The 144,179-nt window shown below is 42.8% G+C and overlaps 1 protein-coding gene and 1 pseudogene across 1 annotated transcript; both read left to right on the top strand.

Annotated features, from left to right (window-relative positions):
* Nucleotides 1–6,975: 6,975 nt before the first annotated feature.
* On the top strand, nucleotides 6,976–33,028 carry LOC108704540 (annotated as a pseudogene).
* A 39,453-nt stretch (nucleotides 33,029–72,481) lies between these two features.
* LOC108704553 (potassium voltage-gated channel subfamily C member 4) lies at nucleotides 72,482–129,947 on the top strand. The gene is made up of 3 exons (XM_018241133.2): nucleotides 72,482–75,001; nucleotides 83,992–84,925; nucleotides 129,527–129,947. The coding sequence occupies exons 1-3, from the start codon at nucleotides 74,390–74,392 to the stop codon at nucleotides 129,775–129,777; spliced, it is 1,797 nt and encodes a 598-aa protein (XP_018096622.2). The 5' UTR covers nucleotides 72,482–74,389; the 3' UTR covers nucleotides 129,778–129,947.
* Nucleotides 129,948–144,179: the final 14,232 nt, after the last annotated feature.

The raw sequence follows: 144,179 nt of genomic DNA, 5'->3' as shown, positions 1-144,179 counted from the left end.
ACCTCAATGCAAAAGGGTAACTTAGGATCCGGATGACGGAGGACTGGGGCAGAAGAAAATGCATCCTTTAGGGACTGAAAAGCTTCTACAGCAACTGGAGGCCAAGACCTGGGATTACCCCCTTTTCGGATGAGAGTAAGGATAGGTGCAATACGGGATGAGAACCCCCTGATGAATTGCCGGTAGTAGTTGGCAAATCCGATGAACCTTTGAATAGCCTTGATGCTCAAGGGAAGGGGCCACTCTTGGATTGCTGACACCTTAATGGGATCCATCTCGAAACCTTCTGGGGAGATGATATAACCCAAGAAAGGGATCTTAGACACCTCAAAGACACATTTCTCCAACTTGGCGAAGGGAGAGTTCTTCCTCAAACGAGAGAGTACTTCTTTCACCTGGGAGCGATGAGATACAAGGTCTTTCGAGAAGATCAGGATGTCATCCAGGTACACGACCACAGACTTTCCCAAGAGATCCCGGAAGATGTCATTCACGAGCCCTTGAAAGACAGCGGGGGCATTACAGAGGCCAAATGGCATCACGAGATATTCATAGTGCCCATCCCGAGTGTTGAATGCCGTCTTCCATTCGTCCCCTTCACGGATGCGGATGAGGTTGTACGCCCCACGGAGATCTAATTTAGTGAAAATTTTAGCCCCTTTCAATTGGTCAAAGAGTTCAGCAATCAGAGGCAAGGGGTACCGGTTTTTAACTGTGATCTTATTAAGGCCCCGGTAGTCAATGCAAGGACGAAGGCCCCCATCCTTCTTTTCCACGAAGAAGAAACCTGCCCCGGCAGGGGAAGTAGAAGGGCGGATAAACCCCCGCTGGAGATTCTCCTGAATATAATCTTTCATAGCGGAAGTCTCAGCTGGAGAAAGAGGATAGGTGCGGCCTCTAGGGGGCATGGTTCCAGGCAGAAGGTCGATAGGACAATCGTAGGGTCGATGTGGAGGGAGGAATTCTGCAGACCTCTTACAGAAAACATCGGAGAATTCCTTGTAGAAGGAGGGTAGAGTCTTCAGATCAGACGTAGAGATATTTATCCTCTGGAGGGGTTCAGCAGGAAGACAGTGCTGCTGGCAAAATGGGCTCCAACGCGAAATCTGCCCTGCGGACCAATCAATGGTGGGATTATGCAGGCGCAGCCAAGGAAGACCCAAAACAACTGGAACGGAGGGGCAGGAAATAATTAGGAACGATAGTCTTTCTTTATGCAGAGTCCCAACCTGCACAGGCAATTCCCCAGTCGTCATGGAAATAAACTCAGCTTCCAGGGGTCTGTCGTCAATGGCAGTGACACGAAGAGGAGTAGACAAAGGAAATAAGGGAACTTCCATATATTTGGCAAATAGAGCGTCCATGAAGTTCCCAGCAGCTCCAGAATCAATGAACGCTGAGCCGACAATGGTCTTAGTGGCCAGACGAATCTGTAAAGGAAGGAGAAACCTGTGAGTGTTCTCTTGAGACTTCGGAGTAGTGCCCCCTACATGAGTTACCCTAGATATACCTCGGGGAACAGAACTCGTAGGCTTCACCGGACAAGAGTTCGCAAAATGAGATTGTCCACCACAATACAGACATAGGCCAGCCATCCGTCTACGGAGTCTTTCTTGCTCAGAGAGACGAGCACATCCAACTTGCATAGACTCCTCCGGGGGAGAAGTAGAAGCTTGAGTAGCTGGAGTATGCAAGAGAGGTCTTTGGAAGCGGGGTGCCAACAAGGGTTGAAATTTTTTACTGCGCTCCTTCTCTACTAGATGCTCTCTGAGACGAGTGTCCACCTTAATGGATAGCGCAATCAGATCTTCCAGCAGGTCAGGGAATTCCCTGGAGACAAGATCATCTTTAATACGAATAGACAGACCTTGATAGAATACGGCCTTATAGGCATTGTCGTTCCAGGAAGTCTCAGCCATCAAAGTTCTAAAGTCAATAGCATAGTCACTGACACTGCGGTTTCCCTGTCGGAGTTGCAGAAGACGAGCAGGGGCATTAGTGACCCGACCCGGGGCATCAAACACAGTACGAAATGCTTGAAGAAAAGCCTTGGCATCAAAAGTCAGCCGAGAATTCTTCTCCCAAAGAGATGTTGCCCACTCAAGCGGTTTGCCCACCAAACGAGACATCACATACCCCACCTTGGAACGTTCATTGGGGAAGTGCGAGGGTTGGAACTCGAACTGGATCTGGCACTGTGTAGCGAAACCTCTGCAGGCTTGTGGGTCCCCACTGAAGCGAGGAGGAGGCGGAATGCGAGGCTCACTCGACGAGGAACCTGCGGTAGACGAGACGGCTGCCATGGGAGGATTTACTGCAGCTTGGGAAGCAGGGGGCGCTGGAGGCATACGAGAGAGAAGGGTATCGAGTGCCTGCCCTATGCGGTACTGCTGGGCTTCATAATCCTCCATGCGGGATGCCAGTCCGCGGAGCACTCGTCCGACATCAGGCGTAGCTTCCTCAGTAGGATCCATGGCCCAAGTATACTGTCAAGGAGCCGGGAGCTCCCTCCAGGGAGGCAGTCAGGATCGAGGAGGAAGCCCTCTTGAGGGAGCAAAGTCGCGGTGTCCAAAGGGTTAATCCAAAGAGTAGTCAGAATCCAGGCAAGAGTTCAGGGGCAGGCAGATAACAGCAAAGTCCAAAGTCCAGGCAAGGGGTCAAGATAATAATCAGGAACAAGATTAGCAATATCAGCTCACAGGGAACCCAGGATACACTTAGGGAAAGTTTCCTATACTTGGGCGCCATTCTGGCGTCTAGGTAGCGTTTTTATTTTGAATTTGGCGCCATTGTGACGTCATTGGCGTCCTTGCGCGCTGACGTCATCACGCCGGCGCCGCTACCCACGTGGCGGCCATGGGCGCCGCCATTTTGGGAGCGACGCCGGCAGGGGAGGACGCGCCGCCCGGAGCTCCTGGAACTGCTCTGGGCGGCGATCGTGACACATATAACAAAAATAAACAGGGTACTTTGCAACTACCTCTTTCCAGGCAGTCACCCTACACTGCTTGCTCTGAGATCAGGAGTTCTTCTAAACAGCATTTTGTATGTTACTCAAGTATGTAAGTATGCCTTTCCCAACAGCCCATGCTGAAACTATTAACATAAAAAATACATTTATATAAATATATATTTTGCTCTCTATCTCCTCATAAAAGGAGCTTACAATCTTATTATTCACAAAACAAACATAGGCAAAACCACAACAAAACCACAACCGCATGGTTGCTAGGGTAATTTGGACCCTAGTTACCAGATTGCTGCTGAATAAAAAGCTTAATAACTTAAAAATCACAAATAAAAAGAATGAAAACCAATTGCAAATTGTCTCAGAATATCACTCTCTACATCATAAAAAGTTATCTCAAAGGTGAACAACCCCTTTAAAAGCTAGAAGTTTTCAATACTTTGTGCAGAACTAAGCATGCATTTACCTCATATGCCACAGGAGGTCCTTAATGTTGTTTTGCTGTGAAATCTTGTTGTACCTATTATACTCCTACCTTCTGCTTCATCTCTCCGCCCATCTTGTTATCCCCATCTGTATTTCATTATTCAAACCTGACCATTTATAAGCCTGCCCATGACCTGTGCTTGCTCACTAAGCTGTCCCTGTGATCTAGCTCCTGGTTCTTGTGACCCCCTTCTGGTTCCTTGTTCCTGATTCCCAGTCCTGTTCCAGTTTCTTGCCTTGTTTCAGTGTCCCTCCTAGCTCTTTTCTTGGATTCCCTGGTTTTGACTCCTGGCCTGTCCCTTGACTTTGTTTGCCTGCAGCTAGCCTTAACCTCGATCGGGTCTCTGCCTGCCGATTCTGCTATAAAGAAATAGCAGAAATTGTGAGCACCTGTATCACAAGTCTTAGTTATTAAAGCTCTTTTACACTGTTATCATGGCTTAAGACCTCAGTACTGCTGTGTATGGATACACCCAGGGCCGGATTTACATAGCAGGGAACCGCTAGGCCCACTATCGTTCGTCGCCCCCATCCCCTCCCTTTTTTTTCACTAAAATTTTCATCATCGGGACCAGAGCAATGGGGATTGGTGCACGGGAAATTTAAAAAACTTTCATATCACCTGCACATCCCTGAACCAATGTGGGTGTAGTTGGGCAGCATGCTACCCCTAAAATCCTGCCTCCCTAGGCCCAGGCCTTGGTGGCCTCTCCACATATCCAGGCCTGGATACACCCGGGTTACCCAATCTTTAGGCTCCCAACTTCCTGGTACTTGAAGGAAGTTGTGACAGGAGTCAATGGGAGCAGTCGTTCTACAATTGTAAATTCTTTCTTTGCTATCCTTTTTGGTTCAATAGAATCGTTGGTGTTGAGGTAGGTAAGAAAAGACGTGCTTTTAAGGATTTCAAGTTAGCTAGTACAGCCGAAACATTTATAAGGTACAAGGAGGCCAATAAATCATGCAAAGAAGCTATAAGGCAAGCTAAAATTGATATAGAAAATTATTTTTTTAAATATGTTAATAGTGAAAAAATGAAGCAGGAAGGGGTGGGACCCTTACTATCAGAGGGGGGTCAGCTGATGAAAACAAAATAAAACCGCAGATTCTGAACTCATATTTTTCATCTGTCTACACAAATGAGGAACCAGTAAGTGAAGGTTTCCTTCTTAAAAGTACCAATTCTAGTAATACAACTAATGATGCATGGTTCACACATGAAGAAATTCAAAAGAGACTAGAACATGTTAAGATTAACAAAGGTCCGGGGCCAGATGGTATTCATCCCAGGGTAATTACCGAGCTAAGCTCTGTGATTGCCAGACCTCTTTACTTAATTTTTCAGGATTCATTGAGATCTGGCATAGTGCCGAGAGACTGGCGAATTGCTAATGTGGTGCCTCTATTCAAAAAAGGATCCCGTTCTCAGCCTCAAAACTATAGGCCAGTTAGTCTGACGTCAGCGTTAGGAAAGCTTTTCGAAGGTTTAATAAAGCAAAAGATACTGGACTTCATAGCAAATCATAATACTATGAGTTTGTGCCAGCATGGTTTTATGCGTAATAGATCTAGCCAGACTAACTTAATTTCTTTTTATGAGAAGGTAAGTAGAGACCTCGATTCTGGGATGGCAGTGGATGTGATTTACTTAGACTTTGCTAAAGCATTTGATACAGTGCCACACAAAAGGTTACCGAAGACAAAAAGGAACACCAAGAGCCCCAATAGTGTAATATGTTTTTACAAGGAGTAATGGTAGAGTAAACAAGTTAATACTCACAAACCAGGGTTACCGATAGGCAACCACTGTATAGGCAGGTGGGGAGATTATCCTGACCCCACTCAGGAATAAGACGTCGCTCTCTGTAGAAGAAGAAAAAGGGGATGATACCCCTCCACTCGAGGTGGACTCGATATAGTAGTAAGACAAAACAGAGGCGCCAAAAGGATAACATTAGCTAAAAACACTTAAAAACCCAATGGGTAATCAGAGGAGGTAGTAGTGGACTTACCTCCTCCAAGCCGACACCAACGAAAGTGGTAATTTTCAGTAATAGTTTATTCACAAAACAGTATTGCAAAGCGTTTCGCAGGCATTTCCTGCTTCATCAGGCAATGTGGAACGGGAGCAAAAACAACAGTGTCTTTGTATAAACACGCCAGGCGCCTCTCAAAACGTTACTGGTTAAATTAAGGAATGCTGGCCTGGAACATAGTATTTGTAACTGGATAGAGAACTGGCTAAAAGATAGACTACAAAGAGTGGTGGTAAATGGAAAATTTCTAATTGGACCAGCATTGGCATTGAAAGTACTGTTTCTATTTTTGCAGATGATACTAAATTGTGCAGAACTATAGGTTCCATGCAGGATGCTGCCACTTTGCAGAGTGATTTGTCTAAATTGGAAAACTGGGCAGCAAACTGGAAAATGAGGTTCAATGTTGATAAATGCAAGGTTATGCACTTTGGCAAAAATAATATAAATGCAAGTTATACACTAAATAGCAGTGTGTTGGGAGTTTCCTTAAATGAGAAGGATCTAGGGGTCTTCGTAGATAACACGTTGTCTAATTCTGGGCATTGTCATTCTGTGGCTACTAAAGCAAATAAAGTTCTGTCTTGCATAAAAAAGGGCATTAACTCAAGGGATGAAAACATAATTATGCCTCTTTATAGGTCCCTGGTAAGGCCTCATCTGGAGTATGCAGTGCAAGTTTTTGAATTCTTATTTGTTTCACAGTTTTATTCGTTCATGCTTTTTATATTTGGATCTATTAATAAATAAGTAGACATTCATTTTTAAAAAATGTGAGTTCAGTAGTAGTTGAAAAAAAAAACCTCTAAAATTACAAAAATACAAATAGGCCTCCCCTGGGCTGATTTACTAACTTTCATATTTATTTTCTTTTTGGTTTCCCAGAATCAAACTTTCTAGTACTAAATTGCGTATTTATCTAATCACTCTAAACCACAGAAAAATTTATATTTGTTATTAGTAAATACAAAAACCACAAAAATTGTTTTGCAGCAGTTTCATGAAAACATTTGCAGGTGCAGAACTGCCGCAAATCCATTCCTGGCAAATAAATTCACCCATCACTATTCATTATGGAATTTGGCAAGAGATTCAATGCAGTCCATGATCTCTATTTACACAGTTGTATCTGACTGCTGTAATTGAACTATTTTTTTGTACCCCACTTTTGTAACTAAATTGATTCACTAATCAACTAAATACAGCCTTAAGGTTTTCTTTACACCTTTAATTACATACTGAGGCTGTTATGTAATAACACACCCAATACCCAAAAATGCCATTTCAGTGCTGCATAGAAAAAAAACAGTGCTACACAAATAAAACAGCAGAACAAAGAATAAAAAGAGTAAAAAGTGACTTTTTACATTTTTCTTTTTCAGGTTACACTGCTTAATACCCTTTGATAAGTAGCTTGGATTCTGAATTTAATCCAACTTCCTACAGACATCATCTTTTGCATCTTCCAGTCAGCAAACCTTACAGATGCCTAAAAACAGTAAAGTTACTCAGCGAGAGCACTGCAGTCACCATGCCAAAGAGTCTGTGGCTGATCTCTTGGCCCATGAAGAACTCATAGATCACAAAGCAAGTTCTTTGAATGTATCAGGTCAAAACAGCCAGCCAAAACAGCTGGAAGACAGCTCAGAACTTGAAGACAGGCCAGCATGGAACAGCAAATTATATAGTGAATAAAGTACCCCCTCTTGTAAAATATAAGGATATTATTAGTTACCGAGGAGTTTCATGACCATATAAAAACACGAGGCCGAAGGCCGAGTGTTTTTATACAGGTCATGGAACTCCGAGGTAACTTCTAATATCCTCATATTTTACAACTTGGGGTACTTTATTTATTATAATACACAAATTTTAGTGAGTCATGTGACAGAAATTACATCACTACTCACCGTTTATAACTGATGACATCACTACTCACTGTTTATAAGGATATCATTTACAGGATATTCATGGCTTTTGTGTATTATACTGTAGTACATTCTTGCACTAATTGGATATTCTGTAGGCCTAGGCAATGTATGGCGGTTTCCATACCTTTGTCAGAAAAATGGAGGAGGTAAGTGGAAGCTACATTGTTTGCTTTTTTATTGTAATATTAAACATAAACAGCTTAATTTCCTGTAATGTAGTGAGGGTCAGCTTGTTTAAACTTTTCAAGGTGTTAGTGTTAACAAATATATAATCCTTACATTTCTAAGCACGCATTAGCCATGGTGAAATTGGGAGCAGTGCTGCTGTTCGTTGGTTCATTTCAGTATTTCTGTTAATTGTTATATGCTATAAAACGAAGAGAATTAATAAATGCTGTTTATTATCAGAATCTGTAGTTTAATTAATAAATAAATATACCTGCATGTAAACTAATTTTGTTGACCTACTTCCATTAATGTTCACAGTTACTTTTTTCAAAGAGCATGCAGACTGAAGATCATTACATCTTTAATATGTAAACCATTAATTATGAATTTTGTCAGAACATATTCTGTGTTCATTCCTGCTATGTCTTTACCCTGCTGTATCTCTAATCCGTTTGAGGGTGAGGGAGCCTGCGCTCAGCCAATTAGCACTTAATAGGTGAATGCTTCAATCTTCTCAAGGATGTACCGAACATCCAAAATTGCCAATCTTTCAGTGAGAGGGAGGAGAGCACTCAAACGCAGATTAACTGCTTGTGGTTAATATTTATTCAGACTGCTGTACACTACATGTTTCGGGCCGTTAATGCCCTTTCTCAAGTGTAACAAACACAGATACACAGTGAACATTTTAAACACACCCATTCCACCCCTTAATTCACAGCATCCAATCTGGGATGGTATGCAAATTGAGAGAATGTTCAATTTTGTGTCAACAGGTGATTGAAGGGAAAATCAAATGTATTCAAAGTGCTTGGATACTTTGTGCAGAAATGACCAATAAAATAGATACATTGTATACAATGTTGAAGATTATCCAATGAAATAAATACATAGTGCATAAATTCACCAACCTGTTAAAAACAGAATTAGTACAAAAAAGCAAAACCTGGGGGTACTACCTTTATGGGTCTACCCCAGTTTAGTAATTTTAAAAAGCAAGAGATTAAGATACTTGAGGCTATTTAAAAACGTAGAACTATAAAATCTTACCCTATTTCTGTCGTTATTGTAGCATTTTATTTTCATTATATTTTCAACTTTCAAGGTCTGCAAAGTAAAGATTTACATTATTAGTACTACAAATACGTGTCACGGCTGGCACACAATACCAGAACAAGTGCCAAGAGTACCCTGGTCTCGGCGGGCAATGAGAAAAAGCAGGAAGGTCCCTTTTAAACTTTTAAATTTCGCGCCATTGCGTGCTGACGTCATCACGCCAGCGCGCATGCGCCTACTAAACCAGGAAGTGCGCGCCGCGCGCTCACTAAGAAGAACCCGGTGCATTAGAAGAGGAGCGGCGGGCGTCCCCGCCGCACCACTAGACCACCAGGGTTAGTTACTTTCCTTACATTACCCCCTCTCTAGGGGGGGCTACTGGACCCCCAGGCTTACCAGGAAATTTGGAGTGAAATTGCTTCCTGAGGCGGTCAGCCTTGATGTCTTCAACTGAGACCCAAGAGTTCTCCTCAGGACCAAAGCCCATTCACCTAGTAAGCTTACCTCGCACAAGGCGGGAGTCGAGGAACTCTTGGATCTCATATTCAGGCTGACCTTCAACCAACACTGGGGGAGGAACAGACAAGTGACAAACATTAGATGCAGGTTTTAAAAGGGAAACATGAAAGGAGTTAGAAATTTTGAAATTAAAAGGTAATTTTAGACGAACAGAGGAAGGATTGATTATGGCAATGATGGGATAAGGACCAATGAACCTGGGACCAAGTTTGGGAGAGGGAACCTTCAGTTTAATATTCTTTGTAGATAACCATACCAAGTCCCCCGCCTTGTACTGAGATGCCTCTCTACGGGATCTGTCAGCAGCTTTTTTCTGAGCTGAGGAAGCTGTGGACAGTGAGTGGTGGACCGGGGACCATATCTTAGAAAATTGTTCTACAGAAAAGGAGATTTTTAGTATAACTTACAGTACCGTTAAATCTCTTTCTCTCTAGTCAATTGGGGGACACAGGAACCACTGGGTTAAGCTTCTCCAAACAGGAGGCAGGACACTGACAAAAAATAAAATGTTGCTCCTCCCCTTCCCTATATCCCCTGTGCTTAACCCTCCTACCTCAGTTTAGTATATCAACCGAGAATAGGATAACTCAAAATAAGGCTTAACTGCCACTCTAATAAAAAGAAAAAACTTATGTCTCAGGGAGGTAGGTCCTGTGTCCCCCAATTGACTAGAGAGAAAGAGATTTAACGGTAAGTTATACTAAAAATCTCCTTTTCTCTAACGTCATTGGGGGACACAGGAACCACTGGGACTTACCAAAGCAGTCCCTTAATATCCAGGGAGGGAAGAGACAATTCGCCCTTAGTCGGTCATTGACTACCGTATGAAGAACCTTCCTACCGAAACACGCTTCGGCGGAAGAAAAAACATCAAAACGATAGAACTTTGTAAAAGTATGGACTGACGACCACGCCGCCGCCTTGCACAACTGCTCTGCAGAAGCCTCATTCCTCCATGCCCAGGAAGTACTTAAAGCCCTGGTTGAATGAGCCTTTACCTGTGCTGGGGGACTTCTGTGAGAACTCTCATATGCCTGATATATGGACTTCTTAATCCATCTGGCTATAGTAGCCTTCGTTGCAGCTGTTCCCTTCCTTGGACCTGAGGGAATGACAAACAGTGAATCCGAACGCCTAAATGAGGCTGTCCTATCCACATAATATATTAAGGCCCGGACTACATCCAGGGTATGTAGCCTTTTTCCCTTTTCGTTCCTAGGTTCTGGACAAAAAGAAGGTACTACAATAGGCTGATTCACATGAAAATCAGATACAACCTTGGGCAAAAAAGTCGGAACCGTACGTAAGGTCACCTTATCTCTATGGAAGACCATTAACTCCGGAGCAATCGAGAGCGCACTCAGCTCCGACACTCTCCTGGCCGAACAGATGGCCAATAAGAACACCACCTTTGACGTCAACCAATCCAAAACTACCGACCTCATAGGCTCGAACGGAGCTGAGAACCAAGTTAAGATCCCATACCGGTACAGGTGGACGAAATAAGGGAGTAACGTGAGCTGCTCCCTGAAGAAACGTCTTTACATCATCTCGTTGGGCTAACCGCTCCTGAAATAAGACAGATAAGGCAGAAACCTGAAGACAGCTTGAGACCGCCGTCCAGTCCCTGCTGGAGGAACTGCAACACATTGTTAATCTGCAACTGCTCGAATGGAGCCTGATGTCTCTCACGCCACGTACTGTAAGCCCTCCAGATCCTATAGTAGGCCTTCCTGGCCTTAATCATGGTCTCCAACACCCTATCCGAGAACCCCTTGCTCCTCAGGATGGCTGTCTCAACCGCCAAGCTGTCAAAGACAGTAGGGCAGGATTGTGGTGAAAAATTGGACCCTGACGCAGCAGGCCCGGCCTTAACGGTAGTTTGAACCAATCTCCGTCTGCCAGGGAGATCAGGTCTGAAAACCACACTCTTCTTGGAAAAAAGGAACCACCATCAACAAGGTCAGTTTCTCTCTCCGAAAACCTTTTTAGGATCCTTGGAATCATGGGAATTGGTGGAAACACATACGCCCTGTGATAACTCCAAGGAAACATCATTGCATCCACTCCCTTTGCTCTTGGATCCCTGGATCTTGCCCAGGAACCTCGGTAGCTTTGCATTGTGGCGGGATGCCATCAGATCTATGTCTGGCTGACCCCACCTGTCTACCAGCAGGGAGAACAACTCCGGTAGGAGTTCCCATTCTCCTGGATCCAGGCGGTTTTGACTTAGATAATCTGCTTCCCAATTTAGAATTCTGGGGATATGAACCGCTGATATCACTACCCTGTGGTGTTCTGTCCACTCCATTATCCTCTGCGTCTCTTTCCATGCTGATACACTCCTTGTGCCTCCCTGATGATTCAGGTAGGCCACTGCAGTAGCGTTGTCCGACTGGACCTTTATGTGCTTGTGCTTTAACTGATTCTGCCACTGTACTAAAGCCTGGTAAATGGCCCGAAGCTCTAAAATATTTATGGGCAGTTTGGACTCCGCGGGAGACCATGTGCCTTGTGCCCACATCTGATTGAGCCTTGCCCCCATGCGGTCAGGCTTGCATCTGTTGTCAACAGCGTCCACTGTGGGTCCTCCCATGACTGCCCCTGAGCCAATCTTGATGGAACTGTCTGCCAATTCAATGACTCTCGTGTTATCCTGTTGAGCATAATGGTCTGCTCTAGCGAACCCCTCTTCCTTCTGCGGAGAATGCACAATTGCAGAGGTCTTAGATGATATTGGGCCCACAGCACTGCCTCCATAGCGGCCACCATTAACCCCAGAATCTGCATGCAGAATCTCACTGTGGGTATGCGTTCCTGGCGAAGCCGCTCTACCATACTCCTGAGTCTCAACTGCCTCTCGATGGGCAGAATAACTCTCTGTGAGCTTGTGTTGAACACTAGCCCCAGGAACTGTAAAACCTGGCTTGGCACCAGGGAGGACTTCTGTTGATTGATCATCCACCCAAAGGATTCCAAGGTTGTCACCATGATGGACACATTCCTTGTGGCCATCTCTTAGGAGTCCGCCTTTACCAAGATGTCATCCAGGTATGGGATAATGGAAATCCCCTGAAGTCGTAGCGTTGCTGCCATACACGCCATGATTTTTGTAAACACTCTGGGTGCGGACGTCAGGCCGAATGGAAGGGCCACAAACTGGTAATGCTGCTGAAGGAAAGAAAACCTTAGAAACTTTTGATGTCCTGGCCAAATGGGAACGTGAAGATACGCGTCCTTGATGTCCATTGACGCTAAAAACTCCCCTCCTCTCATGGATCTGATCACTGAGCGAATGGACTCCATGTGAAAACGGGAGTATCTTATGAACTTGTTCAGTGCCTTCAAGTCTAACATTGGACGGAAGGACCCGTCCTTTTTCGGCACAATAAATATATTTGAGTAAAAACCGCCACAGCACTGGTCGAACAGAACTGGTACCACTACTCCTGACTGTAGTAGTGTCCTCACTGCTCCAAAAAAGGCCTCGTGCTTCGGCTCCTTTACCGGCACCCTGGATAACATGAACCGTCGAGGTGGAGGGGCCTGAAATTCCAACTTGTACCCCTCGCTGACCAATGTCCGAACCCAGGAATCGGACACCTCTCTTACCCAAGTTTCCTGGAACCTCTCGAGCTGCCCTCCTACGTCTCGACCGAGGTCCCGTGACCCTGCCCAGTCATTGGGCAGGGGGCTTGTCAGTGACTGACTTGCTGCTGGACTTGCGGTTCTGCCACTGGGGTTTTCCTCGTTGCTGGAACCTCCCCTTTGAACGGTATGAATCCGATGTCTGAGCTCTTCCTGGGGAACGAAAACTGGAGCCTCGAAAAAATCTTCCACGTTTCGAACCAGATCCAAACAGAGCCCTAGGCTGTGGCAATAGAGTATTCTTACCCCCTGTTGCTTGGGAAATTACCTTTTCTAGCTCCTCTCCGAATAGACGTTTCCCTCTAAACTGCAATGATGTCAGAGACTTCTTAGAGCTCAATCTGCTATCCAATTCTTTAGCCACAATGCCCGGCGAGCCGCCACCGAAGAAGCGGATGTCCTGGCCGTGGTCTGTATTGCATCCAGAATTGCATCGGTCAAAAAGGCATTTCCCTCTATAATCTTGGAAGCCAATGAACATAGCTCCTCTCTAGGAGTATCACCTCCCAATCCTTCTAAGAGAGCCTGAGACCACGAGGTAATTGCCCTGCTGGTCCAAGCTCCTGCTATCATAGGTCTAAGAGTGGATCCTGCTCAAATAAAGATCGCCTTAAGCGAACTCTCTAGACGCTTGTCTGTGGGATCCTTAAAAGCCGCCGCATCAGGAACCGGAAGAGCCGTGTTCCTGGATAGTCTCGACACCGGGACATCCACAGTGGGCAGCACACTCCACTTCTCCACAAACTCCTTGGCAAAAGGATATGAGCGAGAAAAACGTCTTGACGGCTGAAACTTCTTCTCTGGGGAGTCCCACTCCTGTTGTATAATATCTCCCAGCTGTTCATGAAACGGAAACTCAGCCGCCTGTTTAGACTGGCGCTTAAAAGGTCCCTTATGGACTGACCCAGTAGAACTTGAGTCTACCAATTCTAATGTTTCCTTCAGGGCCCTTATCAAGCCCTCCACATCATGAGGAACCTCTCTATCCGGTTCCACGCTCCATTCGTCATCCTCAGATGACGAAACCACCTCCCCCTCACTGTGGTCAGATAAAGACTCCTCAGCAGAGGAGTCCCCTGAGACTAAGGAGGTCATAGCCTTTCTCTTCAAAACCTGTTTCCTTTGTTTTGGGCTAGTGCCCTGCACAAGGTTAGGTACCTCAGATAGGTGAGAGATAAACCTATCTAGAGAAGAGGACAGGCTTGCAATGCCCTGCAGGTTCGCCAAGGACTGGAACAACTGCACCGCCCATAATGGAGCTGGATCATTTAAAAAGGAAGACCCCAACACAGAGTTCCCCGCAAATTCCCCAGCAGAGGCACTGGCCGTAATTAATTTGCCTGTATTGGTATCATTAGGGGCAATAGAAGGAGAAGACTGCTCCCCAGCAGCAGTGCATGCCAGGCAAATGGCCTCCTTTTGACCCTTGGGCATTTTTGCATTGCAAGCCGTACATGAAAAATATGTGACCGCGGCCGGGGGTTTGGCCTTCCCTCCTCTGGTAAACATACTGTTTATGCTTAAACTGGGCCTTCAACCTTTAGTCAACGGCCTCTACTCCACTCCCCCCCCCTTATCTTGCCTCCAACAAAAAAAACCCGCTGCACCCCTGGTACCGCCTCCCGGTTGCCAGCAGCCAAGTAACCCACTTCGACGGAAGAAGAGAAAAAAAAAAAAATGCTGCAGCCAACTGTAGATACATCCGATAACTGCGCACAGAAACCAGGCGCTCCGCCATTACGTCACTTAAATGCACACTTGCGCGAAAACGCGCGACAGTGAAAGCTCGCTGACGTCAATATGCACACAACAACTAAGGCATCATTAACCCAGAGGCAGGAAACAGTTAAGCACAGCGGGCGGAGGAGGGGGGCGGAAGTAGAGGGAAGCGTACCCCACTTACCCGGCTCCATCCTTGCACTGGATATACTATATACAAGCCGTGTGTTCCGGTTGTACCTCAGTGCTACCTCTGCGCGATCCTCCGCTCCTGCCCTCCACAAGAAGGATCTAGCGGCCGATGGTCTGCTTCTTAGAAGTCTCATGACCCTACCGAGGTATTCCGCGTAGGGGGGCTAACATAACGGAGCTCAGGTGTGTCCCTGACTCCTGTCTCACCCCTGGTGTCAGTGCTATCCACTGACCGAAGCATTCCTTGCGTAGGGTCTCTCTAGAGACCAAAGTCCTACCATCCTAGTCAAGGACACTGCAAAAACTGAGGTAGGAGGGTTAAGCACAGGGGATATAGGGAAGGGGAGGAGCAACATTTAATTTTTTGTCAGTGTCCTGCCTCCTGTTTGGCGGAGCTTAACCCAGTGGTTCCTGTGCCCCCCAATGACGTTAGAGAAACATTGGCAGAGGGTACAGGAGAGGCAGAAAAAGAGAAAAGCTTTGGGATGCAATCCATTAACTACAAAAAGAGGAGACTCCCCAGAGGATGAATTGGAAGCATTATTATATGCAAATTCAGCCCAAGCCAACAGTTCAGACCAAGTAGACATGGGACACATAACATCGAAGATATTGCTCAAGGGATTGGTTGACCCTTTCAGTTTGGCCATTTGTCTGGGGATGGTAGGCAGAAGAAAGGGATAACTCTGTACCAACTAAAGAACAAAAACAGAAACAAACTGAACCCCTCTGTCAGAAACAATATTTTCAGGAAAACCGTGTAACTTAAAAATATGAGTAATAAACAGTTCAACCAGGGTTTTAGCAGAAGGAAGGTGAGGAAGAGGAATAAAATGAGCCATTTTACTGAACCTGTCTACCACCACCCAAATCACATTTTCCCTTGAGAAGAGGGCAAATCCACAATAAAATCCATGGAAATGTGGGACCATGGTGACAAATTGGACATGAATTAACAAAAGCCTTAGTATCCAACTTAAAAGAAGGCCACCAAACATGACGGGAAAGTAGAGAAATTGTCTTTGCAATACCTGGATGACCTGCCACTTTAGAGTCATGAACCTCCCTCAACACTTGTTCTCTAAGCTCCTCAGGTACGAACCATCTACCAGATGGAGTTTCAGCAGGAGCAGAAGACTGTAAAGGGGACAATAAGGAAGAGAGGTCAGACTCTAAGGCTGCAACAATTATTTCCCTGGGAATGATGGGAGTACACTCACTAGGGTCAGAGGAAACTGCTTCGAAACTCCTAGAGAATGCATCTGCCTTGACATTTTTTGATCCAGGATGAAAAGTTAAAGAAAAGTTAAACCTTGAAAAGAATAGGGCCCATCTGGCTTGCCTAGGATTGAGGCGCTTAGCATACTCTATATACAAAAGATTCTTATGGTCTGTATAGACCGTAACAGGATGTTTCGCACCTTCAAGGAGATGCCGCCATTCCTCAAAGGCCCACTTGACAGCCAACAATTCCCTGTTCCCAATATCATAATTCACCTCTGCCGGTGAAAATTTCTTAGAGAAGAAGGCACAGGGATGCATTTTGTTGGTTGTCGGGTGCCTTTGAGAAAGGACTGCCCCAGCCCCTACTTCAGAGGCACCTACCTCCACAATAAATGGCAGAGTAGAATCTGGATAACGGAGGATAGGGGCCGAACTGAACTCTTTTTTAAGAATTTCAAAGGCTTGCACAGCATCTGGGGGCCATAAACTGGGATTAGCTCCCTTTTTGGTTAAACTGGTAATAGGGGCGACGAGAATGGAAATTTTTTTTAATGAATTGACGAGTAATTCGCAAAACCGAGAAACTTTTGAGTTGCAAGTAACGAAAGGGGTTGGGTCCAGTCCAGGACTGCTCTCACCTTGCCTGGATCCATTTCTAGACCCTTGCTGGAAATTATAAACCCCAGAAACTGAACAGAACCAACCTCAAAGGTACATTTCTCCAGTTTCGCATAAAGATTATTTTTTCTTAGCCTACGTAAGACCTCACAGACATGCTTACGATGTTCAGATAAATTGGAAGAAAAAATTAGAATATCGTCATGGTAGACCACTACGAATATTTCCAACAGGTCCCGGAAAATGTCATTGATAAACTCCTGAAACACAGCAGGAGCGTTGCAAAAGACCGAACGGCATTACAAGATATTCGTAGTAGCCGTCCCTGATGTTAAATGCAGTCTTCCACTCGTCCCCCTCTCTGATTCGAATTAGATTATAAGCCCCCCTAAGCTCAAGCTTGGTAAAAATCTTAGCAAATCTAATTTGGTCGAAGAGTTCAGATATTAAGGGAAGGGGATAGCGGTTTTTAATAGTGATCTTGTTAAGTCCCCTGTAATCAATACAGGGACAAAGACCGCCGTCCTTCTTCCCTACAAAAAAGAAACCCACCCCCGCAGGGGAATTAGAAGGTCTAATGAAACCCCTCTCCAGGTTTTCACTAATATACTCCTTCATTGCCTGGGCTTTGGTGTAAGGAAAGTAACTTACCCTGGTGGTCTAGCGGGGACGCCCGCCGCGCTCTCGGCGGGGACGCCCGCCACGCCGACTTTCCTCTTGATGCGCCGTTCTGTTTCTACGTTTTGGCGTGCCTTCTGTTCTTTGGTTGGGATTGAATTATCATTTTCCTCTGCTTATCACCCCCAAACGAAAGGTCAAACTGAGAGGGTAAACCAATCCCTAGAACAGTACCTCAGGTGTTATGTGTCTGACAACCAGTCCACGTGGGCGGAACTGTTACCCTGGGCAGAATTTGCATACAATAATGCTACCCATTCTTCCTCTGGGGAGTCTCTTTTCTTTACTGTAAATGGGTTGCATCCCAAAGCTTTTTCTTTTTCTGGGTCTGGTTCCCCTGTACCTTCTGCCAATTCTTCTGTCGAACAATTCTCTAAGGTTTGGTCTCAAGTGCATGAATCTCTGTCAGCAGCTACTGCTGCTCAAAAAAAAGCTGCTGACAGATCAGATAGAGAGGCACCCCAGTATAAAGTGGGGGATCAGGTCTGGTTGTCTACCAAAAATATCAAGTTAAAGGTGCCCTCTCTCAAACTAGGACCCAGGTTTATTGGTCCATATCCCATTTCCGAAATCATTAACCCATCTTCAGTTCGCCTTCAATAAGCTGTTAATTTTAAGATTTCGATTCGCGCCTCGTACGAGGTAAGCTACAATACCTTATTAAGTGGAAGGGCTATGGCCCTGAGGAGAACTCGAGGGTCTCAGTAGAGGACATCAAGGCTCACAAAATCAGGAAGAAATTCCATCTAAAATTTCCTGGTAAGCCTGGGGGTCCAGTGGCCCCCCCTAGAGAGGGGGGTAATGTAAGGAAAGTAACTAACCCTGGTGGTCTAGCGGGCCGGCGGGGACGCCCGCCGCGCTCTCAGCGGGGACGCCCGCCACGCCGACTTTCCTCTTGATGCGCCGTTCTGTTCCTTTTAAAGGCGCGCTGGCGCGTGGCGTCAGCGCGCAATGACGCAAGGCCTTATGGGTATTTAAAGGGCCATTACACAGTATTCTTTGCCCGTGATAGGACTTGTTTCCTGGTGCTTCAGAGCCTTAGTGCATCTGTTCCTGTGTATTATTGATCTCCTGTTGTGACCTTGCCTGTTTGACCATCCTGATATCTGTAATCCGACCCAGCCTGTATCTTGACTACTCCTTCTGCCTGATCCTACTCTGATTGATTACCCGGTTTGACCCTTGCCTGCCTGACAATTCTTGATATCTGCCTGCCTCGACCCAGCCTGTCTGACGATTCTCTCGCTTGCTCCATTTGTACCGTGACCTTCGGCCTAAAGACTCTGCTAACAGCCGTGCCCCTTCGCCAGCCAGAACATCTCGCCTTGCACCCCTCGTTAAGTCCAGGTGGCACCCAAGTAAGCTGAAGCCCAACGGTGGTCACACTACTGGTGAAGCCGAGCCGAGACCAGGGTGCTTGGCATTTGTTCTGGTATCGGGTGCCGGCCATGACATTTGGGCAATGAAAGAGGATAGGTTCTACCCCAGGGAGGAGTTGACCCAGGAACCAGATCAATTGGCCAGTCATACTGCCGATGCGGGGGTAGAGTCTCGGCTGCCTTTTTTGAAAACACATCAGAATAACCAGAGTAGACAGATGGTAAACCTTCTAGTATGGTAGTGGCCACTACCGAAGGAATACAAACACCCCCACACTGAGACACCCACTGAGTAACCTCCCCAGCCACCCAATCAATAAGGGGGTTATGGACCTGGAGCCAAGGTAACCCCAATATAAGTGGGGAAGAAGCACCTTCAAAAAGGAAAAAGGCAATTTCCTCACAGTGGAGATTATTTATACACATTGATAAAAACATAGTCTTGCTAGAAATTTTACCTGACCCAAAGGGTCTTTTGTCCACCGCTAATATTTTCATGGGGACACTTAATGAGACAGAAGGAATATTATGTCTGGCTGCAAAGGCAGCATCCAAGAAATTACCCTCCGCCCCCGAGTCCACAAAGGCGAACACCAAAACAGAGCCCCTAGGCCAGGTTAATTTGACCGGTAACAGAATCCTTGAGGCAGATTGGGTAGAGTAAACTCCTGTACCCAAATGGAGCTCCCCTTCTCCATTTAGGCTTGGGAGTTTCCCGGCCTCTTAGGACACAAGTTTAGAAAATGGCACTTCTCTCCACAATATAGGCAGAGACCCAAGGAGCGCCTGTGTGCCTTCTCCTCAGGGGTTAGATGAGAAGTGCCTATTTGCATAGGTTCCTCCTGAGGAGAGGGCGCAGAGGCCTTAGAGATCTTATCAGAGGTAACTAAGGCAGATTTATCACTGGAAGCACCAGGAAAATTTGAAGAACCCTTTTCACCCCTTCTCTCTCTCTTTCTTGTCTCCTATCCACCTGGATGGCAAGGGACATGAGATCGTCCAGGTTAGAAGACAGAGGATAATTAACAAGACTGTCTTTGACAATGTCTGACAGCCCTATACTGAACTGGCTACGTAGAGCCATATCGTTCCACCCGGTCTCTACTGCCCACCGGCGGAACTCAGTGCAGTACACCTCCGCATCCCGTTTCCCCTGGCGTAACTTACGAATCGCGGTATCGGCCGAAGAGGCACGATCCGGGTCATCGTAAAGTATGGCCATGGTCTCAAAGAAAGTATCTAAGGAGAAACGGGCTGGATCAGAGGCAGGCAGTCTAAAGCCCAAATTTGGGGATCACCCTGTAATAGGGTCATGACGAACCTTACTTTCTCCTCACCTGTTGGAAACGAGTGAGGGAAGAAACCAAGGTATAATTTACATGCCTCTTTAAAGACAAAAAATTTTGTTCTATCACGCCAGCGCGCATGCGCCTACTTGTCAGGACTGCCAGAAGTACGCGACCCAGAAGTACTCGACGGCGCTGTTTACATTCCCGGCGGTCACAGTGAAGATCCAAGATGGCGGCGCCCATGCTGAACACATGGCTGCAGCGTCGCTGCATGATGATGTCATCGCTGGTGCCGGGATTTCATCATAAAAGGGCGCCCAAAACACTGTGATGGCGCCCAAGAATAGGATTTGCTGCCATTAATCCTGGGTTCCTGTTTGTTTCCTGTTTCCTGATTCCAGCTTGATTCCAGCCTGATCCCAGCCTGTTTCCAGCTCCCAGTCTGTTTCTAGCTCCTGTCTTGGTTCTGACCCCCTGCCTGAACTCTTGATATTTGATTCTGATCTGCCTGCCCTCGTGAACTCCTGCCTGTGACCACTACTACTGATTCTGCTTAACCCTTTGGATACCGCGACCTTGCTCCCTCAAGAGGGCTTCCTCCTTGATCCTGACTACCTCCCTGGAGGGAGCTCCCGGCTCCCTGACATTATTCTTGGGCCATGGATCCCACTGAGGAAGCTCAGCCAGATTTCGGCAGGGCCTTTCGAGGTCTGCATACTCGCATGGAGGTGTACGAAGCTCGACAAAATTTTGTCGGACACACGCTGGAGGCGATTTTGGAAAAGTTATCCATGCTGACGCCGACTATTCCAATGCTGACAACGCCCACGCCAGTTGCTGCCGACATGGCTACACAGTCCTCCACTTCTGGTCCACTTATTCCTGCACCGCCTCTCTACAGTGGCGACCCTCAAGCCTGTCGTGGTTTTGTGAATCAGTGCCAGATCCGGTTCGCCCTGCAACCTGCAGAATTTGTCTCTGAGCGAGCTAAGGTTGGTTTCGTAATCACTCGTCTGGCAGGGAAAGCGCTTGAATGGGCATCTCCGCATTGGGAGAAAGAATCTCCTTTATTAGATGATTCCAAAGCCTTCCTTCAAGAATTCGGGATGGTGTTCGATGCTCCCGGTCGGGTGGCGACCGCTGCTTCTCGTTTGTTCCAGATCCGCCAAGGGAATCGCAGTGTAGCGGAATATGCCATTGATTTCCGTACTCTCGCTGCAGAGACTTGTTGGAACAATGATGCCTATCATGCTGCCTTCTACAATGGACTATCCGCCTCAAAGATGACCTGGTCTCCCATGAATTACCCACGCAGGTTGAAGACCTCATTGCCTTGTCTTTCAAGGTGGACACCCGTCAGAGAGAACTGATAGGCTGATAGGGATCGAGTCAAGAAATTTCAACCCATGTTGGCTCCTCGCTTCCAAAGACCGCTGTTACCTTCTACCCCTCAGCAGCCTTCTGTTATTCCTCCGGAGGAACCTATGCAAGTCGGAAGAGTTCGTCTCTCTGAACAGGAGAAACTCCGGAGACGTACGGCTGGACTTTGTCTCTATTGTGGTGGTCAATCCCACTTTGCCAACTCTTGTCCTGTGAAGCCTCCGAGTACCCCTCTTCAAGGTAACCCGGGAAAGACTCGTGTGAGGGGTGTTATTCCTGTAAAGCCTCAGAGTTCCCCTCTTCAAGGTGACCCGGGAAAGTCTCATGTGAGGGATGTTGTTCCCAAATGTCAAGAGAACTCTCACAGGTTCTTTCTGCCTTTGCAGATCCGTCTGGCCACTAAGACCATTGTTGGCTCAGCATTCATTGACGCTGGTGCTGCCGGAAATTTCATGGACGCTCTCTTTGCTAAGTATATGAATGTTCCACTATTTCCATTGACTCCTCCTCTTCGAGTAACCGCCATTGATGACAGACCCCTTGAATCTGAGTTTATTTCCATGACAACTGGGGAATTGCCTGTGCAGGTTGGGACTTTACACAAAAAAAAGTTATCGTTCCTGATTATTTCCTGTCCTTCTGTTCCTGTCGTCTTGGGGCTTCCCTGGTTACGCCTGCATAACCCTATCATTGATTGGTCCTCGGGGCAGGTTTCCCGTTGGGGTCCATACTGCCAACAGCACTGCCTTCCTGTTGAACCCATCCAGAGGGTGAATATTTCTACGTCAGATTTGAAGACGCTTCCCTCCTTCTACAAGGAATTCTCTGATGTCTTCTGTAAAAAGTCTGCAGAATTTCTCCCTCCTCATCGTCACTACGATTGTCCAGTTGATCTCCTGCCTGGAACCATGCCTCCTAGAGGTCGCACTTATCCTCTCTCCCCAGCAGAGACCGCTGCCATGAAGGAATATATCCAAGAAAATCTCCAGCGGGGGTTTATTCGCCCTTCTACTTCTCCTGCAGGGGCTGGATTCTTCTTCGTGGAGAAGAAGGATGGAGGCCTACGTCCTTGTATTGACTACCGGGGTCTTAATAAAATCACCGTTAAGAACCGGTATTCCTTGCCTCTGATCGCAGAACTTTTTGACCAACTGAAGGGGGCTAAAATCTTCTCTAAGTTGGATCTCCGTGGGGCGTATAACCTTATCCGCATCCGGGAAGGTGACGAATGGAAGACAGCATTCAACACTCGTGATGGGCACTATGAGTACCTCGTAATGCCATTTGGTCTCTGCAATGCCCCCGCTGTCTTTCAAGAATTCGTGAACGACATTTTCCGGGATCTCTTGGGAAAGTTTGTGGTTGTGTACCTAGATGACATCCTGATTTTCTCCAAGGACCTTGCAAGCCATCGCTCCCAGGTGAAGGAAGTACTCTCTCGTTTAAGGAAGAACTCTCTCTTTGCCAAACTGGAGAAATGTGTGTTTGAAGTGTCCAAGATTCCTTTTCTGGGCTATATCATCTCCCCAGAGGGTTTCGAGATGGATCCTGTGAAAGTGTCTGCAATCCAAGAGTGGCCCTACCGCTGAGCACTAAGGCAATCCAGAGATTCATTGGTTTTGCCAATTACTACCGGCAATTCATTAAGGGGTTCTCTTCTAGCATTGCTCCTATCCTGGCCCTCATCCGAAAAGGGGGTAAACCCAGCTTGTGGCCCCCGTCTGCTATTGAAGCCTTTCAATCCCTGAAGGATGCCTTCACTTCCGCTTCGGTTCTCCGCCATCCTGATCCGGAGTTACCTTTCTTCATCGAGGTGGATGCTTCTGAAGTTGGAGCTGGAGCTATCTTGTCCCAAAGACATTCCTCTGATGGAAAGTTGCACCCATGTGCATATTTCTCTAAGAAGTTCTCTCCTGCCGAATAAAATTATGATGTAGGAAATCGAGAACTCCTGGCTGTCAAGCTTGCCTTAGAAGAGTGGCGTCACCTCCTTGAAGGTTCCTTGATCCCAGTCACGATCTACACAGATCATAAGAATCTTGAGTTCATTCAATCTCTCAAGAGGCTGAATCCCAGACAAGCAAGGTGGGCTCTCTTCTTCTCTCGATTTAACTTTGTCTTGACTTATCGCCCTGGCTCCAAGAATCGGAAAACCGATGCTCTGTCTCGAAGTTTCACTCCGGTGGATCATTCTCCTGAAAGACAAGAGCCAATTATTCCTCCTGTCATGATAATCGCTTCTTTGTACCCTCAATTTGCTGATCAAATTCTGGCTGGTCAATCTTTTGCCCCTCCTGCTACCCCCATCGGAATGGCATTTGTACCTCCTGAACTTCGTCTGCCTATCCTGCAACAGACTCATAGCTCCAAGCAAGCGGGACATCCTGGTCCTGCTAAGACTCTAGAACTTTTACGGCGTCTAGTCTGGTGGCCGACTATTCGTAAAGATGTCAAAGACTTTGTTGCTGCTTGTACCGTTTGTGCCACTTCCAAGCCTAGCCATTCTCGCCCTAGCGGGTTACTACAGCCATTGCCTGTCCCCTCTCGTCCTTGGACGCATTTGGCAATGGACTTCATAGTCGAACTTCCTCCCTCCAGTGGGAATACCGTGATCTGGGTCGTCATAGATCGTTTAGCAAGATGGCCCATTTCATCCCATTACGGAAGCTTCCATCTGCAGTGGAGTTGTCGCAGTTGTTTATTCAATTCATTTTCCGCCTGCATGGCTTCCCGGCGGAGATTGTCTCTGACAGAGGTTCCCAGTTCACGGTGAAGTTTTGGCGTTCCTTATGCAAGGTCTTGGGTATTGCTCTCCAATTCTCCTCTGCCTATCATCCCCAAACGAATGGGGCAGCGGAGCGAGTGAATCAAGCCTTAGAACAATTCCTGAGAAATCATGTCTCCCTCTGCCAAGATGATTGGTCTGACCTTCTCCCGTGGGCGGAATTTGCTCATAACAACGCCTGTCATTCATCTACTGGAAGATCTCCATTCATGTCTGTGTATGGCCAACATCCTCAAGCCTTTCCACAAGACTTTGTTTTGACTGATGTCCCAGCCGCTGATGACCATGCGGCCCATATGTCCGCTATTTGGGCGGCAACCAAGTCTAATTTGGAGAAGAGTGCTCTTGTGAACAAGAGCTTCGCTGATCGGAGACGTAGGTCCTCTACTCTCTTCAAGGTTGGTGATAAAGTTTGGCTTTCTTCCCGAAACATTCGTCTGAAGGTGCCATCTCCCAAGTTGGGTCCGAAGTTTGTGGGTCCATTTCCCATCTTGGAGATTATCAATCCTGTGGCTGTCAGACTTCAGCTTCCCCCTGAGATGCGAATCCCCAACGTGTTTCATGTCTCCTTGGTGAAACCCGTTACCTCCAACCGCTTTTCTGTTGACCAGTCTCCCCCTGCTACTATCTCTGTGGATGGTCAACAAGAATATGAGGTGGAAAAGATCCTTGACTCCAGAATCTCCAGGGGTTCTCTTCAGTACCTCATCAAGTGGAAGGGCTTTGGCCCTGAAGAATGCTCCTGGGAAGGACACTCATATGTTCATGCTGCTCGTCTTGTGAGGGATTTCCACGCCAGGTTTCCCCAAAAGCCTTGTCCTGGTGGTCCAGAGCCCCCCCGTGGGGGAGGGGGTACTGTCAGGACTGCCAGAAGTACGCGACCCAGAAGTACTCGACGGCGCTGTTTACATTCCCGGCGGTCACAGTGAAGATCCAAGATGGCGGCGCCCATGCTGAACACATGGCTGCAGCATCGCTGCATGATGATGTCATCACTGGTGCCGGGATCTCGTCATAAAAGGGCGCCCAAAACACTGTGACGGCGCCCAAGAATAGGATTTGCTGCCATTAATCCTGGGTTCCTGTTTGTTTCCTGTTTTCCTGATTCCAGCTTGATTCCAGTCTGTTTCTAGCTCCTGCCTTGGTTCTGACCCTCTGCCTGAACTCTTGATATTTGATTCTGATCTGCCTGCCCTCGTTAACTCCTGCCTGTGACCACTACTACTGATTCTACTTAACCCTTTGGATACCGCGACCTTGCTCCCTCAAGAGGGCTTCCTCCTTGATCCTGACTACCTCCCTGGAGGGAGCTCCCGGCTCCCTGACACTACTAAACCCGGAAGTGCACGCTGCGCGCTCACTAAGAAGAACCCGGCGCATGAGAAGAGGAGTGGTGTGGCGGGCATCCCCGCCGCACCACTAGACCACCAGGGTTAGTTACTTTCCTTACAATACGGTTTCAAACTCTCTCCTCCTTCTCACTGAAAGATTGTATCTCTAATCCATAGTGCTCATCTGCTGTCTGATGCCATTCCAGTCGCCTTTTGTTTTCACTTTTTCTTTTGTCATATGTTGCCTACACAGTTCTACTCTTGCTGCATCATTTGAAATCCTGTCAGGGAAGTAGGGACTAAACACTGATGTTACAAACTGTAAGAACTTCTCCAAAGCTTATAGACAGCATGCAGGAACTACACAAACCACAATGCATTGCACTGTGAGGTTCTGTTCCTTATTGAAATCACATATGCAGGGAATTGTGTGGTTTGGAGGCTGCAGTCTAAGGACACCTGGCTGTTGATACAAAAGTAGTCAGCTCAGCAAAGTAGTCAGAGCGATCAGCAGAAGAGCAAGGGGCTAGGCTTAGGGAACTGTCAGAAACCATTAAAAATCATGAAAAATCTGCATATATTTTAATTGAGGTATATTGCAAAGTTGCTTGAAATTATGTTTATTTTCAAAAAGCTTAAGCTTTTGTGGAGTTCCCCTTTAAATTGTGAGTAAGATGCATTACACACTATTTGCAGGTGCCCCAGTATCATACCAGAGATCTGAGGAAACTATCCATTTTATCTTGAAAATGAAATTGCAGCCAATATTTAGTACATTGTACATAGCACTGTTTTGCTAGATGAGTCCTGGTGTGGATTTGTTTTGGCTTTTGACTCCATATCTTCACAGGTGCTTATATGGTCCCCTACCTGATCTTACTTATTATAATTGGCATCCCACTCTTCTTCCTTGAACTGGCCGTTGGACAGAGAATTCACAGAGGAAGCATTGGAGTATGGAACTAAATTTGTCCCCAATTAGGAGGAATTGGTTATGCTAGCTGTGTGGTTAGTATTGTCTTCTATGCACTACAGATTGGCAGTCATTCTTTCTTGGCTATTTTCTTCTCTTAATTTAAACTTCTATTCATTGATTATTATTTTATTATTATTAACATGTATTTATATAGCGCCAACATATTGCGTAGCACTGTAAAGTAAATGTGATTATACAACTAAATCACATGAATTATATACATAGAACATATGGAGTTACATACATCACAATCAATACCGGTACAAAAGGTGAGGAAGGCCCTATGCAAAAGAGCATACACTCTAAAGGGAAGTAATACACAAGGAATGCTTCATTACATTTAAATACATGGTTTTATTGCTGCAAGTTGACCAGGCTCTGGATGTTATGAAACAAAGAGGTTTATGGAGAACTTGCATATGAGTTTTTTAACACTGACCAGCCATTTTAATATAAAAGTCAAAAAGAACATACATGTATATTATCTTGAAGCAGCCATTCCAGGAAGCATTGATGACAGAAGTGAAGAATTTGAAGCGGGAGCTTGCAGCATTGAGATGAACTAAAAATATAGGGGAGGGTTTACTGCTCACTGTATAGGAGTCAATGAAGTCAACAATGAAGATATTACCATAATTTTTTATACAGAGCCAGCAAATTATGCACTGCTTTACATACATTTACATCTTACAATAGTTTTACAAACATTGGTTACAGATTAGAAATAGGATAAGAGAGTCCTGTTCAAAAGTACCTACAATCTAAAGGTAGACAGTGCAGGCTTGTGGTTCACCTTCAGTTAACTTTCAGTATGTTAGAGAATGGCTAATTCTAAACAACTTTGCAATTAGCCTTAATTTTTTCTTTTTTATAGTTTTTTAATTATTTGCCTATTTCTTCTGACCCCATGTAAAAAACAAATGTTCTGTAAGGCTACACATTTAGGGGCAGATTTATTTAGGGTCGAGTAGTTTTTACCTCAAAAATTCGAGTTTACGAGTTGTATTTTTTGGTCAAAACTCAAATTTTCGGTTTAAAAACAAACTCGAATTGGTCCAGTTTTTTTTAAAAAAAAACTAGAATATTTGAGATTTATTAGGGTAGGGACACACTGGGCGATTTGGGGAGATTTAGTCGCCCGGCGACTAATCGCCGCGACTTTCCACGACCAATCTTCCCCGAATGCCTCCCCTCGCTCTGCGCCTGGCTAAAATGAAAAATCGCCTGCGCTAATCACACGCGGCGATTCGTTTTCCGAAGTCGCCTGAAGTTTCCTCGTGAGGCAACTTCGGGCGATTTCGGAAAACGAATCGCCGTGTGTGATTAGCGCCGGCGACTTTTCATTTTATCCAGGCGCAGAGTGAGGGGAGGCATTCGGGGAGAAAAGTCGCTGCGATTAGTCGCCAGGCGACTAAATCTCCCCAAATCGCCCAGTGTGTCCCTACCCTTATACCTGACCCTGGAAATAGCTCAAATTCAAAAATTCACCACCTAAAATCTGTGGAGGTTATGTAGCAGTCAATGGCAGAAGTCCCTTGAACCATTTGAAGAGGTTAAGGGTAGGGACACACTGGGCGATTTGGGGAGATTTAGTCGCCTGGCGACTAATCGCAGCGACTTTTCTCCCCGAATGCCTCCCCTCACTCTGCGCCTGGATAAAATGAAAAGTCGCCGGCGCTAATCACACACGGCGATTCGTTTTCCGAAATCGCCCGAAGTTGCCTCACGAGGAAACTTCGGGCGACTTCGGAAAACAAATCGCCGCGTGTGATTAGCGCAGGCGATTTTTCATTTTATCCAGGCGCAGAGTGAGGGGAGGCATTCGGGGAAGATTGGTCGTGGAAAGTCGCGGCGATTAGTCGCCAGGCGACTAAATCTCCCCAAATCGCCCAGTGTGTCCCTACCCTAATAAGAGTCTGCTTGATGTTTGAGTTTTTTTGGAGGGTTTTGCCCAAAAACTCAAATGATTCAAGCGATTCAAGGTTTTTTTTTCGCTGAAAACAAGAGTCTTCGGGTTTATGGGACTCAAACTCACAGAATCAGGTTTTTCACATTTGAGTTTTTATTAAATAAGGTACCATTCAAGTTTCGACACCTGACCTTTGATAAATAACCCCCTCATTATTATTGCTACTTTTTTATTACTCATCTTTTTATTCAGTCCCTATCCTATCTATATCCCTGTCTCTTATTCAAATAAATATATGGTTGCTAGGGTAAATAGGGCCCTTGCAACCAGATTGCTCAAACTGGAAGCTGCTGAATAAAAAGCTAAATTACTCAAAATCCATAAGTAATAAAAAATCAAAACCAATTGCAAATTTTCTCCGAATTTTACTTTTTACATCATACATACATAGCTGTTGATAAGTGACCTTAAGTTTATTCACCACTGTGCTCACCTAAAAAAGCACGACACCCTGTTACATACAGGTACACCCCAAAAGATTTGCATTTTGAGTGAAGTTGATAAGACAAATGATACAATGTACAGGTGATTGCAATGTAAGTTTATGGGGGAGGTTACTTTTGCTATTTAAAAACATTGTGCTAAAAGCTTCTGAAACACTCGTATGTGCCATTACATTTTAGGTTATAAGATCTATATGTAAACATATTGATCAAACTTACAGTATTGAAAATATGTTCTCCAATGCAAGAAGTAGTATAGTTTTAATGGGGGGACTATTATTTCAACTAGCAAAAATTATGTATATTTTTTTGTTTTAGAACATAAAACAATGTTAATTTAAAAATCAATCTTGTGCTAAAAAATATCACACAATAAGATTGAGCTGTTGGATTTGTTATTCAGTAAAATTAGAGAACTCCAAGGGTCTGAATACTTTTACGTGGAAGCAATTATAAGTAAGATGGGGCAGGTGCTTCCTTTAGAACCTATACTTAAAGGAGAAGGAAAGCTACAGAGGCATTTTATTACCAATAGATTAGCTGCAATAGTGCAAGATAAAATGCTATATTTATTCTGTAGAATGTTTTACCATACCTGAGTAAAAAGCTCTAGAAACTCTCTGTTTGTTTAGAATATGAGCTGTAGTATTAATGTGGTGTGACATCACTTCCTGCCTGAGTCTCTCTCTGCTCTGGGCTCAGATTACAGTAGAGAAGGGAGGGGGGCGGGGAAAAGGAGCAAACTGAGCATGCTCTTGCCCAGGGCAATGAGGTTTAAGCTGAAGGCAGGAAGTCTGATACAGAAGCCCATGTGTACACAATAGAAGGAAAGAAATTCAGTGTTTCTTTTGACAGGGGACTCAGAGCAGCACTACTTTGGGGGTTTACTGGTATATTTAGATGGACCTTTCTGATAAGGCTTACTTAATTTTAACCTTTCCTTCTCCTTTAAAGGGATACTGTCATGGGGAAAAAAAATCTTTTTCAAAATGAAGCAGTTAATAGTGCTGCTCCAGCAGAATTCTGCACTGAAATCCATTTCTCAAAAGAGCAAACAGATTTTTTTATATTCAATTTAAAATCTGACATGGGGCTAGACATTTTGACAATTTCCCTGCTGCCCCCAGTCATGTGACTTGTGCCTGCACTTTAGGAGAGAAATGCTTTCTGGCAGGCTGCTGTTTTTCCTTCTCAATGTAACTGAATGAGTCTCAGTGGGACATGGGTTTTTACTATTGGGTGTTGTTCTTAGATCTACCAGGCAGCTGTTATCTTGTGTTGGGGAGCTGCTATCTGGTTACCTTCCCATTGTTCTTTTGTTTGGCTGATGGGGGGAAAAGGGAGGGGGGTGATATCAATCCAACTTGCAGTATAGCAGTAAAGAGTGATTGAAGTTGATCAGAGCACAAGTCACATGACTTGGGGCAGCTGGGAAATTGACAATATGTCTAGCCCCATGTCAGATTTCAAAATTGAATACAAAAAAATCTGTTTGCTCTTTTGAGAAATGGATTTCAGTGCAGAATTCTGCTGGAGCAGAACTATTAACTGATTCATTTTGAAAAAAAAACATTTTTCCCATGACAGTATCCCTTTAACACAAATGTAATGCAGTAATCTAGACTGATTGCTCAACAAGCAAAGATGCTCAGAAAATGCTGTGAATAGTAAAAAGATATGGGTTGAGTGTTTGGCTCTATTAGAAAAACAGAATATTTTGGCTACAGTGGACTGGTTTTTTTCTTCATGCATGCAAAGAGGCGTCAGAGTTCAGGACCTGAGGTTTTCCGGATAACTGATCTTTCTGCAATTTGGATCTTCATACCTTAAGTCTAATAGAAAATCATGTCAAAATTAAATAAATCCAATAGTCTGGTTTTGCTTCCAATAAGGATTAAGTATATCTTAGTTTGGATCAAGTACACGGTTCTGTTTTATTATTACCAAGAAAAAGGAAATCATTTTTAAAAATTTTGATTTTTTTTTTTGTATAAAATGGAGTCTATGGGAGATGGCCTTTCTGTAATTCGGAGCTTTCTGGATTATGGGTTTCCAGATAACAGATCTCATACATATACTTAAATGTTTAATGATGGAACTTTTTCTAGCGTACATTTTCACGAATCCATGCTAGAACTTAACCATGTACCATAATCTGTGTCAGTCACTGACTTAATTGAGCTGAGCCAGCTGTGCTACAACAAATGTCAAAATAAAACTGAATAATTTTTCATGCTACTGGTCTTTTTTTGTTAAAAGACCACTTCACACAAACCGTTTTTTAAATTTAGCCCGTTTAAACAGAAAAAATATTTAATAATAATAACTGGTAGATAAGTTAGATATTTCTGTCTGTTGCATACCAAGAACATGAAATTAAATATTACTATTAAAATGAATAGAGGGAGCCATTGATTGTTTGCCTGCTGAGAGATCTATTGAAACAGTGATGTCCAAATGACTCTCACAATTATTTTTAGGTTTGCTTCTTTGTTGGCCTTTATTATAATGTTATCATTGGATGGAGCATCTTTTATTTCTTTCAATCTTTCCAACATCCTCTACCATGGATTGATTGTCCCACTGTGAAAAATGGATCTGTAAATGGTATGTATTTTATCATTTTGAACATGTAATTCTAATGCTCTAAAGAAAAACTGTTTGGTTCTTACTAGCTGCTGTAGTATAGCAAGGGCTTTTGCCATTGCCATTTTCATACTGTTTTGGTAGTTGCTGTGGAATCATACAGTGCAAATATTGGGATTGATAATTGCACAAATAGTATGCAGTCTAGGTTTTTGCTGCAATCACTATTATAAAAATTCAAACAAACCTCAGTAGATGTTTAATACATCCGTTTTGTAAATACGTTATATTGTTTTTTTCCAGTTTATTTTTATATATTTTACAATTTTTTAGCAAGATGCTCAATCTCACCTTTTTTGCAGCTTCAAACAAAATACTGACACTGCTGTGAGTTTCTTAAAGATTTCATCTATTGTACTTTCAGTGCACCATTGACAAGCAGCATGTTTTCAGTAGAATTTTTTTTAAATAAACCTTTTACATTTGAAAAAGTATAACAAAAAATAATACAACTTATTTGTCAAAAATAGTTTTTAAGATCAATCACAGTTTAGTGTTATGAGTTTTTTCAAAATTGATAAACCATTTTGTCATTTTGCACTACTGTAAGGTGGGCATGAAGAGTGAAGTTAAACAAATGATTATCAGTTCTTGAAACTGAAGGCTATCTGGGATTTTATCTATTTTCCAGTTTGAACTCTGGTGCCTAAGGACCTTATATCTATACACTTTTATACATTTTGATGTTCCTGATATAACTCATGTTGGCAGTGTAGTTCCAGGAATGCCAACGATTCAAATATCATACAAGCAATTACATTTAGAGGGTTATTTACTAATACTCAAATCTACTTGACCGGAATAAATCGAGTTTTAGTAAATAAACCCCTTAGCATAATGCTGAAAATACCTAGGGGTTTATGTACTAAAACTTGAATTTATCTCATTTTTTATGAGATGTGAGCTTGACCAAACTCCCATCCACAATTTTATCTTATTTATCAATGAAATAACTGGAAAAAGTCAGGTTGGGAAAAAACTATAAATCTAGCAAAAACACAAATCATCAGACTTTTTCGGATTTGATTCCTGAAATGTTCGATTTTTTTTTTTGGTCGCCCAAAAACCATGAATTTTTTGGATTATTGGACGAAACCCAGCGCATATCACAATATCTTAGAATTGTAAAAGGGACATCCGCCATTGATTCTACATGACATTGACAGGTTTGAGATGGCAGATTTTTGGATTCAGACTTGCAGCTAAACTGGTGGATCAAGTTAGCATAATTGAAAAGGTCATCCTCTGGAGTGAATGGTCAGTTTGTAAAATTAGTGTAACATAATAAGTATTGCCATCTTAACAACAGCTGTGGAAAATGCTGAAATATATATAAGTTTATTATATTTTCCAGTGGTAGAGGCAGTGTGTGACAAAAGCTCAGCCACAACATTTTTCTGGTACCGGGAAGCTTTAGATATTTCAAATTCAATATCACAAGGTGGATGTCTTAACTGGAAGATGACACTGTGTCTGTTAGTTGCTTGAACAATGGTGTGTATGGCAATTACAAAAGGCATCCAATCATCAGGAAAGGTAAGAGAAAAACTTTCTTTCAGCTCTATTTTTTTGTTTAAAATGAAATAATGACTGAAGAAAATACGATTTTTACTGAGTTCTTCATAGTACTACAGCATTTGGTAAAGCATACCATACTTTTTACCCAAACATATTTTTTCTTAATAGTTTTTATATCCAAAACAAGTCTCTGTATAAACATGTTTTGGAAAAACTAAATAGAAAACTTAATAGATCCCAAAGCCAAAAAAATCCTGTAACAATAGTTTTACACCAGAAAACCATATTTTTTTGAGAAGTACACATTCTGTGGAATATAAATAGGTAAATAAGCCCTTCTATTCCTAGGAGCCAAGTCTTTATAAAAATGTATGAAAAGTGTCAAAAATCACGTCAAAACTTTTTTTGTACATACATATCTTTTGGTACAAAGAAAAAATATCCACAGATCCACTAAACAGTTGTTGCCCATTGTGCATAGGATTACCAATGTATTTTTCATGTAGAGACCGAAAAATTTAATTAGTGCATACAAATTGTCTTGGAGGTCACTTCAGCTACTGAAAAATCAACACATTTGCAGCATTTTATGTGGTGAAAGCAACAAAAAAATATGTTCACCCCAGAAAACAAGGTTTTTTTGGACAGTACATATTCCAGGGAATCCAAAATGGGTAAACATGTCTTTTTACTCCAAACTACTGAGTGGCGAATCTTTTACAAATCCAAAATGGACCAAATGACAAAGCTATACCAAACTTATCGAGCATTTTGCCGAATCATATTCCCCACATGTTGTAATGAACCAACATAAAAATCCTAAATATTGCCAAACTATCTGGCACGTAGAGACACCAAATGAAATTATGCACAGACTGACACTCTAGCTGCTGCACAGAGTACCGTCTATGCATATTATGTGTTGTCCAACCCCCTAACTGTATAACATACCAACATAAAATAGCCTAATTATGAACACCAGGGGTCTACTGAACAATATGCATAGGTTTATCAAATTATGTGGCATGAAGAGGCACCAACATGAAAACATGCATATGAATAAGCACCCTGTATGTGTATTATGTGCCATAAGACCCCAGGAGAATCTATAAAACCATATATTTTCAGAAAGGACACATTTTGTCAAATCCAAAATGGGTAAATGTCTTTCTACTGCAAACTACAAAACTGCTATGCTAAACATAGTAGTTTTTATGAAAATTCAGAAAATCGCCTAAGAACCTGCTTTATACCCCATTGTTCACCCCAACATTTCATGAAATACTACCACAAAACATCCTAAATATGAATGCCAGGTGTTTACTGAACAGATGCCCAATATGCATAGATTTATCAAAGTATGTGGCATGTAGAGGCAGCCAAATGAAAATATAGCACACACAATTTCATGGGCAAAACAACTAAAGCTATTACGAACAATGCAGAATTCAATAAATCACTAAAATCCAGTAAGACCACTCAAAACAATGCATTGTCCCTCCTAATCAGCTCTTGAAAGCAGTTTTTCACAGTTTTACATTTAAGTTATACAGGCACAAACAAGGAAACACCTTTGACTGACCTATGACAGAACTGAAAATAGCTAAGCATGCTATGCAGACACATGCAATGTATACAGGGCATTTATAGACACACAAAGTTTTGTTAATATATTTTATATTTTTGCAAACTAAACCAGATTTTACATTTTGTGCTTACATTCCTAAATGTGCCTTTGTTGTGTTAAGAAGCATAGATTTATTTTAAAGGAGAAGGGAAGGCTTGCAGCATTTGGGGTGCCAAATCTTAGGCACCCCCAAGTGATTGTAGTTACTTACTTGAAACCCCAGGCCGGTTCTCCTATCAGCAAAAAAAACACTCGGGGCCCAAGGTTATACTAGTGAGCACCACGGAGCGATCCACTTCCATCTTCATCTGTCTTCAAATTTCCTGGGGCAAACGCATGCGCAGTTGAACGAAACAGCTGACTTTTTAGTTAAAGTTTGCTTTTTCGTTTTACTGCGGATGCGCACCCGCGCAAGCAAGGAGGAAGACAGAAGAAGATCGCTCTGTGGTGCTCACTGGTATAGCCAGGGGTTTCAGGTAAGTAACTACATTAGCTAACTACAGTAACTAACATTTGGCACCCCCAAGTGCTGTAAGCCTTTCCTTCTCTTTTAAGGAGAATGCCACCCACATACTGAATTTCTATATTAAAACAATTTTGCATTTCATTTTATGCCTTTTATTATTCCTTACTCTGACATGCATTAAAAATGAGACAGCATTAAAAATGAAGATTAAGGAACATTAGCCTCATTGTTTTAGGTTTTTAAACTTTTTTTTAAACTTACAATTTAGTTCTGGGTGATTACGCTGCTGCTAGAAGCTTTCACTAACAAGATGAGTGCTACCATGGCTGAAGAGTGAAGACAACAGAGGAGACTTCTTTGCTCAGAGATAGCTGCCCAATGTGTTGCATGGACTATATAGCTATACTTTTACATACGCATTGACCAGCATACAGTCACTTTTGATGTTACCCAGGTATATGAGGTAATGTAATTGGCCCATTGTGTTTTCTGTTTTAATTAATTCCAATAATCTATATCTATTCAGGGTTTGCGGATGTTACAGGTTATGTAGTTCTACCAATTTATGTTGGAAGAACTACATAACCTCCCACTAGGTGGTATCCCTAATGATCTCTTTGGGATAGCTCCACACTTTTATAATTTTCCTTTCCTTCATGTTTTATCTTCTACTATATTGATGGCTATGGACAAATGAAAATGAATCATTGATTAACTGAATTGAACTGAATTGGTTTTACTGATTTATTATATCTATATATGTATAGATATTTTAAATATTTTAGATATTATTATCTATATATATATTTATAGATGTGTGTGTGTATATATATGTATATATATATATATATATATATATATATATATACACTGTGGTGTGTGTATATATATATATATATATATATATATATATATATATATATATATATATATATATATATATACACCACAGTTACTTACAATATTTTCACCTTTATAACCTTTATTATAATTCAGGTCACTGGACAGGAAAGGGTTGACTCCCACACCCTATAATATCGCTCTACACCGCCCCCACCTTGTCTTTTTCCTATCCAGGTCACTAGGATGGCTTACTGATTCCAGGGTCTGTGTCTGCTCTCTCTGCCGTGCCTCCCATATGCTCCCCGGAGGGGATTGCGGTGGAGAAGGACCGATGGCTGGGTCATTTTCCACTTATTGGCCCACAGTTTAAACTGGCCGTGTTGTTGGTGGTGAAGTGCGGATACTTGTAAAACTGCTTCTTACAGACGCAGGAAGCGTGTCATTAGAGTTCCCTCTCAGGGCCAGGCAGCCTTGCATTTCACTGGCCGGATGTAGGCATCACTTCCAGATGCGCGTTACTTCTGAAGCGACTGACGCGTGCCGATAGTTGGAAGTGGAGCGTGGTGTGTCGGTGAGCATGGGGAAAGATAAGTTCTTCATTTTTGGATGCAGGGGTGCTTACTATTGCCTGTCTCATAGGTTACAGACAAGATGGATCAGTCTGGCTCTGGGAGAGGAGTGTAGCCAAAAGTTTCTAGGTAAGCAGATGATAACGGAGTTATTATATAAGAGAGAAGGCTGATGGTGTTTGTTTCTTTCCTGTTTAGCCTCTCTGCCTCTACCGAAGCACAGAAGGTGGAAAGTCAGCAAGCAAGAAAGCAGTCGGTAGTGGAACAACCCTTAACATCTGAGCCTCAAACTTCTTCAGCACCCCAATTGGATGCTTTAGTGTCCCTAATAAAGCAAGCAGTGGTGCAGGGGGTACAGGAAGCATCTTCCTCGGGCAGGAGGCCTAAGAGATCTCGGGAAGTGCTGTATGAGTCCCTTTGGGACATTTCAGAGGATGAATATTATGATCCTGCGGATGTACAGTCAGATTTATCAGAGGAAGGAGAAATTCTCTCTGGGAATGAGTCTGCCTTTGATTGCTCAACAATAGAAGGTCTAGTGAAGGCAGTAAGAAAGACATTAACTCTAACGGAGGAGACACCAAAGAGTTCTTCGGCAGACAAGTTGTTTCGATCTGTGAAGAAACGTTCTTTTACTTTTCTGGTTCATGGCTCAATTAAAGAGCTAATTAGCCCAGAGTGCAAAAAGACGGAAAAGAGAGTGGTTATTCTTAGCCTAATGCAAAGCTATGGGATAATCCACCTAAGGTGGATGTAGCGGTGGTTCGCTTGGCTCAAAAAACTACTCTACCTGTTGACGATGCGGGTGCATTTAGAGATCCGATGGAGAAGCAGATGGAGTTTGATCTAAAGAAAGTGTTTGTCTCTGCCGGGGCATCTTGCAGGCCTGCAGTTGCGCTGACTTCGACTTCTAGGGCAATGAAGATCTGGGTAAATAATCTAGAAGATGCCATTTCTTCAAATGTCAAGAGGTCAGTTTTGCTAGATATGATGTCTGATCTGAAAGTAGCTACTGATTTTGTGGCAGAAGCTTCCATCAATTTAGTCTGGTTGGCGGCGAGGTCAATGGCTCTTTCGGTAGCTTCGAGGAGGGCATTGAGGCTAAAGTCCTGGTCAGCAGACACTGCCTCTAAAACCAATTTGAGTCAGTTGCCCTTTGAAGGAGACAGATTGTTTGGTGAAAGTCTGGATCCGATAATTAAAAAGATGTCCGGGGGGAAAAGTGTTTTTCTCCCGCAGGAGAGAAAATCCAGACGTCAAGGGTCTAGAGGTGAGTCGCCAAAAAATAGAAATTATCAGAACTCAAGACAATACAGACCTGGTAGATCTCAGCGTAGACAGTCCCCTTGGAGATCTTCTAGGAGGGAGCCACGACAGCCGGCAAAGAAGGCAACTGGGTTTGGCTCTTCCTCAGGTAGAACACAATGAGATCAGGCCGGCTCAAGCCTGTGCAGTAGGAGCGCGTCTGGCACTCTTCAGGGAGGTTTGGGCCGAGGATATTCGGGATCGTTGGGTTCTAGAGAGTATAAAAGAAGGTTATCATCTAGATTTTTCCAGGGTCCCAAGACACGATGTGTATCGAGTTTCTTTGGTGCCGAAAGTTCAAGGTGCAAAAGAAATATTTCAGGAATATGTGGATCAGTTGCTAGAAACTGGTGCTGTGAAAACCAGTACCTCGGGAGCAACAAAAGAGAGGATTTTACTCCAAACTCTTCCTAGTCAAAAAATCCTCAGGGGCGTTCAGACCGGTGTTGGATCTTTGGCCCTTAAATCAGTTCATACATTGCAGGAAATTCAAAATGGAATCCCTGGCATCCATAATCGCAGCAGTTCCGCCTCGGGTATGGTTAGTAAATCTGGATCTCAAAGATGCATACTTCCATGTTCCAGTGTACAGTCCACACAGAAAATATCTGCGGTTTGTGTTCCAGGAGCAGCATGTACAGTTCACTTGCCTCCCGTTCAGCCTGTCTACTCCTCCAAGGACTTTCTCAAAGGTCTTAGTGACAGTAATAGCCTTCCTGAGAGTGAAGAGAGTTACAGCCTTTCATTATTTGGACGATATCCTTATGGTGTCCAACTCAAAGGGAGAAGCTGTAAGAAACAGAGACGAAGCAGTTGCAATTCTGCAACAATTCGGTTGGGTGATAAACTGGCAGAAAAGTCATCTTGTGCCAACTCAGAAAATAGTTTTCCTGGGAGCCAGTTTGGACACTCTTCAAGGGATAGTGGCTCTTCCAGAACAGAAAGTCTCATACATCATAGACCAAATGAAGTCTTTTCAACGACTCACCAGAGTGACAGTCAAGGATTGTATGTCACTTCTGGGACTATTTTCCTCCACCATTCAGAGGCTACGTTGGGGGAGTTGGCACATGAGACCCCTTCAAATAGGTTTTCTGGGATCAGGGACGACCAATCCCATGAATCTGAAGAAACTCCTTCATATTCCAAAACATGTGATGGCGAGCTTAGACTGGTGGTTGGTTCCGGGAACAGAGCCGGACTACGCCACGATTACAACAGATGCCTCTCAAATAGGCTGGGGGGCCATGTTGGACGATCTGTCGGCCCAAGGGCAGTGGTTAGTCTCTCCTTCCAATATATTGGAGTTGAAGGCAATAAAGATGGCTCTATTTGCTTTTTCGGAGAGGATAACACACAAGTGGGTGAAAATCCGGTTGGACAATGCCACGGCTGTGGCCTATGTACACAGACAAGGAGACACCAAAGGTGCGCGGTTAATAGAAGAGTTGTCAATGATCATGTCATGGGTGGAAATAAACCTCAGAGGTTTAGTAGCCTTTTATGTGTCAGGCAAGATGAATGTGCAGGCGGATTTCCTGAGCAGGAATGCCTTGGAGTCAGGAGAGTGGTCTCTGAATCTCTCTGTGTTCCAGACCATTACCCAAAGATTTGGCAATCCAGAGATAGACCTCATGGCCTCGGATCACAACCACAAGTGCAGGAGGTTCTTTTCAAGGTACCCATCCCGGATATCCAGTGGAGTAGATGCTCTAAATCAGAACTGGAGAGGGATGTTCGGTTATGTCTTTCCACCCTTTCCATTAATTTGGAGGGTGTTGAAGAAAATAGGCAAAGAAGGGACACAGGTGATTGCAATAATTCCATTTTGGCCCAGGCGTCCCTGGTTTCCGCTTTTGAGGCAGATGTTAACGGAGCCTCCAATGAAACTACCAGTCATGAAAGATCTGCTGATGCAGGGTCCAGTTCCCTTTCAAGAGGTGTTCCACCTGTCGTTGAGGGCGTGAAAGTTAAAAGGCAGAGGTTCGCAGATATGGGCCTCAAGAAAGACCTGATAGAATTGCTATTGAAATCTAGGAAACACTCGACATCAAATCAGTGTTATCGTGTCTGGTCGTGTTTTGTCAAGTTTGTGGAAGATAAAGGATTTAATCCCAGATGTCCTTGTGCATCGGAATTGGTGCAGTTTCTCTATGCTGGGTACCAAAGGAAGCTTAGTTGTCAGTACCTTGAGAGGACAAGTTTCTCCACTTTTGGCATTAACTGAAAGGTCATGGGCTGAGGATCCATTAGTTATCCACTTATTCAATGCACTGAAAAGAGTGTGTCCAGTGAGACAACTAGGAATGCCTCCCTGGGATTTGCCTTTAGTCCTGAAGGTTTTAACGGCAGCTCCTTTTGAACCTTTACAAGAAGCTTCGGATTGGCATGTTACTTTAAAAGCTTTATTCCTGGCCGCGATCACTTCAGCTTGCAGGGTGGGGGAAATTCATTCTCTCTTGGCAAAAGAAACTGATACGGTTTTGTTTCCTGACAAAGTTGTCTTGAGACCAGCATTTGAATTTCTCCCAAAGGTTGTGTCACAATTTCACATGAATTTGGAGATAACCTTACCCTCCTTCTGTCCGAATCCAAAAACAGAGCGTGAGCGGCAGTGGCATACGTTGGACCTAGTTCAAATAATCTCTCATTATCTGACCCGTACACAGTCATGGAGGAGATCGGAAAGACTCTTTGTCATTCCAATAGGTCCTAGAAGAGGTTGTGCTCCATCTAAAGCGTCAATTAGTCGATGGATCATTGGTTGTATAGTGTCCGCCTATCACAAGACAGGCAGAGAGGTACCTAGAGATTTGAAGGCTCACTCTACTCGAGCACTGGCTGCTTCCTGGGCGGCGGAGGCCAGAGCGCCGCCAGATGTAATTTGTAAGGCTGCAAGATCATCCTCCTTACATACATTTATCAAACATTATAAGTTGAATGTTTTTCTTTCCCAAGAGGCTAAATTTGGGAGAAAGGTTTTGCAAGCTGTATTGCATTCATAATAAATATTAAGCTGTATTGCATTCATAATAAATATTAAGCATCAGTTGTTGTCCCTCCCTTCTTATGGGCTTTGGAAATTCTCATGTTGGTGATGAGCTGCCATGGGTGGCTTGGGAAATAGAGAAATTTTTATTACTTACCGTAATTTCTATTTCCAAGTCACCTACCATGGCAGCAAGTCCCATGACAGTTTCCCTTTAAGTTTTCTAAAGTTAATTACCTTTGAAGGATGTTAGAAGGCTGCAGCCTTGGGAATAGTGGGAGGATTCTGGGAAGCTAGTCTCTGTGTGTGTGTGAATAAAAATCAATAGAAAACATTGGCATCTTAAAGCTGGCAAGATCATGTCAAAGTTAATGGGAGCTGTCCTTATAAAACCTTGAAATTGAGAAATATATTTTAAGTTTTTTTACATATGAAAATAATTATGAAAAGGTTTTCATATACGTATTCATATTCCTTCCACACTTTTATTCATTCATGTTTTTTATATCTATATTTTTTAATAAATGAGGAGACATTCATGCTTTTTTAAAAAAGGGAATTGTTTAAAACGTAATGTGCCAGGAATATATACAGAATTCTCATTATGAAGCAAGAAAAACAAACTCTATTAACTATGCATTTGGTGCTCCTTCGGTCTTATTCGCTATTTCAAGACATCCCGTGTATTAAAAAGTGAAAAAGTGGAAAAAGTGGACCTGTCACCTACACCTAAATCTGCATAATAAAATTCCTTTGCAAATTAAACATGAAGCCTAAATTCCTTTTTTCATTAAAACATCCATACTGGTAATAAAGGTGTTAAAATGTCTGAGCTGTCAATCAAATATTATCTGCCCTCCTCTATGACTGAGGCATAGAGGTGGGGCAGTCACTTACTTTCACTTTCCATTCAGCACTTCCTACATGTTACTGCACTTCTCACATCCCCCCCTTCCCTCCTCACACTCTGTAATATAGGGCACTGCACATGAGAATTAGGTCCCCCACTCTGGTGCATACACAAGAATTTGGGGTGATATTAATTAATTTAATAACAGTGTCCACAAAATGGCTCCTGCATTCTTGTTACTATCGTGTAATTCCAAGACTGAAGGTAGCAAATTTTAAATAATAAATATAGTGCAAGTAAAGTTTATTTTCCTTAACTAACATGATTATTTCTTAGGGTGACAGGTCCCCTTTAATTTACATTTATTTATAACATAACGGGGCTTGCAATAATTTAAGAAACAATTTAAACAATTTAAGAAGGGTTACAGAGTAAAAAATGTGATCTCGGTCCCTACTCATGTTTAGCCACAATATATAAATGTAAAAAATGCAGTAATAAATCAAACCCTTAAAATCATGTGACATAAAAGTTAAAACATGAAAATTTTGCTTACAATCATGCCATTTAAAATGTTGCTATGCCTAAGGCAGTCCCGGACTGGCAATCTGTGGATTCTGGCAAATGCCAGAGAGGCTGCTAAAAGGTCCCATAGAAAGTCACTATTTAGTGGGCTGGTGGGGGCTGTTTGGGCCTCTATGTGGGCTAATTGGGCCTCTGTGTACCTGAAATGCCAGGGACTATTTTAATTCTCAGTCCGGACCTGGCCTAAGGCAACATTTTGGTTGTGGATGTATTCATTAAATCAAACTTTAATGTTAAATTATGCTTTTGTGATATTTTGCTCCCTTTCAGGCTTCAGAACAACTTGTCTTGTATCCTACGTGGGCTCTTTCTCTACTTATCGCCCTGATAATACTAGCCATCCTTCCAGTCCCAGTTATCTTCATTCTCTGGCAGTTCCAGCTAAGATGGATCCAGATGGATCTAACAAACTGTCTGTGTCTTATAAAAAAGGTATGATGAAGGATATTTCTAACTTGGAGGATAATGATGAAACTCGGTTTATTCTGAGCAAAGTTCCTAGCGAGACACCATCTCCTATGCCTACTCACCACTCATATCTGGGTCCGGCAAATGCATCACCTTTAAATCTGGGTGGCGCATCAAACGGAAGGTATGGTAGTGGCTATTTGCTGGCAACTACCCCTGAGTCCGAACTGTGAGCCTGCCCTCTGGTTAATTTGCAATATTGTCAAATGGAACTTTTCTTTTTTAACAGACACAAGACATGACACTTTAAAGTCTTTATAAATAGACTGATAACTGGGTTTGGGATTAATGTCTCCATGATTATATAATTTTATCTGATAATGCAGTTGGCTTTGTATTTATAGTTATTTTAAAGAACTTTGTTTTATTTGTCTTTCCTTGACTGGAAAATTTAGCTGCTTTGTGACCTTTCAGAATCTGCCATTATGTAAAATCATATTTCCAAGTACAGGTATAGGATCCCTTATCCGGAAACCCGATATCCAGAAAGCTCAGAATTACGGAATGGCTGTCTCCCATAGACTCCATTTTATCCAAATAATCAAAATTTTTAAAAATAAAAAACAGTATAAAACAGTAATAATAAAACAGTAGCTTGTACTTGATCCAAACTAAGATATCATTAGTGCTCATTGGAAGCAAAACAGCCTTGGGTTTATTTAACGTTTAAATGAATTTCTAGTAGACTTAAGGCATGAAGACCCAAATTACGGAAAGATCTGTTATCTGGAAAATCCCAGGTCCCGAGCATTCTGGATAACAGGTCCCATACCTGTATATAATTTAAGAATACATGTAAATTTCATAATTGATAAAGCTTTAAAATGGGTATCACAGGTGTAAGGCAGGAAAGGCCTCTAGACCTACAACTGAGATAATTTCCAATGCTTCTACACAGACGTATGATACTTTTGCACGTGTTTAGCATAAAATCCCATTTATACAATGCGGTATTACCTACTGGGTTTGGGAATGCTGATTTAGCTATCCATTGTGCTGACAAAAATGAGAAACTGAAATAAAACACTTAGGAAGTTTCAGATTGAGCATGAGCAAAACACTTAGGAAGTTTCAGAATAAGCATATTACTTTACATAATTATTCTGTATTGAAAATCATCTTTGTGCCTGAGGTTATATTGAATCTTTCGGTCTTCAATTGACCAGGAACTTATATTCCTCATTAGAAATACAATTTTTTATTTACTCCAGTCTATATATGGAATGACTGATATTGTAACCATCACCTTGATTAAAACCTTCTTTCTAGTGAGCTAATCCAACTCTTTGCAGTTATATAGAGTATAATGTATATTTGTGCCTGTATAATCAGACAAAATAAGCCATCCTTTGCTCCAGAAATTGGCACTTGCGTAATTGGGTGTTAACCAACCACCAAATGGACCCACAACTGACATTTTTAACCACTCACCACCTGCCCTAAAAGACAGAAGTGACAACATCATAGACATGGAAGTGTAATCATCTGAGGGTAGATGGAAGGCAGTAAGTCAGGCAGAGGAGCTGGTAAAATGCTTACCCAACTCACACACTACCCAATCCTGTATTTAACTGTCTGATGCTCTTTCACAATTCATTATTGATACTTGACCAGCTGCAGTAGTTATCCCCCCCATATGTAATAAGAGTCATTTTGTCAAACAGATGACAAGTAAATTCTTCCTGCATCCATGGTTTCTGTCGTGGCTGCAGAAATGTATTTCACAAAAACAAATCTCACCAGAGATAGAGAAAAGCAATGAGCTCTGTAATTAATAAGTGCTTTTTGTCAAATCCATAAAATATTAAACTGGTTTAAGTAGAATTCATATCCAAAATATATGTGGTTAAACAATGTCAGTGAGAAGTTACATCAGTTACTATATCTGGTGTATAAGCACTTTAGAGGAGCTAGAAATATTAAAACTCAGGGTTGCTATGTTGTTTTGGTAAACTACATGATAAAACACTGTGGAAATTAAGGATGTGAAATCTTATCAGTATATGTGGTTGTATTTGAAGTTTGTCTCCTCTTGGCAGCTTCTTTTTGGAACATTTCTGTTGTTACAGTTGCCAGTTTGAGTACTGTGAATAAAATGCAAAGCTCTTCTGAAATCTATTGACTGAAACCTGATATAAAAAAGTTACATGACACTCTAGGGACCTGCTACTGATATTGAAATGATCAGTAAGAGATTATTTTCTTTATTTATTAAAAAGCCAATAAAACTTGAAAAAGCTATATAATTTAACTATATGTATAATTATATATTGTTGTGTATATTTAATTGTTCATGTCTGTGTAAATTATGTCCTTCAAGTAATATTTGAACTATGCCCCTTTTCATTTTGTAAATATGACTTTGCAATGTACACTGTACATGTATGTGATTGTACCTTCTGTTCTTACAGAACAGAACTGCTTAGTTGTTGCTTTGTGCAATGTGCACTTCACTTAGTACTTCTTATCAAGCTCCCATTAGGGGTAGTTAACACTATGGGGCAAATTCACCAAGGGTCGAATATCGAGGGTTAATTAACCCTCGATATTCGACTGGGAATTAAAATCCTTCGACTTCGAATATCGAAGTCGAAGGATTTTAGCGCAAATAGTTCGATCGAACGATCGAAGGAACGATTCGAAGGATTTTAATCCAACGATCGAAGGATTATCCTTCAACCAAAAAAACTTAGGCAAGCCTATGGGGACCTTCCCCATAGGCTAACATTGGGTTCGGTAGGTTTTAGATGGCGAACTAGGGGGTCAAAGTTTTTTCTTAAAGAGACAGTACTTCGACTATCGAATGGTCGAATAGTCAAACGATTTTTAGTTCGAATGCTTCGATTCTAAGTCGTAGTCGAAGGTCGAAGTAGCCCATTCGATGGTCGAAGTAGCCCAAAAAACACTTCGAAATTCGAAGTTTTTTTACTTCAAATCCTTCACTCGAGCTTGGTGAATGGGCCCCTAAGTGTTATGGTTAGATCTTTTTTGTGTTTCTGTCCACCATTTGCAGAAACATTTGGAATGTATTTCTTGGTGCACAGCTATCGGATGCAGCCCACTTTGTGGCATATGGAAAGAATAAAGGTTTATTTACCCGATCTGCAAAGACGTAACATCAATGGCCTGGTTTGGAGCCAAACAGCGTAATAGGCCAATTAGAAGGTTTTACAGAGCACAACATTATTCCTCCTCTGTCTCTGAGGAGAATTTTAGCTGATATCAAATCCAACCTAAGAAAGATTCTTTTAAAATAGCACAGAAAATAATACGAAAAGCATAAAGGAATCTAAGCAAGTAGAGCTTTTACCAGATGAAAGAAGCACATGTATTGTAGAGCTGTGCACCACAACACACCAGATCAGTAGTACACGTGTGTTGTCTAACTGTTTCTGTGTTATGTACAGTTTGGGCTAAGAGATCACAAGGAGAGAGGAAGGGCAGCAATAATTATGGCACACGTGAAGCTGGCTCAAACTGGAATAATTAGGAGATTGGAGAGGCCTATTAGCAATTATTTCACAAACTGTGCTTCGAGATTTGTGAATAGTTGTGTGACCTGCAAACACGATAGACGTAGGAGATAATATATAGCAAAGCACTAAAGTCCTCTTGTTGAAGTAGATTTTTTTAAGAAAATGCATATAACGCTTCAAATGTAGAATGTAGAACTATTTAAAAACATTTTCACATATGATACCTTTGGTTTACAAATCTTTATGCAAGAAAACATAAAAGACATGTTATCTACTAATAGAAACTATAGAAGTATATGAAATATGGTTTCTTGCATATATGTGACCTCAGCAGGATATTGTGGAATATTGTGAAACGCTGTATTACCATGTACTGATTGAGCACAGCCAGACTGTCTGCTGCTCATTGTGTCTAATAAATGTTATCTTTCCATATGTTCTCTCTGGTCTATGCTTTGTTTTAGTTAGGGTCACAGGAAAACATTCCAAACTGTACTCTGTTCTTAAGAGTAAAGTTTTATGTGTGAATTATTTTAAAAGAGACTGTGGATACATCATTAAAAATATTTGATAATGTTTGGCATAATTATATTTTAATATGCAGTGGCAGTATATTACTTTTGTAAATGTTCATTCAATTAATAGGGCTTGTGTTGAACACAATTTATTATCCATTGTTTTAATTAAGAAATATATATTGTTTTTGTAATCTCTTGAACTGAAGAGGGCTAAAATTTAAATTGAAAGTAAGTTCCATTCCAACTTTCTCGTTCATGCACGTTTTGCCCTTTTTAGAAATAAAATCCAAAGATACTCTTTGCCTGTTTCTCAAGCCCTCATAATTGAATTATTGTTTAAAAAGGGGGGAACGCTACCCCTTAAGCCAGGGGTCAGCAACCTTTACTATCAAAAGAGCCATTTTGCCCCCTCTTCCACTAGAGAAAAATAGTCTGGAGCCGCAAAACATAACACAGCTTATAAACTTTTAAAAGTTTTAACCTTTTTTTAATTTTAACTGTTACAACAACAGAATACAACAAACAGAAGTGCAGTGAGTATGTGTAGGCCCATTTGAAATAAATTAAACACTTAATAGCCTTATTAAATGCTAGTGTTCTCATCTGTTTAATGTAGGGTTGCCACCTTTTCCGGAAAAAAATACCAGCCTTCCTATATATTTTAATTTTTCCCTATTAATAAAATTGGGATCAACCATAATTTTTACTGAGCAGGCCGGTAAAATACCAGCCAGGTGGCAACCCTAGTTTAATGTGACTTCTGTTTCTGAAGCTCCATGCTGATCTTCCCTTTTCTCTCGTCTTGAGTGTGGGACCTCGGTAAGGACCATGATTAATCATCTTGCTGTGGCTCCTGGGATGTCTTTACAGCCCTCACAACTGAACTCAAGAAGCCGCCAGCAGGTGCGAGGGCTATATAGACAACGTGACAGGCAAAGCTGCAAGACCGAGCCGCAGCAAGCAGGATAAAGAGCCGCATGAGGCTCCGGAGCCAAGGGTGGCCTACCCCTGCCCCAGACAGACTTTCTAAAATGTACCCGCAGAGCAGCCAATATAGGAATGATTAATCTGGTACAGTATATGTGGCTCAGTAAGGTAACTGAGTGACCCACAGGTGGATGGAGTTCAGCAGCACAGTTTTTCTAATTCTATTAATGTATGATATGCACCTGGAGTGCCACTGGGCAAGAAACTGTGCAGTTCAGATTTGGCAGTATTAATTATACAATGTCCCTAGTCATCAAGGCTACACATTGTACTTCATAGACTTTAGGGGTCATTTAAGACCATTCCCCATAATGAAGATGAGATGTTTGACACAATTGCATCCAATGCATTACAATTTGCACAATTATATTTGTTCTTTGACACTAATCAGACCCAATTGCTCTTTTCTAATTCTGGGTGTCGTCATTACTGTTGTGAGATGTGTGTGACGTACGCAGTTGTGCTCTCTGCACTAGTGTTGTGCCCCCCTCGACCCACTCTGATGTGAAAGGGTTAAGCACTGGGCAGGTAAGGGGGCAGCAACATTAGACCCCTGTTATAAATAAATTTAAATAAATGTAAAGCATTGTGCAGCTTGTTGCTGCTATATAAATAAATTATGATCCCCTAAAATTGTCCCTGCATAAATTACACCTTTTGTTTGCACACAGTACTCAGGAGTGGCTACTTATAAGACATACACATCATACTATACAGAATGTGTGTGCACATAATCAGTCCAATGTCTCTTGCTAAACCTATTATGTAGTATTTGAACTAGCTATAGCTAAGTGATTATTAAGAGAGTGCTACAAGCTAACTGATGCTAGATTACAGCTAGGAGGAGACATTGTAGTCTAACAATCAGAGCCAGAACTCGGGGTAGGCATAGTAGGCACGTGACTAGAGCGCAAAGCTGGGGGGCACCAGGCACATACCTTCTCTGCCGCCTAGTCCGGTCACCTCTCTGGCCAACTGTCCGCTTGTGTATGCGCATCTATTCCGAGCGTCTATTCACGCATGCGTGCACATGCACGCACTCCCAGTCGCATACCTCCCAACTGTTACATTTTTAGAGGGACAGTCCCTCTTGACAGCTCAACCTGCAGTCCCTCATTTGTACTGGAAAGTCCAGTTTTTCTCTGCACTGAACAGCCAGAAAAAGAAACATAGTTTCTAACTTAATTGGCTTTTGGCAGAGAGCCCAGAACAGCCACAGCTGCTTATAAGATACTATTGTAACAATTTCAAGATAAGGAAATAAGTAATTGTAACAATATAAGATAACAGGTCCCTTGGGAAATGTGACTCACAGCTTAAAGGGCAATTCAACTTCATTAGCAAAAAATGTAATAACTGAAAAAACAGACAGAAATATGTTCAAACTTTCATAACCTGCCAAATTTTGTAAAATGAACATGGTATGCTGACGGCCCGCCTGACCCAGCTCTGCTAATAATCCCATACAGAACTTATAACCAGGGCCGGAACAAGGGGTAGGCAGGGTAGGCAACTGCCTAGGGCGCAACAACTAGGGGGTGCACTTATCAAGGGGGGCAATTTTATTTAATTTTTTTTTTTTTAATAATAAAATTTAGTTCCCATGGCTGGCTTTTAGTATTAAACCATAATTATAATTAAAATCGCATGCCCCCAAGGGCCCCAACACCCTCTGGGGTTTGTTTAATCTTAGTATTACAGCCGCAGCGCTCCCCCACCCTAGGAGTGTAACTTCCCCTGTGACGCGCTGGCTTTACTTGTGCGCGCCTAGAGGGAGCAGTAACTCAGCGCTGCTGGTTGGGGCCCTGCTATAGTTCCTTGAAGTCGCTTGCTGGGCTGCTTCTGCTGGCACAGGTACAGAAATCATGGGGGCCATGATGGGCTGGCAGGCTGCTGGTACTGGGGGGGGGGCTGCCTTGGTAGCCATGTTGGGCTGGCTGCTGGCACAAGTTCAGTGGGGCAGTATGATTTTGGCTGGGCTTGCTGGCAGAGGTACAGGGGGTCAGTATGATGGTGGCTGGGCTTGCTGGCAGAGGTACAGGGTTCAGTATGATGGCTGCTGGCAAAAGTACAGGGGGACAGTGTGATGGTGGCTGGGCTTGCTGGCACAGGTATAGGGGGGGCAGTATGATGGTTACTGCCACAAGTTCAGAGGGGCAGTATGATGGTGGCTGGGCTTGCTGGCAGAGGTACAGGGGGCAGTACGATGGCTGCTGGCACAGGTACAGGGAGCAGTATGATGGCTACTGGCACAAGTACAGGGGGGCAGTATGATGGCTACTGGCACAAGCACAGGGGGGCAGTATGATGGTGGCTGGTCTTGCTGGCACAGGTACAGGGGGGCAGTATGATGGCTACTGGCACAAGTACAGGGGTCAGTATGATGGTGGCTGGGCTTGCTGGCAGAGGTACAGGGGCAGTATGATGGCTGCTGGCACAGGTACAGGGAGCAGTATGATGGCTACTGGCACAAGTACAGGGGGGCAGTATGATGGCTACTGGCACAAGCACAGGGGGGCAGTATGATGGTGGGTGGTCTTGCTGGCACAGGTACAGGGGGGCAGTATGATGGCTACTGGCACAGGGGGCAGTATGATGGCTACTGGCACAAGTACAGGGGGGCAGTATGATGGCTACTGGCACAAGTACAGGGGGGCAGTATGATGGTGGCTGGGCTTGGTGGCACAGGTACAGGGGGGCAGTATGATGGCTACTGGCACAGGTACAGAGGGGCAGTGTGATGGCTACAGGCACAGGTACAGAGGGGCAGTATGATGGTGGCTGGGCTTGCTGGCTTAGGTACAGGGGGACAGTATGATGGCTACTGGCACAGGTACAGGTGCATTATTTTTGTTTTTTAACATTGCATATTCATATAAATGAAAACTTTAATTCATTAATGTCTTATAAGATTTCTTTATTAAAATATAAAACCGTAATGGTCTGGTGGAAATGGTAACGGGGGGGGGGGGGGGCGCTGATTGAAGCCCTTGCCTAGGGTGCTAAAATACCTTGGCCCGGCACTGCTTATAACTGACTCTGACTCTGTCAGACATTATTGAAGGGATATTAGGCCTATTATTATTAAGCACAGTAACTTCTGGACTGGTACATTTATTACATGACAGGTAGGTGTGGCATGTCCCATTATTGCTCTCAGCTTAGACAGGAAGAAGGAAACAGGACCAGGAATATGAATCATAAGACAATGGCTAAACTGCAGGAATGCCCTTAACCAAAATTTCCACACAAGCAGGTTGCTACAATAAGAATTGCCATATCACCCGTCCTAAGAGTATCATGTTTATGTTTTGTATACTTTTTTTCCCCTACAATCATTCTCAGCACTGCATTATATACTGTATTATATACTGTATTTGTAAGAACTTCCAATTACAGTATGAACCTGTAGAGTTTAACAGCAGCCCTTTTAGGAAATGTTAAGTACAGGGGACATTAGAGGGTGCCTCTATAGCAGGCCAGATATTATCCTATGCCTTAGGGACGATGCGGAGCAGAGCTGGCAACTTTTCATCTTATTTGTTATATAGTAATGAGCTTCATTCTTATTGGTTCAGTAATGTGACTGACAGTATTGCTTTACAAATGAATCCTCTTAAATGGTATTTAGTTTTTATTATATTATGCCATTGTATCAAATACAACATGTTTTCTTCATCTGCATAATATTTGCTGTCATACTGATTCATTTGTTTAATATGAAAATCAAATAAAATATTTTCAAAATAAATAAACAAATGAATCCTGTACTATAAAATCTTGCTTTCTGTCATAAATATCTATTTTGTCATTCAAATCTAGCTTGGCATGAACTAGTTAGTTACACTATTATATATTCTGTCCAAGTTTTTTTTTTTACATAATTCATTCTTTGCACATAAGTGTGTCTGTTAAGTGAATGTTATACATTTGTGAGACAGATTGCTTGTTAAAGTGTAGAGAATGGAGTTTGTAATATAATGACATCCTTTTGGGCACTACCAGATTTTGTTCTCATTCTTTAACCCTTTCCCTGTCAGTGGTTTTGTCCTAGATGCGAACATCTACTGCCCAACAGTTTTTAGATATTTTGCACTCTTTCACTTTAAGGGCCTTTCCTGGAGTCGGTCTTTTAGTTTACCCGGGAAAACAATATATTGTTTTTTTTCAGGACAACCTGAACTTTCAAAATATGCAAGAATTTCTACTTTCTGTAAAAAAATATAGGCTTCCAAGTGTCTAATAAAATGAAAAAAATCATGTTTCACAAAGAACAATCACATATATCAGAAACATCATTTATTTTATGTATGAGAACACAGCTGATTTGGAAAGGACTGTGTCTCCTGAATGCAGCAATACCAAATATATATAGTTTTATGGAGATTTCTTACTTGTATAGATCAAAATCTTGCAGTACACTACCAAATTTCCAAAGCAATTTTCAAAGCTTCCACTCTAGAGCATCATATCTCCCACACATCATTAGGTATCAATGTAAAACACCCTAAATATGAAAGCCTGGGGTCCACTGAACAGTTTGATGCCCAATATCTATAGGTTTACCTAGACATGTGGTATATAGGGGCCCTAAAATGTAGACACCCCATTTGAGCTATCAGTTCTGTAATTCCAGATACTGCAAAATCAACAAATTTACATAGTTTGGGGGGGGCGCAAAGTTAGAAAAAAGTATGTTCACCCCAGAAAACCATATATTTTCAGAAAGTACACATTCCCCCAAATTCAAATTGGGTATGCATGTCTTTGTACTCCAAAGCAACAAGCCGCAAACCCTTCCGAAATTTGGCAATTTTGGTGACATTTCCAAAAATCACCTCAAAACTTCCAGCTTGCAGCATCGTATTTCCCACATACTATTGAGTATCAAGATAGATCACCCCAAATATGAAAGCCTGGTTTCCTATGAACAGTTTGATGCCCAATATGTATAGGTGTACCCAAGCACGTGGCATATAGGGGCCCCAAAAGGAAGACCACCATATGGTCTGTCATTTCAGGTACTGCAAAATCAACACATTTACATAGTTTTTGGGGGGTGCAAAAGTAGAAAAAAGTAAGTTCACCTCAGAAAACCATATATTTTCGGAAATTACACATTCCCACGAATCTAAATTGGGAATGCATGTCTTTGTACTCCAAAGTACCAAGCCACAAACCATTCCTAAATTTGGTGATTTTGGTGACATTTCCAAAAATCACCTCAACATTTCTACCCTGCAGCATCATATTACCCACATACTTTTAGGTATCAAGAGAAATCACCCCAAATATGAAAGCCTAGGGTCCTCTGAAAAGTTTGATGCCCAATATGTATAGGTGAATCCAAGCAAGTGGCATATAGGGGCCCCAAAAGGAAGACCCTCATATGGTCTGTCATTTCAGGTACTGCAAAATCAACACATTTACATTGTTTGGAGGGGGCAAAGGTAGAAAAAAGTACGTTCGCCCCAGAAAACCATATATTTTTGGAAATTACACATTCCCGCAAATCCAAATTGGGTATTCATGTCTTTGTACTCCAAAGTGCCAAGTCGCAAGCCTTTCCTACATTTGGCGATAAAAGCAATGGTTTTTACATTTCTTAAAATCGCCTAAAAATATTGCAATTGGCCGCATTTATCTCACCCAACTTCTTACATACAATTGTAAAACACCATAAATATTGATGCCAAGGGTCTACTGAACAGTTTGATGCCCAATATGCATTGATATGCCAAGGCAGCTGGCATGTGCGGACCCCAAATTTAAATAGTGCATATGAGTTTTCTCCGCTGCCAATTCGCCTTCTGTAAACATAGACCCTTGACTTCATATTATGTGCCTCAAGACCATCCTAACAGCAAAGGCCCCCCAAAACCAATGTTTTTGGAAAGTACACATTCTGATGAATCCAACAAAGATAAAGACGTCTTTCTACACCAAACTACCAAACTGCAAAGCTTTTCTAAACGTAGAGATTTTTACAACATTTCTGAAAATAGCCTAAAAATGTTGCAGTTTGCCGCATTTATCGCACACAATGTTTTACGTACAAAGAAAAATCACCCTAAATATGGACGTTAGAGGTCTACTGAATAGTTTGATGCCAAATATGCATAGATTTACCAAAGTATGTGGTGTGTACGGGCCCCAAATGAAAAACGTTTATATGTTTTTTCATGCTAGACAACTAAGCTGCTGAAAAGAGAACCCTAGCTGTACGTTATGTGCCATAAGACCTCCAAACTGTAAAAAGACCCCCGGAAAACCATATATTTTTGGAAAGCATATATTCTGACGGATCAAACTAAGTAAAATATATCTTTCTATACCAAAGCACCAAACAGCAAAACTATACTAAAGATACATAAGGAACAATAATGCACAGATAAAATTGCAATAAAACCACAAAAATTGTGCAAATCAATGAAATAACAAAATAACTACTCCGACAGAGTAATTAGTGGCCAAAATCGATTATCCAATAGTCACGCTGCTGAAATAAACAGTTTTTAGGGGTAAAAAAAACACAACTTGGTGAACTGAAAAAGTAAAAAAATAAAATGTGTATACATGTGTGTACACTTCCAAGAATTATTTGACAGTTTATAAGTGTGTATATAAGTGCATATAAGTGCATACAAGTGTAAAATGAAAAATGCAAAAAAAATAGTTTTTTTAAACTAAAATATGTGTGTATGAGTGTATAAATGTAGGTAAGTGTGTGTAAGTGTGTAAAATAAAGGCTACTTGCCGTTTCTGGGTGATCTGATGGCTGGAGGAGTTCTTTGAGAAGCTGTCTGCAGAGTCACGGCAAGCAGGAAGTGTGTGGGCGTCGCTGGAACACGAGGTAAGGAGGAGGAAGCAGTGCAGCAAGGCAGACACGCGATCTGATGTGTCTGCCGCTTTTAGGTCGGCCAATCCTGTCGCGGGACCGACATGACAGCCCCCCAGCCTCATTGCCCAGGGGGCTGTCAATGCTGCTAAAGCTCTGCAGAGGTGGCTAAAGCCGCTGATGCAGAGTACATCATGTTAAACTGCAAGCAAGTACAAGGTACGTGCTTGGCAGTTAAAGCCCTTGCCTGCCAGAACGTACGGTGTATGTGCTTGGCAGGAAGGGTTAATAGAAATAAGTATTTTATATATTTTTATATCTGTGTATGGTAACAAATAATAAAGCATTCCATGAGACATATTCATTCTGTGTATTAGGGATAGTTTTGTATACAGAATGTATTTTGGACAAATGGCACCCCATAACCCTCTTACCCTCTGAACTGGAAACATAGATTCTTCCATTTGTGTACTTATAAATCATCAAAGCACCATGTTTTTTGGGGGTTTTTTTACATTTAAAAACTGTCCTGCAAATTGCAGAATATCTGCAGGTATTTGCAGTCCAAAATGGAGTGTAAAGACCTGTGTCTGCTCCGGGCTCCATTTAACTTGTACATCATTCAGACCTTGCCAATGTGAACAGCGCTTAGTGCTTCTGCATCTGCATGTGTGGCAGTGGCAGAAGTAATCCTGGTGTCATATCATCTCCAGAAAATAGGGGGCCTAATTTGAGATTTGATCCAAGTGTACAAACATTTACATGGTCAATATAAATTGTCTTCATGGACTTCCATGGGACTATGCAGGTGACATGGGGACATGAAGTATAATTGTTCCTCTTTTGCGGCTGAAATTGGCAGTTGCCCTACAGATGGTTTTGTTTGCCTTTCTCTGATTATTTTGTTTAGAATATATTGAACAGGTCAAGCATGAATGTGTCTTTTTACACTAACATATTATTTTATGATGTAATAGTGGTTTACTGTTTCTCCTCCATCTCAATGTGTTTGGAGGATGTAAAATGAAACCTCTAATGCAATTTGTCACTTGTTAAACATGATCTTAGATCTGTTATGTGGCAGCAACAAGTGATCTCTTAGAAACATTTTTCTTTCAATAATGCAATGCTATAGTAAATTTTGTATGCCTCTTTAAACCAGTGGATAGCTATTAAACACTTACAGTGCTCCTGAGTACATTTGTAAGCTTTTCCAAGATTTTCTATTTTGCCTTTTTGTTTAGGTGCTCATTTGCAGTGCAGTTGTGTTGGCAGCCATTGCATATGCAGGCAGCTTCAGTGAGAAGCCCTCTGCATATCCAGCACTTGTATACACTGCATTTTGACTGTACTGACAGGCAGGAGGAGAGAACTGCTTCTCTGTCGCACAAGACAGCTTTTTAAGTGACTCAGAGAGCAAGTATTGGATCCTGTATTTTGCTTTATAAAGACCCAATTCTTTAAAGGGGTGGTTCACCTTTAAGGTAACTTTTAGTATGTTATAGAATTCTAAGCAACTGAGAATTTTAAGCAACTTTGTAATTGGTCTTCATTATTTATTTAAAGATTTTCTTTTATAGAATCTCAGTAGCAGTATTAGTATGGTCTCCAGGTTTTAAAGCGTCTGGTTCCTTAAAACAAAGATTGTCAGCTTTTTTGCAATACTGGGAGACAGGTGGGGTACCACTGATGATTCATTTATGAGAGCTAGCGCAACAATACAGCATTTCTTTCTCATAATTCCAGCATCATTGTGTTCAGTTTAGTTGAAGTTGTGTTGAGACAATTTTCGCCGATGCCCATATTTTCCATAAAATAATGTCTAAGCATGATTCTTTAGGAGCAGACATGCTGCTTCGCCTGACAAAAATGTGAAAGTTCACACTTATAAATCTGCTCCCTAGTGTCAGTAGGCACAAGCCTATAATTTGGAACAGGGGGCAGAACGATGTAATTACAGTGAGTGTAACTATGCAGAGCTGCAAGGAGTGGCTTTTAGAGATGTCGCGAACTGTTCGCCGGCGAACTTGTTCGCGCGAACATCGGGTGTTCGCGCTCGCCGGAAGTTCGCGAACGTCGCGCGACGTTCGCCATTTTGGGTTCGCCATTGTTGGCGCTTTTTTTTGCCCTCTCACCCCAGACCAGCAGGTACATGGCAGCCAATCAGGAAGCTCTCCCCTGGACCACTCCCCTTCCCTATAAAAACCGAAGCCCTGCAGCGTTTTTTCACTCTGCCTGTGTGTGCTGAAGAGATAGTGTAGGGAGAGAGCTGCTGCCTGTTAGTGATTTCAGGGACAGTTGAAAGTTTGCTGGCTAGTAATCGTTTTGATACTGCTCTGTTATTGGAGGGACAGAAGTCTGCAGGGGTTTGAGGGACATTTAAGCTTAGGTAGCTTTGCTGGCTAGTAATCTACCTTCTACTGCAGTGCTCTGTATGTAGCTGCAGTGGGCAGCTGTCCTGCTTCTGATCTCATCTGCTGACTGCTGCAATAACAGTAGTCCTTGTAAGGACTGCTTTTATTTATTTTTTTGTTGTTTTACTACTACTACTACTACTACTATAAGAGCCCAGTGCTATTAGTCTAGCAGTGTTGGGGAGTGGGACTGGTGTGCTAATCTGCTGCTCCTAGTAGTTCAGCAGCACCAACTTTAATTTTTTTTTTTTAATATTCATTTTTTTTTTATTTTACTTTTTTTTATTTTACTACCGCTGTAGTAGTGTATAAGTTGACCTTTTAGGCATTATTTGCCCTGTAGGCATTATTTGCACACTGTTTTCTTCAACCCGCCATCTAGCTGTGTGACCTTGTTCACATTCTGTCTAAATATCCATAATATTACCGTCTCCAGAAAAAACACCGGAGTGACTTTTTTCAAGCAGCCATAATATATTTTACGTAATCCGTATCCACCGCTGTAGTAGTGTATACGTTGACCTTGTAGGCATTATTTGCACACTGTTTTCTTCAACCCGCCATCTAGCTGTGTGACCTTGTTCACATTCTGTCTAAATATCCATAATATTACCGTCTCCAGAAAAAACACCGGAGTGACTTTTTTCAAGCAGCATTCATATATTTTACGTAATCCGTATCCACCGCTGTAGTAGTGTATACGTTGACCTTGTAGGCATTATTTGCACACTGTTTTCTTCAACCCGCCATCTAGCTGTGTGACCTTGTTCACATTCTGTCTAAATATCCATAATATTACCGTCTCCAGAAAAACACCGGAGTGACTTTTTTCAAGCAGCCATAATATATTTTACGTAATCCGTATCCACCGCTGTAGTAGTGTATACGTTGACCTTGTAGGCATTATTTGCACACTGTTTTCTTCAACCCGCCATCTAGCTGTGTGACCTTGTTCACATTCTGTCTAAATATCCATAATATTACCGTCTCCAGAAAAAACACCGGAGTGACTTTTTTCAAGCAGCCATAATATATTTTACGTAATCCGTATCCACCGCCTGTAGTAGTGTATACGTTGACCTTGTAGGCATTATTTGCACACTGTTTTCTTCAACCCCGCCATCTAGCTGTGTGACCTTGTTCACATTCTGTCTAAATATCCATAATATTACCGTCTCCAGAAAAAACACCGGAGTGACTTTTTCAAGCAGCATTCATATATTTTACGTAATCCGTATCCACCGCTGTAGTAGTGTATACGTTGACCTTGTAGGCATTATTTGCACACTGTTTTCTTCAACCCGCCATCTAGCTGTGTGACCTTGTTCACATTCTGTCTAAATATCCATAATATTACCGTCTCCAGAAAAAACACCGGAGTGACTTTTTTCAAGCAGCCATAATATATTTTACGTAATCCGTATCCACCGCTGTAGTAGTGTATACGTTGACCTTGTAGGCATTATTTGCACACTGTTTTCTTCAACCCGCCATCTAGCTGTGTGACCTTGTTCACATTCTGTCTAAATATCCATAATATTACCGTCTCCAGAAAAAAACACCGGAGTGACTTTTTTCAAGCAGCATTCATATATTTTACGTAATCCGTATCCACCGCTGTAGTAGTGTATACGTTGACCTTGTAGGCATTATTTGCACACTGTTTTCTTCAACCCGCCATCTAGCTGTGTGACCTTGTTCACATTCTGTCTAAATATCTATAATATTACCGTCTCCAGAAAAAACACCGGAGTGACTTTTTTCAAGCAGCCATAATATATTTTACGTAATCCGTATCCACCGCTGTAGTAGTGTATACGTTGACCTTGTAGGCATTATTTGCACACTGTTTTCTTCAACCCGCCATCTAGCTGTGTGACCTTGTTCACATTCTGTCTAAATATCCATAATATTACCGTCTCCAGAAAAAACACTGGAGTGACTTTTTTCAAGCAGCATTCATATATTTTACGTAATCCGTATCCACCGCTGTAGTAGTGTATACGTTGACCTTGTAGGCATTATTTGCACACTGTTTTCTTCAACCCGCCATCTAGCTGTGTGACCTTGTTCACATTCTGTCTAAATATCCATAATATTACCGTCTCCAGAAAAAACACCGGAGTGACTTTTTTCAAGCAGCCATAATATATTTTACGTAATCCGTATCCACCGCTGTAGTAGTGTATACGTTGACCTTGTAGGCATTATTTGCACACTGTTTTCTTCAACCCGCCATCTAGCTGTGTGACCTTGTTCACATTCTGTCTAAATATCCATAATATTACCGTCTCCAGAAAAACACCGGAGTGACTTTTTCAAGCAGCATTCATATATTTTACGTAATCCGTATCCACCGCTGTAGTAGTGTATACGTTGACCTTGTAGGCATTATTTGCACACTGTTTTCTTCAACCCGCCATCTAGCTGTGTGAGCTTGTTCACATTTTGTCTAAATATTGATAATATTATCGTCTCTAGAAAAACCACTTGAGTTACTTTTTTTCAAGCAGCATTCATATATTTTACGTAATCCGTATCCACCGCTGTAGTAGTGTATACGTTGACCTTGTAGGCATTATTTGCACACTGTTTTCTTCAACCCGCCATCTAGCTGTGTGACCTTGTTCACATTCTGTCTAAATATCCATAATATTACCGTCTCCAGAAAAAACACCGGAGTGACTTTTTTCAAGCAGCATTCATATATTTTACGTAATCCGTATCCACCGCTGTAGTAGTGTATACGTTGACCTTGTAGGCATTATTTGCACACTGTTTTCTTCAACCCGCCATCTAGCTGTGTGACCTTGTTCACATTCTGTCTAAATATCCATAATATTACCGTCTCCAGAAAAAACACCGGAGTGACTTTTTTCAAGCAGCCATAATATATTTTACGTAATCCGTATCCACCGCTGTAGTAGTGTATACGTTGACCTTGTAGGCATTATTTGCACACTGTTTTCTTCAACCCGCCATCTAGCTGTGTGACCTTGTTCACATTCTGTCTAAATATCCATAATATTACCGTCTCCAGAAAAAACACCGGAGTGACTTTTTTCAAGCAGCATTCATATATTTTACGTAATCCGTATCCACCGCTGTAGTAGTGTATACGTTGACCTTGTAGGCATTATTTGCACACTGTTTTCTTCAACCCACCATCTAGCTGTGTGAGCTTGTTCACATTTTGTCTAAATATTGATAATATTATCGTCTCTAGAAAAACCACTTGAGTTACTTTTTTTCAAGCAGCATTCATATATTTTACGTAATCCGTATCCACCGCTGTAGTAGTGTATACGTTGACCTTGTAGGCATTATTTGCACACTGTTTTCTTCAACCCGCCATCTAGCTGTGTGACCTTGTTCACATTCTGTCTAAATATCCATAATATTACCATCTCCAGAAAAAACACCGGAGTGACTTTTTTCAAGCAGCCATAATATATTTTACGTAATCCGTATCCACCGCTGTAGTAGTGTATACGTTGACCTTGTAGGCATTATTTGCACACTGTTTTCTTCAACCCGCCATCTAGCTGTGTGAGCTTGTTCACATTTTGTCTAAATATTGATAATATTATCGTCTCTAGAAAAACCACTTGAGTTACTTTTTTTCAAGCAGCATTCATATATTTTACGTAATCCATATCCACCGCTGTAGTAGTGTATACGTTGACCTTGTAGGCATTATTTGCACACTGTTTTCTTCAACCCGCCATCTAGCTGTGTGTATTATCGTTTCCAGAAAAACCAACTGAGTTTTTGTTGTTGTTGTTGTTTTTTTAAAAATAATGCCAGGCAAAGGCAGGCCGCCACGCAGAGGCCGTGCTAGGGGCCGTGCTGCTATGCAATCCTGTGGCCCTAGCAAATTGCCCAGTTTTAAAAAGCCAATGACCCTGAACTCCCAAAATGCTGAAGAGGTAGTTGACTGGCTTACACAGCACACCCCATCCTCTACCGTTTCTAACTTTACCACAACATCCTCCTCATCCTCCACTGCTATGGCCACCCCACGTAACACTTCCTCCACCACCGGTGCCCCTTCTTCACTGGGGTCAGAGGAGTTATTTTCCCATGAGTTTCTTGAACTGAGTAATGCGCAACCATTATTGCCAGAAGAAGATGAAGGAGATGAGGACCTTACACCAGATTTAATTCTGGCAGAGAACACGATAGAGATGGACATAATGAGTGATGAGGAGGAGGTCCCCGCTGCTGCTTCCTTCTGTGATGTGTCAGAAGAAATTGATGCATCTGAGGAGAATGATGATGAGGAGATTGATGTTTTGTGGGTGCCTAGTAGAAGAGAGCAAGAGGAGGGTAGTTCAGATGGAGAGACGGAGAGTCAGAGAGGCAGTAGGAGAATAAGACTTAGAAGAAGCAGGGAGGACAGCCCGCAGGGATCAGTAGGGCAACAACATGTATCGGCACCTGTGTTCAGCCGGCCAACGCACCCGCCATTGCCGCCAATGCCGCCAACTTCTACTGTTACCGCCAGATCGCACACTTCCAAAAAGTCAGCAGTGTGGGATTTTTTTAATGTGTGTGCCTCTGACAAAAGCATTGTAATTTGCAATGAGTGCAGTCAGAAACTGAGCCTTGGTAAGCCCAACAGCCACATAGGTACAACTTCTATGCGAAGGCACATGAGCGGCAAGCACAAAGCACTTTGGGAGCAACACCTCAAAGGCAACAGGCAAACTAAAAGCCACACTCCTTCTGGTCCAGCATCTTACTGCTCTACCTCTGCTCTCCTTGACCCGTCTGAACCACCCTCCACTCCGCCTTCCACCTTGACCACCTGTTCCCATTCCCAGTCATCTGCCACCAGCCAAGTTTCTGTGAAGGCCATGTTTGAGCGTAAGAAGCCAATGTCTGACTGTCACCCCCTTGCCCGGCGTCTGACAGCTGGCTTGTCTGCACTCTTAGCCCGCCAGCTTTTACCATACCAGCTGGTGGACTCTGAGGCCTTCCGCAAATTTGTAGCAATTGGGACACCGCAGTGGAAGGTACCCAGCCGCAATTTTTTTTCTAAAAAGGGAATACCACACCTGTACCAACATGTGCAGAGCCAAGTTACCGCATCTCTGTCACTTAGTGTTGGGCCAAAGGTCCATATGACTACTGACGCATGGTCCTCCAAGCATGGTCAGGGCAGGTATGTCACCTACACTGCCCACTGGGTGAACTTGGTAATGGCTGGGAAGCAGGGAATGGGTAGCTCAACAACAACAGTGGAGTTGGTGTCACCGTTGATTGCACGCGGTTCTGCCACCACCTCTACTCCTCCATTGCTCTCTACCTCGTCTTCTTCTTCTTCTTACTCTGCTGCTGGGTCCTCCTTCTCCTCCTCCACACCTGTGCACCCCCAGCTCCCCCTAGGCTATTCGACGTGCCAGGTACGCCGTTGTCACGCTGTCTTGGGGATGACGTGCCTGGAAAGCAAAAACCATACCGGATCTGTACTCCTGTCATCTCTGCAGTCACAGGCCGATCGGTGGCTGACCCCACACCAACTGCAGATCGGAAAAGTGGTGTGTGACAATGGAAGCAATCTGTTGGCAGCGTTGAGACTAGGCAATTTAACACATGTGCCCTGCATGGCACATGTGTTAAATTTAATAGTCCAACGTTTTGTCTCCAAGTACCCAGGATTCCAGGACGTTCTCACCCAGTCCAGAAAGGTGTCGGCCCATTTCAGACGTTCCTACACAGCCATGGCACGCCTTGCTGACATTCAGCAGCGCTACAACATGCCAGTCAGGCGTTTGATTTCTGACAGCCAGACTCGCTGGAATTCAACGCTCCTTATGTTGGAACGTCTGCTGCAACAACAAAGGGCCGTCAACGAGTACCTTTTTGAACTGGGTGGTAGGACTGGATCTGCACAGCTGGGGATTTTTTTCCCCCGTTACTGGGTGCTTATGCGCGATGCCTGCAGGCTCATGCGACCTTTTGAAGAGGTGACAAATATGGTCAGTCGCACCGAAGGCACCATCAGCGACCTAATACCCTTCGCTTTCTTCCTGGAGCGTGCCGTGCGACGAGTGACAGATGAGGCTGTAGACCAGTGTGACGAGGAGCTGGAAGCGCACGATTTCTGGTCGGAATCACCAGAACGAACCCAGGCACCTGCTGCAACGCAGGGAGAGGTGCCAGAAGTGGAGTCAGAGGAGGAAGGTGGCTTTGTGGAGGAGGAGGACCAACAGGAGCAGGCTTCCCAGGGGGCTAGTGGTGACCTTTTGGGGACCCCTGGTCTTGTACGTGGCTGGGGGGAGGAGACCGTGGATGATGCAGTCCTTGATAATGAGGAAGCGGAGATGGATAGCTCTGCATCCAACCTTGTGAGAATGGGGTCTTTCATGCTGTCATGCCTGTTGAAGGACCCCTGTATCAAGAGGCTTAAGGAGAAGGACCTGTACTGGGTCGCAACGCTACTAGACCCTCGGTACAAGCATAAAGTGTCAGAAATGTTACCAACATACCACAAGTCCGAAAAGATGCGGCATTTACAAACCAGCCTGCAAAACATGTTGTACAATGCTTTTAAGGGTGATGTCACTTCAGGAACTCATCAACATTCCAGGGGCAGAGGTGCCAGTAATCCTGCCACGAGCACACCTGCAAGGACAAAGCCCTTTGGCCAGTCTGTAACGTCAGACATGCAAATGTTTTTCTGTCCAAGGCAGCGCCACAACCCTTCTGGATCCACCCTCAAAGAACGCCTCGACCGGCAGGTAGCGGACTACCTGGCATTAACTGCAGATATCGACACTCTGAGGAGCGATGAACCCCTGGACTACTGGGTGCGCAGGCTTGATCTGTGGCCAGAGCTGTCACAATTTGCCATGAACCTCTTGTCTTGCCCAGCCTCAAGTGTGCTCTCAGAAAGGACCTTCAGTGCAGCAGGAGGGATTGTAACTGAGAAGAGAACTCGCCTAGGTCACAAAAGTGTCGATTACCTGACCTTTATTAAAATGAATGAGGGGTGGATCTCGGAGGGTTACTGCACGCCGGAAGACTTGTTCTGACTTCTATGCAGCTGTCCTTCTCTTCAAGCCTCATGACTCCACACACAGCTGTCCTTTAGCGTCCTCCTCCTCCCTCCGCCACCGTTACAAACTAGGGTGCAAACCCTACTGGTTTAATTTTTTCTGGCCTCTGTGCTTCAGTGGCTGCAACCAAAAAAACTGGGCAAACAATGTCTACAAGGTCAACGTATGGCAAAAAATGACTATTTTCAGCATTTATATGGCATATTTTTTCTGGCAACTGTGCTTCAGTGGCTGCGTCCAAAAAAATGCATATTTTCAGCATTTATATGGCATAATTTTTCTGGCCTCTGTGCTTCAGTGGCTGCAACCAAAAAAATTTATATTTTCAGCATTTATATGGCATAATTTTTCTGGCCTCTGTGCTTCAGTGGCTGCAACCAAAAAAATGCATATTTTCAGCATTTATATGGCATAATTTTTCTGGCAACTGTGCTTCAGTGGCTGCGACCAAAAAAATGACTATTTTCAGCATTTATATGGCATAATTTTTCTGGCCTCTGTGCTTCAGTGGCTGCAACCAAAAAAATTTATATTTTCAGCATTTATATGGCATAATTTTTCTGGCCTCTGTGCTTCAGTGGCTGCAACCAAAAAAATGCATATTTTCAGCATTTATATGGCATAATTTTTCTGGCAACTGTGCTTCAGTGGCTGCGACCAAAAAAATGACTATTTTCAGCATTTATATGGCATATTTTTTCTGGCCTCTGTGCTTCAGTGGCTGCGGCCAAAAAAACTGGGCAAACAATGCCTACAAGGTCAACGACGTTGACCTTGTAGGCATTGTTTGCCCAGTTTTTTTGGCCGCAGCCACTGAAGCACAGAGGCCAGAAAAAATATGCCATATAAATGCTGAAAATAGTCATTTTTTGCCATACGTTGACTCAACGTATATGGCAAAAAATGACTATTTTCAGCATTTATATGGCATATTTTTTCTGGCAACTGTGCTTCAGTGGCTGCGACCAAAAAAACTGGGCAAACAATGCCTACAAGGTCAACGTATGGCAAAAAATTACTATTTTCAGCATTTATATGGCATATTTTTTCTGGCAACTGTGCTTCAGTGGCTGCAACCAAAAAAACTGGGCAAACAATGTCTACAAGGTCAACGTATGGAGAAAAATTACTATTTTCAGCATTTATATGGCATATTTTTTATGGCAACTGTGCTTCAGTGGCTGCGTCCAAAAAAACTGGGCAAACAATGCCTACAAGGTCAACGTATGGCAGTTGTTTAAAGAGAACAGTAGATTACTAGCCAGCAAAGCTACCTAAGCTAAAATGTCCCTCAAATCCCTGCAGACTTCTGTCCCTCCAATACAGAGCAGTATCAAGCAGATTACTAGCCAGCAAACTTACTATCATCTGTCCCTGAAATCACTAACAGCTCTCCCCCTACACTATCTCTTCCAAGCACACACAGGCAGATTTTTCAGATACATTTTTGCCCTTGATCCCCCTCTGGCATGCCACTGTCCAGGTCGTTGCACCCTTTAAACAACTTTAAAATCATTTTTCTGGCCAGAAATGTCTTTTCTAGATGTTAAAGTTCGCCTTCCCATTGAAGTCTATGGGGTTCGCGAACCGTTCGCGAACCGCTCGCATTTTTGCGCAAGTTCGCGAATATGTTCGCGAACTTTTTTTCCGACGTTCGCTACATCCCTAGTGGCTTTGGAAGCCATTCATTAAAGTACCTTTAATGAATGGCGTAAATTTGTGCAACTATGACTTTTACACAACTACAACTGCAGTTAACGATTCATAAATTAGATCTCAGATGTACTTTTTACTACTTGTAGTGGATCTTTCTGCCACTCTAAAGTGGGCTTGGCTAAGGGGAAACCAAATTCTCCTTGGATAACACTTCACTACACACCAGAAGCCCTTCTAATTGTATCTTTCAAATGGAGAAGAGGTAAGAATTGTGAATCTTATTTCATTAGAAAAGTAAATTTCCAGGAATAAGTTCTCTTATGCACATAGTTATAGCGACAGCACTCCCTTAATAGAGAAGTTGGGGCTGAATGACATTCATTTAAATCTACACAAATTCAATATCTGTTCACCAGTCACTTTTTATACCACTGTAATTTCCACTTTTAAGAGTTATGAGAGAAAAGTGGTGTCATTGTGCTTACAGTTTTTGAAATATTGTGGAGTTTTTAAGAGATGTTTTTTAAAAAGCATTCTTACAACGAATCAAACATTCTTTCTATCAAACATTATTTATTTATACAAATCATAAAAATATTAAATTCCCTAATCTACCAGCAGATATGCAGATTTATTCTTTTGAATGTACAGTCTCCAATAATTCAGCATTGAACAGAGCTAACATTTATTATAACCAATATTGTACTTCATTGTGCTGCTTAGTTCTAAATTCAACTCCTCCCTCATTCTTTTAATTAACCTTTTTAATATTCTAAATTCAACTCCTCCCTCATTCATTTAATTAAGCTTTTTAATAGCGTTCATGTCCCAGTGTGGAGCACACATATATATACTTTCTGGCAACACTTGCATGCATTTGATGAAATAGTAACAGTGAATATTCAATTTTCTAACTACGGCAGAAATGCCATTCCCAGGATTCAATTTCCTGGGGATAGGACTTGCTTTGTTGAAAACACTGTATTTTCGGAGCTACAACAGTCCACAAATTCAGCTCAGAGTTATCACAAAGCACTAGAATTGGAATTGTTTCTCCATTCCAGCAAAACTTCCTTACCCTCAAGTGATGGAATATGCTATGACCAGCTTTTGCAGCTAGGAACAAGTCCTTTGTTTCCTAGGAAAACCGCACAATATTTTTTTTTACTATACTTTAGAGGCTATGGACATTTTTGCATTGAAACGATGCAAAATATTATGCTTATCCCTATTGTGGGGGCCTCCACAGCTAGGGTGGTGGGTCCCCCAAGGCCCCACCCTTATACTTTTTACAATGACAAAAATAAAACAGTAATGAAAGGGAAGCTGGAGAACAAATCTATGTATTTAGGCAAGCTGATATAATAATACAATAAGCAGTGTCCAAGGTTCTGTTAGTCAAATTTCATGCACAGGTCAGGGTAGGCAGGAATCAGAATATTCAAAACGAAGCATAAGAGTCAGGAAGCAGATGATCAGTCCGGGCAGATGACAGTGTATCAACAAAGCTTGCTCCATATTAATATTTGAATATGAAAATTTTAAGTGAAAGGGTATTTCACTGTTAAAGGGAATTTTCACCTAAATTAAAAAAAATAATTCTAAGCAACTTTTCAGTATTAATTAAAATTTTTCTGTGGGTTTTAATGTTATTAGCAAATAAGCTAGCAGCTGATTAACAGGCCTGTAGCAGAGCTGACCTGCTACATGTTTCAGGGGTGAGTGCTGAGAACAGAAACGGATAAACAAATGTTGGTTCCAATTAGGGGAACATTTTGGGATGCCAACAATGTAAAGAAGGTTACGTGTATACATAACAGAAAACTAAGGGGGTTATTTACTAAAACTCATTTTTTGTGGTTGGGCTTTTTGAGAGAAAAACTTGAATTTCTAGTGGAAAAAAAAGCCCTGAATTTTTATTATACCCCTACTAGAAGGCTACTTCTAATATCCTCATATTTTTCAACAAGGGGTTCTTTATTTATTACAATACACAAGTTTTAGTGAGTCATAACTGATCATCACTAGTCACCATTTATAAGCAGGGTCGGGCTGGGCCAACAGGACACCAGGAAAAAACACGGTGGGCCCTGGCTCTTTTGGTCCCCTCCAGCTGGGCCCACCGGGGCTACTGCCCCAGGGAACGCCCCCCGTACATGCACGTGGCGCTGTGTTTGTGCGCATACGTGCTGCGCTAAGTATGCGCCCTACAAATGGAGGTTGCAGCATTAAGAAGCGGAAATCTGGGTGCAGATCTGGGCCGACGAGGCCCACAAGAGCCGGGGGCCCACCGAGTTTTTTCCCGGTGTCCCACCGGCCCAGTCCGACCTTGCCACCAGACCTGCTCCTGCACTCCCTCTTCTTTCAGGTCGCACTGCAATGCCTGAAAAACGTACGTGCATGAGTGTGCAGGGGGCGGGAGGTATCACCAGGGGATGGTGTGGGGGTGCGCTGAGGCTGCAGGTCCAGTGGCCCCTGGACCCCTCAGTCCGACACTGTTTATAAGGATATAATTTACAAGATATTCATGGCATTTGTGTATTATATAGTGGATAATGTACCCCTTCTATAATTTATAAATATATTATGTCACCAAGGAGTTACAGGTCACATAACTCCGAAGTGACTTCTATTATCTTTATAAATTTCAGTAGGGGGTACATTATGCATTATAATCTACATTTTGTGTGAAATGTCGGGAGGGGGGTTGGAGGGGTTGTTGTCCAATCTTGGTCGCCGGCCTCTAATTTGGGCACGCCGGCATTCAATTAGAATGCGGCGATGTCCAATTCGGACACACTGTGTCAAATTCAGACACACTGCATCAAATTCAGAACGCGCAGTTTATAAGGATATAATTTACAGTTTGGTCCCAAAGGGAAATGACCAGACTGTAGATTATATAGTGAATAAAGTACCCCCTCTTGTAAAATAAAAGGATATTATAAGTTACCAAGGAGTTTCATGACCATATAAAAACACGAGGCCAAAGGTCATGTATACAGGTCATGGAACTCCGAGGTAACTTCTAATATATTCATATTTTGCAACAGGGGGTACTTTATTTATTATAATACACACGTTTCAGTGAGTCATGTGACAGAAATGACATCAGAACTCACCGTTTATAACTGACGACATCAGAACTCACCAATTATAAGTATATAGTTTACAATATTCATGGCTTTTGTGTATTTTGTGTAGTCTTGAGGGAGTTAAAGTGTGGCATGGCTAATACAAAGTATTAGTGTACTATTATGAATCACCTGATTAAGATTTTTTTTTAATTCTATTTTTTTTATTATTTAATGAAAATATAAATGAATTGTGAAGTATTTGCAGAACATTCAGACTCTGCATTAGCTTACTTATGAAAGTAAGTTCAATGTGCAAAGAACAAGAAACTCAAGCAAATACTTATGCTTTTCCCCACAGTGCAGTGTTTCCACCAGCATAACAGCATAATTATTATAAATAAACACCCACTAAGTAAATTAGCATCTGCATTGGAAAATCTAGCTTCCACATTTTACTGGTATTTAAAGAGGTGTATATTGTGTCATTTCCAGTTTGGCATGTGATTTATAAGGTGCAAGTCAGTTATGTGAGCATAGGTGGAGGATGATTTTATTGTTTAGGTAGGCTAACGATGGACATAAGAGTTAGATATTGGGGAGTACCAACCATCAAACACACGGGGATGGTGTGCAGGGTCAAATAGTTAAACATATATCAGAAAAAAGAAGAGAGAGAGCTGACCCATGTAACTGCACCCACCCATCCACGACAAGTTTTTCTCACGGATCGGGAGGGAAGTCGCTGTGGGTGAAGGGGTTGGAGGGTCTTTTGGATCTGACATTAGTAGCAAATCTAGGCTTTGATGTGCATGAGGCACACTGTACTCTACTGAACATTGTGTTACGATAATGGCCTTGGGTCACCGGCATAAACTACACAAGTACGCCTATCTACCCACTCTATGGGAGGGATCTTGAAGTGGGTGAAGGGGTTGGAAGTGGTATCCTCTGGGTGACCTTGCCGGTGACTACACTCTATCACTGGGGCATATTGAAAATGCTAAATGATAATTTAGTCGATTATTAGTATGTTATATAGGTGCAACAGCATATAACCAATTGAACCCACCTATATGCCTGGTCGATCAGCCTCCTGCTGCTAACCGATATTTTAAAGTTGCACACTGGACATTTGTTTTTTACATTGTATTAAAAGTTATGTTTTAATTTAACCATTTTGCATGGGCTTTGGTTGTCGTGGATGGAAGGGTGCAGTTACATGGGTCAGCTCTTTCTCTTCTTTTTTCTGATATAAAGATGGATATACACTGGCTTACTTAAAGTTAATGTTAGATTCTCTGCTTATGTAAAAATGTCCTACCCCAACTACCTCCTCCCACTTATTTAATGGGAACCATGCAGAAATGCAGTTGGGACTATTTTTCAGGTTAGGAAATGCCAAAATCTCCACATTGTATGAAAAGAAAGACAGGCACAGTCTATGACAGGCACATTTTACACATCAGTTACTGGCACCTCAGGCACAATATAGACAGTGTATAGATAGAGTATACAACATATACAATAGAAGACAGCGGGAACAGACACAGGTACATTAACTGACACAAGACATATATGACATGGCCTAGAAATACCACCTCCCTGGGATGTTCCGCAGATTACAGACGAAATATGGGAGAATGTACTTGACACAACATTTGACGGGGTCATCAGTAGTAGGGACAAAATGACTCAATTGAATTACTTGCACAGGATATATATTACCCCGCAGAGGCTTACTAAATTTAAACCTGACCTAGTACCAGAATGCCCAAGATGCAAACATGACCCAGCAGGCTTTATACACATGGTGTGGGAATGTCCGCTTGAATATTGGGAAAAGGTACTACAGATAATTCGCACAAGAACAGATATCTTACTACCAATGGACTCTATTGTACTAATACTAAATTAGACAGAGGATTTACCCCTTGGAAGGGCGCATCGCACCCTCATATCAATTCTTTGTATGTATGCTAAAAAGTTAATTGCTATGCACTGGAAATCAGATAGAGGGCCTACCTCGCAATTGTGGGAACAATATGTTGAGAATACCATTCCACTATACAAATTAACATATATAAAAAGGGGGTGCCCGGAGAAATTTAATAAAGTCTGGGATCTCTGGATGGATGATGATCCTGAGATAGAGACACCTTGACCAGGATATAATAGGTACTATTGTGGAACACTTAAGAGTATCAAAGGTTTAGTGCGGGTTGGTTTTCTCTCTCTATATCTGGCACTGGCACCCAAATTCAGGACCTGGGGGGAAAATGTGGGAAAGAATGATACCATGCTTTTTTTTTATAATTTATGTTACTTTATTATGAACAGTTTATTTTTGTTTGAAGTAACTAACTACAGAACATGTAAAAGCATCCTTTAGCATACTGTACAACTGTTCCGACAATGTGTGTATAACAATGCTTTTGTGTGCTCAATAAAGGAATTGTTAAAAAAAAGAAATACCACCTCCCTGAAGCTGGCCATAGACGCATTTTTCATACCATGGCAATCTGTCTTTCAGTCGATCAGACAGATTAAAAGATGTATATTGGCTACCAATAAAATCTGTGCATTGTATCTGACAATATCAATGGGACATAGTCACTACTTTTGGTCAGACATAAATTTTGTATGATTGTCATTTGTTCTCTTTACTACTTTATATTAATCTGAATGGTAAATTGCAGGTTGAAAGATTGGCACAGACAATTGTTTGTCCGACATAGGCTATAATCTGCATGTCTATGGCCAATTTAAGACAACTGTATACCTTGTACTTTGAACCTTACACCTTATTTATGAAAGTGAAAGCAGACTTTGTTTTGGCACATATGTAGGGGAGTGTGTGTATATACACAAGTATAACAGTACTGATTACAAGAGAAACCGTTTTAAACACAGTGGGCCTCCTACAACTTTGTAATAGTATTGGAGCACAGTGGGCCTCCTACACAGGAGCCAACCATTGGCTCCTGTGTAGGAGGCCCAATGTGCTCCAATACTATTACAAAGTTGTGAAGGACACAGGTCAGCTTTCAATGCACATGCTTCTTGTGACAATCACAGAAGTGGAGGCTAAACAGCCACCCACCCAAGCGCACCACATTGCATTGGACCCAGGGCAGCAGGGCCCATTCGGGATTTAAGGTGATGCGGCTGAATGGGGGGAAGGCCTGTGTAGTGGCCCCATTGTGTTTAAAAAGGGCTACTTTCTCTATTTAATGCACACATGTTTGCTCTTTAGTTCCTAAATAAGTTTGTACGGCATATTTATAAATGTAGCTGCAAGTGCAGTCGCACTAATATTCAGCTTATTGATGCTATTTATTTTTGGTGAAATATGCTCCTTGCACCTACGTATACAGTAGTTGTGCTAAGCACCTATGGGCCCATCCTTCCTCATAAGCTGTATCATGTGCACACTGGAAATGCAAACATTTGATTTGCTACTAAGAGTTGCTGAAAACTTTGAAACTTTTTCACATAACCCCCATGGGGAGCACTTAGAATCACAATGTATATGGACACAATTTAGGAAGTATATGTTACTTCTCCATTAAGCTGAATTTCCCTTTGCAATACATTACTGTGAATAACGTTGCTAACCACTCTAGTATATGATCACAGCCAAACTTGTCTTTAAGGGTCAGGGCACACAGGCAGATTCAGGGAGATTAGTCACCCTGGGACAACTCTCCTCTTCTTCGGGGCGACTAATCTCCCCGAACTGCTTCACCTGCCTTCTTGCTGACTAAAATGTAAATCAGCGGCAGGATGGCACTCTGCGTGATTTGTTTTCCGAAGTCTCCCGAAGTTGCCTCACGAGGAAACTTAGGGCTATTGACAAGAGGATATGGGGAATCGCTGCAGGCCAATTTCCATCCATACTGGCCTTTCTAACTCTACTTCTTTCCTATTAGTAAAATTGGCATAAAGCCTCAATTTTATCGGCTTGTCAAATTCTTGCCAGATGGCAACCCTAATTAAACCTGATTCATATTATTAGTTTAGGCACAAAATGCTGCAATATATTTTTTTTTTTCTTTTTTTTTTATTCCATATTCAGCGGATATTGGTAGCAGTAGTATTACAAATTAATACCATGTAATGTCAGAACAGAATCCTTAGGTCTTAGATATGAAACATTGCAGTTTGTATCAGACTGCAGTGCTCAATCTGCGGCCCCTCATTCACCCCTTTAAAAACTGAAAATTAGAGTTTCAATTTACAGCAGTTCTACATCTAAAAGTTCGTTACTTTAAAATGATATTACCCATCGTTATTGTCTCGCTATGGAGAGTACTATTGTTGCCTGAGTTGAGCTTGCTAGTCATTTAGTTAAACATGACCTGTAAAACAGGGGATTCACTACCGACCTTACTTCTGTTAGGAATATTACTTTATAATTATAATAAATTAGGGTGCCGCTCGATCGATTAAGCGATGATTGAAATCGGAGTTTGTTGTTTCATTTGTTGCCCTCGTCCTTGCGCCCTGCCTATGCTCCAATCCAATGTAAGCATTTACCATGTGTCCTCCAAAATCCAAATGGCCTCTGCCCATTAACGCGTTATAGACTTGTGAAGCACAGGAGAAAGAGTTGCCACTCTGCCCTTTTTCTATCGATTTTCCTCGCATGTACCTCCCACCGCCCAGTGTTCATAAATGGCAAACGTCGGGGCTGAAGGGGTTACTGGGAGAAACGCCTGTCTCCACCTGCTGCTTCACTGCGAAGTCCCGATCGCAAGGACAATCTGCGTCTCTTCTCCGAAATCTGGGGGTGAGTGACGCTTTCCAGCACCCCCATCGCACACCATCACAGAGAGAGTGACATTGACAGGGCAGGGAATCTTATTCCTACTGGGAAAGATCAGAGAGTTGTGTAGAAAGATCAGAGAGACCTGCAGCCCCGCTGTCTCCCTCTGTTGCTGGGTGACCAGAGAAAACCAACCGATCGAGCATTTTGTTAAATTGATCAGCGTAATCCAGCTGTCATTGATCTGATTCCACTGGGGTATAATCCATCCGGAGCCCTCGCGGGAGCCCAATTGTTGATTCAGAAGCCAGAGGAAAGGTGCGATTGAATTGTGGTGCAACAAGCGCATTTTGTATTAGAGATCCTGCTGCCCAAGAAAAAGAGCACCCTGGCAGGGAACCTGCTCTGACACTGAGTAGGATCCGAGAAAGGAAAGGAAGCTGCTCAGTGCCAGGGTGAAGAGGGCATCTCGGTGAAGAACTTATTAACCAAGCACTAAGTGTAGGGCAACGCTGAGACAATTAGAAGAAAAGCCGTTACTTGTAGGGGATGGGAACAGTCTGATCTTTATCCAGCTAGTGACAAAGCCTCTGCCCTGTACCTGAGAGGTTGAATCCAAAAGGACAGGAGCAGCTAGCTAGAAGGGGATCAGGTTGCTCATTAGCAGGGAAGGACCGTGCCAGGCAAGAACACCTGAGAAGAAGGGCAGGCAGTTTGTTTCCTCTTTGCCTCTGATTGCTTAAGCGATTTCTCCAATTTTCAAAGTGAATTACTCCTCCTCATCCCTGTCCCACCCCTTCCCCACACCGCCAGACTCACGCTCTCTGTCACCTGTTGGGAGGTCGCCCCCTCCCCCCCACCTCTCCCAACACCCCCAGGCAGTGTCTCACCCAGGCTCCCTAGACTGAAGCGGGCGCTCACCCTAGGAAATCTATGATTAGTTCGGTGTGTGTCTCATCCTATCGTGGGCGCAAGTCTGGGAACAAACCTCCCTCAAAAACATGTCTGAAAGAAGAGATAACCAAGGGGGAAGACTCTGGAAAGATAACCATCAATGTGGGGGGTACACGGCATGAGACTTATAAGAGCACTTTACGAACCTTGCCCGGCACACGCCTGGCATGGCTGGCAGACCCCGACACCTCCAGCAACTTGGAACTTGATTCTCAGCAGACCGAATTCTTCTTTGATAGACATCCAGGCATTTTCTCTTATGTGCTCAATTACTACCGCACAGGCAAGCTGCACTGCCCGGCAGATATTTGCGGCCCCCTATTCGAAGATGAACTGGCATTCTGGGGGATAGATGAGACTGACGTGGAGCCCTGTTGCTGGATGACCTACCGTCAGCACCGGGATGCTGAGGAGGTTCTAGACATTTTTGAGAATGTGGAGCTTGATGATGGGGATGAAGAGAATAAAGGTTCGTCTCCAGAGCTGTTCTGCATACAGGAGAGGACGGACAGGTCAAGGGGCTGTTGGAAAGTCTGGCAACCCAAGATTTGGGCTCTGTTTGAAGATCCCTATTCATCCAGGGCTGCTCGGGTGAGTTTGCAACAGTATCTGGCAGTGCTTCCTGCTCTTTTGGCCTTGTGTCCAGTTTTTCCTCACAAGGAGATTTGGGGAGCTCTGTGTTTATTAATATCACAACCACAAAAAGGCATCTCAGTGTATACCCAATTTACGCTGTGAGCGCTGTCTATTTAGAAAAGTAAATACAAAAGAGGGCATTAGAGCAAACACCCCACCACCACCATCATCATAATGTGACAAGTGTCAAAGTTTGTCCACTAACCAATAGCAGCCAATTCGATGTTTTCCTTTAAAACAATTGGTGAGTTATACTGTCATGCAACTTACTTATTGCAACTGGGTATTATATGTGGTGCAAATTAAATTCAAACCTTATATAACACCCAGAATACACTTCTACTCACTGTATTTCCATATAATGCCATAAACCAGCTATTTAGTACAAAGATAATTGAACCAACAAACTGTGAAACTGGTTATCTTATGAACTGCTCTAAGGCCAAGTCATATGGTATAGCCATTAAACCGGTCAAAGTATTTAGTTGTTTTACCAGAAACAACAACAGTTCTAACATGCTTTTAAATGATACTTTTATTTATTTGAAACACTAGTTTCTACAAGTTTTTTTTGTACTCCTTTGAGCACATAATAGGAGTTGCATAGAAATCAGGTAAAGGGTAGGCCTCATACTGTGGAGATCTCTAATTCCAGGCATTTGAAAGCAAAGTAGACCACCTTGTACCTGAATATTGTGTAGCTCCATATACAATATGTGCTGAAGTACTTCTGTCAATGTTGATAGGGAGTGTCCAAAATATTTGTGGTGCCCCTGCAGCTTGTGCATGCTGTTTACATTACAGAACATACATATGCCTCAAATCAGGGCCAGAACTAGGGGAAGGCAGAAGAGGCATGTGCCTAAGGAATCATGAAGTGGGAGCGACAAGTACATACCCCCAACAGCACTCTCTGGCGTACTCTTCTGAACAGGCTCCCCCCCCCCGCGTGCACGTATCATTATATTGCCAGTAAAGGGGCGAAGTGGCCAGCCGGGTTTCCTTTGGTGCCGGCCGGCTTGGCCTGGACCAGCCTCATATGCTAAACCAGACCAGTTTTTTTTCCTATTGCTTTATATTATGCCATCCATTTTGGTAAATATTTCCTTTAAGGTTAAGGTCACACTGGGAGATTTGGGGAGATTTAGTCAACCTGCACCTAATCGCCTCTTCTTTGGGGCGACTAATCTCCCCGAACTGCTTTCCCCTGCCTTCCACCTGCTAGAATGAAAAATCGTCAGCAGCATAGCATTCGCGGCACTTAGTTTTTCGAAGTCGCCCAATGAGGGAACTTCGGGCGACTTCAGAAAACAAAGAGCCGCGAGTGCCATGCCGCTGGCGATTTTTCATTCTAGCAGGCGGAAGGCAGGGGAAAGCAGTTTGGGGAAATTAGTCGCCCTAAAGAAGAGGGGATTAGTCGCCGGGCGACTAAATCTCCCCGAATCTCCCAGTGTGACCTTACCCTAAATATCTTTCAAAAGGTAGATTTATCAAAATGTAAGATTAGAGTTTTTAAAAGTGTATTTATCAAATGGTGAACTTCAACTTTCACCCACTGAAAAAATACATTTCTAAAAATCCCATATGAATGAACAGAAAATTCTTTCTGTGGTAAACTCTAATTTCACATATTGATAACTCTGACCCATAGGTTTCTTAACTGTTTTTGGAAAGGATATACACGATGTCTGAGGTCAACATCAGTAGCTAAGAACTTATGAAATAGAAAAATGTTACTATTGTCTGTTATAGGGACACATTTCACTATATAAAAAGAGATAATGTAGTTAAAGGGGCAGTATATCCCCTTGCACAGCATGAGTTCAGTTAATAGTGCATGTGATGGAAAAGCAATAGTTTTGTTTATTTTGTTTAGCAAATAAAAAAAACTGAAGCTACTTAATGCTTTTCGATTCCTGGTTACTTGACAGGTAAATACTTTGATTACAAGGGCAAGGGCAATTCTACTGCATAATGGATTTATCTGTAAGCCAAAACAGTTGCAACAAAGGGGTGAATAGAGGTTTGCTTATACAGAGCTCATTATGTCTTTTGAAGCAATCCACCCGGCTATTCGTATTCTTGCCAACGGAAAGACAGTTCAGGGAGATTAGTCGCCAACCCTAGAGGAGATTTGTTGTTAGGCGACTAATCTCCCTGTCTGAGGCAACTTCGGGCGACTTCAGAAATCTGAATCGATCCTCCCGGCAATTTGTATTCTTGGCGGCGGGAAGGCAGTTCGGGGAGATTAGTCGCCTGCAGTAGAGGAGATTTGTCGCTGGGCGACTAATTTCCCTGACTGCCACCACCCTTAGTATGTTATGGAATGGCTAATTCAAAGCATTTTTAATTGGTCTTCATATTTTCTTCTGTATAGTTTGTGAATTATTTATTTATTATTCCTCTTCTAGCTATTTCCAACTTTCAAATGACCCGATCTAAAAATAAATGCTCTGTAATCTAAAAACAAATGCTCTGTAATGCTACAAATGTATTGTTATTGGTACTTTTTATTACTTATCTTTCTATTCAAGCCCTCTCCTATTCATAACCCAGTCTCTTATTCAAATCAGTGCATCATTGCTATGGTAATTTGGACCCTAGCAACTAGCTAAAATTGCAAACTGGAGAACTGCTGAATAAAATACAAAATAACTAAAAAAACACAAATAATAAAAAATGATAACCAATTGCAAATTGTCTCAGAAAATCACTCTCTACATCATACTAAAAGTTACATAGTTACATAGTTAAATTGGGTTGAAAAAAGACAAAGTCCATCAAGTTCAACCTCTCCAAATGAAAACCCAGCATCCATACACACACCCCTCCCTACTTTTACATAAATTCTATATACCCATACCTATACTAACTATAGAGCTTAGTATCACAATAGCCTTTGATATTATCCAAGCCATTCTTAAAGGCATTAACCGAATCAGCCATCACAACATCACCCAGCAGTGCATTCCACAACCTCACTGTCCTGACTGTGAAGACCCCCCTACGTTGCTTCAAATAAAAGTTCTTTTCTTCTAGTCTAAAGGGGTGGTCTCTGGTACGGTGATCCACTTTATGGGTAAAAAGGTCTGCTATTTGTCTATAATGTCCTCTAATGTACTTGTAAAGTGTAATCATGTCCCCTCGCAAGCGCCTTTTTTCCAGAGAAAACAACCCCAACCTTGACAGTCTACCCTCATAATTTTAGTCTTCCATCCCTCTAACCAATTTCGTTGTACATCTCTGCACTCTCTCCAGCTCATTTATATCCCTCTTAAGGACTGGAGTCCAAAACTGCACTGCATACTCCAGATGAGGCCTAATCAGGGACCTATAAAGAGGCATAATTATGTTTTCATCCCTTGAGTTGATGCCCTTTTTTATGCAAGACAGAACTTTATTTGCTTTAATAGCCACAGAATGACACTGCCCAGAATGTTGTTATCTACAAAACCCCTAGATCCTTCTCATTTAAATTAAGGAAACTCCCAACTCACTGCCATTTAGTGTATAACTTGCATTTATATTATTTTTGCCAAAGTGCATAACCTTGCATTTATCAACATTGAACCTCATTTTCCAGTTTGCTGCCCAGTTTTCCAACTTCACTCTGTAAAGTGGCAGCATCCTGCATGGAACCTATAGTTCTACACAATTTAGTATCATCTGCAAAAATAGAAAGAGTACTTCCAATGCCCACCTCCAGGTTATTAATAAACAAGTTGAAAAGCAAGGGGTCCTAGTACAGAGCCCTGCGGTACTCCACTAACAACACTGGTCCAATTAGAAAATGTTCCATTTACCACGACTCTTTGTAGTCTATCTTTTAGCCATGTTCCAGGCCAATATTCCTTAATTTAACCAGTAATATCTGTATATATTGCCCACATTTATATATAGCTGCCCATTTATACATTTTTATAACCTGCCCATTTGAGAATGGTTCCCTAGTAGTGATGTGCCGACCCCAAAGCCAAATTCACCCTCCCTCCACCCATGCCCACCTTCTGGGTTCCTTTTATAGACTATGGAAATTGTGGAAGTGGAAATTGAAGTCGGAAGCCAGCAGTGTAAGGTGGCAAGCAGTGAAAGCAGGAAGAAGAGCTCGGCCTGATACCTGTGGGACATGCAGGTTTATCCGCACATCACTATTTCCTAGACTGATAAGTAGGAAATGGGTGGAGTTTGGTATAATGTGTTGGCTTGACGGAGGTAAATCATGGGCACTTCTATGCGTGCATGGGATTTTTTTTGGGGGGGGGGTCCTCTTCTATGTGTAAGCAGGATCCACCACCCATCGGCCCAGATGACCGATGAGCTAAAAACTGACGGTCTCTTGAGGGAGGGCCCTGCTAACTTAGTAGTATGGGTCCCCATGATTACTGATGGCCCAGATTTCTAAATTGTGCGCCTCTAGGCCAGGGTCCCTGTACCCACTCTGCCTCCATCCCCACAAGTTTGAGCGTGTGTATGCATGCACAATATTCTAACTAGCATTTATAACAGGGCCCAGAGTGCTGGGATTTTGTAAGGGCTCCGGAACAAATTTAGATGCATCATGCTGTCACTGAATTCCTGCCACCTTAGGCCCAGGCCTTTGTGGCCTTCCCACAAATCTGGGCCTGTTATTACTTTATTTATAAGCGCATACTGAGAACACTAAACTCCTCATAAAGGGATATCTTTTTATGCGGCCCTTTATGGTCTCGATTTTCCCTTCGATGCTGCTAATTGCTATGCATCTGATAATGTATCAGTTTCAGGAAATTTTTTTCAGGGTAAAAAAAATATTTACTTATACCTGAGAACAATTTATAATCATATGTAAAGTAGTGTCGAAAAAAAACTACAAAACATATAAAGATTTTTGCTTGCACTGGGAAATTAATTTTCTGTTACAGTAGCTCTGTTGTGCTATGGTGTTATGCTAAGTAATCTGTATAATGTATACACTAAGGCCAATGGCATAGCTTTGCATTTCCTTGCTGAAATCTGTCTCCTGTAGGCATTTCCTTGCTGAAATCTGTCTCCTGTAGCCTGATCCCATGCCTCTCCAAGCATACTGAAGACGGGGCGGGTTGGAGCAGATCATACTTCTGCCATCGGAGAAAGGATGGCACAAGGCATACTTTGAATACTTTATTTTAAGGGACAAAGAAAGGTTAATTTCTCTGGGCCTGTGCTTTGAAGAAAAACTAATTTTACACCTTCGTGATAAATTTTCCACATATTTTTCATCAGATTTATGGTGGCCATACACGCAGAGATCTGCTTGTTTGACGACCTTGAAGTGGAACATATCGGGCTGATCCGATTTGGTCTGTCGGCAGACCAATATCGGCCTATGTATGGCCATCTTTAGGCTCATGCATGTGCACTGGAGATGCATTTTCAGATTTTCATTTATGGCACATATGCAATATAAAAAATTCCAGTGTGACGTGCAGAGTGTAACAATGGCATGAGCAGGCCAGCACTGTCCTTACTGGGAAAGGTCACAGGGTTTGTTAACACAGGAGACAGAAGGATTATTTAGAAAGCTATTAAATAGTTTGCATGAAGGGAAGGAAAACTTTCCACTTAAATGGATTTGTCAATGGTATCAGACGATAAATCCAGGAGGATCTAAATGGGTTTTTGAACAAAACCCAAAAAGCTCGACTTTAGTCTTTTAAAATCAGTTCGGTAGTAAGCCAAAGTAAACAGTAATAGAAAATGTGATTAAGTGCAGAAACTCATACGTTGTTTCTATAACTGATTGCACAAGTCCAGAGGACAAGTAATCATAAATCGGGCCTAATTATGTAACTAATGGTAATATGTGTCACCTAAATTAAATTAAATTTGGTCAAATTATTGAAGTTATTTATAGATTGTCTTGAATGTGTTGCTTAGGCACATTATATAGGCTCCTAAATGCTCTTATCAAGGGTGGACATTTTTTTATGAAAAACTTAAAAAAAATCCCCCCCAGCCTGTCAATGAACAGGTGCTGCTAAATCTGAGAGGGGTGGTATCACTTTGTTCTGAGCTCAAATCATGCACACTAACCACTTGGGAAGGGGCAGGCAATGCCTAGGCTAACTGTGGGCATGTCTCCAGAAGCATAACTGGATGTGGGTAGCTTATCAAGCTTTCACACAGGGAAAGATAATCTACAGTTTCCTTTCAGGTCCACCAAGCTGTCCACCCAGCAGATAGTGATTGGCTGGAATTATACAATGTAGACTCTTAAGTGCCACTGGCTGTTTTGAACAGTATAGGAAAGCAGGCAGCTGAAAATGGGATGGATGGATTTGTGCATTGTTTAGGGCAGGGGTAGGCAACCTGAGGCTCCGGAGCCTCATGCGGCTCTTCATCCTGCTTGCTGCGGCTCGGTCTTGCTATTAGGTCAGCTATAAAGCCCTCACGCCTGCTGGCGGCTGCTTGAGTGTGTGACCTGGGTAGCTTACCTCAGTCGCACACTCAGGAAGTGGCCAGCAGTTGCGAGGGCTGTATAAACATCCCAGGAGTGACAATACCGAGCCATAGCAAGATGATTCATCATGGTCTTTACTACGATCACAAACTCAAGACAATAGAGGGAAGATCAGCATTGAAACAGAATTTACATTAAACAGATGAAAACACTAGCATTTAAAAGGGCTATTTAGGGATGGGCGAATTATTTTGCCTTGTTTTGCAGAAAAAATGGCGCCCATAGACTTGTATGGGGTTGTGCGTCAAAATAAAAAGACGCACGTCAAAAAAAATTTCGCCGCGCGACAACATTTTTTTGACGCCCATAGATTTTAATGGGCATCAGCGACATTTTGCCAGCGGCGAATTTTTGTCTAAAAGAAATGGGTCCTACACATACACACTGCGCTTCTGTTTATTGTATTCTGTTGTTGTAACAGTAAAATTGAAAAAAGGTTAAAACCCCTGGTTTAGGGGAAACTTATGTTGAAGACTGACAAAAGGTAACTTTTAAAGATTCAGTCTTTCTGGTTTTTACAGGTGTGTAATGCTATGGCAAGTTTTTTATTTATGACATTGGGATAGTTTAATCAAAGTTTGAAATTTTCTAATTTGAAAAAACTTGAAGATCTTGAATGTGCTTTTATTTAACAGAAAACTTGGAACACCACTATGCACCGATTGTAACAGCCATCACTAAGCATGTTTAGTGATGTGGGGGTCACAAAAAACTAATTCCGCACCCGACCCTGGAGAACCTGCTGCCGACCCTAAACCGCAGCGTGCTACTATTAATATACCCTACCCATTATGTCCAGGCGGAATTCGGGCACTAGATGGTCGGGGCCGAGGTGTATGCAGGCTAAAGTTCAGCCTGCTTCCACCCATGGCCTGCAAACTTTGTGTGGAAGAAAGCCTGAATCCACCCGACCTGCTGGCTTCGGATCGGCCTGCACATCACTTATAAGAATAGTTCAGGTGATTTATAATGACATAAAGTTAATTGAATCCCTAATTATACAAACATTGTTTTCACTTCAGTACACAATATAAAGTGTAAACTAAGGGGCCAATTCATTAACTTTGAGTGAAGGATTCGAAGTAAAAAAACTTCGAATTTCGAAGTCTTTTTTTGGCTACTTCGACCATCGAATGGGCTACTACGACTTCGACTTCGAATCGAATGATTCGAACTAAAAATCGTTCGACCATTCCACCAATCGATAGTCGAAGTACTGTCTCTTTAAGAAAAAACTTCCACCCCCTAGTTCGCCACCTAAAAGCTACCGAACCCAATGTTAGCCTATGGGGAAAGGTCCCCATAGGCTTGGCTAAGTTTTTTTGGTCGAAGGATAATCCTTTGATCGTGGTTTAAAATCCTTCGAATTGTTCGATTCGAAGGATTTAATCGTTCGATCAAACGATTATTCCTTCGATCGTACGATCGCAGTATTTGCGCAAAATCCTTCGACTTCGATATTCGAAGTCGAAGGATTTTTATTCCCAGTCGAATATCAAGGGTTAATTAACCCTCGATATTCGACCCTTGATGAATTTGCCCCTAAATGTTGGTCTATCATGATAACAAAGAACATAATTTTTTTTTTTCAATATAGTTAGCCAAAAATGTAATGTATAAAGGTTGGAGAACACTACTTTTGACTGATTGGTTACCAGGCAGTAAACAAAGTGACTTGAGGGGTGTAGGGTTGCCACCTGTCCGGTTTTTACCCGGATATTGGTGACAGTAATGGCATGGTGATCAGCCAATTGCTGATCGCCACATGACCAGTCACGCCCGTGACGTCATCGGGCCCACCTCCAACGTCACCCGGTCCACCCCCGGCGTTACCCGGCAGGAGTTGGGCAAACAAAAAGGTGGCAACTCTGGGGGGCCATATGGGTCAAAAACTTTGCTTTTGAATCTGAGCTGCATGCTAAGGAGCAAAACATATACCTAATATCCCCTGGGTCTCTCCTGATGATAGTTGCCCGGTGCTGGCTGGAGGGGTCGGCGCCTCTCCCAGCGATATCTGTAAAAAAGGTTAGCCAAACAACACAGGCCAGTGTAGCGGGGATCTTCCCTGCACGTTTATTGGTCGAAGGATGGTAAGGATCCATTTCAAACTCACTGAACAGTTATGTCCCATGTGGCCCCCTTATAGTCGCTGACTAACTCAGAGTTAGAGAGCTGAAAAGCAGGAAGTCGTGTTCTGTTCTGTTATGCATCTTCTCACTCCAGCCTTTATATATTACATTTTGGTTAACGACCTATAATAGAAACATTTTTTTATTTTGTACCACCTATCTATTAACCCAGTTTTAATTTGTACACTGAACTGTTCCTTTAATATACTGTGTGTTTTTGACAGCAGTCATAATGTAAATAAAATCATGTCTGTGACTGTCTATCACTATGACTAGTTAGATTAATAATTTAATATTTTTTCTAGTGTGTGTTCAGCTTTTTTCTTCTTTTTTTACAGCTGGTTGCTTTTGTGTCCCTCTTCTTCATCCTTGTGTCCATCACAACATTCTGCTTGGAAACCCACGAGTCATTTATTGTGAACAGGAACGTTACAGAGACAGTGACTGATGGGAATATAACTGAGATTTTAGTGGTGAGGGAGATGGAGACAGAACCAATACTTACTTACATCGAGGGGGTCTGTGTCTTCTGGTTCACTCTGGAGTTTTTTGTCCGAATTATTTGCTGTCCAGACAAAGTGTTCTTTGTGAAGAACCTTCTGAACATAATAGACTTTGTAGCCATCCTCCCATTTTACTTGGAGGTGGGCCTGAGTGGGTTATCTTCTAAAGCTGCACGGGATGTATTAGGATTCTTACGGGTTGTTCGTTTTGTCCGGATTTTACGTATTTTTAAGCTGACCAGGCACTTTGTTGGTCTGCGGGTTCTGGGACATACGCTCAGGGCAAGCACAAATGAATTTCTCCTTCTCATTATCTTTTTGGCTTTGGGGGTGCTTATATTTGCCACCATGATCTATTATGCAGAGCGAATTGGTGCAAATCCTACAGACCCAAGTGGAAGTAATCATACCCATTTCAAGAATATCCCTATAGGCTTTTGGTGGGCAGTTGTGACCATGACCACATTGGGATATGGAGATATGTATCCACAAACCTGGTCTGGTATGCTGGTGGGTGCCTTATGCGCCTTGGCTGGTGTGCTCACCATTGCCATGCCAGTGCCTGTTATTGTAAATAATTTTGGAATGTATTATTCCCTGGCTATGGCTAAACAAAAGCTTCCAAAGAAGAAAAAAAAGCATGTCCCGAAGACTACCGAGATAGACTCTCAAATAACGCTTAAATCTGAGGACTACTCTCATCGAAACAGCACACAGAGTGATACCTGTCCATTGGCTACTGAGGAGTTATCAGAGAAAAAGAGGTCAGGTAAGAGACCATTATCTGAAAAGAAGTAACATTCAAGGGAAATCAGATACTGGATATGTTGGTTTTAAAAAGAAAAACATATACAAATTTATAGATAAGCAAATTACTTCTTTACCTTTCTTGATTTGTTTATATGAATCACAAATATTCACTGTATTATGTGGTTACAGAGCTGTGAAATCAATGACCAAGACTTCATACATTTGTTATGCAACATCATTGTAGCTGCTTTTCTTTGTTCAATATTTTGTGTAACTGTCTGAAAATTTTACCAGCAGCATTTATTTTTCTTTAGTGTGATATGTGAATTAATCCCAGTGTTTTGAAAAAAACTATATATGGATTCTTTACAGTTTAAAATTTTTCTGTTTCATAGTTTAAATACATATTTATTTTCATAAGTTAAATTGGTATGGACCTACACAAACCAATATTTTGTTATAGCCGCACTCAAGCTAAATTGAGTTATTATGCTCTGCAGATATAAATCTTTTTAACTAATGTGGGTGCTGATGTATGCCCATTTGTGCTAAATTGCACCAATTCAGTTGCCTATAGCAACCAATCAGATCCTTGCTTCCATTTTGCATCTGGTAATAGACTCATCAAATCTAAAATGCTGATTGGTTTCTATGGCCAACACCACTTTTTTTTTAGCAACTGTGTTTGTAAAGACTTATTTATAAAGACTGTGTTTCAAACAAAGTACAAGTTGCTGTTCAAAATACTAGAACAATTGTATCTTTTCAAAATGGAATTTTGGAGCTAAACAGAAATATTAATAGTATTGTCTTTCAATTTTGTTCCTGAAACATAGTTAAAGGGGTGGTTCACATTTGTTAGGGAATAATCCAAAGACTGGAGATCACTGAAGTAGAAGGTTGAGGAAGTTTATTAATTATATAATAAACATACACGAGCGTCGTGGGTTCTGTACAGAGTATAACACATTACTCCAGAACAAAGAAAAGACCACACATTATATACCCTTCGAGAGAGGAACTTCAATGGGGATGGCCTCTCTAAGGAGGATAGGGAGTATTGACAGGTATCTGTCATAGTGTCTCAGTGTGCAATTATCTAGTGTTAGCTAGTTATGTGAAGGAAGGGAGTAACACAGTGGGAGAGCTTCAAGGCCAGGGCACCTGGTAGAAGCAAAAGGATAACATAACAGACTACTGATAAGAACCTTCTCGGATGGCACACTGTCTCCTGGGTAGTCTTGAAACAGTTCCTAGAAGGGCCCCATGGGCACTTTGAAACTGCTCAGTCCACCATGGAGGGGGGTTTAGGAATGTGAGGGACCATACAGGGCCTGCAAGACTTTTCCTTCCACAATCCCCCGTTTTGTCAGTTGTTCTGACAACCATAATACAAAACAAACAAAAGTAACTATAGCATACCTTATAAATGCTGTGAACACAAAATACGTGAAAATACATGTGGTATATAATGTTGATAAATGGTGATGATTAAATGAAGTCACTTCTGACTGTTAGTCGTCTTAGGATAGAAAAAAACTGGCTTAGACGGATCAGCCTTGAGAGAGAAGCGAGTCAGTAAGGAGGTACAGCAAGAACAGCAGCAATAAAGGATGTTAGGAAGACAATAGATGATTAGAATAAGGCCACCAACACAGACAAGAGCATACAAGATGAAATGAAAAATCTTAGAAAACCAAGCACCTATGCCTTGGAACCACATGGATGGGTCCAACCAGGCAAAAACGGATTGTTCCGTGTGATTGGTCAAAAAGTTATCCTTCATCTGCTCAACCTTTCGAAGGTGCTTGTCGATAGCGTCTTCTACATTATATGTATCAGCTATGTAATTACAACAGGCTGTCTTTACTACTGTACATAATCCTCCTTGGCTAGCAGTAAGAAAATCTAAAACTAAACAATAACTTCCTTCTTCAACTGTTGCAGTTCATGACTGACTATCTTGAAGGTGTCGTCGTATTCATTTGTAATATTATCAAGTAACAATGACAAATCAGACATAAGGCTAAAGGCCTTCTTAATGCAGCATCTATTAACCTAGGGGATGTCAAAAAGAGCTCTGGCGTTACCTTTGCTAGTTGCACGCTTAGCTAGAAAGTGTGCTGGAATTTGAGCTATATTTATATCTGCTGCCTCAAAAAACAAATGGTGCTGTTACCTCAAACAAACTGCAAAAACACTTTTAAAGTCGAAACCTTGTGATGCACCTCCGCCGTGTGTGCTGCTGAATAGGTCCAAAATTATAAACTTCGCAAGGATTGATCAAGACTGCAGGTTAACTGCTCAAACTTAGTGTTTATTGTTTAACACAACATGTTTTGAGTCTCGTAGGACTCTTTGTCAAGTGTGACAAAGAGTCCTACGAGACTCGAAACATGTTGTGTTAAACAATAAACACTAAGTTTGAGCAGTTAACCTGCAGTCTTGATCGATCCTTGCGAAGTTTATAATTTTGGACTTATATCTGCTGCCATGTACCAGGTCGGAGGAAGCAACCTAGTGATCAAACATACCCCATGGGTAGCCAAGAATAAGCACGCTTACCACAAACAAAGTAATAAGGAGAAGGTAAAGTGTAAGGAAGATCGAAACTTATGAGGTAGGTGAGTCTTAGCAGCATATCGGTACTTAACATGCATTTAGCAAAAGGGTTACTGCAATTAACTGTGAAATAGGAACCATTCCTTCCGTCAATGCTGGACTTATCCAGTATTAGTGAGGCTGACTCACAGTACAGATCACCTAAATGGAGATGATTTGCAGAGATGTTAATACAAATTCCCTCAGCACATAGGTGTACCGACTTACCAATATCCTTGGGTGACATAGTTTTATTAAAACACACTACTGGTGGTTTACTGAGTTCTGATATTGCCATAGGGATTACTGTGGTGTTATACTGAAGAAGTGTGAAATTTCCCCGTGGCATGTTAACTATGTCTGGAGGGGATAGAGATTCTGCTATGTATGGCATACTGCGAGCTGTAAAAGGAGAATGTGTACATATCCAACAATCAGTAATATTTAGTGTGGATGCTGCCATAACATGCATTTTAACAAGAGCATTATCATTAGGCTCAAACAGTTGAGTATATAGGTCTCTTTTGACAACCTTAACCTTATCTGGTGACGACACATTGGCCTCCAATGTTGGTGAGGCTGCTGTTTTGTTGACTTGTGAGTTGTCGTTGACTGCAGGCTTTATGAGTGCTGTCATCAGCACGGCAACGAAGATAATGATGTGCAGTACAGAGACACAGATGATAAGTCTTTTATCTGGCTTTGAACCAAAGCATCTGGCCCACAGAGACATGATGGTGTTGCTGGAGATCTTCACCCGATGGGGACCTACGTCTTTAGCACTGCACGTTAGGGTCCCTGGGACTTAGGTGGTGGAGGGAAAGAGGCGTTATTATGTCCTACAATTCCCCCCCCCCCACTTACACCGCAGGTGGAAGTTGAGATTTCTTACAGTGAGAAGCGTGGATCCAATGTGCTTTTCCTTCAACTTTGACAGCGGCCTCTGTGGTTAGAAGTATTTGGAATGGTCCTTCCCAGCGGGGCTGAAGAGCTTTGGCAACGTGCCTTTTCACTAGGACGAATATCCTGGAGTGAGTGCATGCGATCCTGGAACATCAGCCGGATCTGGCAACGAAGAATAAACTCGAGAATGCAATTTGGTCAGTTCTTTATGTAACTGAGTAACATATTCAGTCATTCTTCGATAGTTCATGCAAAGAAGATCAGCAGGAGGAAAGTATTGAGCCATGCGGGCTGGTCTCCCAAACAATATTTCGTGTGGGGAGAGTTAAGTCAGTCTTTGGGGATTGTGCCTGACAGACATAAGCACTATACCTAATGCGTCTGGCCACATAAGTTTAGTTTCTGCACATACTTTACTTAGTCTGTTTTTAATGACACCGTTTAGTCTTTCCACTTTCCCACTAGCTTGGGGATGGTAAGGTGTGTGAAACATTTGATGAATCCCAATGTCTTTTCAGATTAATTGCATTACCTGTCCAGTGAAATGTGTACCTTGATCAGAGGATAATACCTCGGGCAGTCCATATCTGCAAACAATCTCTGCAATCAGTTTTTTAGCTGTAGCTGCAGCCGAAGCTTTTACAATGGGCCAGAGAATTGATCAACACATACAAGTACATATTCGTAGGTACGGCATTTAGGCAACTGAATATAGTCTATCTGCAAGATTTGGAATGGGTACATTGCTTTAGGCAAGTGTTTAAGAGGTGTAGGAACGGTCTTCCCGGGATTGTGTTGAGCACAAATAAGACATGCCCGTACATATTTGGCTGCAGTAGACGAGAAACCGGGGGAAAACCACACTCTCGTCACTCCATCAAACATTCCCCCCTTTGAAATGTGGGTGAGACCATGTGAGGCAGCGGCCAAATATGGCAGAAGAGAGCGGGGTGCCACAGGGCGATCACCTAAGCGCCACACAGAAACATCACCGCTTGGAGTTTGTGTGCATCCGGCTTTAAGCCAACGTTCCTTCTCCTCAGGTTCTGCTTGGTCCTGAAGGGCTGCTAATACAGCACTAGAGGGAACAGGTAGAGAAGGTTCCTTTACAATAAATGCTTCAAACACAGTACCATATAACGCTGCCTGCTTGGCTGCCGCATCAGCACGGGCATTACCTTGTGATACAGGGTCAGAGGATCCGGTGTGGGCTTGGCATTTGATAATAGCTACCTGTTTGGGCAGTTGGATAGCCTGTAGCAACTGTGCTATGAGGTGACCGTGTTGTATAGGGTTACCTGAAGAGGTCAGGAAACCTCTCTATTGCCACAGCACCCCAAAATCGTGAGCCACCCCAAAAGAGTACCGGGTGTCCGTAAACAAATCCGCAGTGCACCCGCTAGCGTGTTGACACGCTACGGTAAGTGCAATGAGTTCGGCAGCTTGGCCAGACAGATGGGACGGCAGAGCTGCAGAAATAATTACATCATAGAGGCGGGAGCCGTCTACATACATCACAAAATCTGGATTCTGCAAAGGGGTGTCAGAGAGGTGTGGGAAAGGGTGAAGTTCAGACTCGAGTACGAGCGAACATTCATGTGGCACCTCCTCTGGATCAATCTGTTCAGAAATTGGTAACAGTGTAGCTGGATTGAGAACATTGCACCTCATTAGGACTAGGTTGGGAGGGGTTAACAGCGCAAGCTCATATCTTGTAAGACGAGCCGCCGTGAGGTGCTTTGTAAGATTCCCATGTAAGAGAGCATGTACAGCGTGAGGCACAAGCAACAGGAGGGGGCAATCCATAACAATGGGTGCAGTGTTTTCCACTAACACAGCAGCTGCTGCTACAGCTCTTAAACATGCTGGAAGTGCTGCTGCAACGGGGTCGAGAGGGCTAGCATAATAGCCTAAAGGTTTCTGTTTATCCCCGTGTCTCTGGGTGAGCACCACCGCTGCGTGGCCCGTGTTCTCATGTACAAAAAGGGAAAATGGCTTTTTGTAATCTGGAAGTGCCAAGGCTGGTGCAGATACCAGGGCTTCCTTTAGGGCGTTGAAGGAGTCTAACGCTTCAGGGGACCACTGCACAAGAGTGGGCGCTGTGTGCTTTGTAAGGTCAAATAACGGGGCTGTTAATGCAGACATGTTAGGAATCCACTGACGGCAATAACCCACAAGTCCTAAAAAGGCTCTGAGTTCTCTTTGATTGCGTGGTGGTTTGCACCGTATCACCGTCTCAATGCGATCAGTAGTAATGTGATGTATGCCATGTGAGATGCAGTGCCCTAGATAGGTGACTTTAGGAGCAGCAAACTGCAATTTAGTTGGCGAAACTTTACAGCCAACTGTATGGAGAAAGGTTAACAGACTCACAGTGTCTTCTACACAATGCTCTCTGCACGTTGAGGCTAACATTAGGTCATCGACATACTGTACAAGGACCGAACCCTTTGGGGCCTTTCAGGAATCCAGCAGTTGCCGGAGAGCAGAGCTGAACAACGTGGGGCTAGATATATAGATCATGGGAAGGCGGCGCCAGGAAATCTGGCGTGAATCATATGTAAAGGCAAAAAGGTACTGACTATCAGGATGTATTTCCACAGAGTAAAATGCAGCAGCTAAATCTAAAATTGTGAAGTGTGTTGCATCTGGTGGAATCTGGCTAAAAATAGTAGTGGGATTTGGCACTACCGGGTGGGATGCAATCACAATTTTGTTAACTGCTCTGAGATCCTGAACAAATCGCCACTCATTCTTGCCGGGCTTTTTAATGGGCAAGATTGGCGTATTAACCGGGCTGATCATGTGAACTAACACTCCCTTTTCAAGTAACCCTTTAATGACTGGGCGAATCCCCTCTATCTGAGCCCTAGACAGTGGGTACTGTGGAATTTTGGGCAGGGGGGCCCTTGGGTCAACTTGTATGGACACAGGTGGGATGGAAGACATCAATCCGACATCTGTTGGTGAAGAAGCCCACAAATCATGTGGAACACATTGTAATTCTGGAGGGATGGAATATCTCTTCTTAGACATTTCTTTGAGGGACAAAAGATTTGCTGAGTCTAGGTCGTCTCAAACACTTGTTGAGGCGGGACAGACACAAACACTCCGTCCGGAGTGCAGTATATGGTGCACCCTAGTTTACATAGAATGTCCCTCCCTATAAGGTTGTCGGGGGTAGAGGCACTTAACAGAAAGGCAGCCTTTGTAGACACAGGGCCAATTGGATACTTCCATTGGGCTTGTTTCTGCCATAGGGATAGGGTTGCCTCCTACTCCCACTGCCGTAACAACATTGCCAGATAATGGCAGTTGTGGGTCAGCTTTCAAAACTGAGCGGGAAGCTCCGGTATCTACTAAGCATGGGAAAGGTAATTAATTAATAAAAACTTCAATGAGAGGGTCTGGGTGTTGGTTAGAAGTGTTTGTAAGTATTGGTACCGGGGCTGCCTCGCACCTTCAATCAAGGTTAATGAGGGATGCATTTGGGTGGGTAGAGGATGTATTCCCTGCTGGGGGAAGGGCTCCCTTTGGGGATCTGCAATTGTTTGCTACATGCCCAGGCTTGTTACAATTATAACAGATGACATTCTTAGTTTTCCCATGATAATTTCTGTTCTGCCGTCTGTTATTTTTGTTGTTGTAATTTTGTTTGGGAGGCTGGGACTGATTCTGCAAGTTGTTAGATTGCTGCTGCACAAGTAGAACTTGTTGGGGCTTAGGGCAGCTATTCTCCAGGTTAGTGGTAATGGCAAATATCTCTTCCAACTTCCTATGTTTCCACGCAGGGCAATTGATGCTGAGCTTATCCCTAAGGTCCCTCGACAACCCTGTCACAAAGGCAGTGGAAATTAACATTGTTTTTCCCTCATCCGTTAGGGCAGCAGGTCCGCCACAGGCAATGACTTTATCTTTAAACTTGGCTGCATACTGAACAACAGATTCTTGGGTATCTTGGCTAAATGTAAAAACTGTTTCCCAAGAAGCTTCTGGAAAAATGGTGCCTATAGTGCTTTCAAGGGTTTGTAATTGGTTTCCTACTTCTGCTGGATCTGCAGGGTTATGGTTCCAATTCATCTTGGACAATAAATGTTGGAAATCTCCTGGACCGCAGACATGTTTGAGTACAACCAACATATCTGTCCAATTGGGATTATGGGCACCAAAAACAAACAGGAGTTCCTGTACAAATTTGTGTGGATTTGTACGGGGATGGGGAACGTCCTGAAAGATTCTTCTAAGATCTGATGCAGTCCAGGGAACATGCTGCGTATGAGTAATGAGATGAGCATCTGCAGCTGCTCCCCCTACTGCTCCCCCCTCTTCTCTAGTCTGAATTGTACGGACGGGGTAGAGTTTAGCTGACAGGCTGGGGACTGCCTGTTTGTCCGTATCTGAGCTATTTCCCTCAGAGAACTTATCTCTGAGCTGTTTGTCTTTTTGGTGTCGATTTACACAGTTTTCTATTTTGTTGCGTAAATCCTCAGTAAGCTGCCTCATCTGTCCCTCAAGCTTTCTTGCTTCCTCCTCTTTCTTTGTTGGCGTGAGGGGTTGGGTTGGGATGCGATTTGGATTGGCAGCTAATTGATTTAGCAGCCGGTCGCCAAAGGCAATTAACCATCCGGGTGGTTCTAGGGCATTTTCCTGACTCTCTTCCTCTTCTGCTTCTTCAGACTCCTGCTCTCCCTTGCTTTTAGTTATTACAGGAAACATACCAGCATAAGGTGGTGGGGCTGATGGCTCATGCGTAGCCACCACCCATGTCTGGAGAGCTAGGGCTTCTGAGATATCAATTGTGTGGTGTTTATTTATGTACTTAGATGCTTGCACCCATGTCTCGTGATCCCATGTACCATATGGGAGGAATGGCAAATGACTTACTCTCTGTAAGTTTACTCCACTTAGGCAAGTAAGCCACTACATCTTTGCCATATTTATCAGTGATCACTCTACCTGGTGAACGCTCCGCAATCACTCTGCCTGGTGAATGCTCTAAAATCACTCTGCCTGGTGACTGTTCTGCGATCACTCTACTTGGTGAACGCACAGAGGTGATCAGCCTCTGTTTACAATCCTCCCCACTAGGGCGAGATGCTCCTAATGGAGTCTTACACTCATTCTGGCCAATTGCCTTATTGAGCCTATTGCCCATCTCAAACTAAAAAAATTGCCCTCTTCCCTCAAGTACGCAGACTATCTTAGGGTATACTGTGGTACACTGGGTTCTGACAAGGTAAGTTAGTACAATTCTTATAAGCAGCAAGAGTATAGAAGAGTTGGAACTTTTCTGCCTAGCAAATCAGTTCCCAATCACACACACAGTCATACAAGACATATGGTTAGGACAAACATAGATACCTCGAATGATCTCCTTGGGTCAGGCTGCTTGCACAGCAACACCCTGTCCATTTGGAACCGGAGAAGAAAGGAGACAGAACAAGGTAATCTTACCTCGTGTGGCGCCACTCCTGTCCCGTTAGTTCTCCGGCTCCTCACTGTGGATGGGTGCTGTCAGCGTCTTGAGCCTGCCCGCATTCTCCACCAATTTGTTAGGGAATAATCCAAAGACCGGAGATCATTGAAGTAGAAGGTTGAGGAAGTTTATTAATTATATAATAAACATACACGAGCGTCGTGGGTTCTGTACAGAGTATAACACAGAACTCCAGAACAAAGAAAAGACCACACATTATATACCCTTCGAGAGAGGAACTTCAATGGGGATGGCCTCTCTAAGGAGGATAGGGAGTATTGACAGGTATCTGTCATAGTGTCTCAGTGTGCAATTATCTAGTGTTAGCTAGTTATGTGAACGAGAAGGGAGTAACACAGTGGGAGAGCTTCAAGGCCAGGGCACCTGGTAGAAGCAAAAGGATAACATAACAGACTACTGATAAGAACCTTCTCGGATGGCACACTGTCTCCTGGGTAGTCTTGAAACAGTTCCTAGAAGGGCCCCATGGGCACTTTGAAACTGCTCAGTCCACCATGGAGGGGGGCTTAGGAATGTGAGTGTCCATACAGGGCCTGCAAGACTTTTCCTTCCACACCTTTAAGTTAACTTTTAGAAATTAATTAGCCTTCATTAGTTATTTTTTAATAGTTTTGTAGTTATTATTTATTGTTTATTTTTCTGACTCCAACTTTCTGACTTTCCAACTTTCAAATGGGAGTCACTGATCCCATCTAAAAACAAAGGCTCTGTAAGGCTACAAATGTATTGTTATTGCTACTTTTTATTACTCATCTTTCTTTTCAGATCCTCTCCTATTCATATTCCAGTATCTTGGTCAAATCAATGCATGGCTGCTAGGGTAAAAACCCTAAGAACCAGTTTGCAGAAATTGCAAACCGTAGAGCTGCTAAATAAAAAGCTAAATAACTCAAGAACCACAATTATAAACCAATTACAAATTGTCTCAGAAGGCGAATAACTCCTTTAAGTACCAGTTTAACATCATTTCTAGACTGACAACTGAATCTAAATTTCTGTCTTGCTTTTTATTATACATACCTTCTTAAAGGGGAATTTGGAAAGACTATATTTTTTTCCACAAATACAATTGTAAGCAATTGGAAGGTGTTCTGATTTTGCATGCTAAAGTGTTGCTCTTGTATTTCCTTTTCTGCTTTTGTCAAAAAAGTAGATATACAGCTCTAAGCATATATTTAAATGGCAGATGACAACCTAGAAGGGCAGTGATGTGCAGGAAAGAACAGAACAAATGCTGTTCATACATCATACTTATTTTGTATAAGAAGTTTTTTTAACCATCAGTTAAGTTAATGACTTACTGATTACATTGATTTACTAAACCACTAAGGATGACCTATATACAACAATTATTAAGCCAATCATTGTAACTAACCTCTTGGGAAGAAATCTAATTAGGGTCAAGCCCAGGCAAGTTCCACAGTTGGGTTTTGATCCCATGGAAGTTTTACTCAGACTTATATTGCATGCAATGCAAGAAGATACTGAAGCATGTTACCCAATTGCTTTTTTTGCCCAGATAAGGAGACAGAACATGGATGGCAACAACATGTTGTTTATAGGTGCACCAGCTCATTGATAAATGCTAGTTAGAGTAATGGCAGACATGGCTGTATCACAAGCTTTAAGCACCCAAACCCAAATTTATTTAAAAGAGATAGATAAGTACTTGTGCAAGTGCTTGTCAGGCAATAGTTCCCAGGAAACACATACAGAGACAGCTAATGCCTGGCACAATCACTTAAGGCAATTTCAGTGTTAAGCCTCTGGGACCATGTAAAACAACCCTTAAAGCTTAGAAAACATGTCCATTTGCTATTACCCTTTGAATTAAAACATCAGCAATTCTTCCATTTGAACCTTCCATTCCCTCTGTTGACTTTATCATTCTGACTTTCCCAAATCAGTGTGACAAGAAGCAAATAATGGCAAATAACAACGATACAGTACAGCCAGTGGTTTTTCAGTAAATTTCAGTTTCTTTCCACCATGATATTCTAATTCTAATTTGACCAGTGTTGTTAGTGGAGTACCGTAGGTCTCTGTACTAGATCCTTTGCTCTTCAGCTTGCTTATTAATGACCTGGAGGTGGGCATTGAAAGTACTGTTTCTATTTTTGCAGATTATACTAAATTGTACAAAACTATAGGTTCCATGCAGGATGCTGCCACCAGGGCCGCCATTAGAAATCACAGGGCCCCGTACAACAAAATTTTCGTGGCTCCCTGTTCCCCGCCCACCCCAGATCCCTCCCACTTCACCACACAGACATCAGCACTAAAAAGGTAACCCCCCCACACACGTTATAAAAAGCTATTGATGGTCAGGGCCCCTTTTTATAAGTTAAAAAAACTGTGGCACCAGGGCCCGCAAAAAAGTTTTTTTTAAAAAAAAAAAAAAATTGGTGGTCAGGGCCCCCCTACAAGTTAAAATAAATAATTGGTGACCAGGGCCCCCCGATAAGTTAAAAAAAAAATTGGCGCCAGGGCCCCCATAAAAGTTTTTTTTTTTAAAAAAAAAAAAAAAACATTGGGCCCCCCTTAAAAGTAAAAAAAAAAAATTGGTGCCCCAGAGAATATTTTTTAAAAAAACATTGGCGCCAGGGCCCCTCCTTACAAGTTAAAAAAAATTGGGGCCCCAGAGAAAATTTTTTAAAAAAACATTGGTGGCATGGGCCTATAGAGTATTACAATAATACATTGGTGGGCAGGGGATTTAAAAAAAAAATTGGTGTTCAGTATTGAACTCGTGGACTTCAGGACTTCAACTTCGCCTTCTTTCGTGACTTTGGGTCTTTTCGCCGCTTCAGGACTTTGGGCCTTTTCGCCGATTTCGGGACTTCAGCTATTTGGCTTTTCAGATGGAAGAGGTGGCGCGGCTTCGTCATGGTCAAGGGGGGCCCTGCTATTTCAAAAAGTGCAGCACAGCTGGGCTCCAATGGGCGTCCACACATAGGCAGGGTCAGACTGGCCCGGCGGGACACCATGAAAAAAACCTGGTGGGCCCCAACCCTCATGGGCCCCCGTCGGGCCAGACCCCCCTCTCCCAATCCCAATTTGAAAATAAACATTTCCTGACGTGCGGCAACGGGCGCGCATGCACAGTGATGCGCGGTGTGCCGGGCAGCGATGTCAGCGTTTGTGCGCCTGGCAGCCCTGCAATAGGTGAGGAGGGGTGGGGGGCGTAGGGGGGCCCTGGACGGCAGTCCTGTTGGGCCCTGGGCCCCGCAGTCCAACTCTGGGCACTGCAATAGATGAGATGGGGAGGAAGGGAGGCAAGGGGGGGCCTGGACGGCCGGCGGGGGGGCCCTGGATGGGTGCCCTGGGATCACATTTTAGCACATCATCGGGAGAACAGACACTCCGGCTGCGTGCGCTCTTCTAAAGAAGAAATGCAGACTCTTCTCTACTCAGTGATCCAAGAGGCTGCAGTGACACCTCCGTCCGTGCTGCAAATACTTGCCGAGTTGCAATCTCCCCCCTCGCTCAATCCTCCCTCCTTAGCCCTCAGCCCCTCCCTCCTCAGCTCAGCCCCTCCCCTCTTAGCCCTCCTCCATGCTCAAGGCTGACATGAAAACCCTAGCTCACAAGCTGAACACAGAGCACGGAGGAGGGCTAAGAGGGGAGGGGCTGAGCTGAGGAGGGAGGGGCTGAGGGCTAAAGAGGGAGGATCGAGCGAGGGGGGAGTTTGCAACTCGGCAAGTATTTGCAGCACGGACGGAGGTGTCACTGCAGCCTCTTAAATCAGTAAGTAGAGGCGAGTCTGTATTTCTTCTTTAGGAGAGCGCACTCAGCTGGAGCGTCTGTTCTCCCCCCTTGAAAGATTTTCTGTGGACCCCTCTGTGGGCCCCCCTTCAGGTCCGGGCCCAGTACAGTAGTACCCCCTGTGCCCCCCCTGATTGCGGCCATGGCTGCCACTTTGCAAAGTGATTTGACTGGAAAATGAGGTTCAATGTTGATAAATGCAAGGTTATGCACTTTGGTAAAAATAATTTAAATGCAAGTTATACACTAAATGGCAGTGTGTTGGGCGTCTCCTTAACTGAGAAGGATCTAGGGTTTTTTGTAGATAACAAGTTGTCTAATTCTGGGCAGTGTCATTCTGTTGCCACTAAAGCAAATAAAGGTCTTGCATAAAAAAGGGCAGTAAGGGATGAAAACATAATTATGCCTAGTTAAATTATGAGCAAGCCTAGTTAAATTATGTCAAGGTTGGGGTAGTTTTTTCTGGAAAAAAGGAGCTTGCGAGGGAACATGATTACACTTTACAAGTACATTACAGACAAATAGCAGGGGGCCTTTTTACCCATAAAGAACATCTCTGCACCAGAGGCGACCCCTTCACACTAGAAGAAAAGGACTTTCATTTGCATACCTCCCAACATTTTGGAAGTAAAAAGAGGGACAAAATTTTTTTTTCTGCATGTAGCGCAGCAATTTTTTGACCACACCCCTTTCTGTGGCCACACCCCCTAATTACCATGTTTGTTTTACAAAATTTGGCAGGTTATGAAAGTTTGAAAATATTTCTCCTTATCTAAACTGTGTTTTTGTGTCTCAAAATTGTTACAAAGTATCTTATTTGCACCTGTTAGCTGTTCTGGGCTCTCTGCTAAAAGCCAATTAAGTGAGAAACTTTGTTTCTTTTTCTGGCTGTTCAGTGCAGAGAAAAGAGGGACTTTCCAGTACAAATGAGGGACTGCAGGTTGAGCTGTCAAAAGAGGGACTGTCCCTCCGAAAAAGGGACAGTTGGCAGGTATGCATTTAAAGCAATGTAGGTGGTTCTTCACAGTAAGGAGAGTGAGGCTGTGGAATGCACTGCTGGGTGATGTTGTGATGGCTGATTCTGTTAATGCTTTTAAGAGTGGCTTGGATGTTTTCTTGGACAGACATAATATCAAAGGCTATTGTGATACTAAGCTCTATAGTTAGTATAGCTATGGGTAGATATAATTTATGTGAAGGTATGGAGAGGTGTGTGGAGGGGTGTGTGTATGGATGTTTTTTTTCATTTGGAGGGGTTGAACTTGATGGACTTTTTCTTTTTTCAACCCAATTTAACTATGTAACTATGTAACATGTCCCAGTGTAGCTTACAATCTAAGGTCCCTATATTATTCACACACAGTAGGGCCATTTTTATTGACACATACGGACCTAAATTATATTTGGTCTTTAACCATACTCAGCCTAATAGCCTAAGTATTATTATTTTGCATTTATGCTTGCTGCAAGGACATAAGTTAGTATTCAATAAAAATGTGAGGGGGGCTTGAGCTGTGTATACTGCTTTTCTATGGGGGGTTAACAAATCTAAAATAATTTTCTGTATCACTACGAACTGGCAGTAACATGGAAAATGATTTTTAAATCAGAGCCTGTCAGTTCAGTTTTTTCAGCTCTGTCAGTGAGAACTCTGCTCCAGTATTTCTGAAGAGGGAATTCTCTTTAGTGTAACAGATTTAATATTATATTTCTTTCTGCCAAATGAATGACTAGCACCTCTTCTAAGAAATAAAATGTTAGGCAATGCAAGAGCACAGTTTGAGAGGTAAAACTGAGACTTCCTTTTCTGATAACTAGAATAACTTTAGTCTATGTATGTGCAGTATGCATGCATGCTTGTATAAAATGGCATGTTCTGATGCACAGTGGTCTTACTTGCCTTGAATTATCTACACGTGTATCTTATGCCCCAATGTTTAAAGACCAGAACAGAAGAAACAGCCTTGTGTAACATTAGCCTTATAGTACATTATAAAAACCACATGCATTTTTTGGTTACTATTTCTTTAATAAAACCAGAAGGCAACATTATCAAGTTTCTTTCTTACGCATATATAAAAAATTATTTTGATATTTTTATAGAACTCTTGGTATTAGGAATTGCATTTATTTTTAATGTCAGAGTCATACATTGTTCACAAGCATCCAAACATTTTTTTTGTCACAATACATTTGATCTGAATGTTATCCATACCATTAAGTGCTTTTGCCATTTTGTATGTTTCTTTACTTTTTATTTTGCCCTCATTTGATAAAAATATTAATTTATGGGAGAAACTGCTGTGTACAATGTGCCAATAATGAATGACGTATAGGTTTCTTAAAGTTGGTTCCTGATACAATAAAGATGCATAAAAAGAATTAGATATACAATGTTTATTCTCAATTTCTGTTTCTGCTCTTTGAGCAGAAACACTCTAATCTCATCTGTGGCAGGCGTTAATCAAGTCAACAGGGTTGGTGGAGGCGTTCAGGGGGTTGAATGCATTCTGGAAGATCTTTTGCATGGGGTCCAGCTTAAACAAGGTATGCTGCTTTTATAAATATATAAATGGCGGTGCACACTGTTATGTTTTGGGTAGCCGAGGATGAGTACAGTATAACAGTGCTTTATAAGCAGAGTCAGACAGCCATTACACAACATTAACTTTCACTTTTAAGCTGTCAGAAAGTATGCACAGTAACATAGTAAGTAAGTAAGTAAGGTTGAAAAAAGACACATGTCCATCGAGTTTAAGTCTGGGCACAGTGACATCTACAGGCCATTTGTATAAACACCACAAATTCCCCCTATAGTAGGAAAGCATTTGGGCAAATGTAATAAACAACAACAATGCATCTTAAAGCAATAATATACATTATTCACATCACATAGTCCTGGTCCATGCAGGTAGTTTTCTGATTCTATCAGATTCTGATTTTCTGATTCTCTCTACGCCTTACAAGTTCACTTTCTTCAGACTTATTGCAGTTGACATCAGGAGTAGGAAAATGTTCGTCATCAAATGGAGCTTCTTCAAAGTCATATCTAACAGGAGCAAGACAACTTGCATTCCATATGCGTCCATCAGACAGTTCATATGTGTATGGTCCTCGCTGGCGTCTCACTTCAAGGGTGTAGTAAATTTAGATTGTCCTTGTTTCAGTATTCAGGCTGAAAGTGTACTTCTCTGGCACCACGTTTTCTGTCAGTATATAAGCCTTGCATTTGGCTTGTTGACTTTTCACAACTTCAGCAGTAGATGATTTTGTAGGCACAGTATTTTGTGGAAGTTTGAGTTCTGCAATATGTAACTTAGTGAGGATCTGTCTGCCATGTAATAATTCAGCAGGAGATGATTGGGTTGTTGCATGGAACGTTGCTCTGTAGTTATGTAGGAACTCTGTTGTAAATACTTTTTCCAAGATTTCACAGTTAGATTTGCTGTCTGTAGTGCTTCTTTCAGACTTCTGTTGAATTGCTAGATTTCTCCATTTGCTTGTGGGTAATACATTGAAGATTTCCTATGCACAATATTCCACTCTCTCAGAAAGGATTCAAACTCAGATGAGACAAACTGTGGTCCGTTGTCTGATATTAACTCCTTTGGATTACCTTCTCTGCTGAAAACTGTAGACAGAAATGTTATTACTGTAGCTGATGTTATATGAGAAACAAATGCAATTATAGGCCATTTACTATAATAGTCTATCAAAGTTATAGCAAATCTACAATCTATAGGAGCATCTGTAAAAGGACCGACAATATCAATAGCAAGTTTTTCCCATGCTGAATCAGGAAATGGTACTTGCTTTGACATCTGGTCTCACCTTAACTTTGTGTACAAAGTTCTTTGCACAGCCCAGTGAAGTGATGCTTTGTGGTGAAATTTTAGGCACTGGCTGTGTGGCAGGCACTGGTGCTGTAGTAATGAAACTATCAACAAATTGTAGGTGTAATGCAGCAAAGAGATCCATTCCAAGTATAGCAGTATTATTTATTATTATTAACATGTATTTATATAGCGCCAACATATTGCGTAGCACTGTAAAGTAAATGTGATTATACAACTACATCACATGAATTACATACATAGAATATATGGAGTAACAAACATCACAATCAATACAGGTACAAAAAGGTGAGGAAGGCCCTATGCATAGGCATACAGTCTAAAGGGAAGGGAGTAATACACAAGGTGTGGGAGTGGGCAAGATCGAATTAAGTGGGTGAGAAATGTGGTATTGCGTTTGGTAGTTAAGCAGAGTGAGGGTAGGCTTCTCGAAAGAAGTGCGTTTTCAGAGATTTCTTGAAAGTAGAAAGGTTGGGAGAAAGTCGGACAGACCGTGGGAGAGCGTTCCAGAGGAGGGGTGCAGCCCTTGCAAAGTCTTGAATGCGAGCATGTGAGGAGGTAATGAGAGAAGAGTTGAGTAGCAGGTCAGTAGAGGAGCGTAGTAAGCGAGTGGGTGAGTATATAGAGATGAGTTTAGAGATGTAGGGTGGGGCAGAGTTATGAAGTGCTTTGAAAGTCAGTGTCATTAATTTGAATTTGATTCTGAAAGGTAACGGAAGCCAGTGCAGGGATTGACAGAATGGCGAGGCAGAGGAGGAGCGGTTGCTGAGGTGTATGAGCCTCGCAGCAGTGTTCATTATGGACTGGAGAGGTGACAGTCTCTGGAGGGGGAGGCCAATTAAAAGAGAGTTACAGTAGTCTAGACGCGATATGATGAGAGAGTGAATAAGAATTTTGGCAGCGTCTTGGGTGATAAATGATCGTATTTTGGATATGTTCCTTAGGTGGAAGTGACAAGATTTAATAAGTGACTGGATATGAGGAGTGAATGACAGGGCAGAATCTAGGATAACCCCAAGGCACCGGGCCTGGGGAGAGGGGGTGATAGTGGAATTGTTAACTATGATGGATACTTCGGGGATGCTACTGGTGTTAGTTCGAGGAAAGAGAACCATTTCAGTTTTAGAGAGGTTTAATTTAAGGTAGCGTTGTGACATCCAGGTAGAGATAGCGGACAGGCAGGAGGAGACGCGAGTTAGGAGTTCTGGGTTGAGATCAGGAGATGAGAGATAGATCTGAGTATCGTCAGCATAGAGGTGGTAGTGGAAACCATAAGAATTTATTAATTTGCCAAGGGAGGAAGTATAGAGGGAGAATAGTAATGGTCCCAGGACAGAGCCTTGGGGAACTCCAACAGAAAGAGGTAGGGGAGAAGATGCTACTCCATTGTAGGAGACACTGAAGGAACGATTGGTGATGTAAGAAGAGAACCAAGACAGGGCTGTGTCACGAAGGCCAAGTGACTGGAGGGACTGGAGGAGGAGAGGGTGATCTACAGTGTCAAATGCGGCTGAGAGGTCAAGCAGTATTAGTAGTGAGAAGTGATTGTTGGCTTTAGCGGTTAAAAGTTCATTAGTCAGTCGAGTCAGGGCAGTTTCCGTGGAGTGTTGTGGCTTAAAACCAGATTGTAGGGGGTCCAGCAGGTTATTGTCAGAGAGGAATGAGGTAAGTCGGTTGTAGACTAGGCGCTCAAGTAGTTTAGAGATGAAAGGTAGCAGAGAGATAGGTCGGAGGTTGTCAAGATTGGAGGGATCAAGAGAGGGTTTTTTCAGGATGGGGGTGACAAGAGCATGTTTTAGTTGAGAAGGAAACAGTCCAGTTGAGAGGGAAAGATTAAATAGGTGAGTTAAGGCTTTGATTAGACACGGATTGGTATTGCGGAGAAGTTTTGAGGGAATTGGATCAAGCGGGCAGGTGGTAAGGTGAGAAGAGGCCAGAAGCTTTGAGACTCCTCATCAGTGACAGGGGTGAAGGAGCACAGGAGGGACTGGGGAGTGTGGAGGGAGGGTGGTGGAAGTCTAGGGGGGTTGAGTAGTGTAATGTCCCTTCTGATAGTGTCAATTTTGTTTTTGAAGTGCTCAGCAATATCTTGAGCAGAGACAGATGTGCATGGAGGGGGTGGAGAAGGGGAAAGGAGAGTGTTAAAGGTGGAGAAAAGTTGTGCTGGTTTTTTAGAAAGGGAGTTAATGAGTGAAGTAAAGTATGTTTGTTTGGCTTGGAAGAGGCTGGTGTTAAAAGAGCGGCAGGGCAGATTTGTAGCTCCAAAAGTCTGATTCTGAACGGGATTTGCGCCAGCGACGCTCAAGTGCACGTGAGTGTCTTTGGAGCGCTTTTGTATGAGCAGTATGCCAAGGTTGAAGTGGTTTGGGTCTAGAACGTTTAGTTTTTAAAGGAGCAAGCTCATTTAGGGCAGTGGTGAGAGTACTATAGTAGACAGAGGTAGCCACATTAGGGACATGAGATGGCTGAGATATTAGAGTGAAGAGAGTCAAAGGAAGAAGAGAGATGTGACACGTCTATAGCTTGCAAGTCACGGTAGGTACGTGTTTGGGGAATAGCAGGGGGTGAGGAGGGAGTTAGTGAGAGTTGAAATGTGAGCATATTGTGATCAGAGAGGGGAAATGGTGAGTTAGTAAAATTGGTGGTTGAACAGAGTCTGGTAAATATGAGATCCAGAGCATTACCATTGGAGTGAGAGGGGGAGTCTGAGCACAAAGATAAGCCTAGGGAGGAGGTTAGTGAAAGAAGTTTAGAGACAGAAGAGTTGTTAATGTTGTTAACGGGTATATTAAAGTCACCTAATATGATGGATGGTATGTTAGATGAAAGAAAGTAAGGAAGCCAGGCAGCAAAGTTGTCCAGAAATTGTGCAGTTGGTCCTGGTGGTCGATATATAACAGCAATGCACAGTGAAACCGGAGAAAGAGCCTAATGCAGTGAGCCTCAAATGAGGAGAATGATAAAGAGGGAACAGGTGGAAGAACTTTAAAAGTACAGCGGGAGAGAGAAGCAAACCTACCCCACCTCCAGGTCTGTTACCAGGTCTGGGAGTATGAGTAAGGTGTAGGCCCCCATAGGACAGGGCAGCAGGTGAGGCGGTGTCAGTAGGAGAAAGCCAGGTTTCAGTAAGTGCGAGTAGGTTAAAGGAATTTGCAATGAAATGGTCGTGTATAGCGGTGAGTTTGTTGCAGACAGATCTGGCATTCCAGAGAGCACAGGAAAGATTAACTGGGTTTTGGGTATAGGAGTAAGTGTTCTGTACTGTTGGAATTTGCTCCGGAGAGAAGGAGCTCGTGGTTGTGATATAACTGGGATGGGGTAAGGGCCAGGGTTTGGGGAAATGTCCCCAGCTGCCAGCAATAGAAAGGAAAGAAAGACTAAGTGTGAGTGGGATTTATAAGTCCTTCGTTTGTATGAAAAGGAGGAGTTTTGTGGAATAGCTAAACCGAGTACTTTATAAACTCATGTGTGGAGAGGGAAGGAGAGGAGAGAAGAGAGGCTGAGATTTTTATAGAAGTGGGACTTGCCGGAGGAGGTAGTGAAAAATGTTTTATGAAGCATGAGAGTGAAAGGAGGAGAAATGCAGGATAAAGCATGTTTGGAATAAGAAGTAACAAACTAGCAGGTACAAACAATCTGTTTTCTCAATCCCAGATGGTTCACTGATGATTGCAGGGGAGCGTTCCTTTGCCATTGTCAAGCCTTGGAACTGTCTTGTTTAACTGTCATTTCTAAGCACTTGAGAAATTTTAGCACTTAGGAAAGGTTAGCACTCGTGCCATGCCCCAGACACGAGTGCCATCCCCAATACTGGGTCTGAATTTATATGTAGCTGATTGGGAAAACCAGAGCCTAATTAATCAATTAATCAATTAAATAGCTAGCAAAGGGCAGAGTTTTACAGACACCAGAACCAGGTTTGGGGCTATAAAAATATCTCTTGTTCACTGAGGAGGGGACACAGATGTGTGCTTTAGATATTTATCAAAGAACTAAAGTATAGAGAATAGGCCTGAACAGACAAAATGTTATTGGGGTTAACAAATACAAGTAGGAGTATAGCAGAATTAACAGTCAGTATTGATATGCAGTATAATCAGAATTACCAGAATAAACAGTTGCAGTATATGGATATGGCAGTATGTGGATATAGCAGAATTACCAGAATAAACAGTTGCAGTATATGGATATGGCAGTATGTGGATATAGCAGAATTAACCTTGTAGGAATGAGAAGAGATAGGAAGTTAGTTCCATGGAACTGTCTTGTTTAACTGTCATTTCTAAGCACTTGAGAAATTTTAGCACTTAGGAAAGGTTAGCACTCGTGCCATGCCCCAGACACGAGTGCCATCCCCAATACTGGGTCTGAATTTATATGTAGCTGATTGGGAAAACCAGAGCCTAATTAATCAATTAATCAATTAAATAGCTAGCAAAGGGCAGAGTTTTACAGACACCAGAACCAGGTTTGGGGCTATAAAAATATCTCTTGTTCACTGAGGAGGGGACACAGATGTGTGCTTTAGATATTTATCAAAGAACTAAAGTAGAATAGGCCTGACAGACAAAAGTTATTGGGGTTAACAAATACAAGTAGGGATATAGCAGAATTACCAGAATAAACAGTTGCAGTATATGGATATGGCAGTATGTGGATATAGCAGAATTACCAGAATAAACAGTTGCAGTATATGGATATGGCAGTATGTGGATATAGCAGAATTACCAGAATAAACAGTTGCAGTATATGGATATGGCAGTATGTGGATATAGCAGAATTACCTGTAGGAATGAGAAGAGATAGGAGTTAGTTCCATGGAACTGTCTTGTTTAACTGTCATTTCTAAGCACTTGAGAAATTAGCACTTAGGAAAGGTTAGCACTCGTGCCATGCCAGACAGAGTGCCATCCCAATACTGGGTCTGAATTATATGTAGCTGATTGGGAAAACCAGAGCCTAATTAATCATTAATCATTAAATACTAGCAAAGGAGAGTTACAGACACCAGAACCAGGTTGGGCTATAAAATATCTCTTGTTCACTGAGGAGGGACACAGATGTGGCTTTAGATATATAAGAACTAAGTAAATGGCCTGAAGAAATTATTGGTTCAATCAGTAGGATATGAGATACTACAGATAAACAGTTGCAGTATATGTGGAGTATGTGGATATAGAGAATTACAGAAACATGCAGTATATGATATGCAGTTTGGATATAGCAGATTACGAAACAGTGCGTATATGTATGGCAGTGTGATATAGCAGAATTACTGTAGGAATGGAAGAGATAGAGTGTTCATGAACTGTTGTTTACGTCTTCTAAGACTTGAGAATTTTAGCACTGGAAAGGTAGCACGTGCCATGCCAGACACGATGCCATCCAACTGGTCTGATATGTGCTATTGGAACCAAGCCTAATTTCATATCATAAATAGTGAGGCAGAGTTAAGACACAACAGGTTGGGGTATAAATACTTGTCTGAGGAGGGGACCAGATGTGTGCAGACTTCTTGTTTACTGTCATTTCTAAGCCTTGAGAATTTTAGCACTAGAAGGTTAGCACTCTGCATGCCCCAGACACGAGTGCCATCCCCAATACTGGTCTGAATTTATATGTACTGATGGGAAACCAGAGCCTAATTAATCAATTAATCAATTAAATAGCTAGCAAGGGCAGAGTTTTACAGACACCAGAACAGTTTGGGCTATAAAATATCTCTTGTTGGGGACACAGATGTGTGCTTTAGATATTTATCAAAGAACTAAAGTAGAATAGGCCTGACAGACAAAAGTTATTGGGGTTAACAAATACAAGTAGGGATATAGCAGAATTACCAGAATAAACAGTTGCAGTATATGGATATGGCAGTATGTGGATATAGCAGAATTACCAGAATAAACAGTTGCAGTATATGGATATGGCAGTATGTGGATATAGCAGAATTACCAGAATAAACAGTTGCAGTATATGGATATGGCAGTATGTGGATATAGCAGAATTACCAGAATAAACAGTTGCAGTATATGGATATGGCAGTATGTGGATATAGCAGAATTACCAGAATAAACAGTTGCAGTATATGGATATGGCAGTATGTGGATATAGCAGAATTACCAGAATAAACAGTTGCAGTATATGGATATGGCAGTATGTGGATATAGCAGAATTACCAGAATAAACAGTTGCAGTATATGGATATGGCAGTATGTGGATATAGCAGAATTACCAGAATAAACAGTTGCAGTATATGGATATGGCAGTATGTGGATATAGCAGAATTACCAGAATAAACAGTTGCAGTATATGGATATGGCAGTATGTGGATATAGCAGAATTACCAGAATAAACAGTTGCAGTATATGGATATGGCAGTATGTGGATATAGCAGAATTACCAGAATAAACAGTTGCAGTATATGGATATGGCAGTATGTGGATATAGCAGAATTACCAGAATAAACAGTTGCAGTATATGGATATGGCAGTATGTGGATATAGCAGAATTACCAGAATAAACAGTTGCAGTATATGGATATGGCAGTATGTAGATATAGCAGAATTACCAGAATAAACAGTTGCAGTATATGGATATGGCAGTATGTGGATATAGCAGAATTACCTGTAGGAATGAGAAGATATAGGAGTTAGTTCCATGGAACTGTCTTGTTTAACTGTCATTTCTAAGCACTTGAGAAATTTTAGCACTTAGGAAAGGTTAGCACTCGTGCCATGCCCCAGACACGAGTGCCATGCCATAGCAGTACCCTTATTCACAATGTAAAAGTCACATTTTGCAGTATTTGATTCAAATTGTACAGTCACTGGCAAGCAACCAAGCTGGTCAGCAGAAGCAGTATTGACACTGAATATAAACTTGTCTGGAATAAATGTACCAGCTTTATCCACACTTAATACTGTAACATGTGTAGTAGTGTGTTGTGTTGAACCACTGTGAAAGCAGTATCATTAGAGATGTCGCGAACTGTTCGCCGGCGAACTTGTTCGCGCGAACATCGGGTGTTCGCGCTCGCCGGAAGTTCGCGAACGTCGCGCGACGTTCGCCATTTTGGGTTCGCCATTGTTGGCGCTTTTTTTTGCCCTCTCACCCAGACCAGCAGGTACATGGCAGCCAATCAGGAAGCTCTCCCCTGGACCACTCCCCTTCCCTATAAAAACCGAAGCCCTGCAGCGTTTTTTCACTCTGCCTGTGTGTGCTGAAGAGATAGTGTAGGGAGAGAGCTGCTGCCTGTTAGTGATTTCAGGGACAGTTGAAAGTTTGCTGGCTAGTAATCGTTTTGATACTGCTCTGTTATTGGAGGGACAGAAGTCTGCAGGGGTTTGAGGGACATTTTAGCTTAGGTAGCTTTGCTGGCTAGTAATCTACCTTCTACTGCAGTGCTCTGTATGTAGCTGCAGTGGGCAGCTGTCCTGCTTCTGATCTCATCTGCTGACTGCTGCAATAACAGTAGTCCTTGTAAGGACTGCTTTTATTTATTTTTTTGTTGTTTACTACTACTACTACTACTACTACTATATAAGAGCCCAGTGCTATTAGTCTAGCAGTGTTGGGGAGTGGGACTGGTGTGCTAATCTGCTGCTCCTAGTAGTTCAGCAGCACCAACTTTAATTTTTTTTTTTAATATTCATTTTTTTTTTATTTTACTTTTTTTTATTTTACTACCGCTGTAGTAGTGTATAAGTTGACCTTTTAGGCATTATTTGCCCTGTAGGCATTATTTGCACACTGTTTTCTTCAACCCGCCATCGAGCTGTGTGACCTTGTTCCCATTCTGTCTAAATATCCATAATATTACCGTCTCCAGAAAAAAACACCGGAGTCACTTTTTTCAAGCAGCATTCATATATTTTACGTAATCCGTATCCACCGCTGTAGTAGTGTATACGTTGGCCTTGTAGGCATTATTTGCACACTGTTTTCTTCAACCCGCCATCGAGCTGTGTGACCTTGTTCCCATTCTGTCTAAATATCCATAATATTACCGTCTCCAGAAAAAACACCGGAGTCACTTTTTTCAAGCAGCATTCATATATTTTACGTAATCCGTATCCACCGCTGTAGTAGTGTATACGTTGGCCTTGTAGGCATTATTTGCACACTGTTTTCTTCAACCCGCCATCGAGCTGTGTGACCTTGTTCCCATTCTGTCTAAATATCCATAATATTACCGTCTCCAGAAAAAACACCGGAGTCACTTTTTTCAAGCAGCCATAATATATTTTACGTAATCCGTATCCACCGCTGTAGTAGTGTATACGTTGGCCTTGTAGGCATTATTTGCACACTGTTTTCTTCAACCCGCCATCGAGCTGTGTGACCTTGTTCCCATTCTGTCTAAATATCCATAATATTACCGTCTCCAGAAAAAACACCGGAGTCACTTTTTTCAAGCAGCATTCATATATTTTACGTAATCCGTATCCACCGCTGTAGTAGTGTATACGTTGGCCTTGTAGGCATTATTTGCACACTGTTTTCTTCAACCCGCCATCGAGCTGTGTGACCTTGTTCCCATTCTGTCTAAATATCCATAATATTACCGTCTCCAGAAAAAACACCGGAGTCACTTTTTTCAAGCAGCATTCATATATTTTACGTAATCCGTATCCACGCTGTAGTAGTGTATACGTTGGCCTTGTAGGCATTATTTGCACACTGTTTTCTTCAACCCGCCATCGAGCTGTGTGACCTTGTTCCCATTCTGTCTAAATATCCATAATATTACCGTCTCCAGAAAAAACACCGGAGTCACTTTTTTCAAGCAGCATTCATATATTTTACGTAATCCGTATCCACCGCTGTAGTAGTGTATACGTTGGCCTTGTAGGCATTATTTGCACACTGTTTTCTTCAACCCGCCATCGAGCTGTGTGACCTTGTTCCCATTCTGTCTAAATATCCATAATATTACCGTCTCCAGAAAAAACACCGGAGTCACTTTTTTCAAGCAGCATTCATATATTTTACGTAATCCGTATCCACCGCTGTAGTAGTGTATACGTTGGCCTTGTAGGCATTATTTGCACACTGTTTTCTTCAACCCGCCATCGAGCTGTGTGAGCTTGTTCACATTTTGTCTAAATATTGATAATATTATCGTCTCTAGAAAAACCACTTGAGTTACTTTTTTTCAAGCAGCATTCATATATTTTACGTAATCCGTATCCACCGCTGTAGTAGTGTATACGTTGACCTTGTAGGCATTATTTGCACACTGTTTTCTTCAACCCGCCATCGAGCTGTGTGACCTTGTTCACATTTTGTCTAAATATTGATAATATTATCGTCTCTAGAAAAACCACTTGAGTTACTTTTTTTCAAGCAGCATTCATATATTTTACGTAATCCGTATCCACCGCTGTAGTAGTGTATACGTTGACCTTGTAGGCATTATTTGCACACTGTTTTCTTCAACCCGCCATCGAGCTGTGTGACCTTGTTCACATTTTGTCTAAATATTGATAATATTATCGTCTCTAGAAAAACCACTTGAGTTACTTTTTTTCAAGCAGCATTCATATATTTTACGTAATCCGTATCCACCGCTGTAGTAGTGTATACGTTGACTTTGTAGGCATTATTTGCACAGTGTTTTCTTCAACCCGCCATCTAGCTGTGTGTATTATCGTTTCCAGAAAAACCAACTGAGTTTTTGTTGTTGTTGTTGTTTTTTTAAAAATAATGCCAGGCAAAGGCAGGCCGCCACGCAGAGGCCGTGCTAGGGGCCGTGCTGCTATGCAATCCTGTGGCCCTAGCAAATTGCCCAGTTTTAAAAAGCCAATGACCCTGGAACTCCCAAAATGCTGAAGAGGTAGTTGACTGGCTTACACAGCACACCCCATCCTCTACCGTTTCTAACTTTACCACAACATCCTCCTCATCCTCCACTGCTATGGCCACCCCACGTAACACTTCCTCCACCACCGGTGCCCCTTCTTCACTGGGGTCAGAGGAGTTATTTTCCAATGAGTTTCTTGAACTGAGTAATGCGCAACCATTATTGCCAGAAGAAGATGAAGGAGATGAGGACCTTACACCAGATTTAATTCTGGCAGAGAACACGATAGAGATGGACATAATGAGTGATGAGGAGGAGGTCCCCGCTGCTGCTTCCTTCTGTGATGTGTCAGAAGAAATTGATGCATCTGAGGAGAATGATGATGAGGAGATTGATGTTTTGTGGGTGCCTAGTAGAAGAGAGCAAGAGGAGGGTAGTTCAGATGGAGAGACGGAGAGTCAGAGAGGCAGTAGGAGAATAAGACTTAGAAGAAGCAGGGAGGACAGCCCGCAGGGATCAGTAGGGCAACAACATGTATCGGCACCTGTGTTCAGCCGGCCAACGCACCCGCCATTGCCGCCAATACCGCCAACTCCGCCAACTTCTACTGTTACCGCCAGATCGCACACTTCCAAAAAGTCAGCAGTGTGGGATTTTTTTAATGTGTGTGCCTCTGACAAAAGCATTGTAATTTGCAATGAGTGCAGTCAGAAACTGAGCCTTGGTAAGCCCAACAGCCACATAGGTACAACTTCTATGCGAAGGCACATGAGCGGCAAGCACAAAGCACTTTGGGAGCAACACCTCAAAGGCAACAGGCAAACTAAAAGCCACACTCCTTCTGGTCCAGCATCTTACTGCTCTACCTCTGCTCTCCTTGACCCGTCTGAACCACCCTCCACTCCGCCTTCCACCTTGACCACCTGTTCCCATTCCCAGTCATCTGCCACCAGCCAAGTTTCTGTGAAGGCCATGTTTGAGCGTAAGAAGCCAATGTCTGACTGTCACCCCCTTGCCCGGCGTCTGACAGCTGGCTTGTCTGCACTCTTAGCCCGCCAGCTTTTACCATACCAGCTGGTGGACTCTGAGGCCTTCCGCAAATTTGTAGCAATTGGGACACCGCAGTGGAAGGTACCCAGCCGCAATTTTTTTTCTAAAAAGGGAATACCACACCTGTACCAACATGTGCAGAGCCAAGTTACCGCATCTCTGTCACTTAGTGTTGGGCCAAAGGTCCATATGACTACTGACGCATGGTCCTCCAAGCATGGTCAGGGCAGGTATGTCACCTACACTGCCCACTGGGTGAACTTGGTAATGGCTGGGAAGCAGGGAATGGGTAGCTCAACAACAACAGTGGAGTTGGTGTCACCGCCACGGATTGCACGCGGTTCTGCCACCACCTCTACTCCTCCATCGCTCTCTACCTCGTCTTCTTCTTCTTCTTACTCTGCTGCTGGGTCCTCCTTCTCCTCCTCCACACCTGTGCACCCCCAGCTCCCCCTAGGCTATTCGACGTGCCAGGTACGCCGTTGTCACGCTGTCTTGGGGATGACGTGCCTGGAAAGCAAAAACCATACCGGATCTGTACTCCTGTCATCTCTGCAGTCACAGGCCGATCGGTGGCTGACCCCACACCAACTGCAGATCGGAAAAGTGGTGTGTGACAATGGAAGCAATCTGTTGGCAGCGTTGAGACTAGGCAATTTAACACATGTGCCCTGCATGGCACATGTGTTAAATTTAATAGTCCAACGTTTTGTCTCCAAGTACCCAGGATTCCAGGACGTTCTCACCCAGTCCAGAAAGGTGTCGGCCCATTTCAGACGTTCCTACACAGCCATGGCACGCCTTGCTGACATTCAGCAGCGCTACAACATGCCAGTCAGGCGTTTGATTTCTGACAGCCAGACTCGCTGGAATTCAACGCTCCTTATGTTGGAACGTCTGCTGCAACAACAAAGGGCCGTCAACGAGTACCTTTTTGAACTGGGTGGTAGGACTGGATCTGCACAGCTGGGGATTTTTTTCCCCCGTTACTGGGTGCTTATGCGCGATGCCTGCAGGCTCATGCGACCTTTTGAAGAGGTGACAAATATGGTCAGTCGCACCGAAGGCACCATCAGCGACCTAATACCCTTCGCTTTCTTCCTGGAGCGTGCCGTGCGACGAGTGACAGATGAGGCTGTAGACCAGCGTGACGAGGAGCTGGAAGCGCACGATTTCTGGTCGGAATCACCAGAACGAACCCAGGCACCTGCTGCAACGCAGGGAGAGGTGCCAGAAGTGGAGTCAGAGGAGGAAGGTGGCTTTGTGGAGGAGGAGGAGGAGGACCAACAGGAGCAGGCTTCCCAGGGGCTAGTGGTGACCTTTTGGGGACCCCTGGTCTTGTACGTGCTGGGGGAGGAGACCGTGGATGATGCAGTCCTTGATAATGAGGAAGCGGAGATGGATAGCTCTGCATCCAACCTTGTGAGAATGGGGTCTTTCATGCTGTCATGCCTGTTGAAGGACCCCCGTATCAAGAGGCTTAAGGAGAAGGACCTGTACTGGGTCGCAACGCTACTAGACCCTCGGTACAAGCATAAAGTGTCAGAAATGTTACCAACATACCACAAGTCCGAAAAGATGCGGCATTTACAAACCAGCCTGCAAAACATGTTGTACAATGCTTTTAAGGGTGATGTCACTTCAGGAACTCATCAACATTCCAGGGGCAGAGGTGCCAGTAATCCTGCCACGAGCACACCTGCAAGGACAAAGCCCTTTGGCCAGTCTGTAACGTCAGACATGCAAATGTTTTTCTGTCCAAGGCAGCGCCACAACCCTTCTGGATCCACCCTCAAAGAACGCCTCGACCGGCAGGTAGCGGACTACCTGGCATTAACTGCAGATATCGACACTCTGAGGAGCGATGAACCCCTGGACTACTGGGTGCGCAGGCTTGATCTGTGGCCAGAGCTGTCACAATTTGCCATGAACCTCTTGTCTTGCCCAGCCTCAAGTGTGCTCTCAGAAAGGACCTTCAGTGCAGCAGGAGGGATTGTAACTGAGAAGAGAACTCGCCTAGGTCACAAAAGTGTCGATTACCTGACCTTTATTAAAATGAATGAGGGGTGGATCTCGGAGGGTTACTGCACGCCGGAAGACTTGTTCTGACTTCTATGCAGCTGTCCTTCTCTTCAAGCCTCATGACTCCACACACAGCTGTCCTTTAGCGTCCTCCTCCTCCCTCCGCCACCGTTACAAACTAGGGTGCAAACCCTACTGGTTTAATTTTTTCTGGCCTCTGTGCTTCAGTGGCTGCAACCAAAAAAATGCATATTTTCTGCATTTATATGGCATAATTTTTCTGGCCTCTGTGCTTCAGTGGCTGCAACCAAAAAAATTTATATTTTCAGCATTTATATGGCATAATTTTTCTGTCAACTGTGCTTCAGTGGCTGCGACCAAAAAAATGCATATTTTCTGCATTTATATGGCATAATTTTTCTGGCCTCTGTGCTTCAGTGGCTGCAACCAAAAAAATTTATATTTTCAGCATTTATATGGCATAATTTTTCTGGCAACTGTGCTTCAGTGGCTGCGACCAAAAAAAATGACTATTTTCAGCATTTATATGGCATATTTTTTCTGGCCTCTGTGCTTCAGTGGCTGTGGCCAAAAAAACTGGGCAAACAATGCCTACAAGGTCAACGACGTTGACCTTGTAGGCATTGTTTGCCCAGTTTTTTTGGCCACAGCCACTGAAGCACAGAGGCCAGAAAAAATATGCCATATAAATGCTGAAAATAGTCATTTTTTGCCATACGTTGACTCAACGTATATGGCAAAAAATGACTATTTTCAGCATTTACGTGACATATTTTTTCTGGCAACTGTGCTTCAGTGGCTGCAACCAAAAAAACTGGGCAAACAATGTCTACAAGGTCAACGTATGGCGAAAAATTACTATTTTCAGCATTTATATGGCATATTTTTTCTGGCAACTGTGCTTCAGTGGCTGCGTCCAAAAAAACTGGGCAAACAATGTCTACAAGGTCAACGTATGGCGAAAAATGACTATTTTCAGCATTTATATGGCATATTTTTTCTGGCAACTGTGCTTCAGTGGCTGCGTCCAAAAAAACTGGGCAAACAATGCCTACAAGGTCAACGTATGGCAGTTGTTTAAAGAGAACAGTAGATTACTAGCCAGCAAAGCTACCTAAGCTAAAATGTCCCTCAAATCCCTGCAGACTTCTGTCCCTCCAATACAGAGCAGTATCAAGCAGATTACTAGCCAGCAAACTTACTATCATCTGTCCCTGAAATCACTAACAGCTCTCCCCCTACACTATCTCTTCCAAGCACACACAGGCAGATTTTTCAGATACATTTTTGCCCTTGATCCCCCTCTGGCATGCCACTGTCCAGGTCGTTGCACCCTTTAAACAACTTTAAAATCATTTTTCTGGCCAGAAATGTCTTTTCTAGATGTTAAAGTTCGCCTTCCCATTGAAGTCTATGGGGTTCGCGAACCGTTCGCGAACCGCTCGCATTTTTGCGCAAGTTCGCGAATATGTTCGCGAACTTTTTTTCCGACGTTCGCTACATCCCTAAGTATCATACCTCCCAACTGTCCCGCATTACGCGGGACAGTCCCGATTTTGCCTGCCTGTCCCGCTGTCCTGGATAGTCACTAAAGATGTCCCGCGACCTGCCCGATGTTTCCATACCTCCCAACTGTCCATTTTTCGACAGCTCAACCCGCAGTCCCTCATTTGTACTGGAAAGTCCCTCTTTTCTCTGCACTGAACAGCCAGAAAAAGAAACAAAGTTTCTCACTTAATTGGCTTTTAGCAGAGAGCCCAGAACAGCTAACAGGTGCAAATAAGATATTTTGTAACAATTTTGAGACACAAAAACACAGTTTAGATAAGGAGAAATATTTTCAAACTTTCATAACCTGCCAAATTTTGTAAAACAAATATGGTAATTAGGGGGTGTGACCACAGAAAGGGGTGTGGTCCAAAAAATTGCTGCACTACGTGCGGGAAAATTTTTTTTGTCCCTCTTTTTACTTCCAAAATGTTGGGAGGTACCACTGTACGTACGGTACTTCCTGGTTGTGACGTCCGGTCCGAAGTCTCGTGAGAGCATATGCTGCAGGCGCAGCCCAGCCGGCGCCGCCATCTTTATTTTACTGACGCGGGTCACAGAGAGCTGCAGCCAGAACCCGCTCCAGACAGCCACACTCTCTCACACTCTTGGAACAACAGGCCCTTTCTCCTCTGAGCAGCAAGGGCTGGCTGAGAGAGGAGAATGGAGAGCGGGCAGGCAGAGCGCATAGGAGAAAGGAATGTGGGGCTGGCTGAGATCAGAGGAGAAGGCGGGGGCAGAGAGCAGAGTAAAGCATGGACATGGAATGAAGGGAGGGTGAGATATTGAGCAGCAAGCACCTCGGACACAGAAGGTAGGGCTAAGAAACTAACACGGACACAAAAGGGGGGCTGACAGCAACAAACAAGGACACAGAAGGAGGGCTGACAACAACAAACAGGGACACAGAAGGAGGGCTGACAGCAACAAACAGGGACACAGAAGGGGGGCTGACAGCAACAAACAGGGACACAGAAGGGGGGCAGACAGCAACAAACAGGGACACAGACGGAGGGCTCACAGTAACAAACAGGGACACAGAAGGAGGGCTGACAGCAACAAACAGGGACACAGACGGAGGGCTCACAGTAACAAACAGGGACACAGAAGGAGGGCTGACAGCAACAAACAGGGACACAGAAGGAGGGCTGACAGCAACAAACAGGGACACAGAACGGGGGCTGACAGCAACAAACAGGGACACAGAAGGGGGGCTGACAGCAACAAACAGGGACACAGACGGAGGGCTCACAGTAACAAACAGGGACACAGAAGGAGGGCTGACAGCAACAAACAGGGACACAGACGGAGGGCTCACAGTAACAAACAGGACACAGAAGGAGGGCTGACAGCAACAAACAGGGACACAGAAGGAGGGCTGACAGCAACAAATAGGGACACAGAACGGGGGCTGACAGCAACAAACAGGGACACAGAAGGGGGGCTGACAGCAACAAACAGGGACACAGAAGGAGGGCTGACAGCAACAAACAGGGACACAGAAGGAGGGCTGACAGCAACAAACAGGGACACAGAAGGAGGGCTGACAGCAACAAACAGGGACACAGAAGGAGGGCTGACAGACACACACACATACAGACACACACACACACAGTGACACACAGACACACACACGTGACACATACAAACAGATACACACACAAACAGTGACACATACAAACAGATACACACACACACAGTGACACATACAGACAGATACACACACACACACACAGTGACACATACAGATAGATACACACACAGTGACACATACAGACAGACACACACACACACACACACACACACACACACACACAGTGACACATACAGACAGATACACACAGTGACACACATACAGACAGATACACACACACAGTGACACATACAAACAGATACACACACACAGTGACACATACAAACAGATACACACACACACAGTGACACATACAGACAGATACACACACACACACAGTGACACACATACAGACACACACACACACGTGACACATACAAACAGATACACACACACAGTGACACATACAAACAGATACACACACACAGTGACACACACACACAGTGACACACATACAGACACACACACACAGTGACACACAGACACACACAAGCAAATAGGAGCAGTAGCACACCTGGTCTCTCAGTATCCTCACCGGTGCTTGGGGTTAAAGGAGGACGGCACCTCCAACAAATGATCAATAAGATGAAACTCCAGCACACGAATGCTTAAGGGTTCATAACCCGTGTTTATTGTCAATGCCAAACAGGAAACAACGTTTCGGGGGCGTACCCCTTCGTCAGGCACACAGACACACACACACACATGTGACACATACAAACAGATACACACACAAACAGTGACACATACAAACAGATACACACACACACACAGTGACACATACAGACAGATACACACACACACAGTGACACATACAGATAGATACACACACACAGTGACACATACAGACAGATACACACACACACAGTGACACATACAGACAGATACACACACACAGTGACACATACAGACAGATACACACACACACTAACTCACACACTCGATCTGTAACTGACTCCCTTGCCCGGCTGCAGCCTCACTAAATCGACCCCTCCCCCAAGCCAAGCACGAAGCAGTTACTCACAGATCATCAGATGCACGAAATCCAGCCCAGGTTAGGCAGCAGTGGAGAAGGGGAATGGAGCCATGCTTTCAGTTGTTTACCACCCCCCTCCCTCCCCGCACTACACTAAACTTAAGTCACGGGGATGGTAGGGCAGAGTTTAGGACAAGCTTCGCAGAGTCTACACTGAAGCACTGTAGGTTCTGCCCCCCAATGACGCCGTGTGGTAGGAAAAAAAATTTCTGGATGCTGAAAGACTTTTAGGGGGGGGGGGTTTTGCACGCTGCGGGCCAATTAAAAATGGATATCGGGCCGCATTTGGCCCGCGGGCTGTAGTTTGGACACCCCTGGTATAGAATATACTATGTCCCTCTGCTCCCAAGCAGTGAATAAGTAAAGCACGCTTTCTAGCAGCAGAAATCTCCCCTTGGTCAGCAACAATAATGTAATTTTCAAACATACAGATCCAAGCAGTAAAAAGTATGGTAGGCTCACCAGGATTTGGAAGATAAAGTGCAGGCTGCTGCAAAGGTAGAAGAGCCATCTCGTCGTCAATCTGTTATGTTTTGGGTAGCCGAGGATGAGTAGAGTATAACAGTGCTTTATTAGCAGGGTCACAAAGCCATTACTCAGCAGTAACTTTCACTTTTAAGCTGTCAGGAAGTATGCACAGTATAAGTCTGGGCACAGTGACATATACAGGCCATTTGTATAAACACCACACACACACCCACATTAAGGAGTGCAACAAGCACTGAGGGGAAGGTAGGGCTGAGCAGCAAACATGGAGGGAAAGGGAGTGTGTTTAAACTTTCATAACCAGCCAAATGTTGTAAACTTAATATGGTAATTAGGAGGTGTGGTCAAAAAATGGGCGTGGCCCAAACAATTTTCTCCAGTTTTGTCACTCTTTCTTGTTCTGAAATGTTTGGAGGTATGCAGTATTTACTTATTTGTATTTGCTGCACGGTTTTGCAGTGTAGGTGAATCCCTTTCCTTAGCACTGTATTTTGCCTGTGACTGTGCATTATTAGGCAATACCTGTGCTTGCAGAAAACGGCAATACCTGTGCTTGCACAATGGACGTATCGAGTTTATACACCTGTATTCCACACATTGAAGGTATAGAGGCAGTAAGAAAACATTTACACAGAGAACAGGCCCAAAGGTCGTCCTTAGTGCAATTGTTATGCTCCCTGTTGGAAATAGTTCTCACAAGGAATTATTTTAGGTTTGGTACACAATATTATCTACTAAAACAAGGTACCAGTATGGGTGCTAATATGGCACCGAATTATGCTAATATATTCATGTATGACCTTGAGGAGCAAATTATACTGCAGAATACACTGTTTTCCCATTTTATATTCTGGTACTGCCGATATGTGGACGACATTTTCTTTGTGTGGAAAGGCTCAAGAGAGAAATTATTACAATTTGGAGAGTATGTCAACCGGACATACAATACCATCAAATTTGTATTGCATTTTGATAATACTCAAATTGAGTTCCTTGATGTTCAGGTTAGGAGGGAGAAAGACAAACTGTCTACTAACTTGTACAGAAAGTCTGTTGATAAAAATAGTATGTTAAGATTTGACAGCTTTCACCCTCCTAACACGATGTCAGGCCTCCTGAAAAGTCAATTGATGCGGTGTAAGCGCATTACTTCAACCAATGAGAATTACTTAGACAGTAAAGAAAAAATGTTAACCATGTTCAGAAAGAAGGGATACCCTAAGCCAGTCCTACGAAAAGCCGAAGATGAAGTAGATAAGCTCACAAGGGAAACACTGCTGTCCATTAAGAAAAAGAAAGAAAGGTGCCAAAGGATACCTTTTGTTTTCACCTATGACACACATTCAAAACGGGTAAGAAAAGTGGTCAGAAAATACTGGCCAATCTTGATGAATGACCCGACAACGTCGAGGGTCTTCACTGAATTTCCCTTGTTTGCTTATAAAAGAGGCAAAAATGTAGGAGACTATCTAGTTCACACTGACATACAACCCCCTGTATTGGCTAAACAGAGGTTTCTGGGAAAACCAGTAGTAGGGACCTTTCCCTGTCTATCGTGCCAGAACTGCAATAGCATTATAAAGTGGGATACTGTATTACACCCCACACAGGGAACCCCAATTAAATTACGAGGGTACCATACATGTTTATCTAAAAATGTGATTTACTATCCAAAATGTCCGTGTGGAAAGGGTTATGTAGGGAAAACAAACAGAATGGTGAGACTACGCCTAAATGAACATCGCAGCTCCATCCGAAATGCACACACAAAGGTTACCTCAGTTGGGCAACATTGGTTAGAGTGCAGACACAATGTTGCGCAATTGAGGTGGCAAGTGTTAGAAGAGGTCAAATCCATGCATACCAATTCGGATAAAAAACTACTACAGCGGGAATGTTTCTGGATATGGAAGCTGGGGACCTTAGCCCCTAAGGGATTGAATGAGAGTTGGGGATTGAATTGTTTTCTTTAGTCTAAGACAATAGTTTGACTATATAATTAATCTGCTTATATTTTCTTTACAGCCGTAAAATAAGGAACATAAACTCTTCAATATGAAGTGAGATGTAGACATCCTTCAGCTAACTGTACTGTAGTCAGTGAGTAACAAGCAACAGTATGTTTTGGATACTATGTTGTTGTAATGTGATAAAAATGTTTTTAGTATGTATTGAGAGCTTCACTCAGGTTTAATAATAATGGGTTATAGTTGCCACTAGTAACAAAAGTTTTTGTAAAATTATATATTAAAAAAACAGAGAAAACTAATTAACGTTTGCACACTAAAGGAGTGGTAAAGTAATTTTATTAATATTTATAGTATGCAGGAAGATAGTAACATTGCTAAATATGTTGCGAAATGGATATTGACACATTGTTATGAATAGGACATTGCTGCACTTCTATTTTAAATATTTTAAAGTGTTAGTATTATTGACCACCACAAGAGGTCGCTGTTGAAGTGTCTATAAATATGCACAAGCTCTATGGTTGGGTATCACTGAGGAAGGGCCATGCGGTCCCGAAACGTTTGATCGTTTGTTAAGTGTTATGAAGCACCATTGAATAATTTTGGGAGCACCCCGTTTTCTGCAAGCACAGGTATTGGCCATTTTTTCATTTGGATTTACTACTGGCGAGTGGCTAGGCCAGTGCCATATATACCTGTATCCCTTGCATTGACTTTGCATGTGCATTATTAGGCCACAGTGTTGAATTCGCAATCTATACATTCCCAGCAGTTCCCTGATTGAGAGTTTTAGTCTCTTCCACTGCTGTTTCAATTTGGTTAGCAACTGTAATAGCCTTTGTAAGGGTTAAATCCTGCTCTAGGAGCAGTCTCTCTAATGCGAGGTGAGTTTGTTTTTTCCACTATTTGGTCTCTTAGCATTTCATCTGTTAGAGTCCCAAACTCACAGGTAATAAACAGCTCTCTCAAAGCTGCTACAAATTGTTCTGTGGATTCGCAATTACGTTGTCCACGTTGGCGGAATTTATATCGTTCAGCAACCACATTTACTCTTGGCACGAAAAAGTTCTTTATAGCAGTAAGAGCAGTTTCATAAGTATCATCAGGTAATGGTAATGTATAGCACAGGGGTGTCCAAACTTTTTTCACCAAGGGCCATATGCGGTAAAATACACTGTGACCACGCCCATTTTGTGGCCACACCCCCTGATTACCATGTTCATTTTACAAATTGTAAATAAGTAACACACACATACAAACACACATACAGACACACATACATACAGTGACACATACAGACAGATACACACACACAGTGACACACATACAGACAGATACACACAGTGACACGCATACAGACAGATACACACACACAGTGACACATACAAACAGATACACACACACACAGTGACACATACAAACAGATACGCACACACACAGTGACACATACAGACAGATACACACACATACAGACACACACACACACACACACGTGACACATACAAACAGATACACACACACACAGTGACACATACAAACAGATACACACACACAGTGACACATACAGACAGACACACACACACAGTGACACACATACAGACACACACACAGTGACACACAGACACACACACGTGACACATACAAACAGATACACACACAGCGACACATACAAACAGATACACACACACACAGTGACACATACAGACAGATACACACACACACACACAGTGACACATACAGACAGATACACACACACAGTGACACATACAGACAGATACACACACACACAGTGACACATACAGACAGATACACACAGTGACACACATACAGACAGATACACACACACAGTGACACATACAAACAGATACACACACACAGTGACACATACAAACAGATACACACACACACAGTGATACATACAGACAGATACACACACAGTGATACACATACAGACACACACACACACGTGACACATACAAACAGATACACACACACAGTGACACATACAAACAGATACACACACACAGTGACACATACAGACAGACACACACACACAGTGACACACATACAGACACACACACACACACAGTGACACACAGACACACACACACGTGACACATACAAACAGATACACACACAAACAGTGACACATACAAACAGATACACACACACACACAGTGACACATACAGACAGATACACACACACACACACACAGTGACACATACAGACAGATACACACACACACAGTGACACATACAGACAGATACACACACACAGTGACACATACAGACATATACATACACACACACACACTAACTCACACACTCGATCTGTAACTGACTCCCTTGCCCGGCTGCAGCCTCACTAAATCGACCCCTCCCCCAAGCCAAGCAAGAAGCAGTTACTCACAGATCATCAGATGCACGAAATCCAGCCCAGGTTAGGCAGCAGTGGAGAAGGGGAATGGAGCCATGCTTTCAGTTGTTTACCACCCCCCTTCCTCCCCGCACTACACTAAACTTCAGTCACGGGGATGGTAGGGCAGAGTTTAGGACAAGCTTCGCAGAGTCTACACTGAAGCACTGTAGGTTCCACCCCCCAATGACGCCGTGTGGTAGGAAAAAAAAATTTCTGGATGCTGAAAGACTTTTAGGGGGGGGGGGGGTTTGCACGCTGCGGGCCAATTAAAAATGGATATCGGGGCGCATTTGGCCCGCGGGCTGTAGTTTGGACACCCCTGGTATAGAATATACTATGTCCCTTTGCTCCCAAGCAGTGAATAAGTAAAGCACGCTTTCTAGCAGCAGAAATCTCCCCTTGGTCAGCAACAATAATGTAATTTTCAAACATACAGATCCAAGCAGTAAAAAGTATGGTAGGCTCACCAGGGTTTGGAAGAAAAAGTGCAGGCTGCTGCAGAGGTAGAAGAGCCATCTCGTCGTCAATCTGTTATGTTTTGGGTAGCCGAGGATGAGTAGAGTATAACAGTGCTTTATTAGCAGGGTCACAAAGCCATTACACAGCAGTAACTTTCACTTTTAAGCTGTCAGGAAGTATGCACAGTATAAGTCTGGGCACAGTGACATATACAGGCCATTTGTATAAACACCACACACACACCCACATTAAGGAGATTTTACATAGCCAGCTAATTTCTGGCGGTGCGTGAGATTGAAGCTTAAGTTTTATAAAAATGAAAGAAAGATCTCAAACAGGGATCTCTGTATTTTAAATCTCATAGCAATAAATTTTATTAGTTATTAAACTCCCAAATCAATTACCCACCTTATGAAAATTGATAAATACCTAAAATTGATCAAAGAAAAATTTCAAACAAATTATACATAAATGAATTCATATATACCTAAATTCAACCTAATCAAATTTCAATAATTGATTATTCAGCAAATAGTCCATGGAAATTGATAGTCCATAAAATTGATCAATCAAGCAGTTAATATGCTGGTAAAAATTCCTGAGGCTGAAGTAGGGGATTAAATAATTTTAGCAGCTATAAACACTTTTTGTTATCAGTTATCAGAGTAGGCACATGTGGTAACGGTTATAAATGAAGATTTATGCGACATCAATTCAGACATAGAGGCATACTTTACCGCACTGCTTTCCGGAGTGACGATACTTGCGGTATCTATTCTATTTAAATGTGCAGCATCTTCGCTTCATATAAAGCATTGTTTGAAAGCGCTTTTAGCCACAGTGTTCTCCAGGATGGTGTGATGATCTCAGTATGTACACAGCAGCTCGTAGATTGATGATCATCGCTTCTCCATTGCTGTACAAAGTTCCATAACTGCTCTTTTACTATCAGTTGGCTGTTAGGAATCTCCCCACTCCATCACTCAGCGTCTTGAATGCATGTACGCAGAGACGGAACTAGGGCTAGGCAGAATAGGCACCTGCCTGTTGAAGTGCCTTCTGCTTACCCCATATCAGGGTTTCAGTGCACCCTGGTGCCCAGGTTAATCTCATGGGCCTCTACGTCACTATGCACACGCGCACACGTTGGTGTGTGTGCACGGAGGGGAAAGAGAGGGCTGACCGAGTTACCTTGGGAGCCAGGTTGGTTTGGCCCACCCCTGCGTGTATGTAAATAGGTATTAGATCATGAGTAGTCACTTTTTAGAAGAGCATAATGAATGGTCTGGTGAGTACTGGTCATGTGACTTGTGCCTGCACTTTAGGAGAGAAATGCTTTCTGGCAGGCTGCTGTTTTTCCTTCTCAATGTAACTGAATGTGTCTCAGTGAGACATGGGTTTTTACTATTGAGTGTTTTTCTTAGATCTGCCAGGCAGCTATTATCTTGTGTTAGGGAGCTGCTATCTGGTTACCTTCCCATTGTTCTTTTGTTTGGCTGCTGGGGGGTAAAGGGAGGGGGGTGATATCACTCCAACTTGCAGTACAGCAGTAAAGCATGATTGAAGTTTATCAGAGCACAAGTCACATGACTTGGGGCAGCTGGGAAATTGACTATATGTCTAGCCCCATGTCAGATTTCAAAATTGAATGTAAAAAAATCTGTTTGCTCTTTTGAGAAAAGGATTTCAGTGCAGAATTCTGCTGGAGCAGCACTATTCATTTTGAATGACATCCCTTTAAGAGATGTAGGGTGGAGCTAGGGTTGCCACCTTTTAAAATAATCTTAAAGGGGCGGGGCCATGACGGTAAAGGGGGCGGGCCGTGATGCTCTATTGGCTGGCCGGGTCGTGCCGTCAAAGGGGGCGGAGCCAAACGCACACATTTGGCAAGAAGCCCAGGAAAAAAGGTGAGTTTGGAGCAAGCGGGGGGGTAGGCCACTTGCTTTTTTTAGGTGTATTACAAATTTACCGGCAGCTACATTGCCGGTAAATTTGTAATACCGGCCCCGGCCTTGGCTGGTGTTTTACCGACTAGGCTGGTAAAATACCGGCCGGGTGGCAACACTAGGTGGAGCAGATTGTGAACTGCTTTGAATGTCTGACTCATTCATTTTATTTTAACCTGAACTCTAGCAGAAGCCAGTAACGGTACTGGCAGAATTGTATGAGCTTTGGTCTCTGGAGGGAAAAGTCAATTAATAGAGAATTACAGTATATAATATGTGACATGATATGAGAGTGAATCAGAATTTTGGTTGCACCTTTAGTTCTGCAGCAGGTCAGGCACCCACGGAATATGTGCAAAGCTTTTGGGACTTGGGTGGAATAACCTTGATGTCCCAACTATGGGTACAGTTCACAGGCACTCTTTAGCAGCAGTCTGGTGAGCTACAGGTGGTCATTTGGAAGGGGGGGAATGAAAATGTACCTTACTTCATGCAAAATGACCCACTCCCAGTTATGTAACATCCTTTCCAGTTTATTTGACACTCACATCAAGGATGGGGCAGGTAGAAGTGCATAAGGACAAGAATGCAGGTCCATGTGGGCCTGCAGGCACAGGTCTGCACAAATATTTTAGAAATATTTCTTTAGGTAAAAGTGACATGATTTTATTAGTGATTTAATATAAGGAGCGAAGGAGAAGGCTGAAACAGAGAGAACCCCAAGGCTTGGGGAAGGGAGAAAAATCCAGGTATCAGCATCAGCATAGCGATGGTATTGAAAACAATATTAATTGATAAATTAGCCTAAGACAGAGCCCTCAAAACTGTAACGTAGAGAGATGTGTCTGTCCTAAATGTGGGCATAACTTCAAAGACCCTTTTTTCAAATATGCTGAGAATCATTTTCATGTTAAAACAATTTGTTCTTCTAACATAAGTAAATGTGTGTGGTACCTCAGTCTACCAGCCGTTCTATAACTTCTAGGTTCCATGTATTGGGCTTTGTGCAGTGAACAACCTACTAACTGAAGCTTAGTACTGTGCAATTAAATATGTCTTGCAAATGTATTCAGACTCTTGACAATTTTGTCATTTTATTGAATAACAATGGTGAAATTTTGTTCTCTGAAATATTTTCAATTTAAAATACTGGAACATAACTGTTTTTTTTTTTTAAATGACATCTTAAGAAAATATTGACATATTGAATGATGTTTGCATAAGTATTCAACCCCCCCCCCACCCCCACTTTAATATTTTGTAGAGCCTAAAAAACTGAAGCTTGGGCGAAAGTTCATCATTCAGCCGGAGAATGATCCCAAACACAAGGCCAAATTAACACTGGAGTGGCTCAAGAACAAAAAGGTGAATGTCCTACAGTGGCTCAGCCAAAGCCCAAATTATTCCAAAAGAGGATCTGGTACTATAGGAAAATTGGCGCAAGTGTCACCTGAATAACCTGTACAAACTGAAGCAAATTGCCTGACAAAATCACTCTGTACAAATGTTGTACAGATTAAGGCCCGGCCCAGATCTGCTCCCTGCACTCCCTCCCTGACGCGCTGAAAAGAGGTGTGTGTGTGTGTGTGTGGGGGAGTGCAGAGAGGACTTTGTGTGTGGGGACCCATGAGACTGCAAGCCCAGTTTGCCTTGGGCCCCCCAGTCCAACGCTGTACAGACTTACTCTAAAAGACCTAAACCTGTAACTGGTGGCTGTAAAAAAAAAAACATAAAAAGTGTTGGATTTTGGTACTTATGCAAACAGCATATTCCAATTTTCTGTCTATTTTTTCTTGATCTTTTCTTTTTTGCTACCATATAACACTATCACATTAAAAAATGAATTAAAAGTTTCAGTCCTTTCAAATAAAAATATTGTTCCTAAAAAGAACAAAATGAGAATTTGTCAAGGTTCTGAAAATTTTATTGCAAGGCACTGTACTTAAAGGAACAGTGACAGTAACACCAGAAAAAGTGTTTTAAAGTAATGAAAATATCATGTACTGTTGCCCTGCACTGGTAAAGCTGATCTTTTTGCTCCAGAAACACTACTATAGTTCATATAAACAAGCTGCTGTTAAGCAATGGAGGAAATTGTAAAAAGGCTATATGGCACAGGTTAAATAATGGATAACAGATAACACCATTATGTTCGACAGAGCTCATCTGCTATTGCTTTTCTCCTTTGAATGGCTGCCCTGGTTGGTACACAACAGCTTATTTATATAAACAATAGGAGTGTTCCTGAAGCAAACACACCACTTTTACCACTGCAGGACAAGACTGCATTTTTATTACTTTAAAACACTTTCATTTTTTGATGTTACTGTTCCTTTAATGGCATAGACTATGCATAATTTTTAAAAGTTTTGCAAAGTTGTGCGACTGTTGTAAAATGTGTCAGTTGCATAAATATACATGAAAAAGTAGCAAATTAAGGGGCAGATTTATCAAGGGTCGAATTTTTGAGTTCATGGGAGTTTATAAAAACTCCCATAAACTCATATGAACTCGAAATTAAAAAAAAAACGACCAAACAAAAAATTTTTTTAAAAAAAAATCAAATTTTTCAAATTCAGTTAAAAACTCCCATAAACTTGCATGAACTCAAAATAAAAAAAAAAAAGATCATTTTTAAAAGAAAATCTAATTTTTAAATTTTGGGTGAATAGGATTGACCCGCAAACTCGAAAATCTAATTAGAATCTAATTGCTAAAACAGCAATTCGGCAGGTTTAAGGTGGCAAATAGTCAAATTTGAATTCTTAGAGGGCCAGTACATGATACATTTTGAAATTCTAATTCAAATTTTTCTAAAAACTTTAATCGAATTTTAACTATTTCCTAGTCGAATTACATAAGATCATCTCTAAAATTCGAATGTTTAAATTCAATTTTGAAATTTGAATTTTCACTTCGACCCTTGATAAATCTGCCCCTAATTATTTCTATGGATTTTCAATGAAACTGGAAAAATCCCAACTGTCACAAAATTGCATTGAAGCTTTCTGGAATGTTGAAGATATACCTCTAATTGACTTCTATGTCATGTTGACAGGTTTTTGGTGATGTAGTTTTCATTTGTTTATTTTACATGATTTCTTTTCGTAAATTGTTGAAAATCAGTGCAAAAACATGCATTTGAGTGGTTGATTTTTTGCATAATCATGCCAAAATCACACTCATACTTGAAAACGACTAATCACATTTTTGCTTTCATTGTTTTACCTGTAGCTGGCTGAAAAAGCTAATCACTGATTACTGCCCAGGTGCAAATTTGCCCAGTTTTAATAAATTATTGTCTTTGTCGCTATTCTACTTTCTCTTGGCAATAGTGCTGCAGAGTACACGGATCTAACTACTGTGGCTTAATGAAGGGCCCCACACATCAGAGTTGTCTGATGAAACTAAGCAACAGCATTGGGGATATGCTTTGATATATCATTATTACATATTGTTGCCTTTGTCCTCCAAACTTGTGCACTCGATGGAATTCCAATTAGAGCTTCTTAAATAAAGAGATACAGTTATGTACACGCCGTAGTCGGTTTCCTAGAGGTAAGAGCTCTCACGTCTGTATTTCTAAGAACGTCTTTCTTCCTTGTTAGATTATAAGCAGAATGGAGATGCCAATGCAGTAATGTCAGACGAGGACCATGAAGATCCCCTACAGTTCGTGCCATTAGACGAGAAATGGATAATGAGATGTGCCAGTGCCAAATACAGAAACAAAACTGGGGCTTCATGCTTTTTGCTGAGCTCTGGGGAATTTACTTGTGCTGCTGATGGTGGGATTCGAAAAGGTATGAAAGATATTGATATAGAGATGGACTCGCAGATTCTCTTGGGGCCTTCATAAGATAAATATAACAGAGTGTGCGTAATGTGTTTAAACTACTTTCCTAGTCTTCCTATAGAAAATTACATTGCATTGTTGAAATGTAAGCAGTCTGTCTCTGTCACTTGTGAGTGGTGAATGTGGTTCCACCTCTGTAAAGTTACAAATCTAAATAAACTCTATGTGAAAAAGGGTTGTCTAATAATCAATGATTCAGAAGTGTCACTGTCATCTATTTTTGGTTATGGGGAAAAATGTAAATCCTTAATTCTTGGAAGCCAATGAATTTTGCAATAAGTAATATTTAGAATTTTGTAGGAAAAAAATCCCAATAAAAGCCATGAATAACCAAATAGTCTGTATAACATATCCATATAAACAGTGGTTTATGATGGCCTATGGCTTGTAGAAATCGGTGTATTATACAAAATAATGTTACCTCTATTAAAAAAATATCCTGTGCAGCGTTGTGGTCCGAAGCAGTTGAGCTCATTTACTAACATAGTAGTAAATGAGTAGTATTTAAGTATAGTTTTACGGGTGGTTTTGCTGAATCTATCAGATTCTGATTGCACTCACAACACCTTGTCTCATGGCACATACACCCTTGATTTCACCTCTCAGGCTTCCATTAAAGGAGACAGAAAGGCTTGCAGCACTTGTGTTGCCAAATGTTAGGCACCCCCAAGTGATTATAGTTACTTACCTGAAACCCCGGGCCGGTGCTCCTATCAGCAAAAACTGCACCGGCCCAGGGTTATACCAATGAGCACCACAGAGCATTTGGCACCCCCAAGTGCTGCAAGCCTTTCCTTCTCCTTTAAATGGTTAGTGTTATTAGACAGTACAAACTGGATTACTAACTACTTTACATGACCTTAAAGGACAAGGGAAGGTACAATTACTGAGAGTTGCAAGTTTTTAGGTACCCCCTAGTATTTCTATTCACTTAATACTAGCTCGCGCTCCTTTATTTAAAAAAATGCACTGGCCCAGAATACTGTTTTGGTTTTCCTGTATCCTCTGCGTGTGATTGTACATATAGTCTTTGCCATTCTCTTGTTTTGCACATGCAGCAACACAGGGATGTCTGAAACACATTGGTGCAGCAATAAGAGAAAATATACCCATGACTTGTGAATTTTTTGAAGAATAGCCAACCATAGGTCAGATGAAAGCAACTGCAATAACAGGAATAACTTGGTATATGGTATGGATATTGCCATACAGCTTGTCACATAGTTGTTGCAGATCACACATGGAAGATGAAATGATGTTCTTTTCTCTTGTACGAGAAGTTGTTGTTGAGTATTTACTCTTGCTGCTTAGAAAATGTCATAAGCTGCCTATTGGTAGGACACTTTCTGCTCCTGGCTGTAGCTTTCAGTCTATACAAACATGGAGGAAAAAAATAAGAAAAAAAATATTTTTATCAGCCACCAGTTATTCAACCTAACTTTGTGTGATAGACCTGACGCAAACCCATTAAGTGAACTTCACATTCCTTGAGTAGGGTGATTATATAAGTCTACTAATGTAATAACATTATTTAACCTTAGGGTGATCTACCTCTGCCAAAATGAATTGATGTCAATATATTCAGTTGTCCTCTAAGCACTTTTGCAATTTACAGTAGTATGTATGTATGTATTTTTATTTGTATAGCGCTCCTTGAGGGCAAAGCACTGTACATCAGAACAATAAATTAGTAGGGGGTCATTGCAATAATAAATACAAATAAATACAAAAATTCAATACACATAGATATAAATTACAATACAGATTAAGTGCTCAGTGTCAAGGAGACAAAAGGATGGAGGTCCCTGCCCCATAGAGCTTACAGTCTAAATGTAAGGGTAACTTACAGACAGAAATAAAAGGATATTAAGTGGGTGACACTGCCATATAAGTGCCAGTTTTCCAGATAAGGTGTTATGCAAGTGCTCCAAATTTACTAAAGGGCAAATTTTTGCTTCAAGAAACTTTGGCACACTTTGCGCAACTTTGTCATAAGTTATTTCCCAGCGAATGCTCGTATTTATCAAAATGCAAATTTTCTCTAGTGTTACTTTCTTCCCAGTGAAACTTCATTAACATACATACCTGGCGAAACAGACTCTGTCAAAAACGGTAAGAGGTATTGGAAAGTTCACACTTTGATATATTTGCGGAGTAACGATAGTTCGCTTGAGCGAAAATTCACCTGGAAAAATGGCGCAAAACTTCTCTAGTGCTGAACTTTTTCTCTAGCAAATTGTCCGCTTTGACTTTTAGTAAATTGTACCTGCAAATTATCTTTATGGCATATTTTCTCTAAAATAAAAAAAAAACCCACTTCGCCCTTTAGTAAATCTGCCCCTTTGATTTAGTTCTGATATCAGTTTCCTAATTTTAGCAGTTTCTATGTTATTTGCAGTTTTAGAATGTTAATATCAGGCTTTTGTTCAACAGCCTTCACTGAAGGTCAGAGTGTCAGTGACCCTAACTGTCTGTACATTCTGTATATTCAGTTAACCCTAGAGTAGCTGAGTCTTTCAAAGAGAGCTGTTCAGCCAAACACCTTGCAAAAGGGCTCAGAGGATCACTCTAAATTTATATCATTAAATATTTTGGGTTAATCCCAATTTAAAATTTGATATAGTATTTTGTTAAAATGCTGTACCTTTATTGTATGCACTGGATTTAGTATAGCCCAAAAGTTCAACAGTACAATAGTAATGATCCATAGGCTAAGGAACCCCCTATCCCCCCAGGATGTAACCCTACCATTCAATTAAAACACAGACGTATTTTGGCAAAAATCTGTGGAGGTCACAGGCTTTATTTAACAATTTAAGCATCAAGGATTAGGTACACCCTGACCCCAGCTGCGGCTCTTATTCTCCAAACGTGGGCTCACTGCCAAAAAAATTGTATTCTCAAAAAACGTGGGCTCACTGCCCAAAAATTGGTCAAACATGAAGCAGGGATCCTGGGGCCGAGCGCCCTCCGTGAACGCTTTTTAGCCCATCCCCCTGCTCCCTCATTGTGCATAAATGGCGCTAACACAGTCTCTTGCATGCCTCAGACAAGACCGTGCAGTCCAAATCTGATGCACACTTGCGACTCCATCAAGTTAGGCCTGCACTATGACCAACTCGTACTCCTAGAGCCGCACTGAAGCACACTGGCTCAATACCACCTTAACCTTCCTTGAGCCGCAGCTGACCCAGGTAAGTACTGTTGACCACCACAGATAATGGTACTCCAGAGGAAGGCAAAAACTCTAGCACTTTTCAGCCAATTAGCGCTACAAGAAAAATTCCTTCCTGACCCCATCCAGGCGATCGGTCGTAAAACACCCTGGAGCACTGTTGTTTCAAATGGATCCATTTTACCTAGGGAGGGAGGGTGGAAAACTAAAAACACAATTAAGTCTGAATTATTTTACTGTACATCCCCTTAAAAAACCCTCCAAACCAGCACTCCTCCCCTTGCCTCCTCCCCTAGCCTGTCCCTCTTTTCTCCTCCACTGTTAGCCCCCTCCATTGTTCTTACCTGGGGGCTGGGGAGTGAGAGACTAGGCTACACCTGGGGGGAATGGGGGCCCCAGCCTAACCCCATGTCAGCCCTAAACGGGCTTCATTCCTCCTAGGCTGAGGAACCCCCTATCCCCCCAGGATGTAACCCTACCATTCAATTAAAACACAGAGATGTATTTTGTCAAAAATCTGTGGAGGTCACCGTTTAAGGATCAAGGACTAAGTACAACCTGACCCCAGCTGCGGCTCTTATTCTCCAAACGTGGGCTCACTGCCCAAGCATTGGTCAAACATGAAGCAGGGATCATGGGGCCGAGCGCCCTCCGTGAATGCTTTTTAGCCCATCACCCTGCTCCATCATTGTGCATAAATGGCGCTAACCCAGTCTCTTGCATGCCTCAGACAAGACCGTGCAGTCCAAATCTGATGCACACTTGCGACTCCATCAAGGTAGGCCTGCACCGTGACCAACTCGTACTCCTAAAGCCGCACTGACGCCACCCAATGGAAAAAGGGGAGGGGTGACACCTATCCTTTTCCAATGGCCCATCTACCCGGCCCGTGACCTCCACCAATCTTTAAAGAACACCTTGATGTTCCCAATGAACAAACCCAAACCTCCCTCTGATAAATGCACTCCGACTTCCCTATACCCTATTCCCTCTGTACCTATACAGAATTTCTGCATGGCCCTGTTACTTTCTTCCTGGCCTTCTCTATGCCCTAGGCAGAAATGGCCTCCCGCCAATTGCTCCTTTGTATTTTATTTGTCGATGCTATACACCTGACTCTTCCGCTCCTTAACATATCTGTTAAGTTGGCCCTCATGGCCTTAATAAAGTGCTGGGGTCTTCTTATGTGACGTAAGGTTGTTCAAATTTATGGGATTCCAGCATAATGCCTCAAAAAACATACCTCTCTGCTGTTCCCATCTCATACCTCTCTTACCCCACCAAGAGATCTTCATGTGTTCCTTCGGCAAACTCATCTGCTGACCTGCATGCTTCCTCGCCCAGAGAATAAATAAATACCCTAATATCAAAATGTTGTAATTTGTTGCACCTCCTGCTGTGATAAAGACAGAACATGAGTTGACACCTCTCCTGCATCAATTATGGGCCTTATATATCTCCCGTATACCTTTGACTTCCCTCTTCCCAGTGATTTTATCCTTTCGCTACTTTCCCCACCCATTGCTACCTCAGTTGCCTCACCTATTCTGAAAGAATGTGATCCAAACCTCTCTGGATCCCCCCATTATCTATCCCCTCCTTGTTCAGTACCTGCCTAAACTGAAAGGCTGAATGAAAGATGGGTTGCATCTTCATGCAATAACAATAGCTGCCCTCCAGATGGACACACCGCCATATATTTCCCTTACTAACCTAACGGGGCATGACACTCCCCTGTTTCCTGTATGTTTACCCATTTCCCTTTACCTATCTGATCCATTTTAGAACTACTAATATAAATCAACAATTTCCCTTCTTGTATCAACACATGTTTGTACCATAACCCCTTCATTTTTTTTTCATTTTTTTTTTATTTGCTAACCTAAATTAACACTCTCCTATCTTGTACCTGCCGTGTTTGGCTATTAAACCTTTTCCTACTTTCTTATTAGATGGGGCGCAGAAACTGCTCTAAACAGTAGACATTCAAAATGGTCAAACATACCTTTTTAATGCCCCTAATATCAACTGTAACCTACCCAGGGGCGAACTTGGGGGCCCGGGGCCCACCGGAACTCCTGTGCAGGGCCCCGCTAGCTACTTTTATGCGAAGCGACACTCGGCATCACTAGGCACACATGCGCAAACGGCGCTAGGCGCGCATGCGCAGACGGCGCTGCGATGCGCCAAAAAAAATTATTTTTATTGTTTGGGAGAGGGGGTCTGGCCCGGCGGGGGCCCACTAGGGTCGGGGCCCACCGGGTATTTTCCCGGTGTCCCGCCGGGCCAGTCCAACACTGAACCTACCTTTCACTATTGGTTCTCTTTTATGCACTTTGGGGCCCTCAAACTCTATCCCATCCTCTTATTAAATTTTAATTACTGGGTTGTGTGTTAAATCTGGTTTACCCTCTGCTATGGAGAAATGTAAAATAGCTGCTAATGTGGCACTAACTCCCGCTTTTGATTTACCCTCCTCGTAAAGCACTCGTAAAGTCAAAATGACAACGAATCTTTTATGTCACCATCACATAGTAACATAGTAAGTAAGGTTGAAAAAAGACACATGTCCATCAAGGTCAACCTTTTTTTTTTTTTAACTACCTATCTGCCAGTTGATCCAGAGGAAGGCAAAAAAACCCATCTGAAGCCTCTCCAATTTGCCTCAGAGGGGGAAAAATTCCTTCCGGACTCCAAAATCAGACTAGTCCCTGGATCAACTTGGACTATGAGCTATTTCCCATAACTCTGTATTCCCTCAATTGCTAAAAAGCTATCCAACCCCTTCTTAAAGCTATCTAATGTATCAGCCTGTACAACTGATTCAGGGAGAGAATTCCACATCTTCACAGCTCTCACTGTAAAAAACCCCTTCCAAATATTTAGGCGGAACCTCTTTTCTTCTAATTGGAATGGGTGACCTTGTGTCAGCTGGAAAGACCTACTGGTAAATAAAGCATTAGAGAGATTATTATATGATCCCCTTATATATTTATACATAGTCATCATATCTCCAGCGTGAACATCCCCAATTTGGCCAGTCTTTCCTCATAGCTAAGATTTTCAATACCTTTTTTTTTGCTCAAAGAAGATTTTATTGAAACAGAGTCATTACAGCAATGTTATAGGGTTACATCAATCAGAACAATGTACAAGAAACATTCCAATGCGTACTGTCAGCAACAATGGCCATTAGAACAGATGTATTACACCATCAGAGCTCTCACATACCCATCCCCCACTCAGGAAGCTAACTCCATGACTCCACACTATCCCGTGCCATTTTCAAGCAACTCAATGTGGCTAGACCAATGTCTCCATATTTGAATGTATTTGAGCATTTGTCCCCTCTTTTCCAACACCACTCGTTCAAGAGCAGCCAAGTCTGCCATAGCTAGGTGCCAATCTCTAAATGTTGGAGGGGTTAGGTCTTTCCAGTGTAAAGTTAATAAGCGTCTTGCCTGAAATAGCGCTTTAACAAGAAAAAGCCTGGTATGTAAGTCCAATGTTTCATTGAGATCAATAGTTAACATACAATTTCTAGCATCCCCCACGCCCCAATCTGATACCATCGAGGACAGACAGAGAATCATTTCTTTCCAGTACACCTGGACCCTGTGGCACTCCCAAAGCGTGTGAAGCAAAGTAGCAGGTTCCAAGTCACATCTGGGGCACATGGGAGAAGGTAACAGCTTCATAGCATATAGTCTCTGTACTGTATAGTATGCTCTATGGATCAAGTACAACTGTAATAGGTTGTGCCTATATGAGTGGGCTACTAGTGTAGGAGTGCGCAATACCCATTCCCACTGCTCATCAGTTATTATGCCTACATCTGCCTCCCACGCCCCTCTGGCCTTCAATTCGGTATCCACATATTGTGGTTTGGATAAGTGTGCGTACAAATGTGAGATCCTTCTCTTGAGGGTACTGGCGGATAGGGCCTCAATAATGGGTGAGTTCGCAATCTCAGTGTTCGGTCGCCGTCTAAATTCCTGCAAGGTAGTAACAATTCTATGGTACATTAACCATTGAGCTTGGGGAAGGTTTCTAGTTTGGTGAAGGTAGAGCAGAGAAAGCACCTGATCAGCCTCCCAAATGTCCCCCACAGAAACAATTCCAAGATCACACAATATCTTTGGGGGAGGAATCCCCGCCAGACCCACTAGCTCAGGATTACCCCAAAGAGGAGTTTGGGGGGCGAGTTGGTTGTAACCAACCAGTCTATGGGCACTACGTAAAATATAGCACTGTAGCCACACCAACGGCATTTGCAGTTTCTTAGGCTGTTTAACCAACAGTGCTGCCCATGGGGTGGTCGGATGTTGCGCCGCTATCGACCAGAGCTGTGACAGCGGAGGGGATATACCTTCTTGCACCCACGGTATGCAATGAGTGAGCTGTGCTGCGATGTAGTACAAATATAGATCTGGCAGTGCCAAACCCCCCTCATCCCTAGGTCTCATTAAGGTAGTGAGGCGTAATCGTGGCCTAGAGGCACCCCATATGAATTGGCTGATAGTGCTATTTAGTCCTGCAAAGAACTTCTTAGGTATAAGAACAAGCGAATGCCAGAGGGTATATAACCATTTAGGGAGAATAAACATTTTAATTAGCTGCACCCTACCAGCAGGCCCCAAAGGCAAGGAGTCCCAGGTTTTGAATTTGAGTTGAGTCCACAGAGTTAACTGATCCAGATTCAATTCCTGAAACCGCCCAATTGGCAGCGCTATTTGCAAACCCAAGTAAGTGAAAGAATTTACTACCTGCAAGGGACAGTCATGCAACGTTTCGCCCGGTAGCAACCCATCCACCAAAAACAGTACAAATTTTTGCGTGTTTGTCTGTAATCCAGAAACTCTGCCAAAGTCTTGTGTGAGCTCAACCAAGGCTTGCAGAGATGGACTTCTATCCCCCAGGTACACCAGTGTGTCATCTGCATACAGTTGAATCTTCTCCACTTGGCCCTCCCTTTCAAACCCTCTAATTTGAGGATGCAACCTTACTGCTTGGGCGAAGGGTTCAATGGCCAAAGCGAAGAGCAAAGGGGAAAGAGGGCATCCCTGCCTCGTTCCTCTGGTGAGGGAAAAACTCGGGGGTATGCAGAGAGTTTAGCCTCAAGGAAGCTGTGGGGAGTTTGTATAGCAATTGAACCATGGTAATGTATTTCGGGCCAAAGCCCATCGACTCCATAACCTGCCAGAGGTAGGGCCATTCCACCGTATCAAAAGCTTTGGCAATGTCAAGCGCCGCAATGGCCCTACCTCCTACGTTCCCACTATCCATCATAATATTAAGATAAAGCCTCCTAGTGTTTAGACTAGTGGTTTTCTGGGGGATGAATCCCACCTGGTCAGGGTTGACAACCTGGGTAATGACCCTGCTTAGTCTCCTAGCAAGAATTTTTGCATAGATTTTCACATCGGCCGTGAGAAGGGAGATGGGACGAAAGGATTCACAAAGCTAAGGATCCTTTCCTGGCTTGGGAAGAAGTACAATAGCTGCCTCATACAGGGATTGTGGTAACTGCCCCAACTGAATGGCTTCAGTGTACAAATTCAGGAGTTGCGGTGACAACATTTAGAGTGGCGCTTATAGATCTCTATAGGGAGGCCATCAGACCCGGCAGCTTTACCAATAGGAAAGGAATCAATTGCTTCCTGAATTTCAAGGAGGGATAAATCTGCCTCTAAGGTTTCCCTATACTCAGGGGTGAGAGCAGGAAGATCCCCTTTTTGCAAAAAGGTTACAATTTCATTCATAGACACACTCAACTTGCTCGAATACAGATCAGTGTAAAAATCAGCTAGCATGTCTTTCACCTCACTCGGGTCAGTGTGCAGGATCCCCAGTTTGTCCTTTAAGACAGGAATCGGGGGTGGCGTATGTTGGGCCTTGGCTAGGTGTGCGAGCATTCTCCCTGCCTTCTCTCCCTGCTCATACACTCCAACTTTAGCAAAGTAAAGACGGTTTTGCGCACTGGCTTTAAGACTCATAGAATATTTGTCCTGGACTACTTGTAGTAGCTTAAAATTCTCAGGAGTAGGGGCTAGAGCAGCACGGGCATCACATACAGCATCCTCCTCTTCCAAGACCTGGGTTGCAAGCCTAGACTGCTTCTTAAAGGCAATAATATCCGCTGCTATGCAATTCCGGATATATATCTTAAGGGAGTCCCAAATAGGTAGAATACTAGGGATACCCGAATTTAGTTCCAGGAATTCTTGTATCACAGCTTCTACATCCTTGTGGTTGTCCAAAATGTTCAACCAAACTGGATGAATAGAGAGGCGAGGTCTATCAGGCTTATGCAGGGCAGTGAGCTTAAGTTGGAGGGGGGCATGGTCAGAGATACCCCTAGGGAGATAGCAGGAAAATGCGACATGAGGGACCGCAGCTGCATTCACAAAGGCCAGGTCTATTCTAGAGAGCGCCTGTTGGGCGACTGTATAAGCAGGAGTATAGTTTTTTAGCTGGGTTTTTAGACACACCAGATATCCAGTAACTCCAACCCTTGAATCATTCTGCTTAGCCTGGTGTGTTGCGGGGGTGGTCTGTCTAAACGCTTTAAACAGTCTATCAACCTCTGGACACATGGCTTCATTAAAATCCCCTGCTGCTATGACCAAGGCATGAGGGTATAGAAGGAGTTGGTCAGCTAGGCATTGAAGTACCCGAGCATCAAATGGCGGGGGGATATATATATTCGCCAGCAAAACCTCCCGGGAATGAATGTGACCATGTAGGAAAATATATCTGCCTTTAGGATCAGATTTAATGCTACCAAAAACAAAGGGTACAGATTTACCGATTAGAATGGACACCCCTGAGGAATGAGTCGAGAATTCAGCATGGTATGCCCATCCCACCCAGGGTCTTCTCAGAGCCATCACCTTGGAACCAGTTAGGTGGGTTTCCTGCAGGAATGCAATGGAGGTGGCATGTCGCTTCAGGAAATCCATAACCAATCTACGTTTTATTGGGCAGTTCAAACCCCTTACATTCCAGCTAGTGAGGTTAATCGCCATTTTCTTGTCTACCCAGTTGCAACAGCATAAACACCATAAACATTGCAGTACATTTCAAATCGGTTCTTTGAGCATAAAGCAAAAAAATTGCAGATATGAAAATAAATGATAACCTGCCAGGGAACAAAACAGGATAGCAGCGGCAGATTCGGCCATAATAAAACGGGAGACCAAGCCAAGGTAGAAGTAGTATTCTGCCGGGAAACTCAAAGAGTCACTTCTTAGCTGTTGGAATTAAGGCCAAGTCCCAGACAGTGCGACAATGCCCGGCCGGGAAGAGATGATAGCGTAAAGCTTCCCGCAAGGCATGGCAAAAGGCATACATATACAGTACTCACAGAGAGAGCGCGGTAGATCCGTAGAACGTGTGGTGCCGTGAAAAACAGGGTGCGATCATCCGCTTGCACCCGGAGCCTGGCTGGATACAGCATGGCATACGTGAGCCCAGCATTGCGAAGTCGAATCTTGCAGCTCTGGAATCTTGCGCGTTGTCGCTGGACCTCCAAGGAATAATCAGCATAGATGGAGACCGTGGCATCTTGATAACGCAGCTGACCCTGTACTCTCGCCAGAGCAAGCACCTTGTCTCGATCCCTTGCGTTGAGGAGTTTAGCGATCAGCGGCCTAGGCGGGGCTCCCGGAGGCGACTGCCTGGTAGGTACCCGGTGCGCCCGTTCAATAGTAAACGTCGGGGAAAGTTGGTCTGCTCCAAAGGTGGTCTTGAGCCAGGTTTCAAGAAAAGTTTCGGGAGCGGCCCCCTCAGCCTTTTCGGGGAAGCCCACGAACCGCAAGTTACTCCTACGCAGGCAATTTTCCAAATCATCCGATTTGCGCTGACATTCCACCATCATTTTTTGCATTGCACGGTATTGAGCGAGTAACTCACTGCACGAGTCCTCAAGATTGCTCACCCGCGACTCCACTGCCGTAGTTCTTTCCCTCAGCTTTTGGAGATCGTGCTTGATAATGGATAAATCAATTTTGATTTCGTCAGTCTTGGATTGTATAAGAGTTGTACAGGTATCATTAGCAGCCCTGATTTCTTCCAAGACATCTCGGAGTGTTGGCTCAGCCAGAGTATCACCTTCCGGTTGTGGGTCACCGACTCCGTTATCAGTGGTAGAGTCCTCCGTCTCATTCTCCCGCACTGGTGAAGAGCGTTGCGCAGCCAGGCCTTTACCGCCGCCATTTTGAGACGAGTTTCTGGCATACTTGTCCAGCCGGGATGCAGCCTCTGAAGCCCTTTTCTGTGCTTTATTCTGCCCCATGAGCTCTCTCTGGGGTAAGGGAGGCTTTAGTGAGTGCTCCAGCTCCAAAAATAGAAGAAATATTGCAGGTTATTCAGGATATTAGCAGGGTATGCTGCGGAGCTCCACCAAGTGCGTGCTATCCCATCAGCAGTCAGGCCACGCCCCCTTCAATACCTTTTACCAGCTTAGTTGCCCTTCTCTGTACCCTCTCTAATTCAATAGTGTCCTGTTTGAGTGATGGAGACCAAAACTGTACGGCATATTCTAGATGGGGCCTTACAAGTGCTCTATACAGTGGAAGAATGACCCCCTCCTCCCTTGACTCTATGCCCCTTTTAATACCGCTCAAGACCTTATTTGCCCTTGATGCTGCCGACTGGCATTGCTTGCTACAGCCAAGTTTATCATCTACAAGGACTCCAAGGTCCTTTTCCATAATGGATTTGCCTAGTGCGGTCCCATTAAGGGTATAAGTGGCTTGGATATTTTTACATCCCAGGTGCATGACTTTACATTTATCAACATTGAATCTCATTTGCCACTTAGCTGCCCAGATTGCCAGTTTGTCAAGATCCTGTTTCAAGGATGCCACATCCTGGATGGAATTAATTGGGCTGGATAATTTTGTGTCATCTGCAAACACTGATACATTACTTACAACACCCTCCCCTAAGTCATTAATGAACAAGTTAAATAAAAGTGGACCCAATACTGAGCCCTGGGGGACCCCACTAAGAACCTTACTCCAAGTAGAGAATGTACCATTAACAACCACCCTCTGCACCCGATCCTGTAGCCAGTTTCCTATCCACGTGCAAACGACTTTATTAAGCCCAATAGACCTTAGTTTATAAAGCAGTCGTTTGTGGGGCACAGTATCAAACGCTTTGGCAAAATCCAAATAGATCACATCTACTGCCCCCCCACTGTCCAGAATCTTACTTACCACATCATAAAATGCAATCAAATTCGTCTGACATGACCTATCCTTCATAAAGCCATGCTGATTGTTGCTCATAATGCCATTCATTAGGACAAAATTTTGAATGTGATCCCTTAACAAGCCTTCAAATAATTTGCCCACCACAGATGTCAAGCTTACTGGCCTATAATTGCCAGGCTGAGATCGTAATCCCTTTTTAAATATTGGAATAACATTAGCTTTTCTCCAATCCATAGGCACCATACCAGATGACAGTGAATCTGAGAAAATCAGAAATAAGGGCTGATCTAAAACTGAACTAAGCTCTCTTAGAACCCAGGGGTGTATGCCATCAGGCCCTGGAGCCTTGTTTACATTAATTTGTATTAAAGCTTTTTGAATCATATCCTGAGTCAGCCACTGACTAGATTGATCTGAACCATTCGTGCAGTTATTAAGTGAGCCTGTGAACCCAGACTCCTCTATTGTATACACTGAAGAAAAGAACTGATTTAACACATTTGCCTTATCTGTATCTGTTACAACCATACTGGTACCATTATTTAAGGGAGCAACACTCTCAACCTGCATCTTTTTACTATTAATATATTTAAAAACATTTTTAGGGTTAGTTTTCACCTCCACCGCAATTAACTCTTCATTTCTTTTCTTAGCCTTCCGGATTGCTGATTTACAACATTTATTACAGTGTTTATATTCATTAAATGCAGCTTCTGTCCCTACAGATTTGTAGTTTTTAAATGCCTTTCTCCTCCTTCCCATTAACTTCTTTACTTCTGTATTAAGCCACACAGGATGATTCTTATAGCTTCTATGTTTAGTCCTTAAGGGAATAAATTGAGAACAGTAATGATTTAATATCATTTTAAAGGACAACCATTTCTGTTCTGTGTTTTTAGCTGAAAACCTAATGCCCCAATCAATGCTCTGTAGGGCAGCCATCAAGGCACTAAAATTAGCTTTTCCAAAATTCATGGTTTTTGTTGCCCCAGTATATTTTTGTTTTTTGCACCAGACATTAAAAGATATAACATTATGGTCACTATTACCCAGGGGTTCAATGACTTGCACATTTGCTATAAGTTCTGGGTCATTTGAGATCACTAAATCAAGAATAGCATTTTTTCTGGTAGGCTCCTCAACAACCTGTGCTAAAAAATTGTCGTGCAATAAGTTTATAAACTTGTTCCCATTAACTGATCTGGCAGTACCGTTGCTCCAGTCAATATCTGGGTAATTAAAATCCCCCATTACTTTACCTAAACTAGCAGCCTTTTCTATTTGCATTAGGAGCTTTGTCTCTTCCTCCTCACTTACATTAGGGGGTCTATAGCATACGCCTACAATTAATTTGCTGGATTCTTTACAATTTGTGAAGAACTCCACCCATATCACTTCTGCCCCCTCATTTTCTAACATAACCTCCTCCTTTATATGAGCTTTTAAATCCTGCCTAACATACAGACATACCCCTCCTCCTTTTCTATTGCCTCTATCCCTCCGAAACAAAGTATAGCCACTGATATTTACTGCCCAGTCATGCGACTCATTCAGCCATGTTTCGGCCACACCAATCACATCATATTTTCCTTCCAACACCAGCAGCTCTAGCTCTCCCATTTTACCAGTCAGACTTCTTGCATTTGTAAACATACATTTAATACTGGTACCATATTGAACATATGACATGTGGTCCTCCCTATCCTTAACAGTATCCCCAGCCAAATCTCCTCCCCCATTTTCCCATTCTTTGCCCACTATCTCATCTAACCTGTCTTCCACTGAATCTTTTACTGAACCCTCCCCCCCCACACCTAGTTTAAAATCTCCTCCAACCCTCTAGCCATCTTCTCTCCCAAAACAGCTGCCCCATCATCGAGGTGCAGCCCATCCCTAGCAAAGAGCCTGTAGCCGACTGAAAAATCAGCCCAGTTCTCCAAAAACCCAAAACCCTCCTCCCTACACCAATCTTTCAGCCACGCATTAATCTCCCTACGCTCCTGCTGTCT

The sequence above is a fragment of the Xenopus laevis genome, chromosome 2L (assembly GCF_017654675.1).
Source record: "Xenopus laevis strain J_2021 chromosome 2L, Xenopus_laevis_v10.1, whole genome shotgun sequence".
Classification (NCBI taxonomy): domain Eukaryota; kingdom Metazoa; phylum Chordata; class Amphibia; order Anura; family Pipidae; genus Xenopus; species Xenopus laevis.
Note: the sequence above shows the minus strand (reverse complement) of the source record. Positions and strands in the feature narration are given on the sequence as shown.

Coding starts and splice junctions, on each gene's coding strand:
- LOC108704553 (XM_018241133.2), top strand. CDS start 74,390: ATGATTAGTTCGGTGTGTGTCTCATCCTATCGTGGGCGCAAGTCTGGG. Junction 75,002..83,991: donor ATTCATCCAGGGCTGCTCGG/GTGAGTTTGCAA, acceptor CTTTTTTTACAG/CTGGTTGCTTTTGTGTCCCT. Junction 84,926..129,526: donor ATCAGAGAAAAAGAGGTCAG/GTAAGAGACCAT, acceptor CTTCCTTGTTAG/ATTATAAGCAGAATGGAGAT.